The sequence below is a fragment of the Babylonia areolata genome, chromosome 10 (genome assembly GCF_041734735.1).
Source record: "Babylonia areolata isolate BAREFJ2019XMU chromosome 10, ASM4173473v1, whole genome shotgun sequence".
Taxonomy (NCBI): domain Eukaryota; kingdom Metazoa; phylum Mollusca; class Gastropoda; order Neogastropoda; family Buccinidae; genus Babylonia; species Babylonia areolata.
In genome coordinates this window covers 17,601,164-17,745,342 of record NC_134885.1, presented here as the reverse complement: position 1 = coordinate 17,745,342, position 144,179 = coordinate 17,601,164, and the positions used below count along the sequence as shown (strand labels likewise).

At 43.0% G+C, this 144,179-nt stretch overlaps 3 protein-coding genes across 6 annotated transcripts in view; 2 read left to right on the top strand and 1 right to left on the bottom strand.

Moving 5' to 3' along the window:
- LOC143286838 (putative enoyl-CoA hydratase, mitochondrial) overlaps nucleotides 1–16,486 on the top strand; it is an 18,832-nt gene extending 2,346 nt beyond the window's left edge. The window contains exons 3-8 of the mRNA XM_076594668.1: nucleotides 218–345; nucleotides 3,263–3,362; nucleotides 5,978–6,082; nucleotides 8,751–8,870; nucleotides 9,694–9,761; nucleotides 10,391–16,486. Coding sequence (XP_076450783.1) covers nucleotides 218–345; nucleotides 3,263–3,362; nucleotides 5,978–6,082; nucleotides 8,751–8,870; nucleotides 9,694–9,761; nucleotides 10,391–10,456 — 587 coding nt within the window. The 3' untranslated portion in view covers nucleotides 10,457–16,486. The remainder of the gene's footprint in view (nucleotides 1–217; nucleotides 346–3,262; nucleotides 3,363–5,977; nucleotides 6,083–8,750; nucleotides 8,871–9,693; nucleotides 9,762–10,390) is intronic.
- Nucleotides 16,487–38,380: 21,894 nt separating this feature from the next.
- LOC143286837 (uncharacterized) lies at nucleotides 38,381–113,910 on the top strand. Its single transcript, XM_076594667.1, has 11 exons — nucleotides 38,381–38,474; nucleotides 39,586–39,781; nucleotides 45,079–45,198; nucleotides 45,573–45,662; nucleotides 54,389–54,468; nucleotides 68,651–68,832; nucleotides 75,367–75,490; nucleotides 104,071–104,153; nucleotides 105,250–105,417; nucleotides 111,176–111,576; nucleotides 112,528–113,910. The coding sequence occupies exons 2-11, from the start codon at nucleotides 39,608–39,610 to the stop codon at nucleotides 112,846–112,848; spliced, it is 1,743 nt and encodes a 580-aa protein (XP_076450782.1). The 5' UTR covers nucleotides 38,381–38,474; nucleotides 39,586–39,607; the 3' UTR covers nucleotides 112,849–113,910.
- Nucleotides 113,911–119,442: 5,532 nt separating this feature from the next.
- Nucleotides 119,443–144,179, bottom strand: part of LOC143286836 (histone-lysine N-methyltransferase SETDB1-like) — a 107,401-nt gene continuing 82,664 nt past the window's right edge. For 2 of the 4 annotated variants that reach the window (XM_076594664.1, XM_076594663.1), the window contains exons 20-31: nucleotides 143,582–143,767; nucleotides 142,493–142,608; nucleotides 142,034–142,138; nucleotides 141,367–141,460; nucleotides 139,007–139,194; nucleotides 132,298–132,348; nucleotides 130,230–130,337; nucleotides 126,504–126,712; nucleotides 124,917–124,985; nucleotides 123,617–123,741; nucleotides 123,251–123,339; nucleotides 119,443–122,515 (exon numbers count right to left, since the gene is read on the bottom strand). In XM_076594664.1, the coding sequence (XP_076450779.1) occupies nucleotides 122,398–122,515; nucleotides 123,251–123,339; nucleotides 123,617–123,741; nucleotides 124,917–124,985; nucleotides 126,504–126,712; nucleotides 130,230–130,337; nucleotides 132,298–132,348; nucleotides 139,007–139,194; nucleotides 141,367–141,460; nucleotides 142,034–142,138; nucleotides 142,493–142,608; nucleotides 143,582–143,767 (1,458 nt within the window). In that variant the 3' untranslated portion in view covers nucleotides 119,443–122,397. The remainder of the gene's footprint in view (nucleotides 122,516–123,250; nucleotides 123,340–123,616; nucleotides 123,742–124,916; nucleotides 124,986–126,503; nucleotides 126,713–130,229; nucleotides 130,338–132,297; nucleotides 132,349–139,006; nucleotides 139,195–141,366; nucleotides 141,461–142,033; nucleotides 142,139–142,492; nucleotides 142,609–143,581; nucleotides 143,768–144,179) is intronic. The other 2 variants (XR_013055864.1, XR_013055865.1) reach the window with 2 other exon arrangements.

Genomic DNA, 144,179 nt, shown 5'->3' with positions numbered 1-144,179 from the left:
TCATTGTGTCTTATAAACTTTAAGGTTTTATGACAATAAAAAGTATTCTATTCTATTCTATTCCATTCACACACACACACACACACACACACACACACACACACACATGCCAACACTACAAATAACTTTTTACATTCTCATGAAACTTGAAAACACCCCAGCAGAAGTGAGGCAGTCTGTATCAGTATTTGGCCTTGCTTGCTGTCACTGTGTGCAGTAGGTGCTGATGTGCCTGAGATGAGTCAGAAGACACAGCAGCAGGTGATGGGAGAGGACTTCCCTGCCAACTTCTGTGCTATCTCCAAGTGCAGGAAGCCTGTCATTGCAGCTGTCAACGGATATGCTGTAAACAGCTCTATTCTTGTTTGTTTTTATAGTTTAGAAATCAGGTTTAACCATTTATTGTTAGCTATTTGTTGGAAATAAGACAATTTTTCTTTATTTCTTTGTAATGGAATGTTGGCATAGGTATTGAATGTAGATTATATATCTTACCATTTTCTTCCACTCATTCTCACTTTTTTTTAGAATTTTGTTTTCAATTGAAGAAAATAAATCAATTTTATAATCAACACTAGCCAACTGTGAAGGTAAAATAATCAAAGTTACATTAACTATTCAGTGCCTTTTAGACAGTTAGTTGACATCCTGCACAAAATGTTACCATTGTGCCTACAAGACAGCCACTGATATCCTGCATCTGTTCCAATTTTTCCGTCATTGGAGATTGGTTCAATGAATACAAACAGACTGAACAGTTTGTTTAATGTGTGTGGATTATAAACATACTAATTAAATGAGCATACATCAGGTGAGGATCCCTTTCTTCTCGATAATGTTTTGCTGACCACAGTACATTGATCATGCATGGAAAGTAAGTTTGGGTTGTTTTTGTATGCAAAAAGGATGTCAGAAATTTTGTCCAGCCAAGACAGTGATCCCAATCAACTGATTTACACAACTTTCAAGGTAATAGCAATGAGAAATGTATCTTTCTTGTCTGATGATTGGTTTGGTCTCTAAGGTGATGAAACTGACAGCAGTATTGGACACTTTGTCCAGCCATCTGTCCAATCAGACAACGATGTTGAGAGTTTGACAATGACTGACAGTATGGGTGTGGTACTTTGCATATTTTGAGAAGAGGGGGAGGAGAGAGAGAGAGGAGTGGTATTAGACAATAGGTTGAAGACCAGACAGAGGGCATGTGAGGGGGCGTGGCCATGACTATCAGCCAACTATCTTTTGCAGTGTTCATCGAGCAGGATCTGGACAACAGCCAATAATCCACCATTTCCATGAAACCCAGGGCTGACAGACAGGGGATAGGAATCACTTTTTTTCATGCTTTTTGTCACTAATTAGTTGAACGAATTATTGTAGAACAGGCAAACCAAATGCACAGCAGCCACCTTTACAGCTTAGTTGCAACCTGGAGTGAGTAAGTATCATACAAGAGCTTCCCCCTCTAAAGGGCGGATGCTCTTTGGTGTAAAACAAAGCTTGACTGCTCGTTTCTGAGAACATATTGACTTTTTATCTCGACAGAACACTTGTTTGTCATTGTTGGGACAGTTATTCACTTACATGGTTACAAGTGTAGTGATTGTTATCATAAAAGTATAACCTGTTTTATTTTCTTCTACAGGTATACTCTGACCATAAGCTTGCTATTTCCAACTGTATTTTTTTAGTTTTCCTCCAGGGAGAGTGTGTTGCCACACTGAGAGCGCCACCCTTTTTGACTCACTTGTGTAAACAAAGTGAGTCTATGTTTTAACCCAGTGTTCGGTTGTCAGTGTGTGTGTGTCTGTGTGTCCGTGGTAAACTTTAACATTGATATTTTCTCTGCAAATACTTTGTCAGTTGACATCAAATTAGGCAGAAAAATAGGAAAAATTCAGTTCTTTCCAGTCATCTTGTTTAAAACAATATTGCACCTCTGGGATGGGCACAAAAAAAAAAAAAAATGAAGCCTAATTATATGCAAACTGCATTTACTGTTATATTTATATTTTTTGTATTCTCTAAACTTGGCACTTTGATCTGATATTTGACCCAACAACAAGAGCAGTCATTATTATAATTTTTTTGTTCAAACAGGAACTTCTTTTGCTAAGCATGGAAGTTTTATTCATTTTGCAAACGTTTTGGTGCAGATAGTAAAAAAAGGGAAATTACTCTGTAATTGTAATTAATGCTAGGGGACTTAATTTGCTTTAAACTGATCTTTCTCATCATAAACATTACATTTTGAAATTATACTCAATACATAAAAAGCTTGGATTTTTTTTAAGTGTATCACAAGTGAGTCTTGAAGGCCTTGCTTCTCTTGTTTTGTATTTTCTCCTGCGTGTGCAGTTTTATTTGTTTTTCCTATCAAAGTGGATTTTTCTACAGAATTTTGCCAGGAACAACCCTTTTGTTGCTGTGGGTTCTTTTATGTGCACTAAGTACATGCTGCACATGGGACCTCAGTTTATCATCTCATCTGACTGATTAGCGTTTAGACCACCATTCAAGGTCTACTGAAGGGGGAGAAAATATCTGTGGCTGAGCCGTGATTCGAACCAGTGTGCTCAGATTCTCTTGCTTCCAAAGCGGGCGCGTTACCTTTAGGCCATCACTCCACATAAAATAGACTTCTTTTATACAAAAAAATTATCATCATCACTTTGACGTACCTGAGTAGTTATCTTCAATCAACATCAGTGGGATGAAAGTTCAGATGTAGAATTCATATTCACATTCCATCACAAAAAAACATTTACTTTGCTTCTGTATTCCTATACTGTTGTACTTGATTTTTTTTTTTAATGTATCACCCCTGAATCCTCATAATTCCCTGGCAAAGTGAGAGCACTTTAAAAAAAACAACAACAACAAATATCTCTGGCAATGAACAGGTGAAGCATCATAGAAAATGTTTGTATATGAGTACACCATACAGCTTGGTATTGTCAGCTACTAGATCTGAAACAGATAAAAGAATATGAAAAATAGCCTGTTTTCCTTATTGAAATGTGTGTTTTCTGAACTGTAAACTTTAGCGTGTGTGCTTGTGTTACCTTTTTGTCACCAGAAAATGGCAGATGAACAATGAAAATGCTGAGCTCACATTTATTACACAACTCATGACACCCCATTGATTATACAGAGTATGGTCATGTGTTAAAGGAGACACAAGGGATGGTTATGTGTCACCAGTTACTTTTATAAAATAAATAATGACAGGTACTGGTGCCATTATATTCATCTGCAGTTGGGTGGTGGCTGTGAAGTTGCCATGATGTGCGACATCATCTACGCAGGAGACAAGGCACAGTTCGCACAGCCAGAAATCACACTGGCCACAATTCCAGGTTCAGTATTATTGTCTGATTGAAATGAGTTGTTGTGTGTTGCTATGACTGCTTGTGCAAAATTTACAGGACCTGGTGATTAAATATCTGTGCAAAGAATCATCTTTTTTTCTTTTTAATGGAACAACTCTACATGAGGTTTTTATTTTCACTGGATGTTGTGCTCACAGATGTGAGTGATGTGAAAATAACATAAGAAAACAAACCACCGAGGCATCCATGTGTTTGTTCTCTATTGTTCATGTGTTCTGTGTGGCTTGTTCAGGATTAAAGAGGCTATGTCAGTCTTGAATAAAAGCTAATTTGTGTTTGCACATTTCTTCTGTCTTTGCTGCTGTGTGCACATGTCAGATGATCGGTATAAGGACAGGCCCAGCGCTTCCTTTTTTGAGGAAGTGTCTGGGTTTGTTCCAAAGTACCTTTTATTTACCTGTGTGTTAGCTGAATCAGTAGTGTAAGCAGCACTGACTTGAAGTTGTGTACCTTGTGAATGGAGAGAGTTACCACTCTTTACTATTTGTTAATCATTTCATCTCCTGGCCTCATTATTTAAATTTCCAGTTGAAAAACCACCGAGGTAACCATGTGTTTGTTCTGTATTGTCCATGTGTTCTGTGTGGCTTGCTCAGGATTAAAGAGGCTATGGCAGTCTTGAATAAAAGCTAATTTGTGTTTGCACATTTCTTCTGTCTTTGCTGCTGTGTGCACATGTCAAATGATCAGTATAAGGACAGGCCTGGTGGTTTGTTGTTGTTGTTGTTGAAGAAGTGTCTGGGTTTGTTCCAATGTACGTTTTATTTACTTGTGTGCCAGCTGAATCGGTAGTGTAAGCAGCACTGACTTGAAGTTGTGCACCTTGTGAATGGAGAGTTATCACTCTTTATTAATTGTTGTTCATTTCATCTCCTGGCCTCATTGTTTGTTAATTCTAGAGCAAGCTGCTTTCCCAGGGGAGAGCTTTCACCACAATGCAGCGCATACCCTTTTTTTTGTCTGCAAGAAAATTTATTTTGCTATCAAAGTGGATTTTTCTATAGAGTTTTGCCAAGGACAACCCTTTTATTGCTGTGGGTTCTTTAACCCTTTCGCTGCCAGAAAAATAAACATTTAAGTGAAATCTATTTGCCAGTGACTGAGAACGTTGATGTTTTTGACTTTTTGCATTCATTATCAGTTGTTTCGCCTGTCAGTTTAACGACTTCTCTCTTACGAAGTCCTTTAAGTAATTTCCTGTAACTGTATTTAGAGGGTTTTTTTGTTTTTGTTTTTTTGTTTTGTTTTGTTTGTCTTCCAAATTTCACCCACATTTTTACCCTCATTTGCCCAGTTTCCCCCAACCCTCCATTCATCCACATCTCCCACCCCTTCTAACCGATAATACTCAGATGTATTCATAAATACTTTAACAAAATGTCTTCAGTCACCAGTATGTGTGATGGGACATTAAACAAAAATTCCTTCCTTCCTTCCTTCTATTTGCCAGGTTTTTTTTCACAAAAAACGGGTATAAATTTTCAAAAAATTTTTGTGCTCTTTGTTATTGGAGAAAGACCCATAAAAGTATATATTTTCTGAAAGGTAAATGAATAAAGAATACAAAACACATGATGTTTTCCCATTTCATATATTTTTAGTGACATGCTGTTGTTTTAAAATCAGTGTTTTGTTTTTTGTCACATTTTCAACTTGTTCATTACAATCATTAGTCATCTAATTTGCACTAAATTGTCATTTTTTCTGGACAAATGTATATCTGTACACACAAAATCATACTAGAACAACCACAATGAAACAAAAATAAAAAAAGAGATAGATACACAATGCATTGTGACTTCTCCAAGTGATAATGTGGATGTGAGGCCATGCCCCCTCAGTCTCCACACCCCTCCTCTTAACCCCTCTCACACAGTCACTTTATCCAGTTCTCATCAGACCACGTTGGCTGAGTGCCAAGAAAATCGCTCACACTGTGTCCTGCTAATAATTCAGTAACTTTATGTCGTCTGCTAAACCTGTACAGCTAGCATCACTCACTGATAGTCGTATCTCAGCCACTCTCTTGATTGCTTCCTTTATTTTCTATCAAATCATCCTATAAATGTTCATCAGTGTCTTCTCCTTCAAATTTATGCTTCAGTTCTTTCTGAGCATCAGCTAAAGAAAGCAATCTTGGTTGATTTAGTTCGCCACGATCACATGTCTTGAGCATGGCGTCAGTCTGACATTTTGTTGAGCGAGCAAGGAGAGGAGCCAGGCAAACACTGCGGCCAGTAACCCAACCAAAACATTCAAATAAAGGACTGCCTCATGACATTGATGGTGTTTCTAGCAATGAATAGAATCTAGAGAGATTCCCCAAGCTAAAGCTACCAGCATTTTTGTCATCAAACTGAATGCAAAGCAGGGAAATGTCAGAATATTTCGATGACGAGTTATCTTATCATTGTGGCAGCGAAGGGTACATGCTTGCAATGACGAGTTATCTCGTCATATAGGCAGCCTAGGGGTTAACATGTGCTAAGTCAAGTGCATGTTACTTATGGGACCTCAGTTTAACATCTCATCCAAGTGACAAAATGACTAAGCATGTGTGAACAGAGTGGTGACTGTTGCAGGCGCAGGGGGAACTCAGCGACTGATCAGTGCTGTTGGCAAGTCCCGAGCCATGGAACTGGTGTTGACAGGAGACAGACTGTCTGCCCTAGACGCAGAACAGCTAGGTAGGTGTATGCCAGTCAAACTCGCTTCTTGTTGCTTTTCCATTTTTTGTTTCGACCAACAAACTGTTGAGCTTTTTTTACTTTGTTGTATGGCAGGAAGAGATATGTCTTTTACATTTACATTAAACTTTGTCACTTCGTACATCAAGAATACCTGTAGCTTTGTCACTTTGTTAAACAAGAATACTGGTAGTTTTATTATTTTGTACAACAAGATGTTGGACATTCTTTTCAAATACACTCAATACCACAACTATGGAAACACCATCTTGCTAATGATGTCCACAAATATGAAACTGATATTGCAACAACTGAGGGATATTTCACAACATTATCAAAATTATCAACAAACAAATGAAAACAACATCTGCCCTGAAACATTACCATGAAATATGTGCAGCACACTTTTTGAGACGTAAACTGGACATAAAAATAAACAACTATTTCAACTTTGCACATGAGTGTAAAAGGAATCCTGATTGAGATTGCTCCATTTCCAATTTATACACAGGATTTGCCCAGTGAATATTCTGCTTGCAAAACTGGGTGTGACAAACACAAACACATGTAATTGGTGTCAAGAAACCAATTACATTGAACATGCCTTTTACTCCTGCTCCAAACCCTCCAACTTTTGAAACATGTGGAACAAGTTAATATCTCCTGTTGCAATACAATGCTTCCCATGAATGAAAAAGTATCACCTTTTGGTTGAATGAAAATGGCTGAACACTTAGTATATAGTTTCAGATGCTCATTCAGTATGCTTGTAAATAACAGCTTGATCATCACCATCAATGATCACCACCATCATTGATGCAATATTTATAACAATTATCAGTAACAGTTGTCAACACCATCGTCAGTGGAATTCAATCTGCCATCATCCTCACTGACATCAACACAGTAACTGTCACAATTATCAACACCACTATCAGTACATTTATTATGGTAATCATCTGACCCACAATACAATCATTATCAAGATCATCAACACCACCATTGACAAAAGCACAATGATCATGATCATCAGCACTGCTACTGACACAACCACCATGATCATCTACACCATTATTGACATGGTCATCACAATCATCACAGTCATTAGCACTGCCATTGACACAGTCACAATGATCATCAACATAATCATTACCAAAATCATGATAATCAACAATACAATTGATGTGATCATTATCATAATTATCTACTCTATTAACACAATCATCAGTGCAATCAGCCTTGCACTTGTCATCCCCACCATCAACACAGTCACCATAATGATAATCAAATTCTGCCATAACACAAGCATTACCACACAATCGTTAAGACAACCGCAATCATTACCACACTTGTCAAAACTACTAGAAGCAAGATCCTTACCACAATCATCACCACCACCATCAATACAGTCCTTACAGCACCATCAATACAATTCTTATCACAATCATCAACACCACAAACACAATCGTTATCACTGTCATAAACACCACTAACACACTCATCAGTAGAATCATCATCACAATCGTCAATGCACTCATTGTCACAATCAGAATTGTTAATATTTTTGACCTAACATTTATCCCCAGCTGTCACTTTTAAACCAACCACTTCTCAAATCAAGTGAACTGGAACTAATTCTACAAGCTTTACATGGGTAATACCACCAAGGGAATGGCTGCATACTGCATTGGTAGTGAACACCATTATGGGTCAGACCCAGCCTTGGGTAGTCAGCCCCCACACTCAGTTTGAACTGGTCGTCAGGGTTTTCAGTGTAAACAGATTAAGGGCGATCCTCAGGGGCCAGACCAGGCAGCCACATGTTGCGGCAGGAAATCTTGCCCTTGGATGTCCAGACCCCCTTTGTCATGGTGGTGTGTCCTTCAGAAAGGTACTTGATTCTGATTTTCCTCACTCCACCCAGACATGAATGGGTACCTGACTTCAGTTGGGGAAGATTAAAACGACAGTGGAAGGAGAGGATTGGGCTCCACTTAAACTCTGTTAAGCCCTAGAAACCTGGCGTCACCTAACCTATGCTTGTTGTCCTGTCTGGAAGGCTGCCAACAGGTGTTCTCTAGCCATTTCTGTCCTGTGCCAGTCACTCCAGCTGTCCCCAGCTGTGGGCTGTCTTCTTTCTGTCTGCCACCAGGGTACCAGAGCCCTGGACACAGTGGATGTGAATTCACTGCCCCAATGGCTGTAAAAGCCAATGGGACCTTCAAACATTTTTCTTAAGAAGAAAATAGCTAGCTTTGTCACTGTGTGACGTGTGCAGTAGCCAAGTGGTTAAAGTGTTGGACTTTCAATCTGAGGGTCCTGAGTTCGACTCTCGGTAACGGCGCCTGGTTTGTAAAGGGTTGAGATTTTTCCGATCTCCCAGGTCAACATATGTGCAGACCTGCTAGTGCCTGAATCACCTTCACGTGTATACGGCAAGCAGAAGATCAAATACACACGTTAAAGATCCTGTAATCCATGTCAGCATTCGGTGGGTTATGGAAACAAGGACATACCCAGCATGCACACCCCTGAAAGCGGAGTATGGCTGCCTACATGGTGGGGTAAAAATGGTCATACATACGAGTGAACACGGGAGTTGCAGCCCCAAACGAAGAAGAAGAAGAAGTCACTGTGTACATGTGGTATTGTGTATGTGTGTGGTCAGGACTGGTGAGCAAGGTGTTTCCAGCAGCCCAGGTGTTGGGAGCAGCAGTTCAGACAGCAGAGAAAATTGCAGGGTTCTCTCGCATTGCTGCAGCCTTGTGCAAAGAGGCTGTCTGTGCAAGTGAGTCTCTATTCCCCATCTTCACTGAATGCCATCTGACATCTAACAAGTCTTTTTCCTCTCAAATGCCAGTGAGGATGCCAGGGGCATTTTCCATGTAAACAGTATCCCCACCTGCTTGAAATTCTGTGCCACTCTCTTTGTCTCTGGCTGTTTGCTTTTCTCCCTGCCATCTCTTCATTTGTAACTTTGTCTTGCTTGTCTTCTCGCCTTTATTATTTCTAGAATGCCTTGAATATTTTTCATTCTTTTCTGGACTTGATAATTGGATACTCTTGTTATGTTATATTTTTGTGTGTGTGAAGGACATGTGAGGTGGTTTTGTATGCCTGTTATTGTATATAATTACGTTTGATGTTTATAATTGTGTTTATGTTCAAGTTAGTTTTCTTTATCATCTGGCAAAAAAGTGATGGAATGGTCAACATTGGTGGCACTTTCAAGATTCATGTGCATGTATGTATGTGACTATATTTGTGTCTAATTTTGTTTTCCAGGTGTTTTGTTTTTGTTTTTGCAGGTTCTGTTGGACTGATGTTTACAGTTTTTCAGCCTGATATGGCCCTGTGCAGTTTGCTGGGTTTTGAGCAACAAAAGATGAAAATTTTCCCATCAACATATTTATGTATGAGGTCTTTGCTTTTGTTATTGCTGTGGATTTGTATTGCTCTGTTGTGATATGTGATATCTTTTCATCATTTTTGTGGGCTTGTTACACAGCTTTTTTCTGTGTGTCTACCTGATTATATGTTATTTGTGTGTTTTTATGTCTGTGGGTTTTAGGTGTGAAAAATATTGTGTAATGTTGGTGTCTGTTTGACAGGTCAAGAACTGTTCTTAGCTCAGGGCTTGCATTTTGAGAGACGACTGTGTCATGAATCATTTTCAACAGTAAGTTTTTTTGTTTTTTTTTGTCTGATTTAATTGCATTGAGCTTGAAGCGGTGGTTGGCACCAGGTTCTGATAGTTGATAGCCTTTAGATCCAAACCCAGTGTGGGGGATTTCTCAACCCCATGCAGAGCTCATAGATGATAGCAAACGGTTCTAAACAGAAGAGGCACTAGTGAACGCCATGTGACTGGGCAGCAGTGCAGTGAGTGCTGTGCTGGCTGGCCTTCAGGTGACTACATTGATGTTTCATGTGAACTGCTGGTGCATGGACTGCCACCCTGGGTGTGGGACTGACAGAATGAAAGACCCACAGGCTTCCAGGATGTGATGGGTTCCTTGTGTGGTCAGAATGTAATGACTTCATCGACAGGTCTTGGAAAAGTGCTAAGGATTGCTTAATTTCTTTATAGTCTATTTTAGTGAATGATATGTTGTTTTTTCTAAATAAACTAACTGGAATCTGACTGTTTGTGACTCAGTTCATTTCTACTGTATTTATACAAGTGAATGGTTTTTTAAAGTGCAGCCTAGAATGTGTTTGTTTTGTTTATTGTTCCCTACATTTACTGATTAGCGACTGTTGAAGCAACCATTCTTCTTTACTATGTGTGATGTTGTTTGTGTTCAGAATGATCAAAGGGAAGGAGTGACTGCATTTGTGAATAAAAGAGAACCTCACTTCACACATGATTAGAGGAGTCAAGGGATCACCACCAGCACCAGAAACAGAGGATGTGAGGCAGCTGTCCAAACTACACATCCCCTTATTGTCTTATTCTGTCTTTGTATTACAGTTTTTAGACAAACAAGACACATGTTTATTTCATTATTGACATTCAGCAATACCCAGTATTATATCAGCACATATTTATCTTTGCATGCAATTTGCGAAAAAAGAAGAATTTTTCCAAGTTGTGTACTTGAAGACAGTAAGATACTCAAGCTACCATATATATGTGAAGCAGCAAGTTAAATCCTGGCTAGGGATGCAGCCAGCGATTCTTAGCTATCAACAAAAACATTAGGGTCAAAATAATGAAGATCAAGATTTTTACAAATTTTGCATCTTTGAAGTCTTATCTTTGTTGTCGGTAAGTATTTTAGCCTAAAACTGCCTGAAGCTGTAGTGTTTTGAATGTTTTCAGTGCATGCACTGCTGGTACTGCTGCACACATTTGTAACTTAAGTTGCAATGTTTGGTGCGTTTGACTCCAGGCTTTTCTGAAATTATGTGAGTTGATGATGTGGCAATAAAGTTGATTACTGCAGTTTGTAAATATTATATTGATCTGGAATCTAAGGCTGAAGTTCAAAAGATTCATCATTATTGCGAAAAATATTTTTTGTTCTAACACAAATGCTGCCTTTGTCTCTCGTTTGATCATTCACTGTCGCTGTTGACTGCTCTCTTGTGGCCTGATGTCACTCCTCCACTTGCCATTCTTGATTTAGTTTCAGTTCAGAAAGAACATATGAAGTTTCCCATGCTTTTTTCATATAGATACTTATAGTTTACTCATAGTTTACTCAGTTCTGAATTTTTGACACCACATACATGTTCTAAAGTCACAAGCAGGCAAATGTATGTTTTGTTCTTGAGCTGATTTCCCCATTTCTTCTTTTCAGGCACACCAACTTTGGAAAAATTACAGGTTAATCTGTTATTTTTGAATTTTCTGAAAATGTGTAAATGTCTAAAATGATAAATTCTGACTTAGGCTGGGTTTTCACATGCTGCATCACATATATACAATCTGTGTCTGATATATGTCTAAAGAGACATAATTATATTCCTTTATCATTCAGAATCCATTTTTTAGGTGGAAAAAAATGTATTATCAGAGGATATATCTGATGGTTTTCAATTGTTTGTTGTTGTTGTGGGGTGGGGGTGGGGGTAGTGGTAGTGATTTATGTTTTCTTTTACAAACTATAAAACAAAATTGCTTTTTTCAGTTCATTTACAGTTATGTAATGACTTGCCATTTTGCCCCACATTTTCCCCCTTGTTTCAAGTGTTGTTGGACTTGAAAATGCAGATATTTTCATGGAAAGAACACGAGCACAACAAACAGCACCCCTGCATCCCCTCCACCCCCCCTCACAAAAAAAGGTGTTGGTTTATACAATTTTCACACAGATAATGCCTATGTTGGTCTAATCTTGTCCTTGAGAGGAAAAACAAATTGCTCATTCACAGATTTTTCTCTTTCTTCAGTCTTTCATTCTGTTTGAGCACATGTGTGTACATTTGGTTACATTCGTGTTCATGTGTATGAATGCATCAGTGTGGAAATGATAGTGTAATCATTAATTGTGTGGTTATTGATGATTGATTATATGTGTTGTAAGTAAATACATAAAAACACAATAAAATAAAGGTACATGACTGAAATGAAATGAGAATAAAAATGGGTCATGTTCAGCAGATTTGTGTGCTTCTAAACATGTGTACATACCCATACAAGCATGCAAATGCACACACACACACACACACACACACACACACATAACACTTTGTGTTGCATTTAACTTTGGAAAACCCTAAGCATAAATGGAATTTCGACCTTTTTTTTATCTTCACTCAAAAGTATGTATGATGTTAAAATGTATACACACACTGATGATGATTTGACAATGGCCTTTCTTTGTCCATGCGGTTTTAAAACAGAGTGAAGTATGTTCTCAGTCTTTTTTTTTTTTTATTATTAATCATTGAGCTCACCAAAGAAATAAATTCAAACTGCAGGCAAATAATTCACCTGTCACCTGATGTGATCCAGATACTGATTTTATTATTTGCAGTTGACTTTTCTCTCTGATAGTTTCATTGGACTCCAAACTCAGCTCAATATTTTGTATGACATTGCAAAGTGATTGGACTTGATCATCATGACAAGTCAAATGTTGTTGTTATTAGAAATGGTAGTTTTCTGGCTGAGAAAAAAAAATGCATGGTCATATGGTAATGATATGTTAGCAACTGTCAGTTTGTATTAATACCTTGGCATTATTCTCCCAACTGGACTGTCATTTCAATCTGTTTTAAAAGATGTCTCTGAGTATGCTTGGAAGGCTGTTACAGCTATGACAGAATTGCTTTGCTCAATTAGAAAGTATTCGGCAAAAAATATTTTAGAAATTGCTATATATTGCCAGATTCAGCCAGTTCTAACCTATGGCACAGAGATACCGGGTATTACAAACAATAGCGATGTCACTGAGAGAATCCACTTATCAGCTATCAAGTGTTTTGTGTGTGTTATCCAAAGAACTCAAAAGCATTTGTTGTACAAAGAATTCAGCAGGTATCCTTTTTTGTGAAATGTGAAATTTTTTGGTTATGCATTGTTGGAATGAAAATGATAATGAAAATAAGAAGAATAATAATATTATACAATACAAATCATCATCATCATAATCATATACATCTGTATTGCGACCTTTCTTTCTTGGAGTTCATGGTGCTTTACATGAAAGAAAAAGTTACAAATTGCATGACTCATTCTTGACCACTCTTTCTTGCCCTCCACATTCTCCGTCTCTCATTCATCATGCATAAAAAGTGAGCTGAAAGGCATGGGATGGTGTTGGAGAAGAAGGAAAGTTCTTATTGACAGGTTTTAAAATGATGAGTTTTTAGTGAAGAGTGAAAGGCAGAGATGGAATCAGATGCATGGATATGATGAAGGTTGTTTTAGATGTGAGGAGCAGCAAAGAGGAAAGAATGTTCACAAAAGGTTCTTGTATTGACATGAGGAAGTTTCAGAAGGTCAGAGGAAGAGCGGAGAGTTCTTGAGGGAGTGTAAGCACTGATAAGATCAGAAAGATGGGTAGGTCCTGTGGAGTGGAAAGCAGAATAGCAGAGACAAGCAACTTTGTATTTAATTTTTGCTTCAGTGCAGAGTACGGAGGTGGGGAGAATTGTGATCAGCATGTGGGACACATGAAATAATGCATATACAGTAGTGCATAGTAACATACTGCAGCACATGAAAAAAAAACCCAAAGAAACTCATGTATGTATATCTATAAACACCAAGACTACAAATTGCAAATGTAAACAATTACACACATATGTATGCATGCACACACACATGCACACACACACAAATGTGCCCTACACACACACACACACACACACACACACACACACACACAGCATAAGATGTGCCCTACACACACACACACAAATGCACATGTGCACACACAGAGCACATGCACGCTTGCGTGTGTGCACACACACACAATAAACACTCACCCAAAGGCACACACACAGCATGATAAATTCAAATGAGGGGGAAAAGGAAGGGAAAAAAAGAGAAGAAAAAGTGGGGTTGGTGCAGGAGGCAGACAACTATGCTTTATCACATCCAAAGGCCAGTTTCAACAGGTGGGTTTACAGATTTATTTTAACCTTCACTGGCTATCGTGGTTCGTACACGACCCAGAAGGGTACAAAAACGCAAATATCTCAGCCAATTCTTAATATTTTTCTACGAAATTTCAGAAATGCTTCCTACACCAAAATGGCCAACTTTTGCCAAAAAATGAAAACAAATTCATTAATTAGTTAATGATTTAAAGAAGGCGTTTTAACTACACACAGACGCTTGTGTTGGTCGTGTTTGAGGAAAAAACGTGGTCACCCCTCAAAAGCTTGTGTGGGTCATGCATGACCCATACCTTTTTAATAATGATTTCAGAAGGTTTAATTTGCAATTAGTGAAGGAAAATGGAGAAGTTTTACTTTCACTAGCCTTACTACCCCACTACCTCCCTCTCCCTCCCCGACCGGTTCCTTTCGCCTGTCTTCAGCTATAACCCCCTTCCATCCTTTTCTCTACCAGCATGTACCTGTGTGACTGAATATCTTTGTGCGTGTATAGGATGCTATGAGTCATCTCTCTCTGTCTCACTGTATGTCTGTCTGTCTCAGTCTCTCTCTCTCTCTGTCTCAGTCTCTCTCTCTCTATCTCTGTGTGTATAAGTAGGATTTGTATGTATGTGCATGTGGTGTTGTGCATTTGTGTGTGTGATCAGTTGTGTGTGTATGTGCGTGTGTGTGAATGCATGAGCATGTGTTTCTTCTGAGTGTATGTGTTTGTGTGAGTCTGCGTGTGTGAGCGCATGTGTGTGTAATCAGTTGTTACGATATGTTTTCCTTTTCTATATTTTGTTATAAGCTTTGGAGGAATATACAGGTTTTTGTCTCTTTACAAAGTATGGGTTGTGCACAACCAACACAAGCTTTGGAGGAATATACAGGTTTTTGTCTCTTTAAAAGGTATGGATCGTGGACGACCCACATGAGCTTCCGAGTGTAGTCAAAAGCGACAGCGGTATGGGTCGTGGACAAACCACATGAGCTTCCGTGTGTATTCAAAAGCAACGGCCAGCGAAGGTTAAGAAAGGGGACAGTACTGGTAAATGATGAAGATCCAGAGGAAGAGAATTCCAGACTGAAGGTGATTGATACTGATGAGCCTTTTGGCAAAATGCCTTTGAAGAGGTTTTGGGAAATTGAAAGAGCTTTTCTCCAGAAGACCTGAGAGAATGGGAAGGGGTGTAAGTATAAAGGACAGAAGATAAGTAAGGTGGGAGGGATCCTTCAAAGTGGCAAGCCAGACTGCCAGTTTTATACTGAATTCTGTACTGGAATGCATGATTCCAGATACCATAAAAAAGAAGCATGCTTGCTCTTGTCTTTACAAAGTACAGAATTATTCAACATGAGCATGTCTGTTGGGAATGTGGGAGTATTCACTGCGCATTTTAAACAGCACTTAATTGATTCTTTTGTGCAAAACTGGCATTCTGCCCTTGAAACACATACATTTTATAATGTCTCTTCAACATATAGTCAGATATTGTCATTATGTCCATATTTCCATGTAATGTCTTATTTGTATTACTCGTTTTGTCACAACTGATTTCTCTCTGTGTGAAATACGGGCTGCTCTCCCCAGGGAGAGTGTGTGGCTACACTGACAGCACCATACATTGTTTTGTATTTTTTCTGACTGCAATTTTTTTTCCCTATCTATGTGGATTTTTCTACAGAATTTTGCCAGGGACAACCCTTTTGTTGCCATGGGTTCTTTTATGTATGTTAAATGTATGCTGCACATGGGACTTGGGTTTATCGTCTCGTCCGAATAACTAGCATCCAGACCACCACTCAAGGTCTAGTGGAGGGGGAGAAAAATAACTGGTGACTGCCAGTGTAATTTGAACTAATGCGCTTGGATTCTCTCGTTTCCTAGGCAGACGTGTTACCTGTAGGCCAACACTCTGTTCGGTATCGGTAAATTACTCACAAGGCTTAAAATTGGTATTCTATCATTATGTTCACACTTTTTTAATTTTTCATACATTTGATGTGCATCAAAACGTCATCTACCCTTTTGTCTGGATATTCCAGAAATCAAATTGCATTTTTTGTTGGTATGTCTGAAGTACACTGATTTGTGTACTTGCATCATATCTGGTAAATATAATAGGCATCCTTTATTCTTCAAGCTAGCTAGCATTGCTCCCAATTTAGTGGAAACCGGGACATGATTTTAAGACTATATTTGTGTGCAAAGCATATTTTGTGGGAAAAGCACTTAGGAATGTATTGTAATGATAATAATAATGTTGTTGTTGTTGTTATTGCACGGCTTGTTTATTACATCCAGAGAGAACACTCGCTGGATTATTAAACAGTTTATTCTGTTCTCTTCTTCGTTTGTGGGCTGTAACTGCCATGTTCGCTCATATATACACAAGTGGGCTTTTGCATGTATGACTGTTTCTACCCCGCCAAGTAGGCAGCAATACTCCGTTTTCAGGGGTGTACATGCTGGGTATGTTCTTGGTTTCTGAACCCACCGAACGTTGACATGGATTAAAGGATCTTTAACGTGTGTATTTGAATGCTGATCAAATTTAGGCTTCAGTACACACAAAAAGTGGAATTGCTGTAGGTGGTCAAAGCATGCAAGGGAAGAGCAGAGAGGCAGAAAAAGATTGTAGTGCTGTGACTTGTGAAAGGGATGGTCGTTTACATTTTCAGGGTTGCAGAAATAATTGTATTGGCCAAACTCCATCGCTAACTATTTGACAAGACTAGACCACCACATGTTTATGTTCATTAAAGGATTTTTTCCAGACAGATGTAAACTTGAATATGTGTGGGACAGATTAGGTTTTCCCCTTGTACAAGTGCTGCTGACATCTTGATAGTCTGTCATTGGTGTTTTTCAAAACATTATCAGCATCAGGCTGAAGAGACCAAGTGCCAAGTTCACTCCGCGCAAAATCAATGTCCACACATGCACAGGGAAGCTTATTTCGGAAAACCCCTTTCTGTGATGAGAACGGAGACATTGTCAAGAACTGTTTGTGAGAATTCCATTTGTTGTCAGACCTTCCTGTTTGACCTATGAACACTGACTTTGGTGCAGTAAAAGTATTGTGTTGAAGGTCCAGATGTTTAGCTTTACACCAGATGTTTGCAAGTCAGGCCCCTGGACATTGAAAACATGCTCTTTGATATACAAAGTAAATATGATTGTTATATTCTGTTAGCAGGTGACTTTAATGCTTATACCAAAAATTTGAAAGATTTTTACTGATCAACATCAGAGTGACAGTAAAGGTCCATTCCATGATTTGATCAATGTTTTAGATGAGCAGTTATATCCAGTTAAGTGTATACATAATCAAGATAATCGTCGACCAAACAACTATGGGTATAGATTGATTGACTTGTGTAAATCGTCTTCATTGTATATTCTTAATGGAAGAGCAGGGAGAGATGACGGAATCGGAATGTTCACTAGTAATGGCTGTACTGTGGTTGACTACATGATTGGGTCCCCCTTTTTGTTCACAAAAATAACAGATTTTACTATTTCCTCATTTGATGCTTTATTATCTGATGTACACAGCCCGTTGATCTTGTCTCTGGCTACTGAGTGTCACATATTGAACCATAAAAATCATACTGATACGGCTGTCATACCATGTCATAAAAAATGTGCCACATCAAATTTAACAGGTCAGAATGAAATAATACGAAAGTGGGAACACAAAAAGGCTGCTTCTTTTCAAGAAAATTTTGTCTAACGCTGAGCTTACACACTTAAATGACACAATCGATGCTGATGATATTGACATCATAAATGATTAGCTCGCAAACATTCTGATTCAGACAGCAAAAGATACTCTCGGGACATATCAAATTCGTACTTCTAAGACAAAACACAGAGATAGTCACAGTTGGTTTGATTCCACATGCAAACGAAGCAGATCAGAATATTTCAAAGCTAAACACAGAGTAAAAAAAAGAAATTCTAGTAAAAATAGAGACACGCTCGAAAGAGTCAGCAAAAGTTACAAGTCCGTTTTAAAGAAAGCAGAAAAGACGTGGAGAAAAAAATGGCACAGAGAACTACGAAGTTTATGCAAAAGCAATTCAAGAGAACTATGGAATAGAATTAAAAAGAAAAAGAAAACATCATGTCCCATAAATTTAGAAGACATGTTTCACCATTTCAGCAACCTTAACGTTAATTAACTCACTCGGGACGACAAGTTTTCTCCCTTGCTTTTCCCCACAGACGGCCCATTTGTAAGGGTTTGGAAAAAAATTACAAAAAATACAAAATACTGTGTAAGAAAATGAAACTTTCAGAACTGGTTTATTACGTGTTGAGCTATTACATATATATATTAAAAAAATCAAATTTCTCATCTTATTTTTACTGTTTTGCCATATGTAGAAAATACTGCCAATTTTTCACCCTGAATCACCATACCCATGCACGCTTTCTACATTAAATTCGCTTTCTTCTTCGTCATCATCGACCTCTTCAGAGTCCGACCCTTCAGTTTGTAGCATTTCAAGTACTTCGGCAACCCTAAAACATTGCCGTCACTGCCTTGTTCGCTTCGCAACATTCTGAGAAGAGGCCGCTTTACTAACAGGCTGGCACGCGAGCAGACGACCGGTCAGTGACTTTGTCAGCGTGTGTGCGAGACAGGCCACACATCCCAGACTAACCAATCATACTGTTCAATTGTGGAGTGACCCAGAATAGCGCACTCTGCTTGGCTAATCAAAAAATCACGTGTACAGCGCATGATGGAATTTTACTTTCGGAGAATGCTATTCCATTCCTTCGTCCGAAACCGAATACGTTTTGTGTAGGAATGCGTGAGCATTCCTTTGTCCGGAAAGAGTGCATATTGACAGTACAACGCCAATGCACATTGTCAATTTAGAGGATAATGATGATATTTTAAATGCATGTATTACTGAAGATGAAATTACTTCAGCCATCAAAAGACTGAAGAAAGGCAAAAGTGCCAGTGAAGACATGATTAGTAATGAATATATCATTAACAGCGTTCCTTTGCTGACAGAAACATACTGTAAATTATTTAACAAGATACTGGATGAAGGTGTTGTACCAGAAAAATGGGTATCCGGCTTGGTATTGCTATTGTATAAAGGCAAAGGTGATATACGTGACTGTGGTAATTATAGGGGAATAACTTTGCTCAGCTGTGTTGGAAAACTGTTCACTACAGTGTTAAATGCTAGACTGACTGATTATATCAATGTAAACAATATACTTTCAGGGGCCCAAGCAGGATTTAGACAGTCCCATTCTACATTAGATCAAATGTTTGTTTTGAAATCACTAATTGATATTTTCTCCATGAAAAAGAAGAAGCTTTACTGTGCTTTTGTTGATTTTAAAAAAGCCTTTGATTCAGTTTGGAGAAGTGGGTTATGGCAAAAACTTGTTCATGAAGGCGTGAATGGTAAAATTTTGCGTGTCATAATGAACATGTATGATAGAATTAAGTCATGTGTGTTTTTAAATGGTGAAAAATCTTATTTCTTTAGCATTTGTAAGGGTGTACGACAAGGAGAAAATCTCTCGCCTTTGCTTTTTTCTCTGTATCTCAATGATTTAGAGTTGTATTTGACTGAGCATAAGAGTCCATCTGTTGATCTTTTATTGAATGTTAACATTTCAGAGTTATATAATTACATGCGATTATTTGTACTGTTGTATGCAGATGACACAATTTTACTTTCAGAGACGAAAGAAGGATTACAACAGTCCCTCAATGTTTTTCACAAATATTGTTTAAAATGGAAACTAGTGGTCAATGTAAAGAAAAAACTAAAGTGATGATATTTAATTCTACAAACAAGCTAAAGCCTGTTTTTAAGTTTGGTGATGCATGTTTGGATGTTGTCAATTCTTTTAAATATCTTGGCATCGAATTTAGTAGAAATGGAACTTTTTACAAAGCTAAAAAAAAAGATTTATGAACAAAAAGCTATGTTTTCGTTACTTCAGTCAGCCAGAAATCAAGATTTACCTTTACATATTATTCTGGATATGTACGAGTCTTTGATTGTTCCTATTTTGTTGTATGGTGCAGAAATATGGGGTTATGAAAATATAGATATACTTGAAAAATTAGAATTGAAATTTTTGAAACGCTTGTTCAAACTGAACAGAAATGCTATGACCCAAATTGTTTATGGAGAAACTGGTATTTACCCAATTAGTGTGTTAGTGAAAATGAGATTAGTTCGATTTTGGACCAGCTTAGTGATATCAAGCGCAGAAAAATATTCTGGGAAAATATATTTGATATTACTTGACTTATATCGAAATGGTATTTATACTTCAAAATGGATGAGTTGTATTAGACAAATTTTAATAGAAGCAGGGTATGACTGTGTTTGGGATGCTCAATTCTTCTTGGAGAGGGAATCTTTCTGCAAGAATGTCAACATTGCTTTGAGAGATAGTTTTCAAAATCAGTGGGGACATGCTCTAGAGGTGAGTAGTAAATGTTTGTTTTATCGAAATTTCAAAAGTGGATTTGGTAGAGAAAAATATATGTCAAATGCCAGATAATTACGTTATCAGCTTCTTCAGATTTCGATGTAGTAATCATAAGCAGGAAATAGAAACAGGGAGACACAAAGGCATACCACAAGAGTTACGGCTTTGTAAGGTTTGTAACATGTCTGTGATTGGTGATGAGTTTCATTTTATAATGGAATATCCCAATTATGATCAGTTACGAAATAGATATGTTCCTAAAAAATATTTGTCTCCAAAATCGGTTTTTAATTTTTGTAATATGCTCAAAGGAGGCAAAAAAAGTCATTTTGGCTGTAAGTAAGATGATTAGATTTGCAAATGTTGCCGAGTTATACTTTTGGAGTTAAAAGACATTTGTGTTTTCTCAACTTTTATGTGACATTGTTGTGTATTTGGAAATGTTTGTTCTGGGCATCAAAAGTTTATTTTGTAGTAATCCTCCATACTCCAATAGGAGTGAAAGGATAATTAAAACTTGAAACTTGTATACCATGGGAGCTGGTGTGTGTGTGTGTTTGTGTGTGTGTTTGTGTGTGCGTATTCTGGGAGTTAAGGTATGTGTGTGTGTGTGTGTTGGGGGGATAATTGTTTACAAGTGTGAGTGTGGATTGTGAGAGCTATGTGAAAGTGTAGCTGCACAAATGTATGGATGTTATGTGTGTGTGTACGTGAGTGTATGCATGTGCGCATGCGTAAACACACCCAGTGATGCTTTATGTGTTTGTGAACTGCTCATAAGGTGTTTTCCTCTGTGTGTGTGTGTGTTCAGGGTGGGCACTGTCATGTACGTACGTTTGTTGGTTGACAGTTGGGCTTTGGTGCCTGTGAGACTGCAAATTGTTCAAAGTGCTTTATGTTTCTGTGCGTATGCATGTGTGTGTTTGTGTGTGTGCATTTGCATACTGGTGTCAGTGTTTGTGTTTTTGGTTTGTTTGTTTTTTCCATTATAGCCTCTATCAAGGCCTGATCAGTGCACTGGGTCTATGTGAAGATAAGGCACCTGATTTTTTTTTTTTTTTTTTTTTTTTTTAGAGGGCTATGACTCTCGCTGTCAGAACTTCTGCTGCCTGGACTTTGGAAGCCACTTCCACAGCTCCCTGACATATTTCTTTCTGATGCAGCTTTAGCTCAGGAATCAGGTATCGTTGTTGAAGAATTAGAGTGAGCATCCCAGTAAGGTCAGGTCTGAAAGGCTGCATTTACCCTGGGGGGCATTCCAGCAAGGTCTACAAAGATCCCAAGGTTGATTTGAACAAACGTGAATCTAAAACCGGATTGGAAAGAAAAGCTTTTTTTTTTTTTTTTTGAAAGAAAAGCTGGCTGAACAACAAAAATCAAAGACAATAAATTACGTAAAATATAATATTTTAAAGAGAAAAATGAGTAAATGAAGAGGACGATTCTGATATGTCAGCAATGATAAACTCCCTTACCCACTGGAAGATCTAAAGGCCTCAGCTATCAGTTTAAGTGGAAGGGTGCAGGGGTCGATCTGAATTAAAGCTAAAATGTCCACACCCCATTTAGCCTACTACAAATTAATGTCAACCTAATAGTGGGTGGGGGTGGTGAGTGTTTTAACTGGCCAAATTTACCACCAGGGTCACAAGCTGGCCTGGATTAACTCCCGTTGGGAAGGGGTTGGAGGTAAAATCCAACTAAAAATAGATCACTTACGACTATTCGAAGTTTACCCAAGAACTAGTCTACACAGACACCTGGGATACAATCAGTGGCAGTCTCTGTGCGTGTGTGTATGTGTGTGTTTGTGCGCATGTGTGGGTCTGTGTGTTTGTATGCGTTTGTGCATGCGCGAGGGTGTAAGTGTACACAAGTGTCAGGAGAGTTCTGTGCACGTGCGTATGTGTGTGTGTGTGAGGGGGAGTGGGAGGTGAGGAGGGGGTAGAGGATGAGGTATGTGTGTGTATGCATGCCTACACTGTGGGAGCAACGGAATATTGGAACGTGCGGGTGTGCATATATATATATATCTTTGTTTATCTTTGTATATATGTGTGTGGGGGATATGGGTGTATGTGTGTGTGCTTGTACACGTAAGTGTGCCTCTGTGTGTGTGTGTGTGTGTGTGTGTGTGTGTGTGTGCCGTGGAAGCTGCGATACGTAGCCTAGAAATGAGTGTGTGAAGTGGGGTAGAGGGGGTACAGGGTAATGTGTGTGTGTGTGTGTTGGGGCTCATGTACGTTTATGTGTATTTGACTGTGCTTTCATATTTGTGAAACTGCATGTTTGGTGCATATCTGTTATGCATATGTGTGTGAATGTGTGTCTGGTGCTTTCATATTTGTGAAACTGCATGTTTGGTGCATATCTGTTATGCATATGTGTGTGAATGTGTGTCTGTTTTTTGTTGTTGTTTTTTTGTTTTTTGGGTTTTTTGTTGTTGTTTTTTTGGGGGGGTTGTTTTTTTGTTTTTTTTGTTTTTGTTTTGTTTTTGTTGTTGTTGTTTTTTTGTTTTGTTTTTTTACATCTATTTGCTTATTTATTTTCTTTCTTTTTTTCTTTCTTTCTTTATTCTATTTTCATTATTATTCTTATTATTTATTTATTTATTTGTTTATTTATTTTTTAATTATATTATTATTATTTAGTTATTTAATTGTTTATTTATTTTATTTATTTTATTTTATTTCATTTCATTTTATTTTAATTAATTTATTTATTTATTTTTTAAATTTTTTTTCAAGGCCTGACAAAGCGCGTTGCGTTACACTGCTGGTCAGGCATCTGCTTGGCAGAAGTGGTGTAGCGTATATGGATTTGTCAGAACGCAGTGACGCCTCCTTGAGCTACTGAAACTGAAACTGAAACCAGGGATAATCTAGTTATACAGATTTGACCCCAGGGTAAAAACCATCATGGAACAAATAGGCTGCTACACCGGGAGTAGACACTGAAATGGGCAGGTCCCATTTCCTTCTTGTTCCGCCAGAGTTTATTGTTTTATCAGTGATTACACTATCAGTAATTTACCTAACATTGTCAAATAACCATGTTCACCCCAACCCTTAAAAGGGCTCTGTGACCTGGAGGTGTAGTTGTCTTCACTGAAGACATGCTCCTGCCATGTAGAAAAGAAGATTCCCTGTCTAATCCAAAATCACTAACACAATTTTGTTATCCTCCGCAGTCGGACATTAGCTTTGAATGGCTGCCACTGCCTGCATGCTGGAGGAAATGTTGAAAAAAAAGGGAAGAAAAAGAAAAAAAAAACCAACAACTACTGTTCAATGTGCAGAAGCCACACAACTCGGAGTTTATTCCAACATGACAGACTCAATTGTGGCCATATGTCACGATGTACAGTTCAGCAGTAAACAAATCAACTTCAGGCCTGATGAGAAGAGTGGTGACAGGATCCTGAGCCAGGTTTAAACATTCAAGAATCTGAAGCAGACGCTTAAAGACGAAACATGAGAAGTCCTGCCTTTTCTCGATCTATGCTGTTGTTGGTGGTAATCCCACTTCAAGGTTGTTCGGGCTTGGAAAATCGGTGGCCTTGAGAAAAATGATCAACCATTATCTCCGAAAGCTTGGACACCGACTCTTCTGCTCAGCTGAAAATGTTCAAGAAGACATTTTTAGAGCTGGGGAGATGGTTTTGATCTGTCTCTCAGATCCACTTGCCCATCTCGATTGCTGTGGAGAGTTTTGTGAAAGTTTATTCACAGTGTTGTAGCCGGAGCTCTGCAGACGTGATAGACTTGAATGTTCCCCGTCATGATGCTCATGCAAACTGCATGTCCTTTATTTCCAGCAGACAGAGGACATTTTAGGCCCGCATGTACTTCCTGATGTGCATGACCTGTGTGACACGGGCCTACAGTAACGTGTTGGTTTGCCTGTTCTATATTGATATATGGTTTGTTTGTTTTTATGGTGACGTCAAATGACAGCCGCGCAAGCCAACCCATTTGCATTGTTTCCGACATCATAATTTGGCTTCTAACGGAGATTAGAAAAGAGAGATAAACCACTCGCGGCAGGCCCCTTCTTACTGTCTATAACAGTGCTGAAGCCGTTTTGGGGCACACACGCAGTGCGGAAGGGTGGGGGTAAATCACCCTCTCCTTCCCCACCTGAAGGAAACTGGTCGGTTCGACGGTTCAGCTGCAGTAAAGCGAAAGTTAAGTTACGCCTGGAATTTCCCACGTGTAGTAAGATTCGCTGTATACAATGAAAACCGATTCATTTTTGCTTTGGTTTTTAGCACGTTTGCATCTGCTTGAATGTAGATAATATAAAAAGAAAATAAAGCAGCTCCCCCCACCACCAACTCCCCCCCCCCCTCCCCCAGCGCAATGTTGCACATGAGAGAGTTATAAATTATTGAACTGCGTTTTCGTAACGCTTCTTTTTCTTCACACTTTCTGGTTTACATCACCATTTCTTCAACAACAACAAAAATATATATATATCAAAACATAAAACACATATTCAGCTCTGTCTCTCTTCTAACATCTGTCTATACATACATACATGAATACATACATACATAATTTCATATAGATCTATCAGTATGTAAATCTAAATCTATCTATATGTACATAATCATATATATAATTCATATATATATGAACGCTTCATGTTGCCCGAGCAGACCGTTGTATTGTGCTCTATCTCTCTCTCTAAGTCTCTGTCTCTCTCTCTCGGGAGTTTTACATGGCTGTTAAAAGCATCTACGATTCTGTACTTGTATGTGTTCGTGACAAAGGTATTTATTCAGACTTTTTTCAGTGTCCAAGAGGGGTTAAACAAGGTTGTATGCCAAGCACACAGCTGTTTTCCTTTTTCATCGGTGAATTGGCAGTGGAGTTATCAAAGAAGGGGAGACATGGAATACAAATACCTGGCGCAACAGATTTGCTCTTAATGCTATTTGCTGATGATGTTGTTCTCTTGTCTGACACACCCATAGGGTTACAAAATCAATTAAATGCCCTTAAGCAAGAAACAGACAGACTACAACAAACAGTGAATCTCGTTAAGACCAATATTATAGTTTTCCGCAATGGAGGTCATCTTTCGACTCGTGAAAAATGGTGCTGTGGTGATAGGGAAATAAAAGTAACCAATACATATAAATATTTAGGAATGTTATTCACAACAAAATTGAGTTTGACATCTGCGTGGGATGAAGCAAACAGAAAAGGGACAAAAAAGGTGTAATCCAAATTATAAAATCACTCAGGAGACTGCGTTCGACTGACGCTTTCCTTTTGTTTGGGCGGGGCAAAGGCAGCTCATGAATAATGAATGCGTGCCGGGGCGCAGGCTGCCTGGCTTCAGCAATTTCTGCAAGTGGTTTACCTCTCTTTTCTAATCTCCGCTTCTAATCAGCCTTTTCTCTACCTTTCCCTGAAGAATGCTTCGAGCTTTCCAATAAGATGCCACATGACAATGTTGATGTGATTAACCCCCCCCCCCCCCCCCCAGCTCCCTGCGCGCGCCCCTCTCCTTTCCAAAAAAAAAAAGAAAAGAAAAGAAAAAATAAAGAAAGATGTAACTACCTATTGGTATGACGTCATAATACTGTAAACAAGTACCTTGCTCTTCATGTATCAATGTACATTTTCAATATTTTGAAATGGAATCTTGTCCCTGGATATTTCGATAAATCAGTTTCATTTCTCTTGCTTTCGCCCCCCATACTGTGTGTTTTCATTTCGTTACGAAGTCAGGTCTTACATACACTATCTCTCGCCGATCAAGCTTGTGTGCAAGCACAATATTCAGAACATTTAAATTCCCTCTCACCCCTTTTTGGGTATGCAGGATTACAAATGAAAGAACAAAACAAACATATATGACAACTAATAACTGAATTGTATAATAATACTCATTTAGCGAATATAACGTCAGTCAGGTTCTCAAATGCATACACATGTTCAAGCACTTTAGCCGATATACCGAAATATGAATATTTTGAATGAAATAACGAGAGAAAAAAAAACCCACCTCTTACATTGGTACGCTCATCGGAATTGCTCTAACTTTGAAAATGGGCTAATTGTTGCAGTTGCAAAGTTTTACTTTTTCAAGTTAACAGTGTTAAAGGGTAGTGGGTGGTAGGGGTGTAGGGGGAAGAAGGAAGAGAAGGAAGAAGGGGTAGAGTAGGATAACAGGCAGAGGATAGGTGCACAATCCACTCTCTCCTCTACCACAGCAGGGTCTTTTAGAAAGATGAAATGAGGTGTTTATTTCTCTAACTTTAAACAGCACACCTGGAACACACACAATATTAAAACCCAGGTTAAATCAATACCAAAACACATGCTAGACATAATTGCACTGATGTAACAGAAACATCATTATGTTGTCTGGACAAGTAAACAATTCCACAGATAACCTTTCTCCATCCTGACACTCAATGTCTAGCCGTACACTCTCTTCTCAAAGAGATCTATGTAAAGATGTAAAATAAGCTTCATTTAGCTTACTATCAACAATCAGTGGCACATAAGTTAATGTGCACCAAATATATGGCTAACAAATACTAACTCCCAGTGTTTAACTCCTGTCAAACCACCATAGAATAATAACTGCCGCACCAAATATATGGCAGACAATTACAAACTCCCAGTGTTTAACTCCTGTTAAATCACCATACAATAATAGCTGTTTCCATTAAGACTGAACAAATCTGTACCTTGTCTCTGCAAAGTATCTCACTGGTAAAATTATTACATGGGAATCATATAGTTACCAAGTAATTTGGTAAATATATAGCAACCTGTGTGCACCAACATAGGACTGCCTCTCAGTGGTCTCAAATCTTATTAAACACATACATCTATGTGTTACCCCACTGGCATATAACATATGACTACAGCACATGGTAATCACAACTACCAACAAGTCACACATGTTCCCCATGTTGCATTATCACCCATGTGCACGCACATGGAAAAGCATGAACATACAGTTAGCCTGTAGATTTGTTCACCTTGAATATAACCATCACCACCTAACATACAAAATAGGTATGTCATACCTCAAAGGGGGCGGGGGGGGGGGGGGGGGGGGGGGGGGGGGGGGGGGGGGGGGGGGGGGGGGTGTAGAGATACCCAAATACCCTAAACCAGTACTCCATTTAGTCATGTATTGACTACATTGTGTATTTTAACCACTTTTCCCTCAGTCACTAGCCTCAAATACAATTAAGCCATACAATTAAGCCTATGCTCTCTCACAAGTCATGGCATCTGCATTAACACATTCCAGTTACATTAACTGTGAAATACCACATCAGCTAAAAAGGATCCCTCAACGCTCTTGTGACACAACATCACAATTCTACAAACTCCAAACTGTTTCCAAAAACCATAAAGTAAATTGCCAACAAACCAAATTACCAGTACAAGCATTACTCACAACCCCAAACGTTTCAGGGTTCACTTTATATTCAAGTTTGCGGAACACAATCCCACTGAGCCAGTGTGTTAGTCACAGAATCCAAATGTACCATAAATCAAGCATTCAACTAAGTCTGAAAAATAGATGCTAGTTTGACACTCACAGCCCCCATGGTACTGTATTGTCAGTCTGGCTCTCTCTTCACAAGCTGGCGCCGTATGCAAACTATCTTCCGACCCAGAGCATTTCCAACTGGCTGAAGTTAACAGACCAAGCTGGGACCAACAGTGCTAGATTTGCACATTCAGCACTTTTCTCACAGAACCCTGCATTGCCAAGGAGAAGGGGAGGGGAGGGAGGGGGGTGATGAAATGAGGAAGGGAAGGAGGAGGAAAGATCGCCCAGCCCTGATTCTGTTCTAAACAGCTCATGATAAACACACCACACCATGTGGTGACCATTGTATTGAGGCAGATGCCACCCTGCCAGAGATGGACATGGGGGGTAAGGAGGAGGGTTGGGGGGGGGGGGGGACGGGGTTGAGGGTGATGGAAGTGGAAGGGAAAAGGGCAGGGGAGTGTAAAGGAAGAGAATGGTCAGAGGAGATACCATCTTTACTTAGTATTTCTTGATAACTTGCTCCATCTGCACTTGGCCAAGGGAAGGGGGGGGGGGGGGAGAGGGAGGGAGGTTATGGGGAGGGGTGTTGGTGGGGATAGATGTCATAGAAGGGGGGTGGGGGGAGAAGAGTAGGGAGGTAGGAAGGAGGGGTCCATCAGTGAGCAGTGTGTCTGAGAAAATCCCACGCTTCCACCATAGGCGCCTGACACACTATAACAACAGATATTTGCCATGTTTTTAGGTTTTGAAACTGAAAGCATAATTAAGTTTTCCACACACACACACATACATACACACACAGAGCATCAAGCCCATCTAGAAGCTGAGACCCACTAGGATTTGCCCATGTTACATGGGGACAGTGGATGCAACCCTTCAGTCCACGCTGGGCTACTCACCCAGCTGAGTCTGACTTGTTCCCCACTTGACAAGAGACAAGTAGACACACTGGCCCATGTTCTACTTGGGAAAGCCCAAGTATTGAGAACCCAATGGTTTTCAGTTGAGCCATGACACTTTCTTAATTTGAGTCGTGGGCTTTATTTAAACATTGTTTTCGATATTAGACACTTCAGGGTTATGTGTGCATGGATGTGAATGTGCCATTACAATCACAAAATGATGATTACAGTAATATTCTTACACGTAGGCTTTTGTCAGTTGTGAGTTGATCCTTAGTTCTGGCTAAAACCCATCCTAAGGCATCATAGCAATTACGTGGCCGCATAATGACTGAGTGGAGCTTGAGCAGTGATGATGGGGATGTTTCTTTTCATTTTGTTTAGATGATTGCGCTGTTGTTTTGTATTTTCTGGTGCACTGAGCTTGCACTTGAATAACTTGACTTTTTAAATTGTATACTATTATTCTGCGTGCACTGACCATAAGTTGGCAGGTCTGTTTGATGTGTCTGTCGTTTGTGGGGACCACAAAATCATTGGCAGGGAAGAACGTGACCGGAGAGGACAATAAACTGCAACAGGAATGCCCGTTGTTGTTGTTGCTGTTTTTACCATACTGAACTGAGTGGAAGGGCTAAGTTATCTCCCTTTGACCACTTAGCTATTACCTCTGAGCTATCGGGGACCCAATTGAATACTATCTTATGTCCAGAACTAATTAATGAGGGGTTGTAAGCGTTCTTTGTTAATTTTTCCGGCATTAGAAGTGTATGAATATCTTTCTTTATTCTTGTATACCAACCTAATTTGGACTAGTTGGTAAGATTTTTTTTTTTTTTTTGCTTTAGGTTACAGTTTCAGAACATTTTGATGTTTATCATTTTATGAACAATAGTATTGTTGGGACTGAATCTGAGGGTACTACAGTGTGTTAAGGAAGGAAGGAAATAGTACTTTTGGCATTTTCTAAGAGCTCCGGGTCACTTTGGCTCCAACCACTGAAGAGACAACATCACAGAGCAAGCAGGTGCTGTGTAAAAGGGGAGAGACTGGGTGACTTAGGTTCACTAGTTCAATGTGTGTGTGAGGCTGACAGGCAGCGGGTACGGGCGCCTGTCGGAACATCTTAGTCCTGAGGTTTAAGTATTGGTATGAAATTGAATAAAGAATTGAATGGAGTATTGGACGCGAGTGTGGTACGAGTCTACATGGGTGCATGGTACAACAAACCTTCACACCTCGTCCCGGCCCCAACATATCATTCAATACTCCCCCGCGTCGATACTCAGTCGCCCATGTGTATGTGTGTGTGTGTGTGTGTGTGTGTGTGTGTGTGTGTGTGTGTGTGTGTGTGTGTGTGTGTGTGTGTGTGTTGTGTGTGCGTGCGTGTGTGTTAGATAACTTATAATTGGTGACATTTTGTGTAAAAAATGAGATTAAAATATTGTGACATCCATATACTAATGATAACAGAAAGCGAACTTGACTAATCAACAATTAAAGATTTGAATCAGTATGATTAAGCATTGATAAGCAATATCATGTAACTTGATGTAATTTGCAACATATAAACAGGGGAAAAAGATATTAATTAATTTGTTTGATATATTTAAGGCATATGGTTTTGGGGGTGGGGTTATGCGTATTTGCATGGATTGTTCATGTTTTCGATTTTATTTATTGATTGTTTTCACACACACACACACACACACACACACACACACACACACACACACACACACACAGCGATTCGCCGCTGTAAGATTTAGCACGGATAATTCTTGTCATATAATTTGTAATACATCTGAAATAAAGAAGAAAATTAATCAGTCGTGTATGTCGATTTCTCCTCGTTGCATTCTTTTTACATTTTCGTTTCGTTTTTATTGATTATTTTCACACACACACACACACACACACACACACACACGCGCATACACACACACACACACACACACACACACACACACACACACTGATACACACGCGTGCGCGCGCGTATATATTCATTGTTGGACTTCGATATGTTATGACCAACTGACCCGTAAAGTTTACCCCAACACCCAACCCCCACCTTCCAACCTTCGGCCAAGCCGCCTCACTATGCCTTGATCCCGCTGCCTGAAACAAACTTCCAAACTTTTAGGGGTCACTTTTATGGCCCCATCTTGGAGCGCCCCACCCCAGGTGCAGATGTGAAGGGACTGACGAGGAGACGTCACACATAAGACAAAGACCTACATTTGAGAACACACACACACACGCACACATACACGAAACTGACAGAGAGAGTGAGAGAGACAGACAGACAGAGAGTTTCAGTTTCAGTTTCAGTAGCTCAAGGAGGCGTCACAGCGTTCGGACAAATCCATATACGCTACACCACATCTGCCAAGCAGATGCCTGACTAGTAGCGTAACCCAACGCGCTTAGTCAGGCCTTGAGGGAAAAAAAAGAAGAAAAAAAGGTGAATAAATAATAGATAAGCGTACATAAATAAATAAATAAATAATAATTATAATATAAAAAGGTAGTAGTAGTAGTAATAATAATAATAATAAATAAATAAATAAATAAATAAGACAACAATGATGATAAATAACTGCGGCAAATAAATGTGGTGGTGGTGGTGGTGTGTCCATCGAGATCGATGATGACCATCGTTGTCATCCAGCTGGGGGATGGGGGGAGGGTGGTGGTGGGGTGGGGGGGAGGATGCTCATGAATCTATCTGTGAATGCGCAGATGGCTGAATAGTCCAATCTGCGCACGAAATGTTCTCTGACAGTTGGGGCAGACAAAGACAGGCATACCATTGTCAGGGAGCTTGTTTGCCCGTGACTTTCTGGCCTGCCTCTTCTGGGGTCCAATGCACCAATCGAGCCTGACCGTAGGCTAGCCTTGAGGCAAGGCTTTTGACTTTGTTGGCTTTAGCCTAAGTCGCCGCCAGTTTCTTATGCATGGACTCAGACACTGGTCGAGACAACGAAGTCAAAAGCCTGCCAGCCAGTGCAATGACGTCATGCATTCTTGTGTCTGGGATTCCCGGGCATCCCTCGGAATTTTGCGCTGTGCGCATGCCCGAGCACCGTTTCCTCTTTCCTGCGTGTTTTTGTTGTTGATGCTTCGCGTTGCACAGATCATGGAAACAGATCAGCTGCAGCAGTCCTGTTGGCCTCGCACAACTTGGCGCCTTTGTGCACAGCAGCGCGCCATTTGTCACGGTCCACTGCAGATTCCTCCCAGGAGTCAGGGTTGATATCAAACGCTTTCAGAGAGACTTTCAGAGTATCTCTGAAGCGCTTCTTCTGACCTCCGTGTGATCTCTTCCCTTGTTGCAGCTCGCCATAGAAGAGCCTTTTGGGCAGCCGATGGTCTGGCATGCGTGCCACGTGTCCAGCCCAGCGAAGCTGGGACTTCATCAGGATGGTGAAGATGCTGGGAAGGGTGGCTTTTGCGAGCACCTCTGTGTCTGGGGTCCTGTCTTGCCACTTGATGTTCAGTAGCTTCCTGAGGCATGTTGTGTGGAAGTGGTTCAGCTTCTTGGCATGTCGTTGGTACACTGTCCAAGTTTCGCAGGCGTACAGTAGTGTGGGGAGAACTACTGCTCTATAGACCTTTAGCTTGGTCTCAAGATTAATGCCTCTTCTGTTCCAGACATTTGCATTGAGTCTACCAAACGTTGCGCTTGCTCTTGCAATCCTGACGTTCACTTCATCGTCGATTGTCACATTTCGTGACAGTGAGCTGCCAAGGTATGTGAACCGCTCCACCGCACTGAGTCTCTGACCGTTGACTGTGATGTTGGGCTCAACGTAGGGTTTCCCTGGGGCTGGCTGATGGAGAACTTCAGTTTTCCTCGTGCTGATGGTAAGGCCGAAGTTCCTGCTGGCAGTGGCAAACTTGTCAACGCTGAGTTGCATGTCAGCTTCAGATCCAGCGTTGAGGGCACAATCATCAGCAAACAAAAAAGTCTCTGATGATGTCTGTCATGACCTTCGTTTTTGCTTGAAGCCTTCTGAGGTTAAACAGCTTGCCATCTGTTCGGTACTTTAGGCCGATTCCAACATCGCCATCTCTGAAGGCATCAGTAAGCATTGCAGAGAACATGAAGCTGAACAGCGTTGGGGCCAGGACGCAGCCTTGCTTGACACCATTTGTGACAGCAAAAGGAGCAGATGTTTCGCCATTGTCCTGGACTCAAGCCTGCATGCCTTCATGGAATTGGCTGACCAAGGAAATAAATTTCCGAGGGCATCCGTACTTGGCCATGATCTTCCACAGTCCCTCTCTACTCACGGTGTTGAAGGCCTTAGTGAGGTGGACATAGGTGGAGAACAGATCAGCATTTTGCTCCTGACATTTCTCTTGCAGCTGCCTTGCAGCAAACACCATGTCAGTGGTTCCGCGCTCTTTCCGGAATCCACATTGGCTCTCAGGCAAATGACCTTGGTCAAGGTGTGCTGTGAGGCGGTTTAGTAGGATCCTGGCAAGTATCTTGCCTGCGATGGAGAGCAAGGAAATGCCCCGATGGTTATCACAGGCTTGCCGGTTCCCCTTTCGCTTGTACAAGTGAATGATAGATGCATCTTTGAAATCCTGGGGGATCGTCTCTTCTTTCCACATGAGTGAGTACAGCTGATGGAGCTTCTCATTCAGCACAGTGCCTCCATCCTTGTAGACCTCTGCTGGTATGGAGTCTGAGCCAGGTGCTTTGCCACTGGATAGCAGACGGATTGCTTTCTGGGTCTCAAGAGGTATTGGCGGATCGTCCAGTGCTTCATTGATGGGGACTTGTGGGAGATGGTCTATGGCTTCATCATTTATGAAGGAAGGGCGATTTAAGACACTGTTGAAGTGCTCAGCCCAGCGTTCGAGAATTTTCTCCTTCTCGGTGATCAAGGTATTCCCATCCGCACTGAGGAGGGGGGATGATCCTGAGGATGTGGGGCCGTAGACTTCTTTTAAGGCATCATAGAACCTCTTCATATCGTGCCTGTCAGCATATCCCTGGATCTCATCAGCTTTGTTCGCATCCTTTTTTGATGTGGACTTTGGGTTGCTCAGGTAGGCTTGATGCAGACGGCGTTTCTCATCCAGAAGCTGCTTGATTTCATCACAGTTTTCATCAAACCAGTCTTTGTGCTTTCTGGTCATGGGTCCCAGAGTCTCTGAAGCTGTACTATAGATCAGCTCACGCAGGGTCCTCCAGTCAGACTCCACATTCTGGTTGTCCAGAGAGGCGGATTCCAGACGATCTTCCAGCAGCTCCACAAAGGACTGTTTGATGGTGATGTTTTTCAGCTTAGCGATGTTAAGCCGTTTTGGAGCCTTCTGGCCTTGGGGGCGTCTCTTGGGCTGGATTCGAATATTCAGCTTCGAGACTACAAGGCGATGGTCTGTCCAACACTCGGCTCCGCACATGGTCTTTGTTACACGTACATCTTGCCTATCCCTTTGATGACATGATCGATGACATGATCGATGAGATGCCAATGCTTTGAGCGAGGGTGCATCCATGACGTCCTGTTACGAGTAGGGAGGCAGAAAACTGTGTTGGTTATCAGCAGTTCGTGCTCTGCACAGGTCTGAAGCAAAAGCAATCCATTTGGGTTGCAGTGGCCCACACCGTGCTTTCCGATCACTCCATCCCAGGAGATGTAGTCAGAGCCAACTCTAGCATTGAAGTCCCCAAGAATGATGAGCTTATCTGCTTTAGGGATAGCAGCAATGACAGAGTGAAGGTCCTCGTAGAACTTCGCCTTCACTTCATCCGGGTTGGTCATGGTTGGGGCGTAGGCACTGACAATGGTGAGGTGCTTCTGGCCAGATGCCAGTGGGAGTTTCATGGTCATAAGCCTATCGTTGACTCCCTTTGGGATTCCAGCTAGCTTGCTGCCAAGTGCTGTTTTTACTGCAAAACCAACGCCAGCCTCACGTCGCTCTTCGCTTCCTCGTCCACTCCAGAAGAAGGTGTAACCAGATCCCTGTTCACAGAGCTCGCCTTCGCCTGCAAGCCGAGTCTCACTCAAGGCTGCGATGTCAATGTTGTATCTGGCGAGTTCGGATGCAACTAGTGCCGTTCTCCTTTGGGGTCTGTCCGCGTTATCTCTGTCCAGGAGAGTCCTTATGTTCCAAGCACCAATGGTGAGAGGAACGATCCTTGTTTTTTTCTTTTCTTTCTTGTTTCGACCGCTGATGTAGGGTCCCCGCCAACCGCGGTATGCTGGCCAGGGTGATATGGAGCAGGCAATTTTTAGGGCACCTTTTCTAGCCCCTTCCTCATGCCAGGGAGGTGAGCAGTGCATTCCTAAAGAGGGCTGCTCAGACGCTCAGACGGCTGCCGAGCTCCATCGCTGCTCCTGTCGACGAAGAACGACCCTATGGCCTGAGCCGCCTGCGTGCAGGACTGCGGCTGCGACTGCCAGTGTACCCACACCTGTCGTTTCGTCGCTCGCCTGTCGCCACAGGACTTGGGGGTGATGAAATGATGAAGGATGAAAGGTCATTTTGGATGACTGATGACTTACGCGATGAGTTTGTTTAAAGTGAAGAGGAGTTGAGCAACGTCGACCTCACTCTCTCGTCCGGGTCCACCAATTTCCAGTGGCAAGACTAAGTCGAGACGACTGGAGGATGAGCACGGATGCAGTGGATGACCAAGATATCCTTTCGGTGTCTCATCTTGCTCTCTGCACTCCACAGTGCATTGCTGTAACCGCCTTCCTCTCCGTTGAACCGATAGGTTTCTTCCGCAGATTCTGCCGGATCCAGACTTCGCATGCATGGGTAGACACACCCCGGGGGCCAACTGCGTGTGGCATGCACACAGCACGGTGGAGCTAGATGGCCGTCGGTGGCTCTCCTGAGCCAACGCCCTTTTATGGATCTCCATAAGGGTGTCTAGCCACCCGCCTCACCAGTCCTGGAAGGAAGCGGTGGGAGTGCCGGTTTAGTCGCCGGCAACCCGACCCTGAACAGGTTGTACTGGATTACAGGTTACCAGTAGCAGATCTAATGACCTGACCTGACCTACATAAATAAATGTAAAACATGAAGACACACATTCACACATACACCCACACATGCATAACTGATATGCACCAAACATGCAGTTTCACAGATATGAAAGCACAGTCAAATACACATAAACCTACATGAGCCCCAACACACACACACACCACACATTACCCTGCACCTCCTCTACACCCCTCCTCCACACACTCACTTCCAGGCTACATATCGCAGCTTCCATGGCACACACACACACACACACACACAGATGAACACTTACTTGTACAAGCACACACACATACGCCCATATCCCCCACCCCCAACCCCACACACATATATACAGATATATATATATACACACACACCCGCACGTTCCAATATCCTGTTGCTCCCACAGTGTAGGCATGCATACACTCACATACCTCATCCTCTACCCCCCCCCCCCCCCCCCCCCCCGTCAAATGCACTGACACTTGTGTATACTTACACCCTCGCGCATGCACAAACGCACTCAAAAACACAGACCCACACATACACACAAACACACACACGCACAGAGGCTGCCACTGATTGGGGGTGGGGGGAGGGGCTGAACGGGTATAGCCCCAGAATCACACCCCTTCCGCGGTTTGGATTTACACCCAGGGAGGGTGCGTTTAGGCATGTGCCTATAATCATCTCACGGAGAGTGACCAGTCCCTCTCGCTCACTTGGGTGTGCACATTCTCCCCCAACCCCACCTCTCTCACATACACACATCAGACCCACTATTGGGGACATGGGATAATCCATCAAAATATCACTGGGGGCATGGGAAAGACCATCAAAATACCACTAGAACCCAGGTAGTTCTTTTGTGGTAAGCCCATCTGAATGGACCAGTGCCCATCACAGATATGGAATTTCCCACTGGATCCCAGCAGAAACCCATGTTGGTCCCACTTCAGTGCCGGAAACCCTCGATTGCGAGTCTTAGTGGGGCTTACCTGTGTCAGCCGACTGGGGCCCATCAAGTTTGCCGGCTAACCATGTCGGACCCATGTAGGACCCATTTTGGCTCTGCTGTCTGACACACCGCAACATCCACAGCCACACTCCCACGACTGATATCTGACACAACACACACACACACACACACACACACACACACACACACATTATACACACACGCCTGTTTATTGCACCTCCCAACGTGTGTGTGTGTGTGTGTGTGTGTGTGTGTGTGTGTGTGTGTGTGTGTGTGTGTGTTGTAGCCAGATATTGTGAGAGTGCGGCTGTGGACTGATGCACTGGTGTGTCGGTGTGCCCGTGTGCCTTGTATGTATGTATGTATGTTGGAGGGCAGAAGAAACGGCTATAAAGACTGCCTCGAAGTGCCCTTCCGTCAAAGACGTACTGGGCGGTGTCATCAACACGTGGAAGACGCTTGCTCCGGACCGTCCAGCTTGATGCAGCAAGATCACAACAGGAGCCCGTGCAGCTGAACCCAGGCGCATCACCGCCCAACAGAGGTGCGGGCAACGACTAAAAGTATGCTGTGCGCAACTGCAAGGCACGATCAGCACCCAGTCCCTTATAAATTGTGTCCAACTTGTGGGTGAACGTTTTAGGGCCTGGATTGGCCTCATCAGTCACCTCCGGACCGGGCCACAGCCACCAATCTTCCATCTGATTCTTGAAGCCATGGTCGTCTTCATTGGAATCCGAAGCACGAACATTCATGTGTCACGGTGTGTGTGTGTGTGTGTGTGTGTGTGACGGCCGGTGTGTGTGTGTGTCTGTGTGTTGTGTGAGTGCGCATTTTCACGCTTGATCAGTGTGTAAAATAAGCCCGCCGGCTACGCCGCGGCGTGTGGTGCGCACGATAAAGGTTCAATGCCGGTCATACTATATGTTGTTATTTCAGTCTTCTCCCTGCAACATATTTTAATGGACTTACATTTTATCATTATTCATTTACTTATTTCTTTTAGCATCATCATCATTATCATTGCATATTTTTTCTTTCAGGCCTGACAGAGCGCGTTGGGCTGCGCAGTCAGGCAACTTTCGATTTTTCCGAACGCATGACGCCTGAACTGAATTCATCTGGGGTCATAACCAGGATTTTCACAAGTTGTTCGGTGCTGGATTCTTCGCATTTGCAAAGTAGATAATATGTTTTATTTTTGCAATTGTACATTGATCTATACCATTTTTAGATCCGTGGCATTTGTACGGACAGAAGGCGGCGAATTTGTTTTCACCTTGGGAGAGAGAGAGGTGTAGAGGGTGGGAGTGGGGTGGAGCGGGAAAGAAGGGAAATCACCCAAACAGATTGTGTTTGGGTCATGGCGGTCCACTTGTCTCGATTTTGTTCGATTTTCGACTGAGGTTTTGTTGTTTGAAATCTGACGTGAGTAAATTAGATTTATGGGAATATGTTTTAAGTCTGAATTGGTATAAGTTCAAAACATACCACGAAATCGGCTGATTCTCTGCAAGTTGACAGAATCAGACCAGTTTAGCAGAAGAGGAATCAGTTCATCCATTTGATTTTCATCTGAGTGGTTCATTTAATTCCATTTAGTTTGGCAGCCGCATCTGAAAACAGTGTGCTGTGAGTGTGAGGTGGAAGACGAGCAGCGTCGAGCAACGAAACTCGTTGCCGCTCTAAGGACAAGCCATATTCTGAAACTGCCCAGCTTTGAGCATCGACGAAAACGCGGCGATATGATCGACTTATACAAGTTCAGCTATCCAATCAGCTATCTGATGAAGCCATCATAGCAGGCCCTGCCAGCACAGCACCATCAGCGCACGGTGGATCACCGTCAAGGCCTGCCCCAACCACTCATTAAATCTCTATATGTTTTTAGCCAGCCCTTTCCTGGACTGTTAGCAAAGGCTGGTGGGACTACCCCTTCATCATCAAGGGATAGTCTTTGTACAAAAATATTTTCATTTTGTGTGTCTCTCAAGTGCTCCCACAGTTTTCTGTTGCAACGATAGCCAATATTGGCTCCTGCAACGTACAAATCCAGATCCAGATCCAGAAGTTCATTCACAGCATTTACAAGACTCAGAGACCTCAGATCAGATGCTCCACTAGTAGGAAAATCAAGGGGAATAGTCTAAAGCTGAGCAAATCTCACTGTAGACTAAAAGTTATCTTAAGGCTCCTTCACAGAATGAGTTGTAAACTCATGGAATAGTTTGCCAGACACGCTTTTAATGGTGTCAACAGTCTCAACCTTCAAAAATAGACTGGATGCACACTGAGCCACCCTACCCCCACTGTACAATCCAGTATGCTACTCATAGGTTGTCCATGCATGCCACCATAAGTGATTCTTTATTTTTTACCTACAGAATGATGAACAGGGCTACCCAGGTTGCTAACATCTAACAAGTTCAAGTTAAGTTAAATAAATTTGAAACCACCCAGTTCAGGAATGTTGTTGGCAATTGTAAGCCTGATAACTTATTTTGAATGTGTGTATGATATGTTGATGTCTACATTGCAGTGAATCTGGACTAGAATGCAAAATGGATGAAGACTCGACCCCAACCCGTGTGGCATATGAAGATTTAACTCCATCACGAATGCGCAATCCCTCTCCACCTCCTGAACTCCTAACTGAGGAAGCAAACGCAGATTTTATCAAGGGAACAGGATACAGCAAAATTTGGGTCTACTCTGTACTCCTCAACCTGATGCAGGTGAGTGCAGTGCTCAAGGCATCATTATCATGAATTAAATATATTTGTAATTATTATTCTTATCAGCCATCATAAAAGAGAATTGTCTTGAAAGTTGAAGTCTGTGTCCCTTCATACCCTGTTCATGCTGTGGTGATTGATGACCACAGTTTTCATGTCCAGGCCTGGATGAGAGTTTTGTTTTTAGCTGCCCCTTCATCTACACCAATTGCCATTTCATTATTTTCAGTGTCATTACTTCCACCATACTCATTCCAAGTCACCCATACATAGCTACACCTAATTTTCATTTCCTGGCCTGGATCAGTTTGTTTTTCCCTCCCCTTAGTGAACCGTGATCATTGATTGTTTTTTTTTCACTTGGAACAAAGGAAGGTGGCAGAATGGTTAAGAGGCTTATCTGCCAATACAGTGTCTTTGAGGGTCTGGGTTCGAATCCCAGCTTCGCCCATTCTCCTAGGTTTGACTGGAAAATCAAACTGAGTGTCTAGTCATTCAGAAGAGACTATAAATTGAGGTCCTGTGTGCAGCACACACTGAAAAATAACCCTTGGCAACAAAAGTGTTGTTCTCTGACAAAATATAGATTTATACATGCACTCAGTGCCTGACTGGCGTGTTGGCTTTTGTTGATCAGGCCTGGCAGAAGTGGTGTAGAGAATATATATAATGGATTTTTCCAAACACAGTGACACCTCCTTGAGAAACAGAAACTGAATTTGGGACAGAGGGATCTGTGCTTTAAAGATAAAAAGGATGTGACTTTGGGATATGAGTGCCAGAAAGATGCAATAATCTTCTTTTTTTTTTTTTTTCAAACAAAGATTCATCTTTTGAAGGCAATCTAGTTTTTTTTTAAAACTAATTAAAGTAAAAAGACCACAACAATCCAGATGTATTCTCATTACATTTCATCTTGTTGTCTCATCTGTGACTCAGGATTTTCATCAAAAAAGAACTGTGTGTTGTATGTTGACCTTGTATTAGTGCACTAATAGTTTCTTTTGGACTGCTCATGCAGGTGCTTTGGCATACAACTACAAACCAAGTTGTGGCTGTGTAAGGAGTGTGACACTGAGTAGGTAGCGGCAGCCCCCATGGCCAATGCTGGGAAACCTATGAACGCCTAAAAAATTGACTTATTTTGAAGTGCATTTTCTCAAATTTGATTTCATTTTGTGAAAAACTATCCAGCTGAAATAATTATTTATCATCCATATTTTAAATTTTTATTGTGTTTGCTTTATGCCATGCGTGAATGAGTTCGCAGACAGAAGAAAAAGAAGTGTACTGTAACGCGAAATAGCGATCCTTGTTCAATGGCGGCCGGCGTCTTTCTGAGCGCAACACAGTTAGTTTCAACCACATAGTGGAAAAAAATCGCATCCGTTGTTTTCGATTCATTGGTTACTGTTCGAAAAACTGGGAGCCGTGAAAGGCGAAAGTTCAAGGAGACCTTTCCTGTGTTTTTTTCCAAGCCTTGGGCGAAGTAGGGTAGTTAGATCTGAGCGCAAAGTTACGGGAATTTTTCGGCTATCTTTCAATGCCTCGCGCAGTTCGAAAATGAAATCCGACCCTGTGTGATACTGCATGAGTGGTAAAGAGCATTTTCTGCTGATTTCAATGGTATCTGAAACTAAGATTTTTGATCCATGAGCAATTTGCTCCAGCGATTCAAAAGCAGGTACCCCTCTTCGTCAGTTGCGTCGGCCCAATCAACATTCGACACAGGAGAGTGGCACTTCATCTAACACAAAAACGGCATTGTTTTTCCAGAAAATCTTAAGTTTCATCAGTAAGTTTTATATTATTTTTTAAAACGAATGTCTTTAGCACTTTCATGCACAATATTGAGCTGAAATTCTTTGAATCAGGATTTTGATCAATGTCAGTAACTGAACAGCTTGGATCTATTTCATCAGTGTTTTCGTAACATGACACCGGGTTTCAATCAGAACACGATTTATTTTTTTCTGAGTAAAACACACAAAAATTGTTGATACAGAATGAAAAATGGACATGTTAAAACGGAGCCCATGAATTCCAGTTACTAATATTTGATTGACTTTTGCTTTATTAAGCAAAATATTACCAGGGTCCAAAACCGGATGTGCTCGGGACAGCATTAGCGTCGTCTGCTACAGACTCGGTGAGTGTTAAATAAGTAAGTAAAAAAATTGTAATGTGGTTTCTTTTTCCATAAAATGAGCATTTCATTCAACATCACACAAAAGTCTGATATTCTAGTTGCATTTTGCTTCAATAGCTGTGAAACTATATTAATATATACAGACAGATAGATACTATGCTCTCACATTCCAAAAAGAACAAGAGCACCAATACATACTAACCCTGTGCTCCCCCCCCCCCCCTCCTCCCTCTCTCTCCTCTGCAAACTTCACTTTAATAATTTGCTGAGAGTTGTATAGTCATTCCCCTCACTTGTCTCTGTGTATCTCCCACCAATGGTAAGGAGAGGGGAGGGGGTTGTCAATGGTTGTGGCAAACTTGGCACTGAGCCAAATCACTGACCACTTGCTCCCACTGAGAATCCCTGACTGCTGACAGTGATATAACCCACCACCTCCTCCCTCTAGTCATCCCCCTTCCCCATTTCTTTCCTGTCAGTGGAGTAGGTGTGTGTGTGTGAGAGAGAGAGAAAGAGAGCGAGAGAGAGAGAGCAAGTTTGCATTTGCACATGTATGCTTGTGAGTATATGTGTAAGTATGTCTGAGTATGAAAAATGTGTAATGTGAAGCGATAGATTATTAATTTGAACAGTGCAGTCAACATCCTGTTTCTTAAAAAAAATTTAACACCAATTTTTAACAAACTAAAATTAGTAAAAAGAAAATCAGTACAATAACACCCATAGCCTAAGCTGCACATCAGGTTCAGTCAAACTAATATAACACTATCTGGGATCCAGCATTTAAGAGTGTAATGTGTGTGTGTGTGTGTGTGTGTGTGTTCATGTAACCCATGATACGCTGTGCATCTCAACTGCATGAAACAGAAAACAAAGGGATAATTCATGAAATGATAAAATGCAAAATACCATGCACATATTGTGAATGAAATATTCACTTTGATATATATATATATATATATATATATATATATATATATATATCTAAGACATGCATTCTCACATACACACACAAATAAAGGTGAGTACACAAAATATATATCAAAGAATAAGATACTAAGTATGATGCGCATATTAACAATAAAATATTCAGTATTTAGTAATCAGATATACCTAAGACATTTAGTAATACATTCATCTCAATCATGAAATGTAGTACCCTGAGTATTTGAGTAAATAATTGCATGCAACAAAGACACACAAGTTGAACAGTACATGTGGATGGCAAAGCTCTTGTCAGCAATTGGAAAGGACAGACCCCCAAAACTTCAGCCTCAGTTGTCAAAGCATAAGTTGTTGCTGCAATTTGAGTTATTGTGTGAAAGGTAAATGCAGCCAAACAGTTCAGTGCAGTGAATTTTGTGTTGCTGTTGAATGAATACTTAGCTGTTAGTATGCCATTTTATGATTTTGTTATCACAGTGTTTTCCTCCCACTCAAAACACACCGAAATTGACAAAATCCTAAACATATATTAAACTGAGAGCTCTGTTTTTGGTTTTATGTTTTAAATTGAATATAACATTTGTTCTTACTTATGAGCTGATCTGTGTATCTAACATGTTGCAGAAACGGCTGCTCATGGCAGGGCATGCAAGACCTATTCAATGATCCAAAAAGGCCAGTATGACATCTCATGTAGCGAGCAGCATGTTATTGCTGGAAACCTGTGAGTGCCAAAAAAGAGATTTTTTGGTGTGCATTTTCTCTCTTCTGAATCAAATGCCATTTTGTGAAGAAATAAAGATGCATCATCCACCTTTTATTTCTTATTTATTGTGTTTCTTCTATAATGAAATGCATGACTGGGTTCATGGATGGAAGAAAAAGCTAGAGAGCTGAAAGAAAATAGATTCATATATCTGTCATTTTTGCTAGCAACTTATGTAATATTTGCTCCCTCCTGGGAACCTTTGTTGTGGAATGCCCCATCAACCTACCCATTCTGTATAATGCTCTCAAGTTGCATTTGTTTAAAAAATTGCAGTAATTTTGCAGAAGCTGATCAGCCAAGACCACTGGTAACTTATTGTGGCTGTAACTTCAATATTTTTTCAAAACCAAAAATTTTGAAGAAGTCTCATCCACAACGTGCACCCTTATTTATGAGAAAATCAGGTATCATTCCTTTTCTGCCAACTTTAGATGGAAGTTTTTAGGTTGATTTTAATTCATTTTGAAAGCTTACATTTCACTAAATACACACACAAAATTTCCTGGTCCTACTTGTGACAGTTACTGAAATATTCATCTTTGCAGCATGCTACCCCAATAAAAAGTCTTTTTTCCGCTGGTCAAATTGAAGATTTTTCAAAGTTTGAGACTCTGATACTTAAAATTCAGTTAATTATCCTGCCTGAAAAAAATTCAGTGCACTTTTTGTGATGTATTCTGCAAGATATTTTATTATGAAATGCAACTGTCTATTCTTTTCAGTGCTGTAGACCTTCAAAGTTGCTATTCTGTGCAGATTGACATGTCTTGATTTTCTATTTCCCCCTAATTTGACAGCCATATTTTCCAATTTCTTTGCTTCTGAAGTGTTATTTTTTTCTTGTGCAATATGCCATTATCATATGGTTTTTAGAAATATATGAGTTTTCATTACAGTACCCTCATGGACAGTACAGTATGACTGTGAAAATGTAAAAATATTAAGTGCTAACAGCATGTACGCATCATCACATCTTTAAAATGGAATATCTTCAGAACCAATCAAGATATTCACTTACTCTTTTTTTTGTTTTCCTTATATTGTCATGTTGTTTGCCAAAAATCACATTTCAGTCATTGTAATGAATATTTAAATTTTCACTGCCACCACCTACACTGCGGATAATGCCACAAAATGACATGCACAATGGGGCAGCTAAAAAAATTTTTTTTTTTTTTTTTAATAAGAAAAGAAAATAAAGGGGGAAAGAAATGCTGTGATCAGAGCAGGAAAAACAACTATTGTAACAGATCTTGAATAAGTTACAAAACTCATTAATGAAACTTTTTTTTTTTTTTTGAGACTAGAGAGAGTGGAGTAGAACTTTCTGAGCCTTTTTCTATCCCAGTGTTTTGGCTGCATACCCCCCCCCCCCCCCTTTTTGATGTGAGTGAAATATTTTAAAAAAATGTTCATTTGTTGTGCAATATTCAGGAAGTGGAGAGGCATGTCAGTCTGGAAGCAGAGCCAGAGGAAAATGAGAGTGGCATTGTGGAAGTGTCGGAAAGCCAGCAGAATGAGTTGTGCATATTGTGGGATATTACCATGAATGAGGTCAGTCCATCCTCTGAAAATATTGTTTATGCAGAAATTTGATGATGGTATTTTGACTCACTTGTTTTGCTGTGTGCTATCAGAGTGCATGTAATCTCTTTTTATGTCTCAGTTGGTGTGTGTGTGTGTGTGTGATTGGGTGTGCATGGACACATACAAATACATGCACACCCGTACATGCTTACACAAATTCCATACCCACACCCAAACACAAACATGAAAATATGTGTGCACACACACATATATATATTGCACATACATTTATATCCTCCCCCCTCAGCCCCCCTCCAAACCCCCCGCTCCCCTCTCCCACAAAATCACAGTGCTCATGGATGTTTGGTGAGACTGAAAGGAATGTTTTCCCCTGTCATCAGGATGTGGCCAGATTCCTGATGGACCCAGAGTACAACACCGTGAAAATCCTTACTTTTGCAATCTACAAATCAAGGGCACCACGAATCAATGTAAGTCATTGGCAGTTGCTTCTATCATGTATTTTGTGCTGCACCATTTTCCTTACTCTTTATGAAGAGCTACAAAAAAAAAGGACTGATTTCATCAGCAAAGTCAGTGACACATCCTCTTAAATGACTTGCTCACCTGTTTCAAGTAATTTTACCTTATAATTTTCTTTTCTTTTTTTTTTTTTTTTTTTTTGCATAGTGCTCTTCCATAGTCAGAGTGGTGCAGCATAGCATTTGGTTGAATGGGATGCACTTAAGTGTGGACAGATTGAAAGAAAAATCTGATTTTGTGCTATATTTATAATATTCATTTTAATTACACATACTTAACTGTGACCCACTAGTGCAGACTCCGGCAGGGGTCTGACATTCCTGTCCTGTGCAAACTACTATACACCTTTGCGGAGAAAACGAAAGTAGCTACAGCCGATAACCTCCCGGAAGTAGGTAACCTCCCATTTGCCCCCCTGACTAGTGCCCTCTTTTTCCGGCAGCCATCTTGACTCCTGTTCCTGTGCTCTTCATACGGCTAAGTTTTTTTTCGTATTTTCTGTCTGTCTGTCGATTCTCTGGTGTTCTTGTTTTTTGTCAAATTATGTCTTCAACCAGGTCACATAGTTATGTAGCTTGATTGGGGAATCGTGCTAAAATAAAGGCGCGATCGCAATCGATTCGCTGACACTCTGGGCCCTCTACTCCTGGTCCTCTCAACAACGCCAACCCACCGCCTCCTCCACTTCCTCCGCTCCCTCCGGTCAACTCCAGACCTCCACCACCTCCTACACCTCCTCTGGTGACTTCTAGAGGTTTGTTGCCACACACTCAGGTCAGTGTTGCCTTTAATGTCATTTTGATTGATCCGCGAACGCACTCGACGCGATCCGCGTTTTCTCGGCCCTGCCAGTCGGCAGTGTACAAGTCGATCTCCTCTATCTCTTTACCCATACCCACAGTTGGAATGTGCCACAATCCCTTTGGGGAAACAACACCACCAAAAAAAAAAAAAAAAAAAAAAGAAAAAAAGGCAGCTTGTTTTGGATCCGCACGTTAGACTGGGCCCTATGTGCGATGCGTCCATAGTGGCGGCCGTGACATCGGATCACGCGACCCCCCACGCGGCATGCCTCGACCGTCTCGGATCCAGTGCGACCGAGGCGCGTAGGGATGCCCTCCCCTGGTGTAGGGAGGAAGGTGGACCACTAGGGGACACGCTTGCCCATACGCGTGCACCCCCCTCCTTGTCCGGATCACCCGATCCAAGGGAGGCAACCCCTGCTTCGGCACCTTTGCTGGTGACCACCGCAGTTATTTCCCTTGCACCGGCACTGCTTCTCGCCTTCAGTGCGAGTGCGTGCACGGTCCCACCAAGCTATGTGGTGATGACCCCATCTGCCACACCGCTGAGTGCTGCTGTTTCCCATCCATGGCGTCTCAGCAAGCTGCTCAACCAAACAATCAGCAACTCATTGCTAACTTGTTGCAGCAATTATGCACCCGCCTGCACCGCCCCTCGCCCACAGAGCAGGTACGTGTATGCACCATTGGAACTTCGGCAGTGCTGGATTCTTCTGCCCCATTGCCTAACTCTGCTGTTACCCAGACTAATATCGGCACTTCCACGTTGGAGTGCCTCTTAATAACTCGATCCTGCCTCTCGGCAGTGCTCGGGCCGATCTTGTCTATCCCTTTATCCGTCAACACACAACAGCTGAACGTCGGTCCTCTCGCAGGAGCTATTCAAGAGATTGGACCGCCGTTCAGCTACAGGGGGATGCACATCCCACGGCAAGCCGACGGATTTATCACCCCCTCGTCCACGACGCCCATAACACTGGATTACGGCGCCATCATGCCACATGCCCCGACCGTCTCGTGTCTGATGGCGACCGATTCGGGTTGGGATGCCCACGGCACTAAGGGACATTATAATTATTCCCCTTGCGGCCGTTTTCACCTGTGTCGGTTACGGTGGCATCAAACCACGGACTCTCACACACAGCATGACACTCCTCCCTCTACAGTGAGGACACGTCGCACCAGGGCATATGTGCTCTAAATACACCATCCTTTTTGACGATTATCGGCGCCAAGGGAGGCAACTCCGCATTTGTAACCTAGGCGGTTGAAGCTGTAGTTACTTTCGCCGACACAGCACGTCACTCCTGCCCCCCGGGCTGTCCACCAACGATGTTTTCTTTCGGTTTCTCATTGGGTCCTCATGCCCAGTCATGGACTTTACACATCTTTGCACAGCAACTGCACTTTTCTTGCTGTTTCTCAGGCTATTGGCCACAGGAAATAAATCACAATATTTCCCCTTCTATCCTTTTGATTTTTTATCACAATCAACAATCACGAAATATATATACACACACCAAAAAAAAAAAATCTATAGATATGTATATATACACACACACACACACATATACATATATATCTATGAGATATCTTGCTACATTTTTACGCATATACACACACATATACATATATATCTATGAGATATCTTGCTACATTTTTACGCATTTCTGCATTCATTTATAGATGTGCACTTATCCCTCGGTATACACATGTGTGTGCGCTTATGGGATAGGTTCAGACAACTTTCATATTAACATGTACAATTATATTTCTATCTCTATTCATTGACATCTATTCATTGAGATTCCCTACATAGCAATATAGGCACACTTGCATTTGCGGCCTTCTATTCACAATGCCCAGAACTCTATGCCTCTACATACTGGCACATTATTCATATGTGTATGTACATCTCATATATCAGTGCATACACATTGATCTGGCTGTCACGCCTAAGGCAAGCCGAACATGGTGGGCTACCTCTGTCTCATGCCACAGTTTCCTTTAAACACATATATCACTTCCACAATCGGCCCACAACCGATGTGGATTCATCAGATCAAGCCACATGTGCACCTCCTTGCATTGATGCTTAACTGCGCTCAACTGAGACAACCCTATAGGGTATAGAATAGAATAGAATAGATTTTATTGTCATGAAACCGTAAGGTTTATAAGACACAAGTGCAATGGTAAATGAATGAACGAATGAAAAACACACAATTTATCAATCAGTTAATGCGGTAAATTGCAGCAGCATTCATACACAAATTTTCCTAATCTTGTTTGTATATATTCATCATCTGTTAGCATCACCTGACTGGGAATATGTCCTGTGTTATTCGAATTTTGAATATCCTTTAAAAATTGTTGTCTTAAGGTTTTATATTTAATACAATGATCAAGAAGATGGATTTCGTCTTCCAGGATGTTACACTTGTTGTTTTTTGTCAAATTATGTCTTCAACCAGGTCACATAATTATGTGGCTCGATTGGGCAATAATTAAGGCGCGATCGCAATCGATTTGCGGACCCTCTTGGCCCTCTACTTCTGGCCCTCTCAACAACGCCAACCCGCCACCTCCTCCATGCATGCACCCTCCCCCTTGTCCTGAGTGTCCAATCCAAGGGAGACAACTCCTGCTTCGCATACTTCCCTTTTACCAGCACTGCCCCTCTCCTACAGTGCGGGTGCGTACATGGTCCCACCAAACTATGAGGTGATGACCCCATCTGCCACACCGCCGGTTGCTGCTGTTTCCCATCCACTAATGGCGTCTCAGCAAGCTGCTCAACCAAACAACCAGCAACTCATTGTTAACTTGCTGCAGCAATTATGCACTGTTGCCACACCTTGCGCCTGCACCGCCCCTTGCCCACAGAGCAGGTGCGTGCACGGCCCATTGAACTTCAGCAGTGCATTGAACTTCGGCAAGCCAACTGACTTGCCACCCCATTGTCCACGACACCCATAACACCGGCTTACGGCGCCGTCATGCCACATGTCCCGACTGTCTCGCGTCCGATGGCGACCGATTCGGGTAGGGATGCCCACGGCACCAAGGGACATTATAATTATCCCCCTTGTGGCCGTATTCAGCTGTGTCAGTTATGGTGGCATCGAACTACTGACTCCCACACGCAGCATGACACTCCTCCCTCTACAGTGAGGAAACGTCACACCAGGGGATATGTGCGCTAAAGTCGCCATCCTTTTCGCCAAGGGAGGCAACTCCACATTAGTAACCTAGGTGGTTGACGCTGCAGTTACTTCCCTTCCACCTACACAGCATGTCACTCCTGCCCCCCGTGCTGTCCACTAACGATGTTTTTTCAGTTTCTCATTGGGTCCTGCTGCCCATTCCTGGGCTCTACACAACTTTGCACAGCAACTGCACCTTTCTTGCTGTTTCTCAGGCTATTTGCCACTGAACTTTTGGGTTCTTCATCTCCCCACACTTGCACACAGTCCTCTGCAGGCAACCAGTCATATTACCATTCTTTTCTTGTTGTACACAATAACAGAAAATAAATCACAATATATCCCTTTCTATTCTTTTTGATTTATTATCAAAATCAACAACAACGACCAACCCTCCCCCCCCTCCCTGCCCCCCCTCCCAAAAAAGAAAAGATATCTTGCTACATTTATACACATTTCTATTTACATTTATAGATGTATACTTATCCCTCGGTATATGCATGTGTGTGCACTTATGGGATATGTTAATACAATTTTCATATTAACACGTACAATTATATTTCTATCTCTATTCATTGACATCTATTCATTGAGATTCCCTATATAGCAATATATGCACATTTGCATTTGCATCATTCTGTACACAATGCCCAGAACTCTCTGCGTCTACATACTGGCACATTATTCATATGTGTATGTACATCTCATATATCAGTGCATACACAGATTCCTTTCCATTGATGATTATGCACACTTCCCATTTACTTGGGTATATCTGTGCACGCTACACATATGCTTATACAGCCGCTTATTTCTTGTGTCTCGATCTCTTGTCATTGGCATATTTCTGACATCATCACTTGAGTTGATGGAAGTTTATAATCCCTTTGCACATATATGTATTCATTTTCATAAATTCATCCCTACCTTGCTTTCGGAGGACGACTGCACTCAAAAAAACACAAAAAAAAGAAGAAAAAAAAAGAAAAAAGAAAAAAAGAAAGAGCCTCATTCACGCCTGAATGTATGCTCCTTCACATCTTCATGTGCATCTTCAGTAGTGGCTGGTCCTTAGGGACCCACACACACACCCTTCCCACCCACAGGGCTAAGAATGCCCTCTCTTGATGCAAGGACGGACAAAGCAACCCAACTCATTTTCCTGCAACAATCACCCATAGGGCTGGAGATGCACAAGGAGGGATGAGGCAGTCCAACTTAGAGGTGCCACTCCCGACACACATGCCTTTCATTCCTTCCAAATTTGTAAGGCATCCCTTCTTCCTCCCCTTGCCTACAACAACCCTTGGTTTGCACCACTGTGGTTGTGACAACAGCTCCACATCCTAGCCAGCCTTCCCATGAAGGGGTGTCTATCTTTGCCTTCCAAGTTTTAGCGGACCCAAAAACTGCCCACTGGGCAGGAGACAATCACCCTAAGCCCATCTCTTCCACTCCTGTCTAGTAGCAGAAGGCCTGGGTCATAATTGTTTTCCTCTACATTTGGCAGAAAGGCATATTGACGAGGACGGTTGCGTCTCACAAAGCACAACGAACCGTCCATTAGCCACAGGGGTGTACCTTTCTGCCCACTCATACCAGCACAGCAGATGCCACATTCAAGCACATCAGTTCGCCTCATCACCTTGCTTGAACACAGATCCAGCATCAACGTCTCAAACAATTGGCGTTTGAAAGCACTTTCTGCACTTGGTCTTCCCTGCTCGATCCTTTCAGCCTCAACGCACACCCACTGCTGTGGTTACAGATGGGCATTCCTTCTCAAGCGCTGTCTTTCCAGTGAGACACTTCCAGGGGTTTCTAGCCTAGGCAGGCTATCCCATCATGGAGCTCCAGCCTTCAGTCAAGGGCCTGTCAGAGGATGACTTTGTTGTCACTTCGGAAGCAAGCACCATGTCTTTCAGACACACGGTTGCACCACAAGACCCCGTCAACTCCTTCCGGCTTCCTTACATTGCAACATAACCTGCATGGTGGACACCTCGTCCCTCAAGCACACAGCATCTGTTTCCTGATTTACCCATGCTGATTGGTGTCCTCCTAGGAACAAAATATGATAATCAGTCGTGTACTACAGTCACCATCAGAACAGCAGAGGAGGCAACTGCTGTCCCAACTATCCGGGCTGGAATTTGATTATACAATTTATAGTAGAGAGTGTTTTGCCCAAGTTGCATCCCCGGTCCCTCGATCAAGAGGGCCTTAGGACTCATCATTGGGACGGATCCCAAAGGCTACTTAGGCCCAAGGCTACAGCACTAAGTCCCAGTGCAATTTGACTTCTAGTCTGAGAGACATAGTCATTCATGAAAGACTAAGCTGCAAATGATTTCCCTTTGCAATTAAGAAACCACTGATAATACAGCTCTCACTTTGCAGTTGGCCATACTGAAAACGTATGTCAGATCAGTGCTTTGATGTAAATAGCCAGTACAACACATCTGGAACCACTTACCTCCCTGCCCCGCCCCACTCCATCCCAGACTCAGTGTGCACCACACACAGCCAGAGGCCTGTCATGGATCCGGTCCCCTTTCTCACTAAAGAACCTTCAGCAAAGATTTTCCCCATGGAAACCCTCTTCCATTAGGAATTCCACCAAAAAATGAGACTCAGTGACCTGTGGGCACATGAAATGCACTTCCACAGCCTGATCCAACCCAGCCATTGACTGCTGACAACTTTCTGCAGGTTGCTCCAACATGCCACTCTCAGGTAGAGAAGCCGCCAAGCCTTCCATATGCCCCTTCGTGATGGTACCTACCTGGGCAATTACACAACCCTGACCCAGAGACACCAGGGACATCAAGTCTTTTGTTGCCAAATGTCTGCCATTCTATGCATAGGCAACATACCAGTGCTGTCATTTTTTGGCAACGACAAAAAAGTGGGGGTGGGGGGGGGGAGTGCCCATCGCCTGTCAGCTCGCATGGAGGAGCTCTACAGAGCTGGCTGTCATGCCAAAGGCAAGCCCAACATGGCGACCTACCTCTGTCTCATGCCACAGTTTCCTTCAAACACAAAAATCACTTCCACTATCGGCCCACATCTGTTGTGGAATCATCAGATCAAACCACATGCGCACCTCCTTGCATTGACGCTCAACAGCGCTCAAATGAGACAACCCTATAAGGGTACGTGTTTCCTTCCCTTCCTTTGATTCAAAGGGCTCTCAGTAAAGTGTGGATTCAACCCACGGACCCGATTTTCTTTGCGCTACATTTATCAGCACAGCTGTGGTCCACAGACCTCCCCCACAATACAGCTGCGGACCTCTGTCTTCTTTGCCCGCACCAATATCCTTAGGTGACTCAGTACACTCTACTTTCGTCGAATTCTACTTGAGGGACACCTGTCGCTTTAGGGATGATGGCTCATCGACTTCTACCAGAGAGACGTCGCATGCCTGCGGGATGATGGCTCAAGAGGCATCGCTTCTGTGGTAGTTGCACAACAGGCCATCGCAGCACACAGACAGTAGAATAGGCGAGCCCTCCACCTTGTCGTGCTATTCTGCACTAGTTGGGTCACGGTTAAGTATGTGTAATTAAAAGGAAATTTTCTATCTAAAATTACGTTTAAATAACATACTTATGGTGACCCAAATTTAAGACCCTCCCGTCCTCCCCGCTTCCTGTTCTCCCTGCTCGCTGCGCTGGTGATGGCATATTGCTGTCAAAAGAGGGCGCTAGCCAGCGGGACAAAGGGGAGGTTACCTACTTCCGGGCGGTTATCAGCCATAGTTTCGTTTCTCCGCATAGGCGGATAGTAGTTTGCACAGGACAGGAATGTCAGACCCCTGCCGGAGTCTGCACTAGTTGGGTCACGGTAAGTATGTTATTTAAACGTAATTTTAGATAGAAAATTTCCTTTTTAGGAAGAAAATTTCCTTTCAAGTGGAGATCCACTCTGAGAAAAGTTGGGAAGATATTTTGTGCTTTATTTTTTAATTTTTTAAGTCATTAAAGAGGATAACAATAGAGTGGAAATCCATTATGAAGAAAAAGATGAAATTTGGAGGACCGGTAGGCTCAACCAGATCTATACTAATCTTATAGTTTGTTTTGGTTGCAGTCAAATTCTGTACCTCAATGGTGGAGGGAGGACAGAAACTGAGCATCCTTTGATGCTGTTACTAAGGTTTTGTTTGTTTTCTTGTTAAGCAACAGTTTGGAATGTCAACATTCTCAATAAAGAATAAATTACAATGAAGCAGGTGTAAATTAATGGTTTAAATCAGTGATTGAATCAATTTACATGATAATTATGCAATCAAAAGTCCCATAGCCTTTTACAGCAGTTAGCAGTGAATTCATATCCACTTTGTCTAGAGCTTGGCATACAAAAGCAGGGCCAGATCCTTTCCCTCCACCATTTTATCCTTCCCCATTTGAAATCAGGCACCCATTCACACCTACGTGGAGTGAGGATAATAAGAGTGAACTGCCTTTCCAAAGGACACTGGTGATCACTGGTGAACACTGATCAGAAGTCCATCGCCTAACTTATGCTGCCATGGTTTATCCCAACAATTAGTGAATTCTGCTGTATGTCATGGAGTACTCTGTTCACATTGATGGTAGATCTCTGCAAAAAGACTATGTGCTGAGGAGGCTTTTTTGTTTGTTTGTTTTTGCTGTGCAGGAACTGTGCATTGGAATGTTGGGAAATATTTGCACTGATCGTCAATGCTGTGTGACTGTATCAGAAAATGAAGACCTTGTGTGAGTAATAACCTGGATTTGTTTGTATGAAATGCTGTGTAACTGTATCAGAAAATGAAGACCTTGTGTGAGTAATAACCTGGATTTGTTTGTATGACTTCACCCCTTGACCGCTGAACCTTGGTGATAGAAAATCAATGTGGCTTGAGTTGGAACACAATTGAAGAGCAGTGGTGTCATTGATTTTGCCAAAACATAGTAACAAAGTACCAAGAGGAAGAAGTCTAGACAAAGAAAGGTGACACATCCTGACCTGTAAGGTCTCTTCAGCAGCACTGAAGGGGTTAAGGGGTGATAGTTGAGATCTGCAGAGCCTGGGGTTTAAGATTGTCTGGATAATGAACACAATTTAAGTGGTAATGAAAACTGCACATTTTGTTTACCTTTTCATGTCCAGAAGAATCACAGTAATTATTCATTCTTTTTTATTTTATGTTTATACAGAATGTTCACAATCATGACTTGTTGATGTTTGTTTTTGCAGTTAGTTGATATTACTGGTGATAAGAACATAAACTAATAAAGTTTTATAATACTTTTATTTCTAAATCACTTGCACTGTATGTGCAGTATTGTTGGGTGATATCTGCAGCTGCTGTGAAGGTTAGGGTGAATTACAATATTTGTAAGCTTGCTGTAAATTGCATTTGGAATAGAAAATAGAATAACTCTTGATTCCAGTTCTAATATTTGTGTACTGGTACAGAATCCAGTACCCTTCCATACTTTCCATTAAAGCACATGCTTACAATTGGCTTTTGGCATTGTATATTGTATACAGTACCTTGCCTGTCCTCCCGAAACCTGGAGGGGGTCAGGCTGGTGTTCTCTTGACCCTCTCCCGGGAGGGTCACTACCTTGTCGTGGTTGGGAGGCTTAGTGGCCAGTGATCGAGCGAGCTATGTCGGCGGGGGCATCAGTGCTTCTTGGGGTTTTGCTGCTCTGGTCCCAGGTCTTAATTGACAGCCTACATAGCCATCGTAGCTGTTCGGGCTGAATAAGTGGTGGTTTTTGTACTGATGCCCCTGATAGGGCTTCCCATGCCGAACAGGTCGTGAGTGAGGCCCAGACTAAACGTGACCCACTGTCCCTTTCGCTATTCTGTACCACTGTGTCTGAAACACAGAGTGTGTCCCATTCCATCAAGTGCTATGCTGTACCACTGTGATGAAACAGAATGTGTCCCATTCAACCATGTGCTAAGCTGTACAACTGTGTCTATAAAACACAGAGTGTGTCCTATTCCACCAAGTGCTAAGCTGTACCACTGTGTCTATGAAACAGAGTGTCTCCCATTCCACCAAGTGCTATGCTGTACCACTGTGTCTATGAAACACAGTGTGTCCCATTCCACCAAGTGCTAAACTGTACCACTGTGTCTATGAAACAGAGTGTGTCCCATTCCACCAAGTGCTAAGCTGTACCACTGTTTCTATGAAACACAGAGTGTGTCCCATTCCACCAAGTGCCTTTTTACTGCCTGTTTTCTGTCCTCAGCTCCCCATCAAGCCTTCTTTTCCACATTCTTTTTTCTCTGCGGCCTTCTTTAGGCCCGCCGTGTTTGCCGTGTGGCGCGACCTGTGATGGAGGGGAATGAGATCCTGGGGATTGAGAGAGCACGCTGCTCTGAACACATCCCTTTGGCTCGGACCTCTCCTAAGACAGGCGGCACACATTGGCCCGTGTGTGTCAATCGGCTACCCCTTCGTGGGGCTGGGTCAAGACTGGCAGTTTAGAGGCTAACGAAGATAACCCCTGTAGTGCTCGGTTCTCTGTCCCCGGGAGCCGGGCATGATCGGGGGGGAACACGTTGGAGCTAGGCTGTTGGTCGTATATCCCTCCTGAAACCTGGAATGGGGTCAAGCTGGTGTTCCCTTGACCCTGGCCTCTAAGTTGGACCCCATGGTGGGTGGGTAAGGGAGGGATGAATTTACAATTATTAAACATGAATCCTAAACAAACCCCCCCCCCCCCTAAACTCGGAAAAAGGAGGAGACCGGGAACAGACGACTCAGACTCAGACTCGGAGGTCGTTGAGACCTTTGGATTTTGGCCATCGTGGCTTGTGATGGAGGGCGCTGATGACGACAAGCCCTTGTCGGCTCTCAGCTCCTTCGCTATCCAGAAGGGCTTCCAGTGTCTGGCGGGATCGCTGAAATCCATCAAGAGGCTCAGGAGCGGAGCGTTTTTAGTGGAGACAGAGTCAAAAAGGCAGACACAGCTTCTTCTCAAGGCGACCACTTTTGTGAATAGGGCGGTGAAGGTTTCCCCTCACAAAGGTCTCAACTGCTCAAAGGGGGTTATCAGATGCCCAGAGTTGAAAGGTGTGTCTGAAGCTGAAATCAAGAGTGAGCTGTCCTCTCAGGGAGTGACCGACGTGTACAGGGTGACGGTGAGGAATGGGTCGGACAGAGTCCCGACCAACACTTTCTTCCTCACCAAGGACATTCGAGTCGGATACCTGATGGTTAGTGTAAGCCTATACGTGCCGTCCCCTCTAAGATGTTTCAAATGCCAGAAATTTGGACACGTGAGAGACCGATGCAAGGAGGAAGAGGCGTGTGGCACCTGTTTGAAGGCGGCGCACCAGGGCGATTGCGTCAGTCCAGCCCGTTGTGCGAACTGCGGAGGTGGCCACCCGTCCTCATCGAAAGACTGCCCCGCCTGGAAAAAAGAAAAACAAATCCAGAAGGTCAAGACAGAATAGAAGATATCCTTCTTTGAGGCAAGGAAACAGGTGGAGGCCGTGTCGCCTAAGGCGTCTTACGCCTCTGTCGTCAGACCCAAGACGGTGGACGTCGCGGTTCAGATGACGTCCACTGGGACGCAGACGGACGACTTACCCACCTCGTTAGAACCGTTGGCCTTGGGTGGAGACGCCGTGTCCACCCCTTCCCATCCTGTGCGGCAGTCCTCAGGGGCTGCCGGGCGGGAGAGAAAAGCCTTGGGCGGAGGCACGTTGTCCGCCTCCCGCCCCCCCCCCACCCTCCGGCACCCCTCGCCCTGCCTCTCGTCTGCCTGGCCCTCGGGTTGGCAGAAGTGGCCAGAAACCCCCCGTACCTTCTAAACTCAAGGAGGGGAGGGTTGCGGCCTCGGCGGGATCAGGAAGAGCCGAGGTTGTGGATATTCCGACTTGGTCGGAATCAGAAAAATCCAGTTAAAAAAATAGATACTCCATCTTGGCCGACCTTGAGCCACCGCAAGCAGAGGAGCAGGGGGTAGCGATGGAATAAGCTGCTGCTTTTTTTTTTTTTTTTTAACCTTCTTAATGGCAGTGATCCACTGGAACATCCGGGGGTTCTACGCCAATTTCCAGGAACTCCAGCTGCTTTGTTGTGCTTTGAAACCTTCAGTGCTGGCGCTGCAGGAGACTCTGCAAAGAGATGGCAAGGTTTTATCCCTCTCTGGTTTTAACTCTGTTTTTAAACCCGCTCAACTGAAGCAAGAGGGATTGACGGGAGGTGTCGCTCTTTTTATTCGCAAGTCCCTTTTATACAGTACAGTTCTTTTAAGCACCCCTTTACAGGCGGTGGCAGTCAGAGTCACACTTGAGAAAACCATCACTGTCTGCTCTCTGTACCTTCCTCCTGCCGTCCGTGTTCTGAGGCAGGACCTCATGAACTTGGTCAACCAGCTCCCACGTCCGTTTTTACTGTTGGGCGACTTCAATGGACACTCCCCTCTCTGGGGTAGTGAGATGACATCAGCCCGAGGTCTTCTCTTGGAAAACCTTCTTTCCGACATGGACTTGTGCTGTCTTAACAAGTCTCCCACTTACCTTCATCTGTCCTCTGGAAAGCTCTCGTGTTTAGATCTGTCGGTCTGCGATCCATCGTTGGTCCTGGACTACGAGTGGAAAGTGCACGACGATCTGCACAGGAGTGACCACTTTCCTGTCGTCCTCCGCCCCACAGATGGAGAAGGTGACTCTCTGCCTGACCGCCTGAACTATGACAAAGCAGACTGGAGTTTTTTTTACCACGAAGATAAGAGCGGAGCTGCAGGAAGAAACAGTATTGAAAAGCAAGGACCCTGCTGACACTCTGACTCGGATCGTTTTAGATTGCGCCAAAGCAGCAGTCCCATCGTCTACCTCCAAGCCTCAGGTGCCAAGAACGCCCTGGTTCAACGCGGAATGTCGGGAGGCCCGTAAGTCTCGGAAGAGAGCGCAGCGACGCGTCTTTCGGAGACCGGAGACCGATAGCATTCGAACCCATCAACAGCTGAGGGCGAAAGCCAGGTATGTTTTTAAAAAGAGCCAGAGGAAGTCATGGAGAGATTTTTGCTCTTCCTTAACCTCCAACACACCCAAGAAGAAAGTGTGGAGGGTTTTAAAAAGAATTAAGGGCAAAAATGTATGCCCAACCTTTCATCATCTTAAACTTTCAGACGCTCTGGTCACAGAGAAGAAAGCAGTTGCCAATTTGCTTGCCTCCACAATTGAACAGAACTCGAGATCTGCTAACAAATCTGCTCGGTTTCTTAAAACCAAAAACCTGTCAGAAAAAACACCATGTAACTTCTTTTCCGACAACACAGAGAATTACAACCTTCCTTTCACAATGAATGCTTAAATCTGCCCTTCAGACCTGTACGGATTCCTGTCCAGGAATGGACGAGGTCCATTATAAACTCTTAAAGCATCTTCCCCAAACCTGTCTGGACACCCTGCTTAAAGTTTATAACCACATCTGGGTCATAGGCTTTTTTTCCACCCTCCTGGCAGAAAGCCCTCATAATCCCGCTGCTGAAACCGGGAAAAGACCCCTCGAACCCCTCCAACTACCGCCCAATAGCACTGACCAGCAGCATCTGCAAACTGATGGAGAAGATGGTCAACGGTAGACTGATGTGGAAACTAGAGACCGACGGCCTTCTGGCGATAGAACAGTGCGGTTTCCGCAAGCATCGCTCTACCGTTGACCATCTGGTTCGTCTGGAAACCACTGTAAGAAATGCCTTTGTAAACAAACAACATGTGGTGGCCATATTTTTTGACTTGGAGAAAGCTTACGATACCACCTGGAAATTTGGAATTCTCTCGGACTTGCACAAGCTTGGCTTCCGAGGGCACCTGCCTCAGTTCATCCACAATTTTTTACAAGACAGACAATTCCAGGTGAGAGTCAGCACCACCCTGTCCGACATTCACGAGCAGGAGCTGGGTGTCCCGCAAGGGAGCATCCTGTCGCTGGCTCTTTTCAGCATCAAAATTAATGACATCGTTCAATCCGTTCAGAAGGGATCGGACAGCTCGCTGTTCGTGGACGATTTTGCCTTATATGCAACTGGCAGCACGTATGCCAGCATCCAGCGACGGCTTCAGCTCTGCGTCAACAAAATCCAGTGTTGGGCAGAGGAGAATGGCTTTACATTTTCGTCCTCCAAAACTGAATGCATCCATTTTCATAATTTTCGCCAGTTCTATCCGGACCCTGAAATCCGTCTGGGAAAATCCACCATCCCAGCGGTCAAGAAAGCCAAATTTTTAGGGGTCGTCTTTGATCAGAAGCTGAACTTCCTCAGCCATATTAAACAGCTGAAAGTATCTTGCCAAAAAGCCCTTAACATCATCCGAGTTGTGGCACACACGAACTGGGGTGCTGATAAGAGAACTCTCTTGCACCTCTACAGAGCCCTGGTCCGGTCCAAACTGGATTATGGAAGTGTAGTATACGGCTCGGCCAGACCGTCTTACCTGAAACTGTTGGACCCTGTACACCACCAAGGGCTCCGTCTCAGCTTAGGTGCTTTCCGCACCACCCCTGTGCACAGCCTGTATGCAGAGGCGGGGGAACCGCCTCTCTCCAACCGCAGACTGAAGCTGACCCTAAACTATTATTTGAAATTGTTTTCTGAACCTGCAAACCCTGCTTACGACGTTGTATTCAACAACCCTTTCGGTAAGAAATTTAAAGACAACCCAAACTGCATACCTCCCCTTGGACTCCGCATTCAGCCGCACTTAGAAAATGCCAATCTGGATGTCGGTGGCATCTCAGATTTCTCTAAGTTCCCTGACAGCCCTCCGTGGACCTTTACAACACCTGAGGTCCGATTCGATCTGGCCTCATACCATAAAGACTCCACCAGTTCTCTGGCCTACAGAACTTACTATTTGGAACTTTGCCACAAATTCCCCACTTTTCAAAGCATCTTCACTGACGGTTCCAAGTCAGAGGGCGGAGTCGCTGCATCTGCGTTCTCTCCCGCCTTTCCTGACCGGCCCTCAACGGAACACATCTTGTCTGACAGCTCGGTGTACACTGCGGAACTGACCGCACTGGTTCTGGCGGTAAAAATGGTTCTCTCTTCGAAACAAAAGAGATTCATGATCTTTTCTGACTCCTTGTCAGCCCTGGAGGCGATCGCCTGCAGGAATATCACTTATCCCAAACTGCTGGAATTTTATGAAGATTTTACTCTCGCAACGAAGAAAGGATACGAGGTTGTGTTGGCCTGGGTTCCCGGACATGTTGGCATTTGTGGTGGTGGTGGTGTGTCCATCGAGATCGATGATGACCATCGTTGTCATCCAGCTGGGGGATTGGGGGAGGGTGGTGGTGGGGTGGGGGGGAGGATGCTCATGAATCTATCTGTGAATGCGCAGATGGCTGAATAGTCCAATCTGCACACGAAATGTTCGCTGACAGTTGGGGCAGACAAAGACAGGCATATCATTGTCAGGGAGCTTGTTTGCCCGTGACTTTCTGGCCTGCCTCTTCTGAACAGCTGCTGCAGTCCTGTTGGCCTCGCATAACTTGGCGCCTTTGTGCACAGCAGCGCGCCATTTGTCACGGTCCACTGCAGATTCCTCCCAGGAGTCAGGGTTGATATCAAACGCTTTAAGGGAGACTTTCAGAGTATCTTTGAAGCGCTTCTTCTGACCTCCGTGTGATCTCTTCCCTTGTTGCAGCTCGCCATAGAAGAGCCTTTTGGGCAGCCGATGGTCTGGCATGCGCGCCACGTGTCCAGCCCAGCGAAGCTGGGACTGCATCAGGATGGTGAAGATGCTGGGAAGGGTGGCTTTTGCGAGCACCTCTGTGTCTGGGGTCCTGTCTTGCCACTTGATGTTCAGTAGCTTCCTGAGGCATGTTGTGTGGAAGTGGTTCAGCTTCTTGGCATGTCGTTGGTACACTATCCAAGTTTCGCAGGCGTACAGTAGTGTGGGGAGAACTACTGCTCTGTAGACCTTTAGCTTGGTCTCAAGACTAATGCCTCTTCTGTTCCAGACATTTGCACTGAGTCTGCCAAAAGTTGCACTTGCTCTTGCAATCCTGACGTTCACTTCATTGTCGATGGTCGCATTTCGTGACTGTGTGTTGCCAAGGTATGTGAACCGCTCCACCGCACTGAGTCTCTGACCGTTGACTGTGATGTTGGGCTCAACGTAGGGTTTCCCTGGGGCTGGCTGATGGAGAACTTCAGTTTTCCTCGTGCTGATGGTAAGGCCGAAGTTCCTGCTGGCAGTGGCAAACTTGTCGACGCTGAGTTGCATGTCAGCTTCAGATCCAGCGTTGAGGGCACAATCATCAGCAAACAAAAAGTCTCTGATGATGCTTGTCATGACCTTCGTTTTTGCTTGAAGCCTTCTGAGGTTAAACAGCTTGCCATCTGTTCGGTACTTTAGGCCGATTCCAACATCGCCATCTCTGAAGGCATCAGTAAGCATTGCAGAGAACATGAGGCTGAACAGCGTTGGAGCCAGGACGCAGCCTTGCTTGACACCATTTGTGACAGCAAAAGGAGCAGATGTTTCGCCATTGTCCTGGACTCGAGCTTGCATGCCTTCATGGAATTGGCTGACCAAGGAAATAAATTTCCGAGGGCATCCGTACTTGGCCATGATCTTCCACAGTCCCTCTCTACTCACGGTGTCGAAGGCCTTAGTGAGGTGGACATAGGTGGAGAACAGATCAGCATTTTGCTCCTGACATTTCTCTTGCAGCTGCCTTGCAGCAAACACCATGTCGGTGGTTCCGCGCTCTTTCCGGAATCCACATTGGCTCTCAGGCAAATGGCCTTGGTCAAGGTGTGCTGTGAGGCGGTTTAGTAGGATCCTGGCAAGTATCTTGCCTGCGATGGAGAGCAAGGAAATGCCCCGATGGTTATCACAGGCTTGCCGGTTCCCCTTTCGCTTGTACAAGTGAATGATAGATGCATCTTTGAAATCCTGGGGGATCGTCTCTTCTTTCCACATGAGTGAGTACAGCTGATGGAGCTTCTCAGTCAGCACAGTGCCTCCATCCTTGTAGACCTCTGCTGGTATGGAGTCTGAGCCAGGTGCTTTGCCACTGGATAGCAGACGGATTGCTTTCTGGGTCTCAAGAAGTGTTGGCGGATCGTCCAGTGCTTCGATGATGGGGACTTGTGGGAGACGGTCTATGGCTTCATCATTTATGGAGGAAGGGCGATTTAAGACACTGTTGAAGTGCTCAGCCCAGCGTTCGAGAATTTTCTCCTTCTCGGTGATCAAGGTATTCCAATCTGCACTGAGGAGGGGGGATGATCCTGAGGATGTGGGGTCGTAGACTTCTTTTAAGGCATCATAGAACCTCTTCATATCGTGCCTGTCAGCATATCCCTGGATCTCATCAGCTTTGTCACTCAGCCACTTATCCTGCATCTGGCGTAACTTTTGCTGAACAGTCCTGCGGATGGCATCGTACGCATCCTTTTTTGATGTGGACTTTGGGTTGCTCAGGTAGGCTTGATGCAGACGGCGTTTCTCATCCAGAAGCTGCTTGACTTCATCACAGTTTTTATCAAACCAGTCTTTGTGCTTTCTGGTCATGGGTCCCAGGGTCTCTGAAGCTGTACTATAGATCAGCTCACGCAGGGTCCTCCAGTCAGACTCCACATTCTGGTTGTCCAGAGAGGCAGATTCCAGACGATCTTCCAGCAGCTCCACAAAGGACTGTTTGATGGTGATGTTATTCAGCTTAGCGATGTTGAGCCGTTTTGGAGCCTTCTGGCCTTGGGGGCGTCTCTTGGGCTGGATTCGAATATTCAGCTTCGAGACTACAAGGCGATGGTCTGTCCAACACTCGGCGCCGCACATGGTCTTTGTTACACGTACATCTTGCCTATCCCTTTTCCTGATGATGACGTAATCGATGAGATGCCAATGCTTTGAGCGAGGGTGCATCCATGACGTCCTGTTACGGGTAGGGAGGCAGAAAACTGTGTTGGTTATCAGCAGTTCGTGCTCTGCACAAGTCTGAAGCAAAAGCAATCCATTTGGGTTGCAGTGGCCCACACCGTGCTTTCCAATCACTCCATCCCAGGAGATGTAGTCAGAGCCAACTCTAGCATTGAAGTCCCCAAGAATGATGAGCTTGTCTGCTTTAGGGATAGCAGCAATGACAGAGTGAAGGTCCTCGTAGAACTTCGCCTTCACTTCATCCGGGTTGGTCATGGTTGGGGCGTAGGCACTGACAATGGTGAGGTGCTTCTGGCCAGATGCCAGTGGGAGTTTCATGGTCATAAGCCTATCGTTGACTCCCTTTGGGATTCCAGCTAGCTTGCTGCCAAGTGCTGTTTTTACTGCAAAACCAACGCCAGCCTCATGTCGCTCTTCGCTTCCTCGTCCACTCCAGAAGAAGGTGTAACCAGATCCCCGTTCACAGAGCTCGCCTTCGCCTGCAAGCCGAGTCTCACTCAGGGCTGCGATGTCAATGTTGTATCTGGCGAGTTCGGATGCAACTAGTGCCGTTCTCCTTTGGGGTCTGTCCGCGTTATCTCTGTCCAGGAGAGTCCTTATGTTCCAAGCACCAATGGTGAGAGGAACGATCCTTGTGTTTTTCTTTTCTTTCTTTTTGTTTCGACCGCTGATGTAGGGTCCCCGCCAGCCGCGGTATGCTGGCCAGGGTGATATGGAGCAGGCAATTTTTAGGGCACCTTTTCTAGCCCCTTCCTCATGCCAGGGAGGTGAGCAGTGCATTCCTAAAGAGGGCTACTCAGACGCTCAGACGGCTGCCGAGCTCCATCGCTGCTCCTGTCGATGAAGAACGACCCTATGGCCTGAGCCGCCTGCGTGCAGGTCTGCGGCTGCGACTGCCAGTGTACCCACACCTGTCGTTTCGTCGCTCGCCTGTCGCCACAGGACTTGAGGGTGATGAAGTGATGAAGGATGAAAGGTCATTTTGGATGACTGATGACTTGCGCGATGAGTTTGTTTAAAGTGAAGAGGAGTTGCGCAACGTCGACCTCACTCTCTCGTCCGGGTCCACCAATTTCCAGTGGCAAGACTAAGTCGAGATGACCGGAGGATGAGCACGGATGCAGTGGATGACCAAGATATCCTTTCGGTGTCTCTTGCTCTCTGCACTCCACATTGCGTTGCTGTAACCGCCTTCCTCTCCGTTGAACCGATAGGTTTCTTCCGCAGATTCTGCCGGATCCAGACTTCGCATTCATGGATAGACACACCCCGGGGGCCAACTGCGTGTGGCATGCACACAGCACAGTGGAGCTAGATGGCCGTCGGTGGCTCTCCTGAGCCAACGCCCTTTTATGGATGTCCATAAGGGTGTCTAGCCACCCGCCTCACCAGTCCCGGAAGGGAGCAGTGGGAGTGTCGGTTTAGTCGCCGGCAACCCGGCCCTGAACAGGTTGTACTGGATTACAGGTTACCAGTAGCAGATCTAATGACCTGACCTGACCTCGTTGTGGTAACGAAAGGGCGGACCTGCTGGCCAGGAACGCTGTAAAGAAAGAATTATCCAGATCCTTTGCACCATACACAGACATGAAGGGGAAGGTGAACACTTACGTTAAGGATCTTTGGCAAGAGGAGTGGAACACCCAGATGGACAACAAGCTCTTCCAGATCTGTCCAGACCTAAAAGAGACCCTCCCTTCGGGGGTGAAGAACAGAAAGGAGGAGTCTGTGCTGTGCAGACTGCGTATGGGGCACACTTTTTTTTTTTTTTTACTCATTCTTTGTTGAAGGGGGAAGAGGCCCCTCGATGCATTCCCTGTGACGAGCCTCTCACCGTGAAACACGTGCTCCTTGATTGTTGGGATCTGCATGACGTTAGACGCAGACATTACACGGCGGTTTCTTTGAAGACTTTGTTTCGTGATGTCCCTCCGTGGGCGCTGATGGACTTCTTAAAAGAAGTGAAGATTTTTAACCAGATTTGAAGGTTTTAAACTATGGAAGTTTTTTTTAACTTTGGAGTGGAAAGTTTGAAGTGGTGACTCGTTTTAATTGGTTGTTTTTTTATCCTTGTGGTAGTTATTGACACGGCGATAGCCTTGAGATGGCCTTAGTGGTCGGCGAGGCTCTAAGCACCATAATTTCATTTCATTTCAGCCTTGCTTGTCTTTTATATAACATAGCACATGTGAGAAAAAGAAAAAAAGGTCCTACTTTGAATTTGATATTACATGCTGTTGGTGAGGTACACCCTGTTCTCTTTAAGGAATGGTTAAAAAAAAAAAAAAAAAAAAACATCTGAAGAAAATATCAGAAATGAAGAATACCCAATTTTAGTTTCAAGGAGACCTCAAATTGTGTTGACTGATCCATATACACAACACCACATCTGCTTGATTTATGTATTATTTTTTAAAGGGAGACCCATTGTTTCTTGTCTTATTGGTTGGTTTTTGTAGTTTTTTGCATGTCTTCATTGACACAGTGGTACAGCTTAGCACTTGGTGGAATGGGACACACTCTGTTTCATAGACACAGTGGTACAGCTTTGCACTTGGTGGAATGGGACACACTGTGTTTCATAGACACAGTGGTACAGCATAGCACTTGGTGGAATGGGACACACTATGTCTCATAGACACAGTGGTACAGCTTAGCACTTGGTGGAATGGGGCACACTCTGCGTTTCAGACGCAGTGGTATGGCATAGCACTTGGTGGAATGGGACACACTATGTTTCATAACCACAGTTGTACCGCTTAGCACTTGGTTGAATTGGACACACTCGGTTTCATCACAGTGGTACAGCATAGCACTTGGTGGAATGGGACACACTCTGTGTTTCATAGACACAGTTTTACAGCTTAGCACTTGGTTGAATGGGACATACTCTGTTTCATCACAGTGGTACAGCTTAGCACTTGGTGGAATGGGACACACTCTGTGTTTCATAGACACAGTTGTACAGCTTAGCACTTGGTGGAATGGGACACACTCTGTGTTTCATAGAAACAGTGGTACAGCTTAGCACTTGGTGGAATGGGACACACTCTGTTTCATAGACACAGTGGTACAGTTTAGCACTTGGTGGAATGGGACACACTGTGTTTCATAGACCTAAAAGAGTTTCATAGACACAGTGGTACAGCATAGCACTTGGTGGAATGGGAGACACTCTGTTTCATAGACACAGTGGTACAGCTTAGCACTTGGTGGAATAGGACACACTCTGTGTTTTATAGACACAGTTGTACAGCTTAGCACATGGTTGAATGGGACACATTCTGTTTCATCACAGTGGTACAGCATAGCACTTGATGGAATGGGACACACTCTGTGTTTCAGACACAGTGGTACAGCTTAGCAGTTGGTGGAATGGGACTCACTCTGTGTTTCATAGACACAGTGGTACAGCATAGCACTTGGTGGAATGGGACACACTCTGCGTTTCATAGACACAGTTGTACAGCATAGCACTTGGTGGTATGGGACACACTATGTTTCATAGACACAGTGGTACAGCTTAGCACTTGGTGGAATGGGACACACTCTGCGTTTCAGACACAGTGGTAGAGCACAGCACTTGGTGGAATGAGACACACTCTGTTTCATCACAGTGGTACAGTTTAGCACTTGGTGGTATGGAACACACTCTGTGTTTCATAGACACAGTTGTACAGCTTAGCACTTGGTTGAATGGGACATACTCTGTTTCATCCCAGTGGCACAGCATAGCACTTGGTGGAATGGGACACACTCTGTGTTTCATAGACACAGTTTTACAACTTAGCACTTGGTTGAATGGGATACACACTGTTTCATCACAGTGGTACAGCTTAGCACTTGGTGGAATGGGACACACTCTGTGTTTCATAGACACAGTTGTACAGCTTAGCGCTTGGTTGAATGGGACACACCCTGTTGCATCACAGTGGTACAGAATAGCACTTGGTGGAATGGGGCACATTCTGTGTTTCAGACACAGTGGTACAGCTTAGCAGTTGGTAGAATGGGAATCACTTTGTGTTTCATAGACACAGTGGCATAGCATAGCACTTGGTGGAATGGGACACACTCTGTGTTTCATAGACACAGTGGCATAGCATAGCAGTTGGTGGAATGGGACACACTCTGTGTTTCATAGACACAGTGGCACAGCTTAGAACGTGGTGGAATGGGACACTCTATGTTTCATAGACACAGTGGCACAGCTTAGCACTTGGTGGAATGGGACACACTTTGTGTTTCATAGACACAGTGATAGAGCATAGCACTTGGTGGAATGGGACACACTCTGTGTTTCATAGACACAGTGGTACAGTTTAACACTTGGTGGAATGGGACACACTGTGTTTAATAGACACAGTGGCACAGCTTAGCACTTGGTGGAATGAGACACACACTGTGTTTCATAGACACAGTGGTACAGTTTAGCACTTGGTGGAATGGGACACACTCTGTGTTTAATAGACACAGTGGTACAGCTTAGCACTTGGTGGAATGGGACACACTGTGTTTCATAGACACAGTGATAGAGCTTAGCACTTGGTAGAATGGGACACACTCTGTGTTTCATAGACACAGTGGTAGAGTTTAGCACTTGGTGGAATGGTACACACTCTGTTTCATAGACACAGTGGTACAGCTTCGCACTTGGTGGAATGGGACACACTCTTTAGATTAATGGAGTAGGATTTTGATTTGAGGTCCTATGCAGCCCAGTTTTAATGGTGTTTACACCCACTTCACCTGGAAATCCTAGTGGAAATTGAAGTTCAGAAGAAAACGTTTATCAGATCCAGTTTCTTTTAGGAGAAAAAAATCTGTTCAGAAATAAGATCCGCCTTAGAAAAGTGGAGCTGGGTTTTAACTTGACAGACACAGTGAAAGTAATTTTGACAAAATGATTTTGACAGTCATTGCAATTCACTTCTACAGTATTAGACATGTGTTTTAATGAAGTAGAACAAAACCAACCAACAGATTGTGTATCGTATTATCTTTGCCCTGTATCAACAGGAAACTGACATGTGCTATCCTGAGCAACATTGAGTTTGACGCCCCAACATTGAAGGAAACCATCAGGTTGATTGTGACGTGTCTGGGGGTGCCGGAAGTGCGGCCCACCTGGCTGCAGGCCATCCTGGACACACCTGATGTCATCAGTCTGCTCCTCTTTGTCTTGGAGAGTTCTGTGGATGGTAGGTGCCTCACTTCTTGCTTGTGGACGCTGCTGTTGGAGTGCTTGTGTTTGTGTTGTGTGTGTATGTTCTGGACTATTCAGCCATCTGCGCATTCACAGATAGATTCATGAGCATCCTCCCCCCCACCCCACCACCACCCTCCCCCCATCCCCCAGCTGGATGACAACGATGGTCATCATCGATCTCGATCTCGATGGACACACCACCGTATGTTCTGTAAGTGTGTTATGTGGGTGCATGTGTGTGTGTTTTAGTGTGTGTGTATCATGTGAGTGCATGTGTGTGGTTTGTGTGGATGAGTGCATGTGTGTTGTGTGGGTGCATGGTCATTGAGGTTGTGTGTTCATTTACATGAGCATGCATTTTGTGTGTGTGTGTTCTGTGAGTGCATGAGTGTGTTATGTGGGTGTGTGTTCATTTGTGTGAGCATGCAGTGTGTGTGTGTGTGCATGTGTGTGTATAAATGTGTGAGTGTGCATGTGTGTGTGTGTGATATTTTGTGAGAACTGGAGAAACTGTATGCTGTAACTGTAATAATAGATGTAAATGGTGGTTCACTTTGTAATAGAATGCCTTAACTTAAATGACCTCCAAAATATGCTTATTTCTAGAAACATACATGACTGCCAAGGTCTTACTCTAATTTTTGCAGTTTATTCAAAAGGAGATGAGAATGTTTGATATTGGAAACATATATTGAAATGACAAAGACTTTCCTTTGTTGTAACGGTTTACCATTTGTGACATGTACAATGACCAGCTCTGTAGCTGGAGTTAGACTACAAGCAACATAGATCCTACAGATAACTGCCTGATGAAAAAAGAAAAAGAAAGAAGAAGAAAGAGAAGTAGTCCTGGTGTATGCCGCAACACCCTGTTTTTTGGTGTTTTTTTATTATTATTTTTTTTTTTTATAGACCATAGCATCTTCCCTGGGTGTGAAGATGCAGGTGTGGCTGACTGACATCAGATTACACCACAGGAACCAGGAACAGTGGGGCATCAGGCAGCATGCCTGCTTGCCTGCTTCTCTGAAACAGACTGAAACCATGGAATTGCCTAAAAAATGTTTATAAAAAAATAAATAAATAAATCAAAATAAAAAAAACAAAAAAAGTTATAAAAGCACATGCTTGAGAACTGAGATTAAGAAGAGTTCTGAAATTCAGTAGCACGCAGTCCATGACCTCATATATGAATTTTTCAAGGAACATTTTCACTCTGATTACTATAAATTCATTAGTAGACCTCCTTCGGTCATGGCTGACCATGGATATATCCGACCTAATGTCTAATTGGGCTGTCTGCTTGGATCAAGCAGCGTCGCCTGTGACTGTAGAGACCGATGCGAGAGAGACAGTCTCTGTTGCAGCGGTCACATGTGTAAGCTGATGCTGGTCTGTTGGCTGCTGTCCCTTTTCTGTGAGTTCGTTTTTCTGCTGCAGCAGCTGACAGTTTGTCCTCACCAATCCTTAGCTGATTCTTGAGAGTGCTTCTCCAGCTGTTGTGGTCATCTACAAGGTCCTCCCAGGACTCAGTGTTGATCTCAAGTACTTTCATGTCACGTTTGCAAACGTCTTTGTATCTCAGCTGTGGGCAGCCAATGTTTTTCTGCCCCGTGGCAAGCTCTCCATAAAGAGTGTCTTTTGGGATGCGACCATCTTCCATGCGGCGAACGTGGCCCAGCCAGTGCAGCCTACGCTGTCTCAGCATGGTATACATGGTCGGGAGGCCAGCGCGAGTCAGGACTTTGGTGTTTGTCACCTTGTCTTGCCAGGAGATGCTGAGTATGCGCCGTAGGCTTTTCAGGTGGAAGGTATTGAGCCTTTTCTCCTGACGAGCATGTGTGGTCCACGTCTCACTGTCATACAGCAAGGTGCTGAGGACGCAGGCGTTGTATACATCCATCTTTGTCTTCGTGGTCAGCTTGGGATTTGTCCACACTCTTTGTGTGAGGCGGGCTAGCGTTGTGCCTGCCTTCTCGATCCTCTTGTCGATCTCAGTGTCAAGGGAGAGGTTGTCGGTGATGGTGGACCCAAGGTAAGTGAATTGATGGATGGCTTCAAGCTCGTACTCATCAATGGTGATGGCTGGTGGAGATGGCATGTCTTGGCCTAGGACGTTTGTCTTCTTGAGACTGATGGTCAGACCGAAATCTTTGCAGGCCTGGGAGAAGTGGTCCATTAGTGACTGCAAGTCCCGCTGGGTGTGGGTCACAACTGCGGCATCGTCGGCAAAGAGCATGTCTCTGATGAGGGCTTCGAGGACTTTTGTCCTTGCTCTGAATCGGGCAAGATTGAAGAGCCTGCCATCTGATCTGGTCCGCAGGTAGATCCCTTCTTGCGCTGTGCTGAACACATGCCTCAGGAGAAGAGCAAAGAAGATTCCAAATAGGGTGGGGGCGAGGACGCAGTCTTGTTTGACACCGCTGCATAAGTTGAAGGGCTTGGAGAGGTTACCATTAAACTGCACCGTCCCTTTCATGTTGGAATGGAAGGACTCAATCAGGCTGTGCAGTTTGGGGGGGCAGCCGATCTTTCGAAGAGCCCTGAAAAGGCCGTCTCTGCTGACTACGTCAAAGGCCTTGGTGAGGTCAATGAATGCGACATACAGGGGCATCCTCTGCTCTCTGCACTTCTCCTGGATTTGGTGAAGGAAGAAGATCATGTCTACCGTGGATCTCTCTGCTCGGAAACCGCACTGTGATTCTGGGTAAACGCGTTCGGCCAATTTCTGCAGGCGAATTAGGAGGACCCGAGCGTAGACTTTGCTGAGAAGTGAGATGCCTCTGTAGTTGTTGCAGTTGCTCCTTTCACCCTTGTTTTTGTACAGGGTGATGATTTTGGCATCCCTCATGTCCTGCGGTACAGCTCCCTCATTCCAGCACTGACAGAGGACTGTGTGCAGAGGATGCAGAAGAGTAGTCTTGCAGTGTTTAATGAGGTCTGGGGGAATTCCGTCGCTGCCAGGTGCCTTGCCTGATGTCAGGCTGTTAATGGCCTTGCTGAGTTCATCCGCAGTTGGCTCTGCATCAAGTTCTTCCATGACCGGCATGCACTTGATGGCATCGAGGGCTGAGTTGGACACCATGTTTTCTGTGGAATAGAGGTCGGAGTAGTGTTCCGCCCATCTCTCCATCTGTTGGCTAGGATCGTTGATTACTTCCCCAGTGGAGGATTTGAGGGGGGCAGTCTTGCTCTGTGTTGGTCCCAGTGCCTTCTTGATGCCATCATACATCCCTCGGATGTTGCCTCTTTCAGCAGCATTCTGTATCTCTTCACTGAGCTCTGTCCAGTACTCATTTGCACATCGCCTGGCGTTAACTGTTTCATCCCTGTAGCACGGTTTTCCGGTTTACATGATTTTTACCCTTCATTCCTGGAGGCCGGAAAACCGTGCAGCAGAGAATTCCCCATTTCCTTCCTGCCGCCCAGAAAATCGGTTCTCGTGGTAAGCACTTTGAACTTCCCGCGAGTCGCGTCATCAGTGCGCGTCATCTATCCTTGACCGGGTCACTAGCGGGGCAGTGTTTATGAGTGGAATGGATGCCAGACACCCCCTTCCCCCTCCCTGGGCCGTGGGAAAGTGGCCGCCGCTACAGTCTTGCCGCTGTGCTGTGTAGACACACGGACACAGAAAAACGGAATGTGTAGAAAGTTTGGATTGTGACCAGTTTTCTGATGATGAGTTTTATAACGCTGTAACAGATAATGGTTTTCATCTGTTTCAAATGAATGACAAGGAGAGAGTGCAATTAGCTGTCAGAAGCACAGATAGAGGGTGATGAAAAGTTCAAAAAGTAACAAGTGTGAAAATTGTGGTGTATACTTGTACAGTAACTGGCATGACTGCTTCAAGGTATATCACACACGTGTCACCTTTGTGTGACATATTACATGATGACTGTGACACGGACATGTGTATTTTAGAGACAGTATCGTTTGTGAATAGTTTTTGTTCAAGAATTGTGTAGATAATGATCTGATTCTGGCTCAGTGACTGCTAGTGTAGTGAAAGGCATATTTCTCTTTGAGACAAAGTTCAAATAATTCATGTGATAAGGACAATAGCAGTGTAAATTGTTAGTTTTTTGTGGATATGACTAGCAGTGTGGCACTGAGATACGTATGAGGCACTACTTGGTGAGTACCTGCATGATGTGCATACTCTTCAAGCAAAACACTGTCCTGCATGTAGTACGTACTTGTAATCATTGTATTTGACCCCAAAGTCACCTGTTTTACACCTGAGTGTCACCGTAAATGTCACCCTATATTGCCAACAGGGTCTCAGACAACTTCTCACATCAATTCTGAACACAACAGTATATGACAATCTCAGTGTACTGTAATAAGCCACGTTGCCGTAAGCCTCCAAAATAAGTACCCTGCTTCATACTTTCTTTCTCTTCTCTAAATCCAGGAATGAAGGGAATATGCGAATGGTAGGGATCTCAGAACAAGGGGGAGTAATGATTCATAGAAAAATAAGAACGAAAGAGTTAAGCTGAACCTTACTCCTGGCAGCCCTGAGGATTTGCAGGTTCTTCTCACTGGGTGACCGTTTGTACTCTGTGAGTGCAGCGCGCTTGGCCTCAATAATGGGAGTCATCTCTGATGATTTGGCCTCAAACCAGTCGTGGGACTTCGCGGTTTTCTTCCCAAAGGTGGCCATAGCAATGGGGTGCATGGTGTCTCGTAGCGTTTCCCATCTTTCTGTGGCAGAGTCTCTGGGCTGCAATGCATCAAATTTTCTCTCAAAGGCCTCTGCGAACTGTTCTAGAAGGTCTGGCTGAGACATCTTGCTGACATCAGTGCGAGAGTTCCCTTGTTTCTTTGAGCAGTGGAACTTCTTTGGTCGCAGTCTGATCTTGCAGCATACCAGAGAGTGGTCCGTGTCACAGTCTGCGCTGTGGTAAGAGCGAGTGTGGAGAAGGTTTTTGATGGCAGCTCGTCTTACTAGGATCAGATCCAGTTGGTGCCACTGTTTTGAACGCGGGTGCCTCCAGGAGACTTTGTGTTGGGGCTTCATCCTGATTGGCGATGCACAGTTCATGGCAGGCACAAAACTCAAGTAGTCGCTGTCCGTTCTCATTCATTTTCCCCACTCCAAAGGAACCGAGACAGGAGGGCCACGAATCGTCTGCACCCACTATGGCATTGAAGTCGCCCAGGAGAACAAGTTGTTCTGTCCTGGGGATGTTCCTTATGGTTGATGCGAGATTTTCTTAGAACTCATCCATGGCATCTGGAGAGGTGGACAGAGTTGGAGCATATACGCTGACAAGAGTGACATAGCCTTCGAAGGTGTTGAGGCGGAGAGTCAGGAGTAGTTCTGAACCGCCGCTGCCCAGTTCGATCATGTTCAGCAGGCTGTTCCTGACTGCAAAGCCTACTCCATACTCTCTTGGGGCACCAGAGCTCTTTCCTTGCCAGAAGAAGGTGTAGTCCCTTTCCTTTAGTGTTCCTGAGTCAGCCAGCCATGTTTCCTGCAGAGTGGCAATGTCCACATTTAGTCTCTTTAGCTCGCTGTTTATGACGGCCATCTTTCTGGCGTCACTGATGTCTTGCAGATCTTGGGAGAGCCCAGGCATCATTGTCCGGACATTCCAACAGGCCAGTTTCATTGTTGATCCGTTTCTTGAAGTTTTCTTTTTGCCTGGTGCTGAAATTAATGACCTGCTTGTCGGATATCCTCCTAATCTTCATACACCCATAGAAGAAGACAGGTCGTGGCGGGACAGCACCTAATTGGCTGGGGGCTGCCCAGCTTGGGTGGGCGGTAGCTGTCCAGTGGGACGCGAGGGTCCCTCCCACTGTCAGAAGCAACCCCTGGCGTCGGCTCTACGCCAATTGAGCACTACCTTATAACCGGTAACTGTTGCTTCACGTGTTGTTCCGACGCTAGTGCTAGTAGCGAAGCAGGAGTGTCCTCTCCAGGTTGTAGGTGCAAGGTGTTTGTGGATGGATGGACGGATATAAGCCTGGGCAATGTAATATGGAAGACAGGCTGTTGCCCTTGCAGCTTGTCCCCCCTCTCCACCTCGCTGACAGATCCAAAGGAATAGCAAGGATGTTACGTTTTGGTGCCAATGTTGCTGCAGGAGCTGCCGGAAAGTGACAAAGTTTGCCATCCAACAGCCTTAAGGGCCCCGCACCGGATTTTCTGTCAGGGTTTACTTCCTTAGCTAGGTGGCCGCAGGTAGCTCTCCAGAGCTGGCGCCCTTTGATGGGCCATTTATTTCCACCAGGGTGTCTAGCCACCCTCCTCACCATCCTCCTGAGAGGACTGGTGGGGGTGCTGGTTTAGTCGCCAGCAATTCGACCCTGTGACAGGTAGTACTGGGATCCAGGTTACCAGTAGCAGATATATCTATCTGACCTGACCCAGATTTCTTTACGGCACTGACATAACACTTTGTCAGCAATTGATATTCAGAATTAAAATTTTCAAAATTAAAAAAAAAAAGATGAATACTATTTATTTGTTGTTGGCCAGTGACTGACCCATGTTCCATGGCTGTCATTGCAGTGAGTCTGCTGAAGTTGACTGGCAGCTTCCTGGATGAGGTGATGATGAGGGTGGATGAGGTGTGTGAGGCCTGGGCCTCCCCCCAATTAGTCGCCAACATCCTGGTGGCCTTGAAACAGATTGGGTAACACAGACTTCTCTACTTGTTCTCTGTCGTGTTTTTGATTGCCCTGTTGTGGATTATAGCAAATCAATTTCAATATCCTTAGATATTATTTGCATCAAATTCTGAAGGGTATTCCAATAGTAGTATGTTAGAGATAGTTGGGACAAGTACGAAAATAGTAGTATGTTAGTGATGGTTTGGACAGGTGTGGCAATGGTGGTATGTTAATGAGGGTTGGGACAGGTATGACAATAGTAATATGTTAGTGAGTGTTGGGACAGGTATAACAATAGTTGTATGTTAGTGAGGGTTGGGACAGGTATGACAGTGATTGCATGTTTGTGAGGGTTGGGACAGGTATGACAATGATTGTATGTTAGTGAGGGTTGGGACAGGTATGACAATGATTGCATGTTAGTGAGGGTTGGGACAGGTATGACAATAACTGCATGTTAGTGAGGGTTGGGACAGGTATGACAATGATTGTATGTTAGTGAGGGTTGGGACAGATATGACAATGATTGCATGTTAGTGATGGTTGGGACAGGTATGACAATGATTGCATGTTAGTGAAAGTTGGGACAGGTATGACAATGATTGCATGTTAGTGAGGGTTGGGACAGGTATGACAATGATTGTATGTTAGTGAGGGTTGGGACAGGTATGACAATGATTGCATGTTAGTGATGGTTGGGACAGTTATGACAATGATTGCATGTTAGTGAGGGTTGGGACAGTTACGACAATGATTGTATGTTAGTGAGGGCTGGGACAGGTATGACAATGATTGCATGTTACTGAGGGCTAGGACAGGTATGACAATGATTGCATGTTAGTGAGGGTTGGGACAGGTATGACAATGATTGTATGTTAGTGAGGGTTAGGACAGGTATGACAATGATTGTATGTTAGTGAGGTTTGGGACAGGTATGACAATGATTGCATGTTAGTGAGGGTTCGGACAGGTATGACAATGATTGCATGTTAGTGATGGTTGGGACAGGTATGACAATGATTGTATTTTAGTGAGGGTTGGGACAGGTATGACAGTGATTGCATGTTTGTGATGGTTGGGACAGGTATGACAATGATTGCATGTTAGTGGAAGTTGGGACAGGTATGACAATGATTGTATGTTAGTGATGGTTGGGACAGGTATGATAATGATTACATGTTAGTGAGGGTTGGGACAGGTATGACAATGATTGCATGTTAGTGAGGGTTGGGACATGCATGACAGTGATTGCATGTTAGTGAGGGCTGGGACAGGTATGACAATGATTGCATGTTAGTGAGGGTTGGGACAGGTATGACAATGATTGCATATTAGTGAGGGTTGGGACAGGTATGACAGTGATTTGGATGTTAGTGAGGGTTGGGACAGGAATGACAATGGTTGATTGTTAGTGAGGGTTGGGACAGGTATGACAATGATTGTATGTTAGTGAGGGTTGGGACAGGTATGACAGTGATTGCATGTTAGTGAGGGTTGGGACAGGTATGACAATGATTGTATGTTACTGAGGGTTGGGACAGGTATGACAGTGATTGCATGTTAGTGAGGGTTGGGACAGGTATGATAATGATTACATGTTAGTGAAGGTTGGGACAGGAATGACAATGATTGTATGTTAGTGAGGGTTGGGACAGGTATGACAATGATTGCATGTTAGTGAGGGTTGGGACATGCATGACAATGATTGCATGTTAGTGATGGTTGGGACAGGTATGACAATGATTGTATGTTAGTGAGGGTTGGGACAGGTATGACAATGATTGCATGTTAGTGAGGGTTGGGACGGGTATGATAATGATTACATGTTAGTGAAGGTTGGGACAGGTATGACAATGATTGTACATTAGTGAGGGTTGGGACAGGTATGACAATGATTGCATGTTAGTGATGGTTGGAACAGGTATGACAATGATTGCATGTTAGTGAGGGGTGGGGCAGGTATGACAATGATTGTATGTTAGTGAGGGTTGGGACAGATATGACAATGATTGCATGTTAGTGATGGTTGGGACAGGTATGACAATCATTGCCTGTTAGTGAGGGTTGGGACAGGTATGACAATGATAGTATGTTAGTGAGGGTTGGGACAGGTATGATAGTGATTGCATGTTAGTGAGGGTTGGGACAGGTATGATAATGATTGCATGTTAGTGAGGGTTCAGACAGGTATGACAATGATTGCATGTTAGTGAGGGTTGGGACAGGTATGACAATGATTGTATGTTAGTGAGGGTTGGGACAGGTATGACCGTGATTGCATGTTTGTGATGGTTGGGACAGGTATGACAATGATTGCATGTTAGTGGAAGTTGGGACAGGTATGACAATGATTGGATGTTAGTGATGGTTCGGACAGGTATGATAATGATTGCATGTTAGTCAGGGTTGGGACATGCATGACAATGATTGCATGTTAGTGATGGTTGGGGCAGGTATGACAATGATTGTATGTTAGTGAGGGATGGGACAGGTATGACAATGATTGTATGTTAGTGAGGGTTGGGACAGGTATGACAATGATTGCATGTTAGTGAGGGTTGGGACAGGTATGACAATGATTGTATGTTAGTGAGGGTTGGGACAGATATGACAGTGATTGCATGTTAGTGATGGTTGGGACAGGTATGACAATGATTGCATGTTAGTGAAAGTTGGGACAGGTATGACAATGATTGCATGTTAGGGAAAGTTGGGGCAGGTATGACAATGATTGTATGTTAGTGAGGGTTGGGACAGGTATGACAATGATTGCATGTTTCTGAGGGTTCGGACAGGTATGATAATGATTGCATGTTAGTGAGGGTTCGGACAGGTATGACAGTGATTGTTAGTGAGGGTTGGGACAGATATGACAATGATTGTATGTTAGTGAGGGTTGGGACAGATATGACAATGATTGCATGTTAGTGATGGTTTGGACAGGTATGACAATGATTGCATGTTAGTGAAAGTTGGGACAGGTATGACAATGATTGCATGTTAGTGACGGTTGGGAGAGGTATCACAGTGATTGCATGTTAGTGAGGGTTGGGACAGTTATGACAATGATTGCATGTTAGTGAGGGTTGGGACAGGTATGACAGTGATTGTATGTTAGTGAGGGTTGGGACAGGTATGATAGTGATTGCATGTTAGTGAGGGCTGGGACAGGTATGACAATGATTGCATGTTAGTGAGGGTTGGGACAGGTATGACAATGATTGCATGTTAGTGATGGTTGGGACAGGTATGACAATGATTGCATGTTAGTGAGGGTTGGGACAGGTATGACAATAATTGTATGTTAGTGAAAGTTGGGACAGGTATGACAATGACTGTATGTTAGTGACGGTTGGGAGAGGTATCACAATGATTGCATGTTAGTGACGGTTGGGACAGTTATGACAATGATTGCATGTTAGTGAGGGCTGGGACAGGTATGACAATGATTGCATGTTAGTGAGGGTTGGGACAGGTATGACAGTGATTGTATGTTAGTGATGGTTGGGACAGGTATGACAATGATTGCATGTTAGTGAGGGTTGGGACAGGTATGACAATGATTGCATGTTAGTGAGGGTTGGGACAGGTATGACAGTGATTGTATGTTAGTGAGGGTTGGGACAGGAATGACAATGGTTGATTGTTAGTGAGGGTTGGGACAGGTATGACAGTGATTGTATGTTAGTGAGGGCTTGGACAGGTATGACAATGATTGCATGTTAGTGAGGGCTGGGACAGGTATGACAATGATTGCATGTTAGTGAGGGTTGGGACAGGTATGACAGTGATTGCATGTTTGTGAGGGTTTGGACAGGTATGACAATGATTGCATGTTAGTGGAAGTTGGGACAGGTATGACAATGATTGCATGTTAGTGGTGGTTGGGACAGGTATGACAATGATTGCATGTTAGTGAGGGTTCGGACAGGTATGACAGTGATTGTTAGTGAGGGTTGGGACAGATATGACAATGATTGTATGTTAGTGAGGGTTGGGACAGATATGACAATGATTGTATGTTAGTGATGGTTTGGACAGGTATGACAATGATTGCATGTTAGTGAAAGTTGGGACAGGTATGACAATGATTGCATGTTAGTGACGGTTGGGAGAAGTATCACAGTGATTGCATGTTAGTGAGGGCTGGGACAGTTATGACGATGATTGCATGTTAGTGAGGGTTGGGACAGGTATCACAGTGATTGTATGTTAGTGAGGGTTGGGACAGGTATGATAGTGATTGCATGTTAGTGAGGGCTGGGACAGGTATGACAATGATTGCATGTTAGTGAGGGTTGGGACAGGTATGACAATGATTGCATGTTAGTGATGGTTGGGACAGGTATGACAATGATTGCATGTTAGTGAGGGTTGGGACAGGTATGACAATAATTGTATGTTAGTGAAAGTTGGGACAGGTATGACAATGACTGTATGTTAGTGACGGTTGGGAGAGGTATCACAATGATTGCATGTTAGTGACGGTTGGGACAGTTATGACAATGATTGCATGTTAGTGAGGGCTGGGACAGGTATGACAATGATTGCATGTTAGTGAGGGTTGGGACAGGTATGACAGTGATTGTATGTTAGTGATGGTTGGGACAGGTATGACAATGATTGCATGTTAGTGAGGGTTGGGACAGGTATGACAATGATTGCATGTTAGTGAGGGTTGGGACAGGTATGACAGTGATTGTATGTTAGTGAGGGTTAGGACAGGAATGACAATGGTTGATTGTTAGTGAGGGTTGGGACAGGTATGACAGTGATTGTATGTTAGTGAGGGCTTGGACAGGTATGACAATGATTGCATATTAGTGAGGGCTGGGACAGGTATGACAATGATTGCATGTTAGTGAGGGTTGGGACAGGTATGACAGTGATTGCATGTTTGTGAGGGTTTGGACAGGTATGACAATGATTGCATGTTAGTGGAAGTTGGGACAGGTATGACAATGATTGCATGTTAGTGGTGGTTGGGACAGGTATGACAATGATTGCATGTTAGTGAGGGTTCGGACAGGTATGACAGTGATTGTTAGTGAGGGTTGGGACAGATATGACAATGATTGTATGTTAGTGAGGGTTGGGACAGATATGACAATGATTGTATGTTAGTGATGGTTTGGACAGGTATGACAATGATTGCATGTTAGTGAAAGTTGGGACAGGTATGACAATGATTGCATGTTAGTGACGGTTGGGAGAAGTATCACAGTGATTGCATGTTAGTGAGGGTTGGGACAGTTATGACGATGATTGCATGTTAGTGAGGGTTGGGACAGGTATCACAGTGATTGTATGTTAGTGAGGGTTGGGACAGGTATGATAGTGATTGCATGTTAGTGAGGGCTGGGACAGGTATGACAATGATTGCATGTTAGTGAGGGTTGGGACAGGTATGACAATGATTGTATGTTAGTGAGGGTTGGGACAGGTATGACCGTGATTGCATGTTTGTGATGGTTGGGACAGGTATGACAATGATTGCATGTTAGTGGAAGTTGGGACAGGTATGACAATGATTGGATGTTAGTGATGGTTCGGACAGGTATGATAATGATTGCATGTTAGTCAGGGTTGGGACATGCATGACAATGATTGCATGTTAGTGATGGTTGGGGCAGGTATGACAATGATTGTATGTTAGTGAGGGATGGGACAGGTATGACAATGATTGTATGTTAGTGAGGGTTGGGACAGGTATGACAATGATTGCATGTTAGTGAGGGTTGGGACAGGTATGACAATGATTGTATGTTAGTGATGGTTGGGACAGATATGACAGTGATTGCATGTTAGTGATGGTTGGGACAGGTATGACAATGATTGCATGTTAGTGAAAGTTGGGACAGGTATGACAATGATTGCATGTTAGGGAAAGTTGGGGCAGGTATGACAATGATTGTATGTTAGTGAGGGTTGGGACAGGTATGACAATGATTGCATGTTTCTGAGGGTTCGGACAGGTATGATAATGATTGCATGTTAGTGAGGGTTCGGACAGGTATGACAGTGATTGTTAGTGAGGGTTGGGACAGATATGACAATGATTGTATGTTAGTGAGGGTTGGGACAGATATGACAATGATTGCATGTTAGTGATGGTTTGGACAGGTATGACAATGATTGCATGTTAGTGAAAGTTGGGACAGGTATGACAATGATTGCATGTTAGTGACGGTTGGGAGAGGTATCACAGTGATTGCATGTTAGTGAGGGTTGGGACAGTTATGACAATGATTGCATGTTAGTGAGGGTTGGGACAGGTATGACAGTGATTGTATGTTAGTGAGGGTTGGGACAGGTATGATAGTGATTGCATGTTAGTGAGGGCTGGGACAGGTATGACAATGATTGCATGTTAGTGAGGGTTGGGACAGGTATGACAATGATTGCATGTTAGTGATGGTTGGGAAAGGTATGACAATGATTGCATGTTAGTGAGGGTTGGGACAGGTATGACAATAATTGTATGTTAGTGAAAGTTGGGACAGGTATGACAATGACTGTATGTTAGTGACGGTTGGGAGAGGTATCACAATGATTGCATGTTAGTGACGGTTGGGACAGTTATGACAATGATTGCATGTTAGTGAGGGCTGGGACAGGTATGACAATGATTGCATGTTAGTGAGGGTTGGGACAGGTATGACAGTGATTGTATGTTAGTGATGGTTGGGACAGGTATGACAATGATTGCATGTTAGTGAGGGTTGGGACAGGTATGACAATGATTGCATGTTAGTGAGGGTTGGGACAGGTATGACAGTGATTGTATGTTAGTGAGGGTTGGGACAGGAATGACAATGGTTGATTGTTAGTGAGGGTTGGGACAGGTATGACAGTGATTGTATGTTAGTGAGGGCTTGGACAGGTATGACAATGATTGCATGTTAGTGAGGGCTGGGACAGGTATGACAATGATTGCATGTTAGTGAGGGTTGGGACAGGTATGACAGTGATTGCATGTTTGTGAGGGTTTGGACAGGTATGACAATGATTGCATGTTAGTGGAAGTTGGGACAGGTATGACAATGATTGCATGTTAGTGGTGGTTGGGACAGGTATGACAATGATTGCATGTTAGTGAGGGTTCGGACAGGTATGACAGTGATTGTTAGTGAGGGTTGGGACAGATATGACAATGATTTTATGTTAGTGAGGGTTGGGACAGATATGACAATGATTGTATGTTAGTGATGGTTTGGACAGGTATGACAATGATTGCATGTTAGTGAAAGTTGGGACAGGTATGACAATGATTGCATGTTAGTGACGGTTGGGAGAAGTATCACAGTGATTGCATGTTAGTGAGGGCTGGGACAGTTATGACGATGATTGCATGTTAGTGAGGGTTGGGACAGGTATCACAGTGATTGTATGTTAGTGAGGGTTGGGACAGGTATGATAGTGATTGCATGTTAGTGAGGGCTGGGACAGGTATGACAATGATTGCATGTTAGTGAGGGTTGGGACAGGTATGACAATGATTGCATGTTAGTGATGGTTGGGACAGGTATGACAATGATTGCATGTTAGTGAGGGTTGGGACAGGTATGACAATAATTGTATGTTAGTGAAAGTTGGGACAGGTATGACAATGACTGTATGTTAGTGACGGTTGGGAGAGGTATCACAATGATTGCATGTTAGTGACGGTTGGGACAGTTATGACAATGATTGCATGTTAGTGAGGGCTGGGACAGGTATGACAATGATTGCATGTTAGTGAGGGTTGGGACAGGTATGACAGTGATTGTATGTTAGTGATGGTTGGGACAGGTATGACAATGATTGCATGTTAGTGAGGGTTGGGACAGGTATGACAATGATTGCATGTTAGTGAGGGTTGGGACAGGTATGACAGTGATTGTATGTTAGTGAGGGTTAGGACAGGAATGACAATGGTTGATTGTTAGTGAGGGTTGGGACAGGTATGACAGTGATTGTATGTTAGTGAGGGCTTGGACAGGTATGACAATGATTGCATATTAGTGAGGGCTGGGACAGGTATGACAATGATTGCATGTTAGTGAGGGTTGGGACAGGTATGACAGTGATTGCATGTTTGTGAGGGTTTGGACAGGTATGACAATGATTGCATGTTAGTGGAAGTTGGGACAGGTATGACAATGATTGCATGTTAGTGGTGGTTGGGACAGGTATGACAATGATTGCATGTTAGTGAGGGTTCGGACAGGTATGACAGTGATTGTTAGTGAGGGTTGGGACAGATATGACAATGATTGTATGTTAGTGAGGGTTGGGACAGATATGACAATGATTGTATGTTAGTGATGGTTTGGACAGGTATGACAATGATTGCATGTTAGTGAAAGTTGGGACAGGTATGACAATGATTGCATGTTAGTGACGGTTGGGAGAAGTATCACAGTGATTGCATGTTAGTGAGGGTTGGGACAGTTATGACGATGATTGCATGTTAGTGAGGGTTGGGACAGGTATCACAGTGATTGTATGTTAGTGAGGGTTGGGACAGGTATGATAGTGATTGCATGTTAGTGAGGGCTGGGACAGGTATGACAATGATTGCATGTTAGTGAGGGTTGGGACAGGTATGACAATGATTGCATGTTAGTGATGGTTGGGACAGGTATGACAATGATTGCATGTTAGTGAGGGTTGGGACAGGTATGACAATAATTGTATGTTAGTGAAAGTTGGGACAGGTATGACAATGATTGTATGTTAGTGACGCTTGGGAGAGGTATCACAATGATTGCATGTTAGTGATGGTTGGGACAGTTATGACAATGATTGCATGTTGGTGAGCTCTGGGACAGGTATGACAATGATTGCATGTTAGTGAGGGTTGGGACAGGTATGACAGTGATTGTATGTTAGTGATGGTTGGGACAGGTATGACAATGATTGCATGTTAGTGAGGGTTGGGACAGGTATGACAATGATTGCATGTTAGTGAGGGTTGGGACAGGTATGACAGTGATTGTATGTTAGTGAGGGTTAGGACAGGAATGACAATGGTTGATTGTTAGTGAGGGTTGGGACAGGTATGACAGTGATTGTATGTTAGTGAGGGCTTGGACAGGTATGACAATGATTGCATATTAGTGAGGGCTGGGACAGGTATGACAATGATTGCATGTTAGTGAGGGTTGGGACAGGTATGACAGTGATTGCATGTTTGTGAGGGTTTGGACAGGTATGACAATGATTGCATGTTAGTGGAAGTTGGGACAGGTATGACAATGATTGCATGTTAGTGGTGGTTGGGACAGGTATGACAATGATTGCATGTTAGTGAGGGTTCGGACAGGTATGACAGTGATTGTTAGTGAGGGTTGGGACAGATATGACAATGATTGTATGTTAGTGAGGGTTGGGACAGATATGACAATGATTGTATGTTAGTGATGGTTTGGACAGGTATGACAATGATTGCATGTTAGTGAAAGTTGGGACAGGTATGACAATGATTGCATGTTAGTGACGGTTGGGAGAAGTATCACAGTGATTGCATGTTAGTGAGGGTTGGGACAGTTATGACGATGATTGCATGTTAGTGAGGGTTGGGACAGGTATCACAGTGATTGTATGTTAGTGAGGGTTGGGACAGGTATGATAGTGATTGCATGTTAGTGAGGGCTGGGACAGGTATGACAATGATTGCATGTTAGTGAGGGTTGGGACAGGTATGACAATGATTGCATGTTAGTGATGGTTGGGACAGGTATGACAATGATTGCATGTTAGTGAGGGTTGGGACAGGTATGACAATAATTGTATGTTAGTGAAAGTTGGGACAGGTATGACAATGATTGTATGTTAGTGACGCTTGGGAGAGGTATCACAATGATTGCATGTTAGTGATGGTTGGGACAGTTATGACAATGATTGCATGTTGGTGAGCTCTGGGACAGGTATGACAATGATTGCATGTTAGTGAGGGTTGGGACAGGTATGACAGTGATTGTATGTTAGTGATGGTTGGGACAGGTATGACAATGATTGCATGTTAGTGAGGGTTGGGACAGGTATGACAATGATTGCATGTTAGTGAGGGTTGGGACAGGTATGACAGTGATTGTATGTTAGTGAGGGTTGGGACAGGAATGACAATGGTTGATTGTTAGTGAGGGTTGGGACAGGTATGACAGTGATTGTATGTTAGTGAGGGCTTGGACAGGTATGACAATGATTGCATGTTAGTGAGGGCTGGGACAGGTTTGACAATGATTGCATGTTAGTGAGGGTTGGGACAGGTATGACAGTGATTGCATGTTTGTGAGGGTTTGGACAGGTATGACAATGATTGCATGTTAGTGGAAGTTGGGACAGGTATGACAATGATTGCATGTTAGTGGTGGTTGGGACAGGTATGACAATGATTGCATGTTAGTGAGGGTTCGGACAGGTATGACAGTGATTGTTAGTGAGGGTTGGGACAGATATGATAATGATTGTATGTTAGTGAGGGTTCGGACAGATATGACAATGATTCATGTTAGTTATGGTTTGGACAGGTATGACAATGATTGCATGTTAGTGAAAGTTGGGACAGGTATGACAATGATTGCATGTTAGTGACGGTTGGGAGAGGTATCACAGTGATTGCATGTTAGTGAGGGTTGGGACAGTTATGACAATGATTGCATGTTAGTGAGGGTTGGGACAGGTATGACAGTGATTGCATGTTAGTGAGGGCTGGGACAGGTATGACAATGATTGCATGTTAGTGAGGGCTGGGACAGGTATGACAATGATTGCATGTTAGTGAGGGTTGGGACAGGTATGACAATGATTGCATGTTAGTGAGGGTTGGGACAGGTATGACAATGATTGCATATTAGTGAGGGTTGGGACAGGTATGACAGTGATTGTATGTTAGTGAGGGTTGGGACAGGAATGACAATGGTTGATTGTTAGTGAGGGTTGGGACAGGTATGACAATGATTCATGTTAGTGATGGTTTGGACAGGTATGACAATGATTGCATGTTAGTGAAAGTTGGGACAGGTATGACAATGATTGCATGTTAGTGACGGTTGGGAGAGGTATCACAGTGATTGCATGTTAGTGAGGGTTGGGACAGGTATGACAATGATTGCATGTTAGTGAAAGTTGGGACAGGTATGACAATGATTGCATGTTAGTGATGACTGGGACAGGTATGACAATGATTGCATGTTAGTGAGGGCTGGGACAGGTATGACAATGATTGCATGTTAGTGATGACTGGGACAGGTATGACAATGATTGCATGTTAGTGAGGGCTGGGACGGGTATGACAATGATTGCATGTTAGTGAGGGTTGGGACAGGTATGACAATGATTGCATGTTAGTGAGGGTTGGGACAGGTATGACAATGATTGCATATTAGTGAGGGTTGGGACAGGTATGACAGTGATTGTATGTTAGTGAGGGTTGGGACAGGAATGACAATGGTTGATTGTTAGTGAGGGTTGGGACAGGTATGACAATGATTGCATGTTAGGATTGGGACAGGTATGACAGTGATTGCATGTTAGTGAGGGTTGGGACAGGTATGACAATGATTGTATGTTTGTGAGGGTTGGGACAGGTATGACAATGATTGTATGTTAGTGAGGACTGGGACAGGTATGACAATGATTGCATGTTAGTGATGACTGGGACAGGTATGACAATGATTGCATGTTAGTGAGGGTTCGGACAGGTATGATAATGATTACATGGTAGTGAAGGTTGGGACAGGTATGACAATGATTGTATGTTAGTGAGGGTTGGGACAGGTATGACAATGATTGCATGTTAGTGAGGGTTGGGACCGGTATGACAATGATTGTATGTTAGGGTTGGGACAGGTATGACAATGATTGCATGTTAGTGAAGGTTGGGACAGATATGACAATGATTGTATGTTAGTGAGGTTTGGAAGAGGTATGACAATGGTTGTATGTTAGTGAGGGTTGGGACAGGTATGACAATGATTGCATGTTAGTGATGGTTGGGACAGGTATGACAATGATTGCATGTTAGTGAAAGTTGGGACAGGTATGACAATGATTGCATGTTAGTGAAAGTTGGGACAGGTATGACAATGATTGTATGTTAGTGACGGTTGGGAGAGGTATCACAATGATTGCATGTTAGTGAGGGTTGGGAGAGGTATGACAATGATTGCATGTTAGTGAGGGTTGGGACCGGTATGACAATGATTGTATGTTAGGGTTGGGACAGGTATGACAATGATTGCATGTTAGTGAAGGTTGGGACAGATATGACAATGATTGTATGTTAGTGAGGTTTGGAAGAGGTATGACAATGGTTGTATGTTAGTGAGGGTTGGGACAGGTATGACAATGATTGCATGTTAGTGATGGTTGGGACAGGTATGACAATGATTGCATGTTAGTGAAAGTTGGGACAGGTATGACAATGATTGTATCTTAGTGACGGTTGGGAGAGGTATGACAATGATTGTATGTGAGTGAGGGTTGGGACAGGTATGACAATGATTGCATGTTAGTGAGGGTTGGGACAGGTATGACAATGGTGGTATGTTCGTGAGGGTTGGGACAGGTATGACAATTGTAGTATGTTAGAGTTTGGACAGGTATGATAGTGATTGCATGTTAGTGAGGGTTGGGACAGGTATGACAATGATTGCATGTTAGTGGTGGTTGGAACAGGTATGACAATGATTGCATGTCATGAGGGTTCGGACAGGTATGACAGTGATTGTTAGTGAGGGTTGGGACATATATGACAATGATTGTATGTTAGTGAGGGTTGGGACAGATATGAGAATGATTGCATGTTAGTGATGGTTGGGACAGGTATGACAATGATTGCCTGTTAGTGAAAGTTGGGACAGGTATGACAATGATTGTATGTTAGTGACGGTTGGGAGAGGTATCACAATGATTGCATGTTAGTGAGGGTTGGGACAGTTATGACAATGATTGCATGTTAGTGAGGGTTGGGACAGGTGTGACAGTGATTGCATGTTAGTGAGGGTGGGGACAGGTATGACCATGATTGCATGTTAGTGAGGGTTGGGACAGGTATGACAATGATTGCATGTTAGTGAGGGTTGGGACAGGTATGACAGTGATTGTATGTTAGTGAGGGTTGGGACAGGAATGACAATGGTTGATTGTTAGTGAGGATTGGGACAGGTATGACAGTGATTGCGAGTGCTGGGAAAGGTATGACAATGATTGTATGTTTGTGAGGGTTGGGACAGGTATGACAATGATTGTATGTTAGTGAGGGCTGGGACAGGTATGACAATGATTGCATGTTAGTGAGGACTGGGACAGGTATGACAATGATTGCATGTTAGTGAGGGTTGGGACAGGTATGATAATGATTACATGTTAGTGAAGGTTGGGACAGGTATGACAATGATTGTATGTTAGTGAGGGTTGGGACAGGTATGACAATGATTGCATGTTTGTGATGGTTGGGACCGGTATGACAATGATTGTATGTTAGGGTTGGGACAGGTATGACAATGATTGTATGTTTGTGAGGGTTGGGACAGGTATGACAATGATTGTATGTTAGTGAGGGCTGGGACAGGTATGACAATGATCGCATGTTAGTGAGGGTTGGGACAGATATGACAATGATTGCATGTTAGTGATGACTGGGACAGGTATGACAATGATTGCATGTTAGTGAAAGTTGGGACAGGTATGACAATGATTGCATGTTAGCGAAAGTTGGGACAGGTATGACAGTAATTGTATGTTAGTGAGGGTTGGGACAGGTATGAAAATGATTGCATGTTAGTGAGGGTTGGGACACGCATGACAGTGATTGCATGTTAGTGAGGGTTGGGACAGGTATGACAGTGATTGTATGTTAGTGAGGGTTGGGACAGGTATGACAATGATTGCATGTTAGTGGTGGTTGGAACAGGTATGACAATGATTGCATGTTAGTGAGGGTTCGGACAGGTATGACAGTGATTGTTAGTGATGGTTGGGACAGATATGACAATGATTGTATGTTAGTGAGGGTTGGGACAGATATGACAATGATTGCATGTTAGTGATGGTTGGGACAGGTATGACAATGATTGCATGTTAGTGAAAGTTGGGACAGGTATGACAATGATTGCATGTTAGTGAGGGTTGGGACAGGTATGACAATGATTGCATGTTATTCAGGGTTGGGACAGGTATGACAATGATTGTATGTTAGTGAGGGTTGGGACAGGTATGACAATGATTGCATGTTAGTGAAAGTTGGGACAGGTATGACAATGATTGCATGTTAGTGAAAGTTGGGACAGGTATGACAGTGATTGTGTTTTAGTGAGGGTTGCGACAGGTATGACGATGATTGCATGTTAGTGAGGGTTGGGACATGTATGACAATGATTGTAATTTTGTGATGGTTGGGAGAGGTATCACAATGATTGCATGTTAGTGAGGGTTGGGACAGTTATGACAATGATTGCATCTTAGTGAGGGTTGGGACAGGTATGACAGTGATTGTATGTTAGTGAGGGTTGGGACAGGTATGATAGTGATTGCATTTTAGTGAGGGCTGGGACAGGTATGACAATGATTGCATGTTAGTGAGGGTTGGGACAGGTATCACAATGATTGCATGTTAGTGAGGGTTGGGACACGCATGACAATGATTGCATGTTAGTGAGGGTTGGGACAGGTATGACAATGATTGTATGTTAGTGAGGGTTGGGACAGGTATGAGAATGATTGTATGTTAGTGAGGGTTAGGACAGGTATGACAATGATTGCATGTTAGTGAGGGTTTGGACAGGTATGATAATGATCACATGTTATTGAATGTTGCGACAGGTATGACAATGATTGTATGTTAGTGAGGGTTGGGACAGGTATGACAATGATTGCATGTTAGTGAGGGTTGGAAGAGGTATGACAATGATTGCATGTTAGTGAGGGTTGCGACAGGTATGACAATGATTATATGTTAGTGAGGGTTGGGACAGGTATGATAGTGATTGCATGTTAGTGAGGGTTGGGACAGGTATGACAATGATTGCATGTTAGTGAGGGTTGGGACAGGTATCACAATGATTGCATGTTAGTGAGTGTTGGGACACGCATGACAATGATTGCATGTTAGTGAGGGTTGGGACAGGTATGACAATGATTGTATGTTAGTGAGGGTTGGGACAGGTATGAGAATGATTGTATGTTAGTGAGGGTTAGGACAGGTATGACAATGATTGCATGTTAGTGAGGGTTGGGACAGGTATGATAATGATTACATGTTATTGAATGTTGCGACAGGTATGACTATGATTGTATGTTAGTGAGGGTTGGGACAGGTATGACAATGATTGCATGTTAGTGAGGGTTGGAAGAGGTATGACAATGATTGCATGTTAGTGAGGGTTGGGACAGGTATGACAATGATTATATGTTAGTGAGGGTTGGGACAGGTATGACAATGATTGCATGTTAGTGAAAGTTGGGACAGGTATGATAGTGATTGCATGTTAGTGAGGGCTGGGACAGGTATGACAATGATTGCATGTTAGTGAGGGTTGGGACAGGTATGACAATGATTGCATGTTAGTGATGGTTGGGACAGGTATGACAATGATTGCATGTTAGTGAGGGTTGGGACAGGTATGACAATAATTGTATGTTAGTGAAAGTTGGGACAGGTATGACAATGACTGTATGTTAGTGACGGTTGGGAGAGGTATCACAATGATTGCATGTTAGTGACGGTTGGGACAGTTATGACAATGATTGCATGTTAGTGAGGGCTGGGACAGGTATGACAATGATTGCATGTTAGTGAGGGTTGGGACAGGTATGACAGTGATTGTATGTTAGTGATGGTTGGGACAGGTATGACAATGATTGCATGTTAGTGAGGGTTGGGACAGGTATGACAATGATTGCATGTTAGTGAGGGTTGGGACAGGTATGACAGTGATTGTATGTTAGTGAGGGTTGGGACAGGAATGACAATGGTTGATTGTTAGTGAGGGTTGGGACAGGTATGACAGTGATTGTATGTTAGTGAGGGCTTGGACAGGTATGACAATGATTGCATGTTAGTGAGGGCTGGGACAGGTATGACAATGATTGCATGTTAGTGAGGGTTGGGACAGGTATGACAGTGATTGCATGTTTGTGAGGGTTTGGACAGGTATGACAATGATTGCATGTTAGTGGAAGTTGGGACAGGTATGACAATGATTGCATGTTAGTGGTGGTTGGGACAGGTATGACAATGATTGCATGTTAGTGAGGGTTCGGACAGGTATGACAGTGATTGTTAGTGAGGGTTGGGACAGATATGACAATGATTGTATGTTAGTGAGGGTTGGGACAGATATGACAATGATTGTATGTTAGTGATGGTTTAGACAGGTATGACAATGATTGCATGTTAGTGAAAGTTGGGACAGGTATGACAATGATTGCATGTTAGTGACGGTTGGGAGAAGTATCACAGTGATTGCATGTTAGTGAGGGCTGGGACAGTTATGACGATGATTGCATGTTAGTGAGGGTTGGGACAGGTATCACAGTGATTGTATGTTAGTGAGGGTTGGGACAGGTATGATAGTGATTGCATGTTAGTGAGGGCTGGGACAGGTATGACAATGATTGCATGTTAGTGAGGGTTGGGACAGGTATGACAATGATTGCATGTTAGTGATGGTTGGGACAGGTATGACAATGATTGCATGTTAGTGAGGGTTGGGACAGGTATGACAATAATTGTATGTTAGTGAAAGTTGGGACAGGTATGACAATGACTGTATGTTAGTGACGGTTGGGAGAGGTATCACAATGATTGCATGTTAGTGACGGTTGGGACAGTTATGACAATGATTGCATGTTAGTGAGGGCTGGGACAGGTATGACAATGATTGCATGTTAGTGAGGGTTGGGACAGGTATGACAGTGATTGTATGTTAGTGATGGTTGGGACAGGTATGACAATGATTGCATGTTAGTGAGGGTTGGGACAGGTATGACAATGATTGCATGTTAGTGAGGGTTGGGACAGGTATGACAGTGATTGTATGTTAGTGAGGGTTAGGACAGGAATGACAATGGTTGATTGTTAGTGAGGGTTGGGACAGGTATGACAGTGATTGTATGTTAGTGAGGGCTTGGACAGGTATGACAATGATTGCATATTAGTGAGGGCTGGGACAGGTATGACAATGATTGCATGTTAGTGAGGGTTGGGACAGGTATGACAGTGATTGCATGTTTGTGAGGGTTTGGACAGGTATGACAATGATTGCATGTTAGTGGAAGTTGGGACAGGTATGACAATGATTGCATGTTAGTGGTGGTTGGTACAGGTATGACAATGATTGCATGTTAGTGAGGGTTCGGACAGGTATGACAGTGATTGTTAGTGAGGGTTGGGACAGATATGACAATGATTGTATGTTAGTGAGGGTTGGGACAGATATGACAATGATTGTAAGTTAGTGATGGTTTGGACAGGTATGACAATGATTGCATGTTAGTGAAAGTTGGGACAGGTATGACAATGATTGCATGTTAGTGACGGTTGGGAGAAGTATCACAGTTATTGCATGTTAGTGAGGGTTGGGACAGTTATGACGATGATTGCATGTTAGTGAGGGTTGGGACAGGTATCACAGTGATTGTATGTTAGTGAGGGTTGGGACAGGTATGATAGTGATTGCATGTTAGTGAGGGCTGGGACAGGTATGACAATGATTGCATGTTAGTGAGGGTTGGGACAGGTATGACAATGATTGCATGTTAGTGATGGTTGGGACAGGTATGACAATGATTGCATGTTAGTGAGGGTTGGGACAGGTATGACAATAATTGTATGTTAGTGAAAGTTGGGACAGGTATGACAATGATTGTATGTTAGTGACGCTTGGGAGAGGTATCACAATGATTGCATGTTAGTGATGGTTGGGACAGTTATGACAATGATTGCATGTTGGTGAGCTCTGGGACAGGTATGACAATGATTGCATGTTAGTGAGGGTTGGGACAGGTATGACAGTGATTGTATGTTAGTGATGGTTGGGACAGGTATGACAATGATTGCATGTTAGTGAGGGTTGGGACAGGTATGACAATGATTGCATGTTAGTGAGGGTTGGGACAGGTATGACAGTGATTGTATGTTAGTGAGGGTTGGGACAGGAATGACAATGGTTGATTGTTAGTGAGGGTTGGGACAGGTATGACAGTGATTGTATGTTAGTGAGGGCTTGGACAGGTATGACAATGATTGCATGTTAGTGAGGGCTGGGACAGGTTTGACAATGATTGCATGTTAGTGAGGGTTGGGACAGGTATGACAGTGATTGCATGTTTGTGAGGGTTTGGACAGGTATGACAATGATTGCATGTTAGTGGAAGTTGGGACAGGTATGACAATGATTGCATGTTAGTTGTGGTTGGGACAGGTATGACAATGATTGCATGTTAGTGAGGGTTCGGACAGGTATGACAGTGATTGTTAGTGAGGGTTGGGACAGATATGATAATGATTGTATGTTAGTGAGGGTTGGGACAGATATGACAATGATTCATGTTAGTGATGGTTTGGACAGGTATGACAATGATTGCATGTTAGTGAAAGTTGGGACAGGTATGACAATGATTGCATGTTAGTGACGGTTGGGAGAGGTATCACAGTGATTGCATGTTAGTGAGGGTTGGGACAGTTATGACAATGATTGCATGTTAGTGAGGGTTGGGACAGGTATGACAGTGATTGCATGTTAGTGAGGGCTGGGACAGGTATGACAATGATTGCATGTTAGTGAGGGTTGGGACAGGTATGACAATGATTGCATGTTAGTGAGGGTTGGGACAGGTATGACAATGATTGTATGTTAGTGAGGACTGGGACAGGTATGACAATGATTCCATGTTAGTGATGACTGGGACAGGTATGACAATGATTGCATGTTAGTGAGGGCTGGGACAGGTATGACAATGATTGCATGTTAGTGAGGGTTGGGACAGGTATGACAATGATTGCATGTTAGTGAGGGTTGGGACAGGTATGACAATGATTGCATATTAGTGAGGGTTGGGACAGGTATGACAGTGATTGTATGTTAGTGAGGGTTGGGACAGGAATGACAATGGTTGATTGTTAGTGAGGGTTGGGACAGGTATGACAATGATTGCATGTTAGGATTGGGACAGGTATGACAGTGATTGCATGTTAGTGAGGGTTGGGACAGGTATGACAATGATTGTATGTTTGTGAGGGTTGGGACAGGTATGACAATGATTGTATGTTAGTGAGGACTGGGACAGGTATGACAATGATTCCATGTTAGTGATGACTGGGACAGGTATGACAATGATTGCATGTTAGTGAGGGCTGGGACAGGTATGACAATGATTGCATGTTAGTGAGGGTTGGGACAGGTATGACAATGATTGCATGTTAGTGAGGGTTGGGACAGGTATGACAATGATTGCATATTAGTGAGGGTTGGGACAGGTATGACAGTGATTGTATGTTAGTGAGGTTTGGGACAGGAATGACAATGGTTGATTGTTAGTGAGGGTTGGGACAGGTATGACAATGATTGCATGTTAGGATTGGGACAGGTATGACAGTGATTGCATGTTAGTGAGGGTTGGGACAGGTATGACAATGATTGTATGTTTGTGAGGGTTGGGACAGGTATGACAATGATTGTATGTTAGTGAGGACTGGGACAGGTATGACAATGATTGCATGTTAGTGATGACTGGGACAGGTATGACAATGATTGCATGTTAGTGAGGGTTCGGACAGGTATGATAATGATTACATGGTAGTGAAGGTTGGGACAGGTATGACAATGATTGTATGTTAGTGAGGGTTGGGACAGGTATGACAATGATTGCATGTTAGTGAGGGTTGGGACCGGTATGACAATGATTGTATGTTAGGGTTGGGACAGGTATGACAATGATTGCATGTTAGTGAAGGTTGGGACAGATATGACAATGATTGTATGTTAGTGAGGTTTGGAAGAGGTATGACAATGGTTGTATGTTAGTGAGGGTTGGGACAGGTATGACAATGATTGCATGTTAGTGATGGTTGGGACAGGTATGACAATGATTGCATGTTAGTGAAAGTTGGGACAGGTATGACAATGATTGCATGTTAGTGAAAGTTGGGACAGGTATGACAATGATTGTATGTTAGTGACGGTTGGGAGAGGTATCACAATGATTGCATGTTAGTGAGGGTTGGGAGAGGTATGACAATGATTGCATGTTAGTGAGGGTTGGGACCGGTATGACAATGATTGTATGTTAGGGTTGGGACAGGTATGACAATGATTACATGTTAGTGAAGGTTGGGACAGATATGACAATGATTGTATGTTAGTGAGGTTTGGAAGAGGTATGACAATGGTTGTATGTTAGTGAGGGTTGGGACAGGTATGACAATGATTGCATGTTAGTGATGGTTGGGACAGGTATGACAATGATTGCATGTTAGTGAAAGTTGGGACAGGTATGACAATGATTGCATGTTAGTGAAAGTTGGGACAGGTATGACAATGATTGTATCTTAGTGACGATTGGGAGAGGTATGACAATGATTGTATGTGAGTGAGGGTTGGGACAGGTATGACAATGATTGCATGTTAGTGAGGGTTGGGACAGGTATGACAATGGTGGTATGTTCGTGAGGGTTGGGACAGGTATGACAATTGTAGTATGTTAGAGTTTGGACAGGTATGATAGTGATTGCATGTTAGTGAGGGTTGGGACAGGTATGACAATGATTGCATGTTAGTGGTGGTTGGAACAGGTATGACAATGATTGCATGTCATGAGGGTTCGGACAGGTATGACAGTGATTGTTAGTGAGGGTTGGGACATATATGACAATGATTGTATGTTAGTGAGGGTTGGGACAGATATGAGAATGATTGCATGTTAGTGATGGTTGGGACAGGTATGACAATGATTGCCTGTTAGTGAAAGTTGGGACAGGTATGACAATGATTGTATGTTAGTGACGGTTGGGAGAGGTATCACAATGATTGCATGTTAGTGAGGGTTGGGACAGTTATGACAATGATTGCATGTTAGTGAGGGTTGGGACAGGTGTGACAGTGATTGCATGTTAGTGAGGGTGGGGACAGGTATGACCATGATTGCATGTTAGTGAGGGTTGGGACAGGTATGACAATGATTGCATGTTAGTGAGGGTTGGGACAGGTATGACAGTGATTGTATGTTAGTGAGGGTTGGGACAGGAATGACAATGGTTGATTGTTAGTGAGGATTGGGACAGGTATGACAGTGATTGCGAGTGCTGGGAAAGGTATGACAATGATTGTATGTTTGTGAGGGTTGGGACAGGTATGACAATGATTGTATGTTAGTGAGGGCTGGGACAGGTATGACAATGATTGCATGTTAGTGAGGACTGGGACAGGTATGACAATGATTGCATGTTAGTGAGGGTTGGGACAGGTATGATAATGATTACATGTTAGTGAAGGTTGGGACAGGTATGACAATGATTGTATGTTAGTGAGGGTTGGGACAGGTATGACAATGATTGCATGTTTGTGATGGTTGGGACCGGTATGACAATGATTGTATGTTAGGGTTGGGACAGGTATGACAATGATTGTATGTTTGTGAGGGTTGGGACAGGTATGACAATGATTGTATGTTAGTGAGGGCTGGGACAGGTATGACAATGATCGCATGTTAGTGAGGGTTGGGACAGATATGACAATGATTGCATGTTAGTGATGACTGGGACAGGTATGACAATGATTGCATGTTAGTGAAAGTTGGGACAGGTATGACAATGATTGCATGTTAGCGAAAGTTGGGACAGGTATGACAGTAATTGTATGTTAGTGAGGGTTGGGACAGGTATGAAAATGATTGCATGTTAGTGAGGGTTGGGACACGCATGACAGTGATTGCATGTTAGTGAGGGTTGGGACAGGTATGACAGTGATTGTATGTTAGTGAGGGTTGGGACAGGTATGACAATGATTGCATGTTAGTGGTGGTTGGAACAGGTATGACAATGATTGCATGTTAGTGAGGGTTCGGACAGGTATGACAGTGATTGTTAGTGAGGGTTGGGACAGATATGACAATGATTGTATGTTAGTGAGGGTTGGGACAGATATGACAATGATTGCATGTTAGTGATGGTTGGGACAGGTATGACAATGATTGCATGTTAGTGAAAGTTGGGACAGGTATGACAATGATTGCATGTTAGTGAGGGTTGGGACAGGTATGACAATGATTGCATGTTATTCAGGGTTGGGACAGGTATGACAATGATTGTATGTTAGTGAGGGTTGGGACAGGTATGACAGTGATTGCATGTTTGTGATGGTTGGGACAGGTATGACAATGATTGCATGTTAGAGGAAGTTGGGACAGGTATGACAATGATTGGATGTTAGTGATGGTTGGGACAGGTATGACAATGATTGCATGTTAGTGAGGATTGGGACATGCATGACAATGATTGCATGTTAATGATGGTTGGGACAGGTATGACAATGATTGCATGTTAGTGAAAGTTGGGACAGGTATGACAATGATTGCATATTAGTGAAAGTTGGGACAGGTATGACAGTGATTGTATTTTAGTGAGGGTTGCGACAGGTATGACGATGATTGCATGTTAGTGAGGGTTGGGACATGTATGACAATGATTGTATGTTTGTGATGGTTGGGAGAGGTATCACAATGATTGCATGTTAGTGAGGGTTGGGACAGTTATGACAATGATTGCATCTTAGTGAGGGTTGGGACAGGTATGACAGTGATTGTATGTTAGTGAGGGTTGGGACAGGTATGATAGTGATTGCATTTTAGTGAGGGCTGGGACAGGTATGACAATGATTGCATGTTAGTGAGGGTTGGGACAGGTATCACAATGATTGCATGTTAGTGAGGGTTGGGACACGCATGACAATGATTGCATGTTAGTGAGGGTTGGGACAGGTATGACAATGATTGTATGTTAGTGAGGGTTGGGACAGGTATGAGAATGATTGTATGTTAGTGAGGGTTAGGACAGGTATGACAATGATTGCATGTTAGTGAGGGTTGGGACAGGTATGATAATGATCACATGTTATTGAATGTTGCGACAGGTATGACAATGATTGTATGTTAGTGAGGGTTGGGACAGGTATGACAATGATTGCATGTTAGTGAGGGTTGGAAGAGGTATGACAATGATTGCATGTTAGTGAGGGTTGGGACAGGTATGACAATGATTATATGTTAGTGAGGGTTGGGACAGGTATGATAGTGATTGCATGTTAGTGAGGGTTGGGACAGGTATGACAATGATTGCATGTTAGTGAGGGTTGGGACAGGTATCACAATGATTGCATGTTAGTGAGGGTTGGGACACGCATGACAATGATTGCATGTTAGTGAGGGTTGGGACAGGTATGACAATGATTGTATGTTAGTGAGGGTTGGGACAGGTATGAGAATGATTGTATGTTAGTGAGGGTTAGGACAGGTATGACAATGATTGCATGTTAGTGAGGGTTGGGACAGGTATGATAATGATTACATGTTATTGAATGTTGCGACAGGTATGACAATGATTGTATGTTAGTGAGGGTTGGGACAGGTATGACAATGATTGCATGTTAGTGAGGGTTGGAAGAGGTATGACAATGATTGTATTTTAGTGAGGGTTGGGACAGGTATGACAATGATTATATGTTAGTGAGGGTTGGGACAGGTATGACAATGATTGCATGTTAGTGAAAGTTGGGACAGGTATGACAATGATTGTATGTTAGTGAGGGTTGGGACAGGTATGTCAATGATTGTATGTTAGTGAGGGTTGGGACAGGTATGAGAATGATTGTATGTTAGTGAGGGTTAGGACAGGTATGACAATGATTGCATGTTAGTGAGGGTTGGGACAGGTATGATAATGATCACATGTTATTGAATGTTGCGACAGGTATGACAATGATTGTATGTTAGTGAGGGTTGGGACAGGTATGACAATGATTGCATGTTAGTGAGGGTTGGAAGAGGTATGACAATGATTGCATGTTAGTGAGGGTTGGGACAGGTATGACAATGATTATATGTTAGTGAGGGTTGGGACAGGTATGATAGTGATTGCATGTTAGTGAGGGTTGGGACAGGTATGACAATGATTGCATGTTAGTGAGGGTTGGGACAGGTATCACAATGATTGCATGTTAGTGAGGGTTGGGACACGCATGACAATGATTGCATGTTAGTGAGGGTTGGGACAGGTATGACAATGATTGTATGTTAGTGAGGGTTGGGACAGGTATGAGAATGATTGTATGTTAGTGAGGGTTAGGACAGGTATGACAATGATTGCATGTTAGTGAGGGTTGGGACAGGTATGATAATGATTACATGTTATTGAATGTTGCGACAGGTATGACAATGATTGTATGTTAGTGAGGGTTGGGACAGGTATGACAATGATTGCATGTTAGTGAGGGTTGGAAGAGGTATGACAATGATTGCATGTTAGTGAGGGTTGGGACCGGTATCACAATGATTGTATGTTAGGGTTGGGACAGGTATGACAATGATTGCATGTTAGTGAAGGTTGGGACAGATATGACAATGATTGTATGTTAGTGAGGTTTGGAAGAGGTATGACAATGGTTGTATGTTAGTGACGGCTGGGACAGGTATGACAATGATTGCATGTTAGTGGAAGTTGGGACAGGTATGACAATGATTGTATGTTAGTGATGGTTGGGACAGGTGTGACAATGATTGCATGTTAGTGAGGGTTGGGACAGGTATGACAATGATTGCATGTTAGTGAGGGTTGGGACAGGTGTGACAATGATTGCATGTTAGTGAGGGTTGGGACAGGTATGACAATGATTGCATGTTAGTGAGGGTTGGGACAGGTATGACAATGATTGCATGTTAGTGAGGGTTGGGACAGGCATGACAGTGATTGTATGTTAGTGATTATTGGGACAGGTATGACAATGATTGTATGTGAGTGAGGGTTGGGACAGGTATGACAATGATTGCATGTTAGTGATGGTTGGGACAGGTATGACAATGGTGGTATGTTCGTGAGGGTGGGGACAAGTATGACAATTGTAGTATGTTAGGGTTGGGACAGTTATGATGATAGTAGTATATTAACCCCTTCACTGCTAGTGCGATTTGGTATAGCCTATGCTGAGAAATTTTTCAGAAAAACGAGAAAAACATGCGAATTATTTTAATTTGCTTATATTTAAAAAAGTACTGAAGATAAATGCATAAAAGTATATATTAAAAGTATATATCAAATGAAAGGAAAATGAACCAAGATTTTGTTTTTAATACTCACATGTTCAAATAATGAGTGAATCTGACACAAAAATTCCATAAAATGAAATAAAAAAAAAAATTGGGACTGTCATTTCATTACGTAGGTGCTACAGCATCAACCAGGTTAGCAACCAGTCTTTCTTGTGACTGTTATGATCAACCACACACACTGTCAAAGGTTGTGCAACAGTGTCCAGGTCCACAAGTCTCCAACACAGTCCACACAAAGAATGAGAAGGGTATACTCACCCAGCATCTATCGCCAGTAAAAACGCTGTGTGTGGTACCTACGGAAACAGTCTTCAAGACACAGTGCGGTTTGCTGCGGCAGTCTGGGCAGTAGAACCTCACATCCTTTCTTTGCCCTTTCTTCCAGCAGACTCTGCACTCTGTAGCCGGGCCTTCTGTGGGGTATGTGGGATGACATCAATGAAGTGTCGTCCACACAGACAAACAGCGTGGTCATCTTTAGCAGTGTCTGGGTCTTGGTCACCAAAAATTATGGCACTAATTACATCCTTCTGGAAGTCAGGAATGTACTGCTGTTGCTTTTTTGTTGAAGATGTGTGCATTCAGCATGGCAATTTGTAGAAAATGTACACACACATATTCATACCACTTCTGGGTTTTCCTTGTGGCATCGTAGGGCTGCAGTTGTTGGTCATGATGGCCCATGGCACCCATGTTTTTGTTGTAATCCAGAATTGCTGGAGGCTTATTTACTGCCCTTTGGTCTTGCTGCTGCTGGTCTTCAGCTGCAGGTTTGTGGCAAGTTGTCAACTCCAGATGGTCCAGGACGAACATCATGATCATCACCATGCTGCATACCTGAAACACACTGCATAAAAGACTGAGTTTGTTGGGGTTTTTTTGGTTTGCTTTTTTTTACATATAAAAAGGTTATGAAATGGTACCATTTTATTTCTGATTGTTTTTAGAAGCTGAAATACAAACACACACACCTACCCCCCATCCCCCATACCCCCAACACACACACACTGAAACTGGTTCATGGTATGCCACACCCCCTTCATTCTCTTTCTCATACAAAACAAAGTGACAGCACCCACCCACACTTCTACAAGTGTTGCATTTACATTACAAAGTAATTTAGGCATACAGTTCTGTATATCATTCTCTGATTTCCGTTTTGTAAACATCTCCTCCCCCCCAACCCGCCGCCCCCCCCCCCCCTCCACACACACACAACAACAACAACAACAACAACAACAACAACAACAACAACAACAACAACAACACACACACACACACACACACACACACACACACACTCTCTCTCTCTCTCTCTCTGTGTGTCTGGAACGAATTCACAGAAAGCACTTGGCGAGCGACACACGCTATCATCAACAGTGAGCCCGCCAGCGAGCCACGCCCCCTCGTGCAGCGTTGGTCACACACAGTACACACGTGACTTACTCTCTCTCACACACACTGATCAGTGACTGACGAAGCTACCTACCACAGCTAACACATTCAAAACACACACAATGCAGTTATATTCATTGTTACAACAAACAGAAAGCATATAATAAACTGACAAACCTCGTGAACACCCACCTGCATCTTGAATCAGCTGAGCTTGTCTGTTCATTTTCGTCAAGCAGCCCCATGCACCTTCCACTCCCCTGCATGTCAAAATCTGCGTCTTCAGCATCAACTTCACGCAGTTCTATCTCATTCAGTCTACAATCTTCATCTCTACTATTTGCAATACTACTTCCAGTACTCGTGCAAGTGTTGGGGTTTTTCTGCGTTCAGCCATGGCTTTGCAAACAACTTGAGCTTCATTCAAACTTGCAAAACCTTTGCCATAAATTTGACAATAGGTGAATATTTTTTAGCTAATGGAACTCAGGAGATAAAGAGCTCTCAGGGGAGCTAATTTAATGGTTAGCAGACTGTTTTTTCTGCAGTGCGGGACTCAAAACATAGAACGTTGTAACATGACGTACGGCGCATGTCAATACAGCATTGACGAGCGACATTTTATGACGTACACTGTACGTCAACAGCGCAGTCAAGAGGTTAAGGTTGGGACAGGTATGACGGTGGTAGAATGTTAGGTTTGGGACAGCTATGATGGTGGTGTTATGTGACTTGGTGTTTGGACAGGTATGTCAATAGTAGTATGTTAGGGTTGGCACAGGTATGACAATTGCAGTTTGTTAAGGTTGGGACAGGTATGACAGTGGTGTCATGTTACTTGATGTTGGGACAGGTATGACAGTAGTGTCATGTTACTTGATGTTGGGACAGGTATGACAGTGGTGTTATGTTACTTGGTGTTGGGACACGTATGACAATGGTGTTATGTTACTTGGTGTTGGGACAGGTATGACAGTGGTGTTGGGACAGGTATGACAATGGTGTTGTGTTACTTGGTGTTGGGACAGGTATGACAGTGGTGCTGGGACAGGTATGACAATGGTGTTATGTTACTTGATGTTGGGACGGGTATGACAATGGTGTTATGTCACTTGGTGTTGGGACAGGTATGACAGTGGTGTTATGTTACTTGGTGTTGGGACAGGTATGACAGTGGTGTTGGGACAGGTATGACAATGGTGTTGGGACAGGTATGACAATGGTGTTATGTTACTTGGTGTTGGGACAGGTATGACAGTGGTGTTGGGACAGGTATGACAATGGTGTTGTGTTACTTGGTGTTGGGACAGGTATGACAGTGGTGTTATGTTACTTGGTGTTGGGACAGGTATGACAGTGGTGTTGGGACAGGTATGACAATGATGTTGTGTTACTTGGTGTCGGGACAGGTATGACAGTGGTGTTGGGACAGGTATGACAATGGTGTTGTGTTACTTGGTGTTGGGACAGGTATGACAATGGTGTTGTGTTACTTGGTGTTGGGACAGGTATGACAGTGGTGTTGTGTTACTTGGTGTTGGGACAGGTGTGACAGTGGTGTTGGGACAGGTATGACAGTGGTGTTATGTTACTTGGTGTTGGGACAGGTATGACAGTGGTGTTGGGACAGGTATGACAATGGTGTTGTGTTACTTGGTGTTGGGACAGGTATGACAGTGGTGTTGGGACAGGTATGACAATGGTGTTATGTTACTTGGTGTTGGGACAGGTATGACAGTGGTGTTGGGACAGGTATGACAGTGGTGTTATGTTACTTGATGTTGGGACGGGTATGACAATGGTGTTATGTCACTTGGTGTTGGGACAGGTATGACAGTGGTGTCATGTTACTTGGTGTTGGGACATGTATGACAATGCAGTATATCAGTGAGTGTTCGACCAGTTACAAGACCAAGGAGGATGTGAAGCCGTTCCTGAGTGTGTTCCAGCTGTTGTCCACCACCCAGCCAGGTGTTCAGAGCCTGGGTAAGACATCTCCCTGCTTGTGTCCACATTCCTGCTGCAGGACTGGTTTGCATGAGTGATCTTAGCAGCGCTGAGTTTGTTAAAATGTTAAGAATTGTCCTAAATCTGTGGAATTAAGTTAGACATCTTTAAAGCCAACCAAACTTAGCGCTGATAAGATCGCTCATGCAACCCAGCCCTGGGGATTTCCCTACATCATGCCTCACATGTTACTGTACATTCCTTCATGCCTGGCATCTTTACTTCTGCATGTTTCATGCATATGCAGTCACACACATATGCACACACACCACAACACATATATACACACACACAACATACACACACATGCACACACACACACACACACACACACACACATGTTACTGTACATTCCTTCATGCCTGGCATCTTTACTTCTGCATGTTTCATGCACATGCAGTCACACACATGCGCACACACACCACAACACATATATACACACACACAACATACACACACACACACACACACACACAACACAACACAACACAACACAACACAACACATAACACACATATACACATTTTTTGTTGTTTTTATCATTTTTTAATATTATCAGGATAATGGTCATGATGGCATTCACCATGAAAATGAGGTTGAGAACCAGTCATCAGTCAAAGAAATGACTGCCAACAACATTTTCATGGATTTAAACAGTACATTCTTCTGAAAGTATTTGCGATAACAGTTTGTGTTTTTTATTCTGTTTTTGTTTTTGTGGGATGTCTCCTATGATGAATTAGATGTAATTAATTATTTATTCACTGTTTTTTAATTTAACATCTGATCTGACTCTGTATTTTGTTTTGCTGTTTTGTTATTTTGATACAGCATAACATTCAGACAACTTGTAGTCAGAATAAAAGAATTTATCATGTTGTATCGAGGAAACAGTAGTATTTATGAGGAGTGAAAAGTGTGGTGCATATTTACATGAAAATGTAATAAGTATTACATTTTATATTGAAGAAATGTGTGTGTGGGTGCACATGTGTGTGCACATGTGTGTGTATGCATGTGTTTGCTAAGTGTGTCTGTCATTGTGCTGATACACATGTGATGCGGTTGCACACAGTGGAGCACAGTGAACGTGTGATGCGGATACTGGTGTACTGGCTGCGGGAGGTGTGTGACACAGAGATCCTGGTGGTGGATGACCACCTCCCCCATCACACCTATGTCGTCTCCGTGCTCAGCCTGCTCCTCACCACTGTTGGCTCTGTCACTGACTACATCCTGACCAGTAAGTCACTGTCACTGACTACATCCTGACCAGTAAGTCACTGTCACTGACTACATCCTGACCAGTAAGTCACTGTCACTGACTGCATCCTGACCAGTAAGTCACTGTCACTGACTACATCCTGACCAGTAAGTCACTGTCACTGACTACATCCTGACCAGTAAGTCACTGTCACTGACTACATCCTGACCAGTAAGTCACTGTCACTGACTACATCCTGACCAGTAAGTCACTGTCACTGCATCCTGACCAGTAAGTCACTGTCACTGACTACATCCTGACCAGTAAGTCACTGTCGCTGACTACATCCTGACCAGTAAGTCACTGTCACTGACTACATCCTGACCAGTAAGTCACTGTCGCTGACTACATCCTGACCAGTAAGTCACTGTCACTGACTACATCCTGACCAGTAAGTCACTGTCGCTGACTACATCCTGACCAGTAAGTCACTGTCACTGACTGCATCCTGACCAGTAAGTCACTGTTACTGACTACATCCTAACCAGTAATTTACTGTCACTGCATCCTGACCAGTAAGTTCTCACTACATCCTGACCAGTAAGTCACTGTCACTGACTACATCCTGACCAGTAAGTCACTGTCGCTGACTGCATCCTGATCAGTAAGTCACTGTCACTGACTGCATCCTGACCAGTAAGTCACTGTCACTGACTACACCCTGACCAGTAAGTCACTGTCGCTGACTACATCCTGACCAGTAAGTCACTGTCACTGACTGCATCCTGACCAGTAAGTCACTGTTACTGACTACATCCTAACCAGTAATTTACTGTCACTGCATCCTGACCAGTAAGTTCTCACTACATCCTGACCAGTAAGTCACTGTCACTGACTACATCCTGACCAGTAAGTCACTGTCACTGACTGCATCCTGATCAGTAAGTCACTGTCACTGCATCCTGACCAGTAAGTCACTGTCACTGACTACATCCTGACCAGTAAGTCACTGTCACTGCATCCTGACCAGTACGTCACTATCTCTGCCTACATCCTGACCAGCAGGTCACTGTCACTGACTGCATCCTGACCAGTAAGTCACTGTCACTACATCCTGACCAGTAAATCACTGTCACTGCATCCTGACCAGTCAGTCACTGCATCCTGACCAGTAAGTCACTGTCACAGCATCCTGACCAGTAAGTCACTGTCACTGACTGCATCCTGACCAGTAAGTCACTGTCACTGCCTACATTCTGACCATTACGTCACTGTCACTGACTGCATCCTGACCAGTAAGTCACTGTCACTGCATCCTGACCAGTAAGTCACTGTCACTTCATCCTGACCAGTAAGTCACTGTCACTGCCTACATCCTGACCAGTAAGTCACTGACTGCATCCTGACCAGTAAGTCGCTGTCACTGACTACATCCTGACCAGTAAGTCACTGTCACTGACTACATCCTGACCAGTAAGTCACTGTCACTGACTACATCCTGACCAGTAAGTCACTGTCACTGAATCTTGACAAGTAAGTCACTGTCAGTACATCCTGACCAGTAAGTCACTGTCACTAACTACATCCTGACCAGTATGTCACTGTCACTACATCCTGACCAGTAAGTCACTGTCACTACATCCTGACCAGTAAGTCACTGTCACTGACTACATCCTGACCAGTAAGTCACTGTCACTGACTACACCCTGACCAACAAGTCACTGTCACTGACTACATCCTGACCAGTAAGTCACTGTCACTACATCCTGACCAGTAAGTCACTGTCACTGACTACATCCTGACCAGTAAGTCACTGTCACTACATCCTGACCAGTAAGTCACTGTCACTGACTACATCCTGACCAGTAAGTCACTGTCACTACATCCTGACCAGTAAGTCACTGTCACTGACTACATCCTGACCAGTAAGTCACTATCACTGCCTACATCCTGACCAACAAGTCACTGACTACATCCTGACCATTATATCACTGCCTACATCCTGACCAGTAAGTCACTGTCACTGCACCTTGACCAGTAAGTCATTGTCACTGCACCTTGACCAGTAAGTCACTGTCACTGCATCCAGACCAGTAAGTCACTGTCACTGAGTACATCCTGACCAGTAAGTCACTGTCACTGAGTACATCCTGACCAGTAAGTCACTGTCACTGACTACATCCTGACCAGTAAGTCACTGTCACTGACTACATCCTGACCAGTAAGTCACTGTCACTGACTGCATCCTGACCAGTAAGTCACTGTCACTGACTACATCCTGACCAGTAAGTCACTCACTGACTGCATCCTGACCAGTAAGTCACTGTCACTGACTACATCCTGACCAGTAAGTCACTGTCACTGACTACATCCTGACCAGTAAGTCACTCACTGACTGCATCCTGACCAGTAAGTCACTGTCACTGACTACATCCTGACCAGTAAGTCACTCACTGACTGCATCCTGACCAGTAAGTCACTGTCACTGACTACATCCTGACCAGTTAAATCAGTCACTGAGTACATCCTGACTGGTAAGTCACTGAGTACATCTTGACCAGTAAGTCACTGTCACTGAGTACATCTTGACCAGTAAGTCACTGTCATTGCATCCTGACCAGTAAGTCACTGTCACTGACTACATCCTGACCAGCTAGTCACTGTCACTGACTGCATCCTGACCAGTAAGTCACTGTCACTGACTACATCCTGACCAGTAAGTCACTGTCACTGACTACATCCTGACCAGTAAGTCACTCACTGACTGCATCCTGACCAGTAAGTAAATATCACTGCATCTTGACCAGTAAGTCACTGTCACTGACTGCATCCTGACCAGTAAGTCACTGTCACTATATCCTGACCAGTAAGTCACTGTCACTGACTGCATCCTGACCAGTAAGTCACTGTCACTATATCCTGACCAGTAAGTCACTGTCACTGACTGCATCCTGACCAGTAAGTCACTGTCACTGACTACATCCTGACCAGTAAGTCACTGACTACACCCTGACCAGTAAGTCACTGTCACTGACTGCATCCTGACCAGTAAGCATCCTGACCAGTAAGTCACTGTCACTGACTGCATCCTGACCTGTAAGTCACTGTCACTGACTACATCCTGACCAGTAAGTCACTGTCACTGACTGCATCCTGACCAGTAAGTCACTGTCACTGTGCTGCTGGGCACTCTTTCACCCAATATACATTTATAAAGGAATGATTCATATTTACACGTCTACAATATGGCACTAACCTTCTAGCAATGCGTCACTGAGAAACTCTGCCCAGTACTTTTCACACATATTTAAAGAAAATCGTTTTCAAGTACACTCAGTGAAATAGAGTTACTATTAAAAAATTTATTTTGTTTGTGTTTTGTTGTTTTTTTGCAGAGCTTTCAAATTTGGTGGAAGTGTTTTTGGTTTGTTCTGTACACTGAAACGCTGGGGTTGTGTGCTTATTTGTGTTTTCATTGTGTGTTGTGTGGAGGGGAGGGAGGAAGAGTGGAACTGATTTTTGGATATTGTAGTTGGATTTTGCATTGTTTTGGGGTTTGAATGTTTGAACTGGATTTTGGGTGTTTACTGTGGACATTGAGTTTAGTATGTACTTTTGATACAATGTCTTGTCATAATTCATTGTGTTTGCTTCCTTAGTTGGACCTCTTGCCTGCCTGTTTTTATGGATGATATTTAAATATTAAAAAGAAAAGAACTATTGCAAAAAATGCCAGTTGTAAAGTGCTTGAGCAAATTTATTTATTATCATTATTATTGTTGTTATTGTTTATGGCCTACCTACTTGTGTCATGCAGCTGTCACCTCGATTGTCACAAAATGAAGGTAAAATCACAGTGACATCATACTGTTAGTGTACAACTTACCCTCTGCCATGTACAGTATACATTTGTGAGTCAAAGATAATAGGTACAGTCTTACCTGGACAACCACCACACCACCATTATGGTAATCCAGTTGGATTTGTACACTTGTCACAAAATTAGTGTCACCAAGTTGTTTTTTCTTAGTGGAAAGTACTGAATAAAACACTGACTTTTGTACACAATGCTAATTATTGACAGATATACACATACCCTACTATCTAAATGAACACTGGTGTCTCATTCATCAATAGTCAGCTAGATGACTGTCACATCACTGATCACTGGTGTCACAGCCCAGCAAAGAAATAAAATGCATAGAGATAGCCACACACACTACATTGAAACAATATCTCATCTCTACAGTGACTCACAGGTAGACGACTGCTGAGAATTCTCTGGAGATTTTAACAGCCACACATCTTACACTGGACAATGTGATTGGAAAACTAATTGTTTTCTTTTCCTCCACTGACATCAAACTGTTGTATATATATATATATATAGCATTTTTACTGAGTGTGCATTGCTGCAGAATAAAAAAGCACTGGCAATTGAACTGTTGTACAGAATTCAGGACAAATTGCCATATTGCTACTTTAAAGGATCTCTCTCATCTTACTTATCTTCTGTTCTTTATAACTACACCCCTTCTTGTTCTTTGAGGTCTCCTGATGAAAAGTGCCTATGAATCCCCCAAAACTTCTTCAAAGACATTTGGCCGAAGGGCTTTTCAGTATCAAACACCTTCTGTCTGGAATTATTTTTCTCTGGATCTCATTCACTTACCTATGCTGGCCTCTTTCAAAACAAATTTGTAAACCCACCTGTTCAAACAGGCCTTTGGGTGTGATGTAGCATAGCTGTTTGCAGTCTTCCTCTTCCCACTCACCCCACTTTACCCTCTTCTGAAATGATCATATAGTGTGTTTGCCTGTGGGTAGGTGTTTACTAGTAATGTGTGTATAGAGCATATTCGTGCCTTTTGTGTGTGTGTGTTCAAATCTGCAATTTGTGGTATTGTCTTGGTGTGTGTGTGTGTGTGTGTGTGTGTGTGTGTGTGTGTGTGTTGTTTTTTCATGTGCAGAGATATGTTAATATGCACTAATGTATATTATTATGTATTGTTTCATGTGAGGCACTTAGAGCCCATTAGATGGGGAGTGTGTGCCTTATCAGTACCATCAGTTATTATTATTATTGCGGAAATTCCTCTTTGCTGGCAGCAGTCCTCCCAAAAACACAAACATTAAGGTTGAGAATATTTTCAATAATCACAACACTCACATTTAAGCTGGAAAAAAAAAAGTTGCAAAGAAAAAGCTCTTCATCTTGTGTATTTCATTCTGTGTGCTTCAAAAGAAAGATTTTTTTGTTTTTGTTTCTGCAGAATCGCACAATTATGATTCACTGTGCACAAAAAAATAATGAATGCATGTCATGTTTTGTGAGATAACAAAGACTTACAAAAGTTACACCTACAGTTTAACCTTGGGAAAGCTTTCCATATTCTTATGCACTGCAGATAAGATGTAGGATCGTTAGTGCATTACAATGGAAGTGATGACATTTTGAGAGAATCGCCAATTATTTATTATTTTACTGAGTTTTTGTCCAGTAAATCATAGCTATTATATATATTATATAGCTATTATAATAAACAGTAAAAACAAAATTCTATCATTTATTTGGTTTGCTTGCTGCATGTATGCACCAGGTACCAGAGGCACACATGTGGAAACCTCGAGCAGATATGATTTGCATTCTCGTCAAATGTCACAAGTGCACAAAGAAACCCCAACATGACAAGCAGATTGTTATATTTCCCAGTGAGTGGTATTGCATGGAGAAAGAGTAACAGCATAGTCTCACTGCTGTGCTGTGTATGATGCTGACCACATGTCTGTTCCTCAGGGCCTGCACTGCTGAAGGATATGCTGACAACGCTGAGCTCTCTCTACATTGTCCGCAAGTCCAGTCCTTACAAACTCCCTCACTGCATTTTTTTCACCCCTCGCCTGATTTCCCTGGGCCCAGAGTCGACCGAGCAAGGCGTTGATCCAGGGACTGTTTCCACACAGAACAGTGCCAGTGCCAGTAGTGTGACAGACACAGGGAACAGCCAGGGTGAAGTGTCCAGCAGTGCTGTCAAGTCTGGCAACCCTGATCAGCAGACAGTGGGAACATGGGAAGAGGGAGAAGAGGAGAGGGAGCAGGACAGAGAGAGGTCACGCTACGAAGCCAGTCTCCGCTACAAAGCCCTACTGGAAAGCTTACAGGACTATTTCCACAACTTCTTCAGTGCTATGAAGTTGGTAAGTCTGGATATGTTTTGGCTGAGAACTGTAAATAAATGTTAATCGTGAAACTATTGCTTTAAGGGTTATCAGATCTTTTCATGATCACATACTATTTCTTACGCAAATAAAAAAAAAACACAAATCAAATCCACTGTCTAAGATTTACCAGTACTCACATGGCAAAACTCACACAAAAGAGAGAAACCCATATGATTCAAACAAACGTTATCTTTGACCCAAATCATCCAAAAAGAATGTTTTGGTTTTTTTGTTTTTGTTTTTTTCACGTTGATATTTTTTATTCATTGTGCATTATTTGCATGAGTACTTGAAATATTTCTCAAAAGACTACATGTTTTTCTGTTTTATTTGTTTTTATTGCTTCATACTTCTCTGTTAGGGCCCCTAAACTGCAGATTAATTTACAGTGGATAATTAGAACACCTTGAAATGGGTAAACGCCCTGCAAAAGATCACACCTGAATTTGTGCCTGCTTCACTGTGTTCACTTGTGGTCTGTCCATTTTTTGATAAAGGCTTGACTGGCACAGTAGCCAAGTGGTTAAAGTGTTGGACTTAATCTGAGGGTCCCGGGTTCGAATCTCTGTAACAGCACCTGGTGGGTAAAGGGTGAAGATATTTCTGATCTCCCAGGTAAACATATGTGCAGTCCTGCTAGTGCCTGAACCCCCTTTGTGTGTATTCGCAGGCAGAAGATCAAATATGCACATTAAAGATCCTGTAATCCATGTAAGCGTTTGGTGTGTTATTGAAACAAGAACATAACCAGTATGCACCCCCCCGAAACCGGAGTATGGCTGCCTACATGGCAGTCATACATGTAAAAGCCCACTCATGTACATACCAGTGATCGTGGGAGTTGCAGCCCATGAACGAAGAAGAAGAAAATGGTGTATTGAAATGTATTTTATCATTTATATATTTAGAGAACATTGTTTTTTGCAGGACGACGACTCATCAGAGGAAGAGAGCGAAAAGAAGGGAAAACGTATTGAGTTCTACAAATCCCTGAAGTACTTTGAGAAACATTATCATAATCAATACACATTTGGCCATGTGGTTTCCTGCCTTGTCTACAACATCCCGGAGGTGACTGACAAAAGTGGAGTGGAAGAACAGTTGAGTATCAGTGATGAGGGCTGGAAGATTGCTGAACACGTGGCAGAGTTGTGCCACAGACAATACATGCATCACTCCCATGAAAGGTTTAAAGAGGCCATCGGTTTTGTGCGATCCACTGCGGGGAAGAACAAGGATAAGTCATAGTGATGACTCATTCTGAATGCTCCAGTAGCATTTTGGATATGGTGGCAGCTGCTGTGACAGCCATGAAAGGTCCCCCGTGGGGATGCCGAGGGTCTTTCAGTATAAATAGCATCCCCGACTTCTGGAAATTATGTGCTAGAAATTTCCTCTTTTCTATCACTTCTTTGTGTATGCCTTTTTTCTTCCTTCACTGTTGTCTCCTTTTTCTGCCTTCCCAATCCATTCCTCTTTCTTTTTTCAAGCAAGCCTTGACACTTTTTCTCTTTTCCAGTCTATGATGTACTATCTGTGCTGTTTCGCTCTGGTGATTTAGGTTGTGAGATTGTAAACACTGGGATGGGCACTAGCTGCCCATTCTGCAGTTTTATTTGCCTATATGTCCTTTCTTATGTATTTTTTTGTTTGGCTTTGAAGTACTGTTTTTTCCTTTTTTACGATCTTTTGTAATCTGGTGATGATAAATTAAGTGGAATGGCTGGTGTCCTCAGCATGGCCTTGTCGTATTTGCCTTAAGGAGCTAAATGGTTAGGATGAACTGTTTTGTCGGTTTGTCTTCATGGTTTTTTGTAGGTGTGACAGTTTTGTGTTGATGTGGTTGAGCATTTGTATGGTTTGACAGTCCTGATATGGCTGTGTGCAGTCGGCTGGACTATAAGCAACAAGAATTAAGAACTAAGCCATGAAAGGGATGGCTGAGAGGCCATGGTGTCAAAATGGTGACATCTTGATTCACCTATACACATTTCACCTATTTCAGATTCACCTACTCCTGATTTGCCTGTGACTAAATTGATGATCCAGATTTGCCCATTTTTAGTTTATCTGTGTACTTGAAAAGTGACCAGTTGCTCTTTTGATTTAAAACACACACATGCACACACACCCACACCCACACCTTCTATTAACTTTGTCTGATTTGCATGACAACATACTTCTAAAAGTTAAATGCATGTGATGTGCTGTCCAAAAACTGTCAGAGACTTTTCAGCTTCTCCAAAATTTTGTGACTGTCTTGGCAATCTGAGCATTGGTGTATGTCCATAAATACTTTTAAAAACAACACTTGAGTATCCATATTTTGTGTGTGTTTGAAAGAAAGAATGGCTGATTAACCAAAACGGGAATGGTGGGTAGGAAAACAGGACAAAGAGTCGCTCTCAACTGGTCACTGAGGGTGGCAGCAGCAGCAAACAATAGGCCTCTGCAGACAAAGATATCTCTCACTGTAGACGATGCAACCACTGCTGGAGCTGGAAGAGGAATTAGAGAGGAGGTAGAGAACAACCAAATTCCAGAGAACAATATTGTCCTCTAAGTCTGTTCTGCTAAATATCAAGAAACACTGAGCTGCAAGAACGAGATGGAGGGAGAAAACAGAAAAGCTGAACATTGACAGATATGGAAATAAGCTTTGGAAGCTTACCAAGGCAATGAATGATGACCATACCAGGTCAGCCCCTGTCATGATTGAAAAAGACCAGGTGATTGTTACAGGGAAAGAAGTAGCAAACTGTTTGGATGACAGCTATGAGCTGATCAGAAACATCTGGATTTCAGAAGACAGGAAACAAGTTCATGATCAGCTGAAGAACCACCAGGGTGAACAAGATCTTCCAGAACAAGCATCCCAACAAGAAGGAGTTGGAGAAAGCAGTGAAGACCTTGAAGGACAAGAAATCTCCTTGCCCTGACAAAGTTACCAGTACTTTGAACACTTGGCACCAAAGCAAAATCCAAACTGCTGGCTCTCTTCAATAACAGCTGGAAAAATGGGCATGTTCCACAGAACTGGTGAGAAGCTGATTGGGTGCCCATCCACAAGGAGGGCAAGGACCAAACAAAAGCAGAGAGTTACCGTTCCATCGGCCATACCAGTTGTGCATGGAGCAAATGATCAATATGCGCCTTGTATGGCACCTGGAGAAGAACATCATCATCACTCAAGAACAGGCAGGCTTCAGGGAACATCTTTCCACTGAGGACCAGGTGACTTACATTGCCTGGAAGATTGAGGATGGCTTTCAGGACAAACAGCGTATTCTAATGGTGTGGATAGACATGGAATAGGCTTTTAACAAAGTGTGGGAAAATGGGCTCCGCCTGAAACTCCAAAAAAGCGGTGTGACCGGCTGTATGTACCAGTACATCTCCCATACCTGAACAATAGGAAGGCCGGAGTCCATGTGAATGGAGCATACAGTCGTAAGAAGACACTAGTCAAGGAGTGCCCCAAGGAGGCATCTTGAGCCCAAACTAGTTCCTGATCTTCATCAACTGGTGAAGATTTTGATGTCATTGATGCAGTTTAGTGCTTGTGGTGACAAAATCTTGTCAGATGGTTTGCTTGACTCAAAGTTAGAATGATGATTTGCAGAGAGGGTGGAGGTAGTTGTAGAGCTAGATGTTGCAATAAAAGGAGATAGAGCGGACAGGAGGCCAAGAATAGCTCTGTGGCTCAGTCTGGGCAGGGAGGGAGGGAGATATTGATGAAGGGGAGAAATAATGCTGTGCTTTGCATGAATCACTGGAGATGCGCGATTTTTTTAAATCAAAGAAGGGGATCAGCTATTGCTTGCAGGCGAAAATTCAAACAGTGCTCACCCCCCTCCCCTGCAGTGTGTGCCAGCTGGGTCACTGATAACCTCTTTGATACTGTCTGAAAGCGAGCATGAGGTGAGTGGGGTGGCACAGGCAGCATGGCTTGTGAAGGATGTGTGTGATTTCTATTTCTCTTGAAAAAAAAATAAAGGAAACAGTTTCCTTACTACATTTCTACTGCAGTTGCCAAAGTATTTGAGTGAATGATGGGCTGGAAATGTGGAGATTACCAGAACTTTCATTTATAATTCATGACAATGTGTACATAATGTACAACACATTTAGTTTTCATACAATTCATTTCAGCTGCTTTTACTAACAGTCTATAACAGATATTCAGAAAATATATGAACTTTGTTGGGGTTTTTTCACATTTATGGTTCACTTATTGCTAACCAATGTTAAGTAAGCTTTAAACTATTGGAAACTGATAGTTTGTTCCTTTTCCTTTCAGAACAGTATGGGTTTATGTATACTTTCTTGCTGTAGTTTGCATGCTAGAGCTTTTTTGTGTTAATTATTACCCTTTGCAACCAAAAACTGCCTGGCAAATAGGAAGCACAAGCCAAAATAATGCCTGGCACTAAAGAAGTTAAAGTCTTGTGCAGCTTTCCCAGCCTGGTATGTTTTGGCCCAGCAGCAGCACTTGAGTCATAATATAATATTTAAAATTATAACAACCGCTCAACCAGTAGCCACCAAACTGCACATAATGATTGAAATATGATTTTGGCCCAAACTGCTAAAGTTGCAAGGAAAGGGATACAATATTTTATTTGCAACTTTAAAACATCAAGCACTTGTTCTGCAGTTAGCCTTTGTTATAGCATGCAGAAAACCAGATATATACACCAATATAATACTACAAATAGCAGATATGAATGACCAAAAGAAAAAGGCACAAAATACACCAGACACACACACTCAGCAAACACTGACCCACAAGCACACACACCTCAGGAATACACCAATGGAGTGGGGACACAGGGAGGGAAGGAGGAAACATACAAGTGACTATGCTTCACATCGGAAGGCCATTTTGATAAGGTGGGTTTTAAGTTTCCCTGTGAAAGAGGAGAGAGTTGATGAGTGCCAGAGGAAGAGAATTCCAGACAGAAGGTGCTTGATACTGAAAACCACTTAGACCAAATGTCTTTGAAAAGACTTCGAGGACTCGAAGGAGCTTTTTTCCAGCAGACTTGAGAGAACGGGATAGAGTGAAAATGTGAAGGACAGAAAATAACTTAGATGGGAGAGAACCTTCAAAGTAGCGAAAAGCAAATATGGCAATTTTGTTCTTAATTCTATATTGGATGGACAACCAATGAAGTTGACACAAGAGAGGGGTGACATGATCTTTTTTGGCCTTTCTGAAAATGACTCTGGCAGCATTGTTCAGGATTATCTGAAGGCGTGACATCAGATCAGAGGGCAAACCAGTGAGTAGTGAATTGCAGCTGTCAATGCGACTGAGAATCAAGGAACAGACAAACTGATAGGTTGCTTCAACAGTCAGATATGGTCGAATGGTACAGATTTTTTTCCGCTGGAAGTTTGCAGTTTTACAAATATTACAGACATGGTCATGCATGGGCAGAACTGAATCAAAATATGCACCCAGGTTTCTGACAGAATTTTGAAAGTTGACAACAGCATTGCACAGTCAAGGCATGGTCTGAAACATGACTAAGCACAGACCAAGAGCCTACAAGCTTGGCTTCTGTCTTGATGTCATTGAATCTGCGCTTGTTGTCAGCATCCATTCTTTCACTGCAACAATGCACATCTCTATGTTTTTGCAAAGGATAGCAAAGGAACTTGGGGATGAAGCTTTTGTGAGTTGTGTGTCATCTGCCAAGTAGTGAAAATCACATTGATGTTTACTAATGATGTTGGACAGTGGCAGAGTATACAAACTGAATAATATTGGACCAAGCACTGAATCTTGGGGAACACCATACTAAACAGGAAGAGGTCTGAATTTCGAATGAGAACTTGAGATGAACGCTCTTTGAGTGCGATTGGAAAGATAAGATTTGAACCAAGTGAGAGTTGTGCCAGAGATTCCAAAAGTATGATGAAGATGGTTGAGAAGAAAATCATGATCTATTGTGTCAAAAGCTGCCGAGAGATTTATCACAGAATTGAAACTTCTTTCTTGTCTGCATAGGACAATAATGTGTTAGATATGTGTAAAAGGGCTGTCTCAGTACTGTTATTCTGTCTGAATGCAGACTGGAACACCTCAAGGTCGTTGGATGACAAATGACTGAGGAGTTGATGTAATACTACTCTTTCGAGTAATTTTAATAAAAAGGGAAAATTTGAAATAGGTCTGTAGTTTTTCAGATTTTCTTTGTAAAGACCAGGTTTCTTGAGTAAAGGTGTAACTAGGGCGTGTTTAAAATCTTCAGGAAAGGAGCCTGTAGACAGGGACATGTTTACAATCTTTGTGATAACTGGAAGAAGCCCATTTGAGCACAGTTTAAACAGATCGGCAGGCAGAGGATCTAGACCACAACTTTTAGTGGGATACTGATTAAGCAAATCACGGATTGTGTTCTGAGAGACGCATTCAAATGTTGTCAAAAGGGAAGCCATTGAAAGTATCAGAGTGACTGTCAAGAGCGAGATTCGTGGAGTCCAGTTTACTGCGAATGTCATAAATTTCCTGATTGAGAATTTGCAGAATTTATCAAGAAGATCAAATGGAGAGATTGTTGAAGGAAGAACAGCAGGTTTAAAATTACCAAAACGTTCATCAGTGACTTAAAAGACTTTTTGTAGACTTGCATTCAGACAAGCGAGCACGAAAATGCTCTCTTTTGGCATTGTCTTGGAGTGATTTAAGAAAGGAGTGTTGCTGGGTGAATATTTGGTGGTGATCAGTGAGGTGAGTAGATCGCCACCTTCTCTCTGACTGCCTTAGCTTTCATTTGGCAGCTTTGATATCCGCTGAGGGATAGTCAGTTTCATATCTGCTACATCTGATTTCTGTCAGGATACCTTTAGATATTGATTTTTCCCAATTTTTTTCTATAGTTATCACCCTCTGGGTTAATTTTTTATGTTATCTTTAACATTGTGAGGTGAAACTAGTGCCACTGGAAGAAAATTATATCATGAACAAGACATTTGCCAAGTCATTCTTTGTGAGGAAGCAGTTGTGTGTGGTATATTGTTTTTCTCACCTTCCACCCCCTTTCCCTGTAAAATCAGGAACTACAATGAAATCCAGAGCACTGTATGGCCCAGAGAATGCAGTATGGTTAAAAAAAAAAAAGTGAAAGGTCTGATAGTCTTTTACAGCTGTAGGGGCAGTGAAAGTCACTGTGTCCAGCGCTCAGCACAGGAAGGCAGAACCCAATCCTCTCCTTCCAGTTTCATTCTTCTCCAACCCAGGTCAGGTAGCCCTTCACACATAGGGGAGCGAGGAACAGGGCCTCAAATCCTGATCACTGTGAACACTGGAACATCCAGTTCCTGATTCTGCCATGGTTTCCCTCTGTAATTGATTGGCATAGATACTTTAGCGCCTATCCTCAGTCAGAGACCAAGCTCAAAGCACTTTGCAAACAAGGGATTCATTTGCAATGGAGTCATTTGCACAACAGCCTACCTGGGAAGAGCAAGCTGAGAGCTGCCTTCAGGTGCTCATCATTTGTTTCCTGTGTCAGTCAATCAGGCTTCAGTCACACACACATTTATTAGTGTGTGTTTTTACAATGACATTTTTGCCAGGGACAATTCTGGTTAACGTGGGTTCTTTTACATGTACTAAGCGCATGCCTTATCCAAATGACTACCAATCAAGGTCAGTGGAGAGGGGGAGAATTCTGGAAAGAGTGGGATCTGATCTCCAGTGCTCAGATTCCCTTACTTACTTCCTGGTGCTGCATTATTACTAGGCCATCACTCCACATAATAACGTAAAAACATGTTCACAAAGCAGAAGCGTTTTCTATGCACACACACCCCACACACACATACACATGATCTTATTTCAACTTTTTGATTGTTGAAATTTATTTCATATTTAAAACAGTTTCTTTCAGCAGCTCACCTGTCTCTTGCACACACCAAGTACAACATTCATAATGAGGTAAAGACACATGTAAAATCATTCATGCAACTAATTTACAGAAAACCATAGCCCCTTCACTGGACTATGTTGAACGTGTAATTCCATATAATCACTGCCCTGAAATACAGCTAAAGACCAAAGGACCAGGTTTTCCCTGTTAGCCAGTTTCCTGTAATAGATCAACTGTAAAAGACCTAATGCTCACAAATTAGGATGAGATTTCATTTACATTCCTGTGGACACTGGAATTTAATAACGCTAGTTAAAAACCCTTTTCACTATCGTTAGATCAGCATTTGAGGGTACCACAATTAAGTTGTGCCAGCAGAACGATAACTTTCCCCTCGCCCACAGGCAAAATGTTCATGCAGACAGTCGAAACTTAACAATTACAACTTTGGTAATGAGTGGCGCAAGGTTTCATTACTCCATCATAAGATACACACAACAGTTGATGGAGTAAAACAAACAATGATAATGATTTCACCATTTAGCTGCTCCACATCACACACGCACATCCTCCCCCAACCTGTTAATACAATGACCGACAGTGAACTGCTCAAAGCTGCCATTTGAAAAGGACACACACAGAGAATTTTGTGATGATCAGCAGCTTCATGGGCTTAAATGTTCACTGTCTCACATGTCACACAATCCAGACATGGCCTGTTCAGATTTCCCCAAATGTCCAAATGCACATACGGCCATTTTGCTTTGTGGGTGGCTCTCTTAGGGTTTCTCAGGTTCAACACGATACTCCCCATGATCTTACCTATATGATGTGTGCAAGCTACAGGTCTTGCACAGGTGAATTCCTTTGCTGGACCATTGTGTTCTCAGTTTCTTGCTTTCTCTCTTTCACTCACCTTCACAGAGACTAATTTAGTTTCTAGTCAATCACCCCCCCCCCCCCCTTTTTTTTTTATTGCTGCCCCATCAACTACATTGCTTCAATGGCTTTACTCTCATGCAAAATACTCAGGTCACCACCTACTAATCCACCACTGATACAATAATCACTTAGTAGCCAGACTGAGCAAACCCAAGAGTGGAGACCACCATCATGTCCCACCAACAATTGTAACTCACTCATCATCTTTGTGGGTATAGATATTCTCTCTCTCTCTCTCTCTGTCATTTCTCTCTACGTCTCTCTCTGTGACTCCTTTGCAGGCACAATTATCTCAGAATTTTGTTGTTTTTTTCTCTTTCATTCAATATTCAACACATGATATTGCTACACATAGTAAAAGTCTGGCCATCCATTACAAGAAATGCCACTGGCTTAAACAGTTGGTCACTCAGTGATTTACACAGGGCAAAGATACCAGGACAAGCAGAACAACACTCAGCAGAATTCACAATATAAAACTACTACGCTGTACTGCTCTGACCCTGCACTGATGTTCACTATTGATGGAGAACATGCAACAGATGTTGGTGGGCATAAACTTCATATTGCTCAGACACTGGGAGAAACAACCCAATGGAGGAACTGGATGACCTGGTCCACATTTTGATACAAGTTTCAGTACTGTTTGGCTTTTGTTACAAACCACAGACACACACCAGTCAACTTTCACTATTCTTATGCGTTTCTTATAAACACATACACACAAACCAATGTCTGCATATAATATATCCACATAAAAGCCTGCAAAATGGCAACAGTACTGAGAAAGTGATGTGATTTATGTGGATTATGTTTTGTCATGGTGTTCTGCAAACTTGTCAAACAGCATGTGAAAGAAATATCAAATATATGTATGATACTCCAAGTCCAAATCCATTAATATGGAATGACAACTTAATTTTTTGCTTTCTCCATCCCCCATTCATTTTCTGTCCTGCCTTATATAATCTATATAGTCCAGTATAAAAATCATACACGGGGGCATACACAGACACTACAAGTATTCACACAAAAACAGACACTAACAATCACATACATTAACACACTCATACACCAACACTCACCTCTACAGAAACACATTACTTGTCATGGGAACAGTGCACCATCTCAGTAACAATGACATGGACAGACATCCATCACACAGCCTGCACACAACTCAACAAAGTGACATGACATCTTAAAACATCCACATCAACTCCTTAAAACTGAAACCAGATTTGATTTTTTTCTCCAAACAAGTTTCCACCAAGACAATATGAACTGACTGGAGATCACTCCTCCCAACAAACCCACTATAAACCACACTGGAGTCATGACAACTGAAGGGGCAGAAATCCAGCAATGTACTTCCCACTTCCTCTTCTGAACCTGTCTCCTGATATTGACACCCAACTGTCACACTGTTACCACTGCTATTCACCTGGCTGTCAGTGTCACCACTGCTGTTCACCTGGCTGTCAGTGTCACCACTGCTGTTCACCTGGCTGTCAGTGTCACCACTGCTGTTCACCTGGCTGTTACAGTGTCACCACTGCTGTTCACCTGGCTGTCAGTGTCACCACTGCTGTTCACCTGGCTGTCACAGTGTCACCACTGCTGTTCACCTGGCTGTCAGTGTCACCACTGCTGTTCACCTGGCTGTCAGTGTCACCACTGCTGTTCACCTGGCTGTCACAGTGTCACCACTGCTGTTCACCTGGCTGTCAGTGTCACCACTGCTGTTCACCTGGCTGTCACAGTGTCACCAATGCTGTTCACCTGGCTGTCACAGTGTCACCACTGAATGCAGTCTGCATGCCATGATCAACTGCACTGGATTTCTGCTTCCATCTAACCTGCCACTTTTTTTCTTTTTTTCAACAGTACAGTCCATAAGTGGTCATCCATGAGACCAGCACTGAAAACAAGAAGAATCAACTGGCAGTGATATATCCATGGATGATGACTGCCCTGTCTATAGCAATCTCCCTCGACACATCGGGGAGCCGCAGTAACAGTAGAGCACTTTGTCAGGAACGCTGCCCACCTCATAGTTATAGTCCCATGTCAATTCTGTACCAGCACGGATATACCTGCAACACACACAACAGACCTTGTTCAATATCACTCACCTAGTTCTGTCACATACTCAGGGATGTGAGAGCTACATGGAGATATGAAAATGTGCTTGTCCAGCAGGAAAAAAAGGAGCTCTGTCAGTTGGACATGACGGCTGTATGTGTGGGTAAATCAAGAAAAACAGGCGAAGTACGTTCCTTGGCTGGCTTTTGAAAAATCAAAACCCTAGAGGCAAGTCCAAGATTTGTGCTAATCGTGTGAGATATTGGTGTGGGGGGCGGAGGCTAAGATGGCTGTATTTGACAACAAAATCAGGAGGGAAAATGTACCACCTCCTTGATTTTATCTGTCCCAATAATGAAAGGGGTGTTTCTTGTCTGGATGCAACAAACTCTTCTGCCAAATATCATGTAATACATTGATCTTTGAGTCAATTACCATGTTGTTTTGATCAAATTCAGATTCTTATCACAATCAGTATACACTGAATAAAAAAACACAAGCAAAACCAGATTCATTCCGGAGTTAACATGCCAAGATACGCTTTATTTTAATTTTTGGCACTTAACCATATTCTGACAGGGAAAACATACACATGCACACACACACACACAAACACACATGCATGCACACACATTTGTAAGCATGCTCGCGCTTGTATGTATGCACACTCACTTTTTACCATTACTAATATACACAGACACCCCCCAAGGCACATGCACACAACAACAATCAATGACCACACTTACTGTCCAGCAAAGAATGCCACCCAGGGAAAGCGGAGATCATGAGTGTCCACAAATATGTTCTGAACAAACACATTTGGACTACAGCTGTGCTGCAACAAAGAAAACCATTTATCTTTCTTAAAAAGTCAAAACCAACAATTGTATGAGTGTGTGTGTGTGTGTGTGTATATATAAAGCTGTTTTAAAGGTATTGTGTGTGTGTGTGTACAAAGGCGCTTCACAGGCATTATGGATCAAACACACAGACACTGCAAAAACAGACAAGACATGACAACAAACACATACAGGGTGACATGACAAAACCAGACAAACACATGACAAATTCAGACCTGACAAAACCAAACACACAACACAGCAGGAACTAACATTGAGGTATCGTCCAATGTTGCCCATGGACTTGGCATCCATGATGTAGCAGGACGAGGTGTCCCTGAACAACGATCGCGTTCCTTGTTTCGGCTTCTGCTCCTCCTCCTCCGTGTCTGTACACACTGCAACACAAATCATTCTGTACACACTGCATCAGACATCAGTGTACACACGTCATTCTGTACACACTGCATCAGACATCAGTGTACACACGTCATTCTGTACACACTGCATCAGACATCAGTGTACACACGTCATTCTGTACACACTGCATCAGACATCAGTGTACACACGTCATTCTGTACACACTGCATCAGACATCACTGTACACACGTCATTCTGTACACACTGCATCAGACATCACTGTACACACATCATTCTGTACACACTGCGTCAGACATCACTGTACACACATCATTCTGTACACACTGCGTCAGACATCACTGTACACACATCATTCTGTACACACTGCAACAGACATCACTGTACACACATCATTCTGTACACACTGCATCAGACATCACTGTACACACGTCATTCTGTACACACTGCGTCAGACATCAGTGTACACACATCATTCTGTACACACTGCATTAGACATCAGTGTACACACGTCATTCTGTATACACTGCATCAGACATCACTGTACATGTCATTCTGTACACACTGCATCAGACATTACTGTACACAAGTCATTCTGTACACACTGCATCAGACAACACTGTACACACTGCAACAGACGTCATTCTGTACACACTGCAAAGCATGTCAATCTTTACACACTGCAACAGACGTTATTCTGTACACACTGCAAAGCATGTCAATCTTTACACACTGCAAGACATGTCATTCTGTATACACTGCAGCAGACATCACTCTGTACGCACTGCAACAGATGTCAATCTGTACACACTGCAACACACGTCATTCCTTACACATTGCAACATACATCACTCTGTCCACATTGCAACACATGTAATTCTGTACATACTGCACCAAATATCATTCTGTACACAACAGATGTAATTCTTAACTTATCGCTTTCCCGACATTTCTGCCAGCTGTCTCAGCATTTTCAGAGATACTTTCATAAATTCAAATGACCTGAAATCTATAGAACAGAGCTGCAACCTGAAGGTAATACATGAATGTTCAGTCAAACCATGCATCACACAACACACACACAGACAGAAAACTGTCTGGAAACAGTCATATTTCTAAATCCTATCAAAAACATGCAATGTCTGGGAAAACAAAGATGTCCATAACTGCTACAGACAGTTCAATGAAAACTTACCATGAAGAGCATTGGGCATTCTAGGATTTGGAAGGTTCTTGAAGCGTGATCCTCCTGTGCTTTTACGAGCTGGAAAATAAAGTTTGAATCATTTAAGTAAAGAATAAAAGAAAAAAGTATTTTGTCTCCTTTCCCTTCTACACAGCCCCACTATTCTCAGGCTGCTCAATGTCCGTGTACACATCCATCACACAGTCTGACACAGTGCCAATACCAGCAGCACAGACACACCACCACTATCTGGGTGTTTTGTGCAGAACCTGAGGAAATAATGCACTATTTTCTTTCTTTCTTTTTTTTTTTTTTTTTACTGTCATCAGGGCTTCTGACAGTTCAACATCTTCCAGGTCCCAGGAACTCTTTTACCATGATTCTACTGGGTCCCAGACTATCCTTAGAGGGTCACTCTAATGCTGCACATTATAATCAAATCTACATTGTTGCACACATACAAAGGCAGGCATATCTAATCTTGTCATAATAGCTAGGTTCCCAAGCCAAAACGCGGCCAGTGGCAACAGCTTTTTTTTCAAAACACATGAACTGAGTGTCCAACTGAAGCTTCTATACAGGATTTTCAATCTTTTTTTGTGTTTGTTCTGGACATTTTTAGAACATCCCCAGGACCCATCCAATGAACACATAGTGTGTCTTTTCCATTATCAAAGTATCATGGATATTTATGAGTTATCAAAAGCCCCTTGTCATGCCTGGCATGTGTATGTATGTGTATGCATGTATGTATATATGTCTGCCCAAAACATACACATAACACACACCTACACTGTTTTATCATTGTATGAACCTTTGCTGAAAGTAAGAGCAACAAAAAATGGTTAACAGAACATCAAAATATTCCTTTAAAACACTTAAAGCTGGATCAGCTTTTCTCTGAGCTACTATGAAGTCAACCTGTCTCAGTTTTAATCCAGTAGCCTTTCTGTGTGTTATCTAACACTTACTGTGATAATCACATGTGTGTGACTGTGATCATTGTATGTGGGATTCACTAGTCAACATTCAAGCTTTAATGTCTTTATATAATACATTGAATGACTGAGTTTTTCGTAAGCAGTTCAAGTGTTTTACTACACAAAGTAATTTCTCTCTTGGGACAATGAAGTGTTCTGTATTCTTCGATTGCTGCTGACAAGTATGCTGAGTTGCCTGAGATAAGACAGAGCTTACAGGTTGGGATGTTCGTAACTATTTTTATTTGGACTCCTTCCTCATGGGACTACATTACCTTTGTTCTGTAAAAACAATTCCGGAAAAGAGAATGATGCAAATGTTAACAGATAGGAGGTAATATACCAAAACTACTTCCAATTTTTCTGCTTGGGCAACGTCATATTTTGCACAGGACAGGAATCAGACCCCTGCCAGAGTCTGCACCATCTAGTCAAGGTAAGCAGGTTTGATCAATTGCAATTTCATATAAAAAATTTCCTTTACCAAATTGAGAGTACAGAAGAAGAGTAGTTTTTGCACTTCCAGTTGAAGCCACACTGGTTTCCTGTCACCAAGGTTCAGCAATAAAGGGCCAACAGCAGACCTGAGGAGGAACTCACACCATTCCACACTTACCTTTCTTGGTGGACTCTTTCTTCACACCCCCTTCCTCCTTCTTCTCTGGGAGTTGGGGTTTGTCCAGGTCGGGCAGTTCATCGACATCCATGGCCTGGGGCTTGTCCTGGCTGTCTTCCTCATCCCCCAGCTCTATGGGCCACCCCTCCTCCATCTTCTCCACCTTCCCCGACCCTCCCGGGTCACTGCCCTTCTTTTCCTCCGTCGTCCTGCACACAGCAAACCTTTCAATGCTGCTTAGGGAAAAAAGACATGCCTGAAAGTCATTGGAAAACAATAAAACAAGGCCTTGCAAAGATATATAACAAACTAATAAAAGACAGAAAGACAGGCAGATAGATAATGGATGGATGGACAGAATGTTAAATCCATTAATATATATCAATTGAATATCAGTATATCAAAAACCATTACAAAGCCTCAGTAAATCTGTCAACAGTTGTGAATCAAAAAATTCATTCTATAGTCATAAAAATATTGCAAAAAATACTGGTCTATGATTTTTTATGAAGTAATTGCATAAAGTTGTCCTTCTTGGAGATTCAACCACACAGCATGCACTTCAGTGATGTGCCATAACTTCCGGCCTGTAAGTATAACACCAATTTTTTTTCAACTCAAATCTGGCCCTTGCATCTTATCAGCTGTACGCACCATATCTGTGTCTTAAAAACAAAATTCTGATGCCATTTGGTGCAACCTTTCACACCAAATCTAATATCTGATAACACATTTGATCACAATAAAAACACACAATCTGACTGGATAGCAACACTTACATGCTTCAGTGACTTACCACTGTTTGTGGAGGAAGGTGGCAGAATGGTTAAGACGCTCAGCTGCCAATACAGAGAGTCCGTGAGGGTGTGGGTTCGAATCCCGCTCTCGCCCTTTCTCTTAAGTTTGACTGGAAAATCAAACTGAGCGTCTAGTCTTTCGGATGAGACGATAAACCGAGGTCCCGTGTGCAGCACGCACTTGGCGCACTGAAAAAGAACCCATGGCAACGAGAGTGTTGTCCTCTGGCGAAATTACGTAAAATGAAATCCACTTTCATAGGCACACAAATATGTAAGCATGCACTCAAGGCCTGACTAAGCGCGTTGGGTTATGCTGCTGGTCAGGCATCTGCTCAACAGATGTGGTGTAGCGTGTATGGATTTGTCCGAACGCAGTGACGCCTCCTTGAGAAAGTGAAACTGAAAACTGAAACTGTTTGATTCTATACTGTTGATGTTCATCACTGTACAGAATTGAAACAAAATCACAAACGACACCAAAATTCTAAGTCAACAAGACTGTGACTCACCTTTAGGGTGGAAAAAAAAAGTAACATGAGTTGAGATAAATCTATCACGTGAAAAGAGAAAAACAAACAGAATAAACTTATCATCAGCATGGAAAGCAGAAATCTCTTTGAACATACAAAGGAAGATGGCGGCCGAGACTGGAAGTAAAGCGAGCAGACTGGAACCTGACTTGAATTAATGCACTGCGGCTTGACAACAGTGCAAGTTTGACTGAAAGATTCACAGTGGTAGATACTTTATCAGATAATTAAAAGCTGATAACAGAGCTGACAAACAGATCAACAGAGCTGAGTTGATTAGCAAATCAATATAACTTGGATTCCAATCTAGTCAGGGATGCACTTAGCGCACATAAAAGAACCCACGGCAACAAAAGGGTTGTAACGGCACAAATTCTGTAGAAAATCCACTTCAATAGGAAAAAGATAATTTTCTTTTCAATCTCCAAAGACATGGAACAAGCTCCCTGATAACCTCCATCATTCTGATTCCCTCACATCTATTAAATCTCGTCTCAAAACTCTTTTCCCTCAGCAATAAGTTCAATTGTGGCAGGTCCACTTCCTTTGCGTTCACTGTGCCTGACTATGTCTGTATACATATGCATGTGTACATAACTACATGCATGTATATGAATGTGTATTTTGTGTGCGTGTGTTTATGTAAGTTTTTGCCTGGTGTTATGTGTGCGTATGTGTTAGGGTAGCTGTCAGATACACATGTATGTTAAAATGTATTATGCATTGTGTGTGTGTGTGTGTGTGTGTGTGTATGTGCATATGTGTGTAGTCACATTTTGGTGTGTGTATGTAACACTGATGTAATGAGTATATGTAAAATGTCGACAATGTGCATTGTATAATGTCAAGTATGTCATTTACTTTCATGTGTTATACGACGAGTTGTCCTGAGGACAATGTGGCGAGCGTCCTTGATCAATGCGTCCGGCAGAAGAACAATCACTGTGCGTCGTTTCAGGGGAGGGCGGAACCTGCCTCCCGTCCGGGCGTCAAATTTCCTTTTTTTTTCTTCTTCTCCTTTTTTTTCCCTTCCTCCAATAATTAATGTTGATCTAATTGCATGTTTTTCGACGTATATGTATTATACTAAGATGATTTTGATGATTATCTCACATACAGAATCCACACTCACATCAGAGCAAACTAAATCACAGACAACTGAAACACATGCATAATGTTAAAATATTCACTGAAATTGTTCATGAAAACTGAAAATATTCAGACAAAGAACTTAGTGTATTCAGAAGAATACTACTTTGAATACATTTAGATGTACTTACATATATTAATCGAAAACTGACATGTTATATAAAAGAAAAGAAAAAGCGAAAGAAAACAGAAGGAAAAAAAAGGTTTTTGTTTTTTTTGGCCAATGAAGAAGGCGTGTGAAAGCACCAAAAAAGAGAGAAAAAACCACCACGTTCTGGTGCTCCATGACCTGCATGCAACTGAGACCACCAAAAAAAAACAAAAAAAAACACACAAAAAAAAACAAAAAAAAACCACTGATGTAATGTTTTATGTTAACAAAAGCGTTTTTGTAAAGCACCTAGAGCAGATTTCTGGATAGTGTGCAATATAAGTAGCCATTATTATTATCATTATTATTATTAAAAACAAATAAAACTGCACGCAGGAAAAAATACAAAAAAATGGGTGGCGCTGTAGTGTAACGACGCGCTCTCCCTGGGGAGAGCAGCCCGAATTTCACACAGAGAAATCTGTTGTGATAAAAAGAAATACAAATACAGTTTCCGAAAATGAGTTTTACTCAGAAAACAACACTGAGGATCAACGAAGTCATTTTGCACCGATCAATATGGAAGTCTTTCACTTTTCAGGATTTTCAGTGTATGCTGCTCATCAGATATTTGTACCTTATATACGTTCAAAATAATGTTTTTCTTTAAATTCCAGGGATATACCTTATAAGCTGTATCACTTTACAATCCAGAAAATACAGTAGTTTTGTACCATTTTTCACTATCATAATCATGCACAGGTATGAAAAACAAGCATTAAAATGACAAAATGACATTCTGAGACTGTCATTCAGACTACAATGAGGCAACTTACACTGGTCTTATTCAGATCTGTTCTGTCTCAAGCAAAGTCTCGATTTTACACAACACTCTGACCAGCACACATATATCCTACTCATCTAATCATTCTGACCCAAACTCAAGACTACCTTGCGATGTAGCCTGATGTGGATAACATTCCAACAGGGCAGTATTGAGGTGTCTGGAATTTACTTTCCTGCAACCAGCGGCGGGCATTTTGTTACTGGTGCAAACAGGCCAAAGTAGGTGTACCTGTATAATACACTGATGCGGATACTTGCCCATAAAATAGGGGTGTTAGTGTTAGTGGCCTCAGTGTTGATAGGCATGTACCATTCTTTACTGTCAGTAGAGTGGCGCTTCAACACCAGTTTGCTGAGTGGCTCTGGCTTGGTCCTGTCACCGGGCTCTGAGTCCTGGGAGTCTGGCTTGACCCTCCGCCTGGAAAAAGTGTACTGCCTTTTTTTTTTTTTTTTTTTTTTTTTTTAAACAAACTGTTATTCATTCTGTGCATATGAAGAATATATAGAATAATCATTTAATGAAACATACTTCAGACAAAGCAGTTTTTTCTTTAAGGAAAAGGAAATATAGGCTTGAGAAATTGTTAAATATACTGGACAGAAGTTCCTTTTACTTCACAAATAGACTGCACTGAATGGTTGGAAATTAGACACAGTCCAAGCTTTCTGCCAAAACCATTTACATCTCCTGTAATTAGTGTAAGAGTACATTCATTGCTAACTTGGATATTTTGTAGACAAACCTTCCAAACACAGAACAATTCTAGTAAATATGGTGAAACAGAGTCACTCAGCCTGCATCTTTCTTCATGGAAAACCATCCATTTACAGTTGTTATTGTAACTTGCGATAATTATTTCCTTCACTTACTCATAAACAACTCTTCTACATTGATTTTTATCCTAATTTATTGAATGTCTTCAAGGATATACTGTACAGTTAATTGCAGTTAGTCTTTTAAGGGAAAAAAAAGTGTGTGTGTGTGTGTGTGTGCACGTATGAACATAGGCAGGAAGTGTACATACATATGAAGTGTGCTGGCATGTGAACATGTGTGTGTGTGAGTGTGTGTGTATGTGTATGTGCATGCACCCACCTGTGTATTTGTGTGTGTGCATGTGTGCATGCGTGCATGCGTGCATGCATATGTGTGTGTTGTAAGAATGAGCAAAATGTTGAAGATTATTTCGTGCAGATTACACACTGCAGAAACACACACACACACACACACACACACCTTATTCCAGACCTTAACTTTCAAAACTCTTTTCAACTGGGAGAGAATAAATCCATCTTCACTGCTGAACTCATAGCAATTCTAATGGTGTTAAATTTCATGATATCCTTTCCGAAAACTATATTTCAGATTCTATTTTGTGTTGATTCTAAATCAGTTCTTCACACTATTGAACTTATAAAAGAAACGGTTAGGTATGAACTCATTATTGAAATTAACCATTTGATTCACGAACTCTTACTAAGAGGCTCCCACATAATTCCTTCTCATTGCGGTTTTTACTATAATGAAAAAGTTGACATTTTGGCTAAAAAAGGAGCTAGAAACTCCACGAAGAAGTTAGATTTAAATATTTCGCTTTCACTACAGGAATGTTACACCATGGTAGAAAAAGTCCAATGGTCAAAATTTCAGTTTGAAGAAAAACACACCGGTAACTCGGAGTTACATAAGAACATAAAAAAAATGTATGGTTTCATGGGAAAACATTACCATAATGATTTTCATAAGAGGCAAATCATTTCTCTAATCTGCAGATGGAAAATGAATTGTTTTAGGACAAAATATGTCAGTAATATTTCTTGCATCTGTGGTGCTCACATAACAGCCGATCATATACCAACTTGCGATATGTTAGTCTCAAATCCCTGAACTGAAATCATCTTCAGTGTTGACGATCTTCAGAAGTCCATTGCTAATGTATGACTTTTTCAACTCCTTGTTAAATAGTCCAGTTGGTTCGCCGTTATAGTTGTTAGTTTTTCATTAGAAATATGTTGTATTATTATGTTTTTTAGTTTATTTTTAAAACAAAACTTAAATCAATAATTTTCTCACTCTCTCTCTCTCACACACACACACACACACTTTCACTTACTCGTACGCCTACACAGTAATTCCCCCACCCCCCTCCTCCCACTCGATTTTTTTCCTTCCCTCGTCTAATATCACTTACAGTGAAAAGACGTTAAACTAAAGAACGAACACACACACACACACACACACAATCACATAGATCGACAAACACACACACATGGTCACATACATACTCTCAGTCATACCCACCAACACACAGGATACAAATACACATGGTCACATATATGTGCACACACCCTCACACCACACACTGGCATCAGCCCACCTTGTAACATGCACCTTGCTCTCCACTCCATGATCCCCACTTTCAAAGTCACTGAAAACATCACACCTAATCCATAACCATTACAATAATTGAAAACATTACACCCAATCAATAACTCTTACAATCACTGAAAACATCACACCTAATCCATAATCACAAGTCACTGAAAACACACCAAATCCATAGCCATATTACACCCAATCCATAATCACAACAGTCACTGAAAACACACCTAATCCATAGCCATATTACACCTAATCCATAATCACGACAGTCACTGAAAACACACCTTGATTCAGCGCTTATAGCTGTTAGAGGCGTTTGATTGGCTAAGAGCGGGCCAGACTAAGAGGGGCGTCTTTTCACTGTTAGCCGCGCGAAATTTGGCCAAACAGAGCAAACCATAGGCCTAGTTTACATCAGTTTGACATGGTACAGTATATGACACCAAAAACACACCTAATCCATAGCCATATTACAAATAAAACTGCACACAGGAAAAAATACAAAAAAATGGGTGGCACTGTGGTGTAGCGACGCGCTCTCCCTGGGGAGAGCAGCCCGAATTTCACACAGAGAAATTTGTTGTGATAAAAAGAAATACAAATACAAATAGTTTCCGAAAATGAGTTTTACTCAGAAAACAACACTGAGGATCAACGAAGTCATTCTGCACCGATCAATATGGAAGTCTTTCACTCTTCAGGATACACCCAATCCACAATCATGACAGTCATTGAAAATACACCAAATCCATAGTCATATTACACCCAATCCATAATCACAACAGTCACTGAAAACACACCTAATCCATAACCATATTACACCCAATCCACAATCATGACAGTCACTGAAAACACACCTAATCCATAGTCATATTACACCTAATCCATAATCACAACAGTCACTGAAAACACACCTAATCCACAGCCACATTGCACCTAATCCATAATCACGACAGTCACTGAAAACACACCTAATCCATAGCCATATTACAGCCAATCCATAATGATGACAGTCACTGAAAACACACCTAATCCACAGCCACATTACACATAATCCATAACCATGACAGTCACTGAAAACACACATAATCCATAACCACATTACACCTAATCCATAATCATGACAGTCACTGAAAACACACCTAATCCATAGCCATATTACAGCCAATCCATAACCATGACAGTCACTGAAAAAACACCTAATCCATAGCCATATTACACCTAATCCATAACCATGACAGTCACTGAAAACACACCAAATCCACAGCCACATTACACCTAATCTATAATCATGACAGTCGCTGAAAACACACCTAATCCATAGCCATATTACAGCCAATCCACAATCATGACAGTCGCTGAAAACACACCTAATCCATAGCCATATTACACCTAATCCATAATCATGACAGTCACTGAAAACACACCTGGTGGTGTGTGTCCATTGAGATCGATGATGACCATCGTTGTCATCCAGCTGGGGGTTGGTGGGAGGGTGGTGGTTGGGGGGGCGGGGGGATGCTCATGAGTCTATCTGTGAATGTGCAGATGGCTGAATAGTCCAATCTGCGCACAAAATGTTCGCTGACAGTTGGGGCAGACAAAGACAGGCATATCATTGTCAGGGAGCTTGTTTGCCCATGACTTTCTGGCCTGGCTCTTCTGAACAGCTGCAGCAGTCCTGTTGGCCTCGCACAACTTGGTGCCTTTGTGCACAGCAGCGCGCCATTTGTCACGGTCCATTGCAGATTCCTTCCAGGAGTCAGGGTTGATGTCAAACGCTTTCAGAGAGACTTTCAGAGTATCTCTGAAGCGCTTCTTCTGGCCTCCATGTGATCACTTCCCTTGTTGCAGCTCGCCATAGAAGAGCCTTTTGGGTAGCCGATGTCTGGCATGCGCGCCACGTGTCCAGCCCAGTGAAGCTGGGACTGCATCAGGATGGTGAATATGCTGGGAAGGGTGGCTTTTGCGAGCACCTCTGTGTCTGGGGTCCTGTCTTGCCACTTGATGTTCAGTAGCTTCTTGAGGCATGTTGTGTGGAAGTGGTTCAGCTTCTTGGCGTGTCATTGGTACACTGTCCAAGTTTCGCAGGTGTACAGTAGTGTGGGGAGAACTGCTCTGACTTTCAGCTTGGTCTCGAGACCAATGCCTCTTCTGTTCCAGACATTTGCATAGAGTCTGCCAAAGGTTGCGCTTGCTCTTGCAATCCTGATGTTCACTTCATCATCAATGGTCGCATTTCGTGACAGTGTGCTGCCAAGGTATGTGAACCGCTCCACCGCACTGAGTCTCTAACCGTTGACTGTGATGTTGGGCTCAACGTAGGGTTTCCCTGGGGCTGTCTGATGGAGAACTTCAGTTTTCTTCGTGCTGAGGGTAAGGTCGAAGTTCCTGCTGGCTGTGGCAAACTTGTCGACACTGAGTTATATGTCAGCTTCAGATCCAGCGCTGAGGGCACAATCATCAGCAAACAAAAAGTCTCTGATGATGTCTGTCAAGACCTTGGTTTTTGCTTGAAGCAAATTTCCGAGGACATCCGTACTTGGCCATGATCTTCCACAGACCATCTCTACTCACGGTGTCGAAGGCCTTGGCGAGGTCGACATAGGTGGAGAACAGATCAGCATTTTGCTCCCGACATTTCCCTTGCAGCTGCCTTGCAGCAAACACCATGTCGATGGTTCCGCGCTCTTTCCGGAATCCACACTGGCTCACCTTGGTCAAGGTGTGCTCTGAGGAAATGCCCCGATGGTTGTCACAGGCTTGCCGGTTCCCCTTTCGCTTGTACAGGTGAATGATAGAGGCATCTTTGAAATCCTGGGGAACCGTCTCTTCTTTCCACATGAGTGAGTACAGCTGATGGAGCTTCTCAGTCAGCACAGTGCCTCCATCCTTGTAGACTTCTGCTGGTATGGAGTCTGAGCCAGGTGCTTTGCCACTGGATAGCAGATCGATTGCTTTCTGGGTCTCAAGAAGTGTTGGTGGATCGTCCAGTGCTTCGTTGATGGGGACTTGTGGGAGACGGTCTATGGCTTCATCATTTATGGAGGAAGGGCGATTTAAGACTTTGTTGAAGTGCTCAGCCCAGCGTTCGAGAATTTTCTCCTTCTCGGTGATCAAGGTATTCCCATCTGCACTGAGGAGGGGGGATGATCCTGAGGATGTGGGGCTGTAGACTTCTTTTAAGGCATCATAGAACCTCTTCATATCGTGCCTATCAGCATATCCCTGGATCTCATCAGCTTTGTCACTCAGCCACTTATCTTGCATATGATGTAACTTTTGCTGAACAGTCCTGCGGATGGCACTGTTTACATCCTTTTTTGATGCAGACTTTGGGTTGCTTAGGTAGGCTTGATGCAGGTGGCGTTTCTCATCCAGAAGCTGCTTGATTTCATCACAGCTTTCATCAAACCAGTCTTTGTGCTTTCTGGTCATGGGTCCCAGGGTCTCTGAAGCTGTACTATAGATCAGCTCGTGCAGGGTCCTCCAGTCAGACTCCACATTCTGGTTGTCCTGAGAGGCGGATTCCAGACGATCTTCCAGCAGCTCCACAAAGGTCTGTTTGATGGTGATGTTTTTCAGCTTAGCGATGTTGAGCCGTTTTGGAGCCTTCTGGCCTTGCGGGTGTCTCTTGGGTTGGATTCGAATATTCAGCTTCAAGACTACAAGGCGTCTGTCCAACATTCGGCACCGCACATGGTCTTTGTCACACGTACATCTTGCCTATCAATTTTCCTGACGATGACATAATCGATGAGATGCCAATGCTTTGAGCGAGGGTGCATCCATGACGTCCTGTTATGGGTAGGGAGGCAGAAAACTGTGTTGGTTATCAGCAGTTTGTGCTCTGCACAGGTCTGAAGCAAAAGCAATCCATTTGGGTTGCAGTGGCCCACGCCGTGCTTTCCAATCACTCCATCCCAGGAGATGTAGTCAGAGCCAACTCTAGCACTGAAGTCCCCAAGAATGATGAGCTTGTCTGCTTTTGGGATAGCAGCAATGACAGAGTGAAGGTCCTCGTAGAACTTCGCCTTCACTTCATCCGGGTTGGTCATGGTTGGGGCGTAGGCACTGACAATGGTGAGTTGCTTCTGGCCAGATGCCAGCGGGAGTTTCATGGTCATAAGCCTATCGTTGATTCCCTTTGGGATTCCAGCTAGCTTGCTGACAAGTGCTGTTTTTACTGCAAAACCAACACCAGCCTCGCGTCGCTCTTTGCTTCCTCGTCCACTCCAGAAGAAGGTGTAACCAGATCCCCGTTCATTGAGCTCGCCTTCGCCTGCAAGCCGAGTCTCACTCAAGGCTGTGATGTTGATACTGTATATGGCGAGTTCGGATGCAACAAGTGCCGTTCTCCTGTCTGTCTGTCTGCGTCATCTCTGTCCAGGAGAGTCTGTATGTTCCAAGCACCAATGGTGAGAGGAACAGTCCTTGTTTTTTTCTTTTCTTTCTCTTTGTTTCGACCACTGATGTAGGGTCCCCACCAGCTGCGGTATGCTGGCCAGGGTGATATGGAGCAGGCAATTTTTAGGGCACCTTTTCTAGCCCCTTCCTCATGCCAGGGACAGTCACTGAAAACACACCTAATCCATAGCCATATTACACTTAGTCCATAATCACAACAGTCACTGAAAACACACCTAATCCATAGCCATATTACAGCCAATCCATAACCATGACAGTCACTGAAAACACACCAAATCCAAAACCATATTACACCCAATCCATAATCACGACAGTCACTGAAAACACACCTAATCCATAACCATGACAGTCACTGAAAACACACCTAATCCATAACCATGACAGTCACTGAAAACACACCTAATCCATAGCCATATTACAGCCAATCCATAATCACGACAGTCACTGAAAACACACCTAATCCATAGCCATATTGCACCCAATCCATAATGATGACAGTCACTGAAAACACACCTAATCCACAGCCACATTACACCTAATCCATAATCACGACAGTCACTGAAAACACACCTAATCCATAGCCATATTACAGCTAATCCATAATCACGACAGTCACTGAAAACACACCTAATCCATAGCCACATTACACCCAATCCATAATCACGACAGTCACTGAAAACACACCTAATCCATAGCCATATTATACACAATCCATAATCACGACAGTCACTGAAAACACACCTAATCCACAGCCATATTATACACAATCCATAATCACGACAGTCACTGAAAACACACCTAAACCATAGCCATATTACACCCAATCCATAACCATGGCAGTCACTGAAAACACACCTAATCCACAGCCACATTACACCTAATCCATATCCATGACAGTCACTGAAAACACACCTAATCCATAGCCACATTACACCTAATCCATAATCATAACAGTCGCTGAAAACACACCTAATCCATAGCCATATTACAGCCAATCCATAACCATGACAGTCACTGAAAACACACCTAATCCATAGCCATATTACACCTAATCCATAATCAGGACAGTCACTGAAAACACACCTAATCCATAGCCATATTACAGCCAAACAACAATCATGACAGTCACTGAAAACACACCTAATCCATAGCCATAATACAGCCAATCCATAAACATGACAGACACTGAATCCACAGCCACATTACATGTAATCCATAATCATGACAGTCACTGAAAACACACCTAATCCATAGCCATATCACACCCAATCCATAACCATGACAGTCACTGAAAACACACCTAATCCACAGCCATATTACACCTAATCCATAACCATGACAGTCACTGAAAACACACCTAATCCATAGCCATATTACACCTAATCCATAACCATGACAGTCACTGAAAACACACATAATCCATAGCCATATTATAGCTAATCGATAATCACGACAGTCACTGAAAACACGCCTAATCCATAGCCATATTACACCCAATCCAAAATCACGACAGTCACTGAAAACACACCAAATCCAAAACCATATTACACCCAATCCATAATCACGACAGTCACTGAAAACACACCTAATCCATAACCATGACAGTCACTGAAAACACACCTAATCCATAACCATGACAGTCACTGAAAACACACCTAATCCATAGCCATATTACAGCCAATCCATAATCACGACAGTCACTGAAAACACACCTAATCCATAGCCATATTGCACCCAATCCATAATGATGACAGTCACTGAAAACACACCTAATCCACAGCCATATTACAGCCAAACAACAATCATGACAGTCACTGAAAACACACCTAATCCATAGCCATATTACAGCCAATCCATAATCATGACAGTCGCTGAAAACACACCTTATCCATAACCATGACAGTCACTAAAAACACACCTTCTCCATAGCCATATTACAGCCAATCCATAATTATGGCAGTCACTGAAAACACACCTAATCCATAACCATATTACAGTCAATCCATAATCATGACAGTCACTGAAAACACACCTAATCCATAACCATGACAGTCACTGAAAACCAATAGAAAACATGTCATTCTTTCAAGAACAAAAAAATCCTCTTAGGAAAAATATGAAAAGAAGTATTTGGATGTGGAAAAAAAAGAAGTAAAACAAAAAAAGCGAAAAAAATAGAAATGAATAGCAGGCAGAAATGTTTATTGTGAATTTCAGCACATTTCACACCATACCAACAAGGCAAATGAAAGAGCAAAACAGTCAAATCCATTCACCTGTCACTGGAAGTGGCCATGTCGTTCTCTGCATTATCACTGTGGTAGTCTTCATCGTCTTCCTCAGCATTGTCATTGATGATGTTATCGGGGTCCTCCACATCACTCTCATAGCCCTCCTTCTGACGCTCCACCACCTCAATGAAGTCCAGCTCTGCCAGGTATTCATCACCGTACTGTTTGCCGTCCTGTCACATCACATATCACACAAACCTGTGTCAGCTCTGCCAGGTATTCATTACACATCACACAAACCTGTGTCAGCTCTGCCAGGTATTCATCACCATCCTGTCACATCACACAAACCTGTGTCAGCTCTGCCAGGTATTCATCACCATCCTGTCACATCACAAAAACCTGTGTCAGCTCTGCCAGGTATTCAGCACCGTACTGCTTGCCATCCTGTCACATCACAAAAACCTGTGTCAGCTCTGCCAGGTATTCAGCACCGTACTGCTTGCCATCCTGTCACATCACACAAACCTGTGTCAGCTCTGCCAGGTATTCATCACCATCCTGTCACATCACACAAACCTGTGTCAGCTCTGCCAGGTATTCAGCACCGTACTGCTTGCCAACCTGTCAGTTTTTCATTTCTGTGGCAGAGATATTGATTGTTTTTCCAAGGAATCTTTTGTCCAGTGTTTTTAGTGTTCTGACACTGCTGGCTCTGTGCTGGTGTGCTCCAGGAGAAACCCGGGGGATCATGCAATGAAAGCCAACCCTGGACAACCCTCAACATCCACTGAGCAGCACTTGGATCACGAGACACAAGACCAAGGCCTTGCATCTAGATGTAATACCCCCATCTTCAGTTGCCTGAGGAAGGCCTTGCAAGCAATCAGGAATCCTAAAGGCAAAATCACTTTTACTGTTGATCAATGCAGAATGAGGAAAAAATCTTCTTACTTTTGTCAGACTACTTCTGCTTTTGATTTCTTCAACTAAATTGGAGAAACACAAACAGCAAAACAAAATGGTTCAGCAGTAAAGGTTCATTTAGTACATAAGGTTATGGAAGGAATATTTATGTGAAAACTGTGAAGACTGCAATATACAAATTGGAAGATTTGGATTTTTAACAACGTAAAACAAAAGGACAAAAAAAGGCTAACAAAACAAAAGGGGTCTGCATCCACTTCCACACTGACAGAAACCTTTTAAATCCACTGGAGACCGTGATCCCAAAGCTTCTCTTTGCCAATGCACACACTGAAAGGGTATTACAACATATCACTTCCTGTTTCGCAGAAGCTGCTGACCTTTTTGGTCTTGATGTCAGTGTGAAGAAAACTGAAGTTCTTCACCAGCCTGGCCCCCCTATTGGAACAGAGTCCACATAGTATCTTAATAAAGCAGACAAAACTAAACACTGTCCAGCAGTTCTGCTACCTCGGAAGCATCATCTCCACTAAGCCAGAATTGACAAGGAAGTGGACAACACACTGGCCAAGGCAGAAAGTGCCTTTGTAAGGCCTCACTACGAACACCTCAAAACAGAGACAAATCAGCGTCTACAGAGCCATGGTGTTGATCACCCTTCTTTACAACTCTGAGTCTTGGGTCACCTACCGCAGTCACATCCACCCCCTGGAGAGATTCCATGAACACTGCCACCATCCTGACGTTCCACTGGGGTGACATCACCACCAACATTGAGGTGCTCAAGAGAGCCAAAATTACCAGCACTGAGGCCATACAGCTGAAAATCCAGCTGTGCAAAGTATGACACATCTCCAGAATGAAAGACTAAGATCATTCTGTTCGGTGAACTGCCATCTGGCCACCACAACAGAGGAGCACCCCAGAAGCGCTACATGCTGAAGAAGGCCCCCACATTCTGTGACATCAACCCAAGCCGCTGACTGAAGTGCCTGGCACCACACCATCCATGAAGCAGCCAGCACCTTTGAGACAAGATGTCAAACCAGCCTGAAGGCGGGATAACAGGGGACAAACTGAACCAACAACAGACCAGACATTCCCCTGCAGCTGTTGTGGAAGAGTCTGCCGACCTTCAGTTGGACTCATAAGCCATCAGCATGTTTGTGCTTGTAAAGAACTGAAATGATATGACCTTCACAAATTATATCTCGAAGTCATCATCAACAACAAATGCTAAAAAAAATTTTGACTTGTTACATTTTTCTGGTTTGTTTTACAGTCCTATTTTTCTGTAATGCTCTATAAAATCCTCTCCAAAATGTCTGTTCTAAACAAGTTTGTGTTTTACTTAAGAAAACTTTTTTTTTTTAAATGTCTATTCACTGATAAAACAAAAACATAAAAAAGAATTTAACTTGAAATTGACAAGAATGGAAGAAAGAAAAAACAGAAGATAAGAGGTTTGTGTTGCTCACATCATTGGCCCCCATGTCGGTCAGCAGCTGTCCAGCATAAATACAAATGAAGCCTCCTTTGGGGATGTCATTCAAGCAGCGTAGACCCCAGCCCCTGAACACCATCAATGTTTCTTCAGTGTGTGTGTGTGTGTGTGTGTATGTGTGTGTGTGTGTGTGTCTGTGTACATGCATATGTGAATGTGTGAGAGAGAGAGATTGTGCGTGTGTTTGTGTGTGATGTATGTGTATGGGTGTGTGTATGGGTGCATGTGCATGTGTGTGTGAGTGTGTGTGTTTGTGTCTGTCTGTGTACATGCATATGTGAATATGAGAGAGAGTGTGCGTGTGTTTGTGTGCATGTGTATATGCGTATGTGTGTGTATGTGTGTGTGTGTGCCTCTGTGTAAATATCCATCAAATTGCACAATGATATTCCAAACGTTTGCTCCATAAAGAAGACTAACATCCCATATCATTTTGGAGTAAATGGTCTGTTTTTGTGGATATTTTCAATCACAGTTCTTGGCTGACATGCCACTGATTGATTTATCACACTTCCTTTCCACAGCATCAGTTTTCTTGTTATCAATTATCTTCCCCATCCTCTAACCACCATCCCCAATCTCCACAGAATTTCACAATTATCAAAATGAGACATACTGAAATCTCTGTCACACTCCATTACCGTTTTTCTGTTTTGAAGACCTGAAGACGACAGCTAAGTCCATTCTGCGCCACCCGGTTTCTGCAGCGCTGGTCACACTTACAGCGAGAATTACACTCCACTACTCTGTGGACACACACAGAACACATCAATCAGCACAATGACTCCACCCACATCATCAAGCTCCTCTAATGCAGTCAACAAATGGGACAGTAACCACCCAACTTCCACTGGATGGCTCACTTATAGAACAGAAAGGACATCATACAATTCCACACTGCCATACACAGCAAGATGTGCAACGAGAAAACAGAAAGCAAATCAGACTCTGAAAATATGGTCAGTAAGTTGTAAGGTAATACTAACTACAGGACAGATTATCACACAACAGGCACACATGCAGACTGCTATATCCATGGTCTATCCATGGTCCACCTCAATTTTCAGACCAACAACACACAGAGGAGAGAGGCCCCTCACCCTGTGAAAATGGGTTCCTTCAGACGTCGGTGGTGATAGCCAGCATTGGGATCTGTCTCCCCAATCCACGTCGTGTTCTCCACTGTCAGCTGCTGGCAGGCACACTTTGATCGATCCTTTGGAAATTCATCATCATTATCATTAGTGTTTTGAAAATCAATTATAAAAAGAACACACACACACACACACACTATCAACTGAATATTCATTCACTGAATTTCTCTATCTATTCACACTGATATCCAGCACTCAATCAGTCAAAAAGTTGGAGTCCAAATAAAGTAACAAGGAAAGACAGAAAGACTCAAAAAAGGGAACAGGATTCCATGTGTCTTTCTCAGAATCCATGTGGAACCAGCAGGGAAAAAATGTGTCTGGGTCTTCAAAGGAAGGCATAGAAACTGAAAACACCGCAGCAAGCAAGAGGCATTTCACTGTGCACACAAATTTGACCCTTTCCTTCAACCCCTGAACTGATGAACCTTTAGAAGTCAGATCAGTGTGGCATGAATCTTAAGTGCAACTTTTTTGTGTGTGTACACAAGTTTTTGAGTGATGTAGCTGATTTTGCTGAACAAAAGTAAAACAATCCCTGGAGGAAGAAATCCAGACAGAGAATGATGACTGACAGTCTTATCACAGTGAGCCTTCAATGACAAGTAAACCGATTACAGTGCCTTCAATGACAAGTAAACCGATCACAGTGAGCCTTCAATGACAAGTAAACTGAACACAGTGAGCCTTCAATGACAAGTAAACCAATCACAGTGCCTTCAATGACAAGTAAACCGATCACAGTGAGCCTTCAATGACAAGTAAACTGAACACAGTGAGCCTTCAATGACAAGTAAACTGATCAGCAGCAGTCAAGGGACTAATCTTTCCTGTTCTTAACTTCAACTCGTGAACTGTTAAACTCGATCATAGGAGAAAAAGTGCAGACATGCACACCATCGCTCAACAGCTTCCTCACAGATTCTCTAACATGAGCACACGCACAATGACATGTGCACACTCTCTTTCACCAAAGCACACAACTGATATGCCTGCTTCAACATAGATAAGAAAAATCCGCTGAAATCTCCTCACCTTGCAGTTATCTGTGCAATCACAACACTGCAGGAACTCTTCATTCAGAGGGATTTTTACCCCTTTGGCAGGAATCCTGAAACTGGAGTATTCTACATAGTCTGGGTACTGGCGGTCGATGGCGTTGACACAGGATATAGGAACCTTCTCCTTGCCGTACGATAGGTCTTTGATGTCACAGAATGTCTGCAACACATACACCTTCATGTCTTCATCTTCAAGTCAAGAAATGGCAATCTCAAATTAAGATAACCCACAAAAATGTTTGTATGACACAAACACTATCTACCTTCATGGTTCCTTTCTATTCCTTTGATATTGCAAAGTTAATAAAATGTTCTTTGTTCCTCCATCAAAACAGAGATCATGAAATGTTCTATGTTCCTCAATCACACTCTCATACTATCTTCATCATGGAGTATTTTTAACTGCCACACAGCTTTCCATACTGTAAATTCACAAACGGTAAAGAATGTAACTGATTTAACCCCTAGGCTGCCTATATGACGAGATAACTCGTCATGGAAAGCATGTACGCTTCGCTGCCACAATGACAAGATAACTCGTTATCGAAATATTCTGACTTTTCCCTACTTTG

Bases quoted from the DNA above. Each gene is read 5' to 3' on its own strand.
- LOC143286837 (XM_076594667.1), top strand. From the start codon at position 39,608: ATGGATGAAGACTCGACCCCAACCCGTGTGGCATATGAAGATTTAACT. The intron at 45,199-45,572 runs GTCAGTCCATCC...CCCTGTCATCAG, and splicing joins GGGATATTACCATGAATGAG to GATGTGGCCAGATTCCTGAT. The intron at 105,418-111,175 runs GTAAGTCACTGT...TCTGTTCCTCAG, and splicing joins CACTGACTACATCCTGACCA to GGCCTGCACTGCTGAAGGAT.